The 144,179-nt window shown below is 42.5% G+C and overlaps 6 protein-coding genes, 2 long non-coding RNA genes and 4 other non-coding genes across 22 annotated transcripts; 8 read left to right on the top strand and 4 right to left on the bottom strand.

Annotated features, from left to right (window-relative positions):
• The first annotated feature begins 40,139 nt into the window (after positions 1–40,139).
• ntmt1 (N-terminal Xaa-Pro-Lys N-methyltransferase 1) lies at positions 40,140–44,947 on the top strand. Of its 7 annotated transcripts, none has more exons than XM_031802778.1 (5): positions 40,347–40,505; positions 42,355–42,495; positions 43,023–43,186; positions 43,436–43,685; positions 43,925–44,947. In XM_031802778.1, exons 1-5 carry the CDS (start codon positions 40,472–40,474, stop codon positions 44,179–44,181), a joined length of 846 nt encoding a protein of 281 aa, XP_031658638.1. In that variant the 5' UTR covers positions 40,347–40,471; the 3' UTR covers positions 44,182–44,947. The 7 variants fall into 7 exon arrangements, with proteins under 7 accessions (XP_020313042.1, XP_031658638.1, XP_020313039.1 ...); XM_020457450.2 differs by having other exon boundaries at positions 40,355–40,505; positions 43,433–43,685; XM_031802779.1 differs by having other exon boundaries at positions 40,364–40,515.
• A 300-nt stretch (positions 44,948–45,247) lies between these two features.
• On the bottom strand, positions 45,248–63,396 carry ndor1 (NADPH dependent diflavin oxidoreductase 1). Its single transcript, XM_020457449.2, has 15 exons — positions 63,236–63,396; positions 61,799–61,938; positions 59,302–59,379; positions 59,034–59,131; positions 58,612–58,710; positions 58,311–58,412; positions 57,994–58,197; positions 55,528–55,655; positions 55,198–55,415; positions 54,887–54,994; positions 54,546–54,660; positions 54,168–54,314; positions 45,991–46,109; positions 45,818–45,912; positions 45,248–45,603 (listed from the first exon to the last, which is right to left on the bottom strand). Exons 2-15 carry the CDS (start codon positions 61,931–61,933, stop codon positions 45,459–45,461), a joined length of 1,791 nt encoding a protein of 596 aa, XP_020313038.1. The 5' UTR covers positions 61,934–61,938; positions 63,236–63,396; the 3' UTR covers positions 45,248–45,458.
• Positions 63,397–63,441: 45 nt separating this feature from the next.
• Positions 63,442–83,040, top strand: fkbp15a (FKBP prolyl isomerase family member 15a). 2 transcript variants are annotated; one of them, XM_020457457.2, is made up of 26 exons: positions 63,442–63,619; positions 67,707–67,813; positions 68,115–68,184; positions 68,378–68,447; positions 69,085–69,159; positions 70,116–70,214; positions 70,834–70,983; positions 74,367–74,435; positions 74,718–74,861; positions 75,010–75,149; positions 75,250–75,298; positions 75,473–75,592; positions 75,813–75,894; positions 75,988–76,088; positions 76,184–76,262; positions 76,372–76,481; positions 76,650–76,751; positions 77,359–77,453; positions 79,828–79,930; positions 80,054–80,222; positions 80,420–80,556; positions 80,903–81,040; positions 81,140–81,262; positions 81,353–81,466; positions 81,848–81,955; positions 82,177–83,040. In XM_020457457.2, the coding sequence occupies exons 1-26, from the start codon at positions 63,450–63,452 to the stop codon at positions 82,261–82,263; spliced, it is 2,811 nt and encodes a 936-aa protein (XP_020313046.2). In that variant the 5' UTR covers positions 63,442–63,449; the 3' UTR covers positions 82,264–83,040. The 2 variants fall into 2 exon arrangements, with proteins under 2 accessions (XP_020313046.2, XP_020313044.2); XM_020457455.2 differs by having other exon boundaries at positions 79,828–80,222.
• A 97-nt stretch (positions 83,041–83,137) lies between these two features.
• lrsam1 (leucine rich repeat and sterile alpha motif containing 1) lies at positions 83,138–102,662 on the bottom strand. 2 transcript variants are annotated; one of them, XM_031802776.1, is made up of 24 exons: positions 102,523–102,662; positions 99,875–100,138; positions 99,098–99,154; positions 98,747–98,791; positions 98,476–98,553; positions 97,873–97,941; positions 97,307–97,391; positions 97,009–97,130; positions 94,683–94,773; positions 94,325–94,434; positions 94,024–94,053; positions 93,778–93,900; positions 91,327–91,466; positions 90,751–90,795; positions 90,396–90,466; positions 90,114–90,213; positions 89,654–89,741; positions 89,153–89,227; positions 88,529–88,609; positions 87,787–87,981; positions 87,364–87,495; positions 85,880–85,955; positions 85,588–85,763; positions 83,138–85,513 (listed from the first exon to the last, which is right to left on the bottom strand). In XM_031802776.1, exons 2-24 carry the CDS (start codon positions 99,944–99,946, stop codon positions 85,391–85,393), a joined length of 2,184 nt encoding a protein of 727 aa, XP_031658636.1. In that variant the 5' UTR covers positions 99,947–100,138; positions 102,523–102,662; the 3' UTR covers positions 83,138–85,390. The 2 variants fall into 2 exon arrangements, with proteins under 2 accessions (XP_031658636.1, XP_020313047.1); XM_020457458.2 differs by lacking the exon at positions 102,523–102,662 and adding an exon at positions 100,565–100,828.
• Positions 102,663–107,642: 4,980 nt separating this feature from the next.
• rpl12 (ribosomal protein L12) lies at positions 107,643–110,480 on the top strand. Of its 2 annotated transcripts, none has more exons than XM_020457996.2 (6): positions 107,643–107,851; positions 109,024–109,097; positions 109,394–109,492; positions 109,580–109,661; positions 109,987–110,073; positions 110,317–110,480. In XM_020457996.2, the coding sequence occupies exons 1-6, from the start codon at positions 107,815–107,817 to the stop codon at positions 110,433–110,435; spliced, it is 498 nt and encodes a 165-aa protein (XP_020313585.1). In that variant the 5' UTR covers positions 107,643–107,814; the 3' UTR covers positions 110,436–110,480. The 2 variants fall into 2 exon arrangements, with proteins under 2 accessions (XP_020313585.1, XP_020313586.1); XM_020457997.2 differs by having other exon boundaries at positions 107,684–107,965.
• On the top strand, positions 108,757–108,879 carry LOC116356677 (small nucleolar RNA SNORA65). The gene has a single exon (XR_004205104.1). It is a non-coding gene; the product is annotated as a small nucleolar RNA SNORA65 (small nucleolar RNA).
• LOC116356675 (small nucleolar RNA SNORA65) lies at positions 109,167–109,290 on the top strand. Its single transcript, XR_004205102.1, has one exon. It is a non-coding gene; the product is annotated as a small nucleolar RNA SNORA65 (small nucleolar RNA).
• LOC116356674 (small nucleolar RNA SNORA65) lies at positions 109,751–109,876 on the top strand. The gene has a single exon (XR_004205101.1). It is a non-coding gene; the product is annotated as a small nucleolar RNA SNORA65 (small nucleolar RNA).
• LOC116356676 (small nucleolar RNA SNORA65) lies at positions 110,127–110,252 on the top strand. The gene has a single exon (XR_004205103.1). It is a non-coding gene; the product is annotated as a small nucleolar RNA SNORA65 (small nucleolar RNA).
• Positions 110,481–112,871: 2,391 nt separating the features above from the next.
• pole3 (polymerase (DNA directed), epsilon 3 (p17 subunit)) lies at positions 112,872–117,515 on the bottom strand. Its single transcript, XM_020457999.2, has 4 exons — positions 116,685–117,515; positions 114,937–115,022; positions 114,635–114,753; positions 112,872–113,994 (listed from the first exon to the last, which is right to left on the bottom strand). Exons 1-4 carry the CDS (start codon positions 116,748–116,750, stop codon positions 113,810–113,812), a joined length of 456 nt encoding a protein of 151 aa, XP_020313588.1. The 5' UTR covers positions 116,751–117,515; the 3' UTR covers positions 112,872–113,809.
• On the top strand, positions 117,427–124,631 carry LOC109868849 (uncharacterized). Of its 2 annotated transcripts, XR_004204985.1 has the most exons (5): positions 117,427–117,973; positions 121,618–121,670; positions 121,804–121,891; positions 124,129–124,176; positions 124,322–124,631. It is a non-coding gene; the product is annotated as an uncharacterized LOC109868849 (long non-coding RNA). The 2 variants fall into 2 exon arrangements; XR_002251951.2 differs by lacking the exon at positions 121,618–121,670 and having other exon boundaries at positions 124,322–124,629.
• Positions 124,632–124,743: 112 nt separating this feature from the next.
• On the bottom strand, positions 124,744–127,234 carry LOC109868122 (uncharacterized). Its single transcript, XR_002251882.2, has 3 exons — positions 126,967–127,234; positions 126,533–126,806; positions 124,744–126,347 (listed from the first exon to the last, which is right to left on the bottom strand). It is a non-coding gene; the product is annotated as an uncharacterized LOC109868122 (long non-coding RNA).
• Positions 127,235–144,179: the final 16,945 nt, after the last annotated feature.

Here is a 144,179-nt window from a genome sequence, read left to right as displayed (position 1 = left end):
TAACCAGAGAGGAAAGAGGGCTAATCCTAACCCTAACCAGAGAGGGAACAGGGCTAACCCTAACCCTAACCAGAGAGGAAAGAGGGCTAACCCTAACCCTAACCAGAGAGGAAAGAGGGCTAACCCTAACCAGAGAGGAAAGAGGGCTAACCCTAACCCTAACCAGAGAGGAAAGAGGGCTAACCCTAACCAGAGAGGAAAGAGGGCTAACCCTAACCCTAACCAGAGAGGAAAGAGGGCTAACCCTAACCAGAGAGGAAAGAGGGCTAACCCTAACCCTAACCAGAGAGGAAAGAGGGCTAACCCTAACCCTAATCAGAGAGGAAAGAGGGCTAACCCTAACCCTAACCAGAGAGGAAAGAGGGCTAACCCTAACCCTAACCAGAGAGGAAAGAGGGCTAACCCTAACCCTAACCAGAGAGGAAAGAGGGCTAATCCTAACCAGAGAGGAAAGAGGGCTAATCCTAACCCTAACCAGAGAGGAAAGAGGGCTAATCCTAACCAGAGAGGGAACAGGGCTAACCCTAACCAGAGAGGAAAGAGGGCTAACCCTAACCCTAACCAGAGAGGAAAGAGGGCTAATCCTAACCCTAACCAGAGAGGAAAGAGGGCTGATCCTAACCAGAGAGGAAAGAGGGCTAACCCTAACCCTAACCAGAGAGGAAAGAGGGCTAACCCTAACCAGAGAGGAAAGAGGGCTAATCCTAACCAGAGAGGGAACAGGGCTAACCCTAACCAGAGAGGAAAGAGGGCTAATCCTAACCAGAGAGGGAACAGGGCTAACCCTAACCAGAGAGGAAAGAGGGCTAATCCTAACCAGAGAGGGAACAGGGCTAACCCTAACCAGAGAGGAAAGAGGGCTAATCCTAACCAGAGAGGAAAGAGGGCTAATCCTAACCAGAGAGGAAAGAGGGCTAATCCTAACCAGAGAGGGAACAGGGCTAACCCTAACCAGAGAGGAAAGAGGGCTAACCCTAACCAGAGAGGAAAGAGGGCTAACCCTAACCCTAACCAGAGAGGAAAGAGGGCTAACCCTAACCCTAACCAGAGAGGAAAGAGGGCTAACCCTAACCCTAACCAGAGAGGAAAGAGGGCTAACCCTAACCCTAACCAGAGAGGAAAGAGGGCTAACCCTAACCAGAGAGGAAAGAGGGCTAATCCTAATCCTAACCAGAGAGGAAAGAGGGCTAACCCTAACCAGAGAGGAAAGAGGGCTAACCCTAACCAGAGAGGAAAGAGGGCTAACCCTAATCCTAACCAGAGAGGAAAGAGGGCTAACCCTAATCCTAACCAGAGAGGAAAGAGGGCTAACCCTAATCCTAACCAGAGAGGAAAGAGGGCTAACCCTAACCCTAACCAGAGAGGAAAGAGGGCTAACCCTAACCAGAGAGGAAAGAGGGCTAACCCTAACCCTAACCAGAGAGGATTGTTATTGTATAAAAATAAGGTATTCTCCTTTTTCCTTCTGTTTTTCTTTAAGCAAAGGTTTTTTCCCCCTCTAGAGTTGCGGTACGGCCCATCGGCTAGCTTTCTCTTTGCCTGCAGTCCTATAGTACAGATTCTAGCGTGGGGGCTGCTAAGAGGGAGTTTGCCTCTGCAATATTAATGAGAAAATGGGCCATGCATTTTTAACAATGCACCAGCCACCACTGGAGCCCCAGCCTTCTCTCTCTCTCTCTCTCTCTCTCTCTCTCTCTCTCTCTCTCTTTCTCACTTGTTCTTTCGTTTACTCTCTTTCCCTTATTCTTCTGTTTACTCTCTCTCTCTCTATTTCTTTACACTCTACCTTGGATAAGAGCATCTGCTAAATGACTCAAATGTAAATGTCTCACTTATTCTTTCCTTTACTCTCTCTTTTACTCCCTCTCTTTATTTTACTCTCTCTCTCTCTCTCTGCACCAAGGCCCTTACTCTGACTTTCTATTTCTGTGTGTCTCTCTACAGTCATGGCCAAAGGTTTTGAGAATGACACAAATATTAATTTTCACAAAGTCTGCTGCCTCAGTTTGTATGATGGCAATGTGCATATACTCCAGAATGTTATGAAGAGTGATCAGATGAATTGCAATTAATTGTAAAGTCCCTCTTTGCCATGCAAATGAACTGAATCCCAAAACACATTTCCACTGCATTTCAGCCCTGCCACAAAGGACCAGCTGACATCATGTCAGTGATTCTCTCGTTAACACAGGTGTGAGTGTTGACGAGGACAAGGCTGGAGATCACGCTGTCATGCTGATTGAGTTCGAATAACAGACTGGAAGCTTCAAAGGGAGGGTGGTGCTTGGAATCATTGTTCTTCCTCTGTCAAACATGGTTACCTGCTAGGAAACACCTGCCGTCATCATTGCTTTGCACAAAAAGGGCTTCACAGGCAAGGATAATGCTGACAGTAAGATTGCACCTAAATCAACCATTTGTCATATCATCAAGAATTTCAAGGACAGCGGTTATATTGTTGTGAAGAAGGCTTCAGGGCGTCCAAGAAAGTCCAGCAAGCGCCAGGACCGTCTCCTGAAGTTGATTCAGCTGTGGGATCGGGGCACCACCAGTACATAGCTTGCTCAGGAATGGCAGCAGGCAGGTGTGAGTGCATCTCCACACACAGTGAGGCGAAGATTTTTGGAGGATGACCTGGTGTCTAGAAGGGCAGCAAAGAAGCCACTTCTCTCCAGGAAAAACATCAGGGACAGACTCATATTCTGCAAAAGGTACAGGGATTGGACTGCTGAGGACTGGGGTAAAGCATTTTCTCTGATGAATCCCCTTTCCGATTGCTTGGGGCATCCAGAGAAGGCAAGGTGAGCGCTACCATCAGTCCTGTGTCATGCCAACAGTAAAACATTCTGAGCCATTCATGTGTGGGGTTGCTTCTCAGCCAAGGGAGTGAGCTCACTCACAATTTTGCCTAAGAACACAGCCATGAATAAAGAATGGTACCAACACATCCTCCGAGAGCAACTTCTCCATCCAGGAACCATCCAGGAACAGTTTGGTGACGAACAATGCCTTTTCCAGCATGATGGAGCACCTTGCCATAAGGCAAAAGTGATAAATAAGTGGCTCAGGGAACAAAACATCGATATTTTGGGTCCATGGCCAGGAAACTCCCCAGACCTTAATCCCATTGAGAACTTGTGGTCAATCCTCAAGAGGCGGGTGGACAAACAAAACCCCACAAATTCTGACAAACTCCAAGCATTGATTATGCAAGAATGGGCTGCCATCAGTCAGGATGTGGACCAGAAGTTAATTGACAGCATGCCAGGGCGGATTGCAGAGGTCTTGAAAAAGAAGGGTCAATACTGCTAATATTGACTCTTCAACATCAACTTCATGTAATTGTCAATAAAAGCCTTTGACACTTATGAAATGCTTGTAATTATACTTCAGTATTCCATAGTAACATCTGACAAAAATATCTAAAGACACTGAAGCAGCAAACTTTGTGGAAATTCATATTTGTGTCATTCTCAAAACCTTTGGCCACGACTGTACTTCTCTTTCTTTCTCTGCAGTACAGACTGGACATACTGTAAAATATCACTTTTAAATTCAGAAATCTCTCTCTGTCTCTCTCTGTCTCTGTCTCTCTCTGTCTCTCTGTCTCTGTCTCTCTCTCTGTCTCTCTGTCTCTCTCTCTCTCTGTCTCTCACTCTGTCTCTGTCTCTCTCTGTTTCTGTCTCTGTCTCTCTCTGTCTCTCTCTCTCTGTCTCTGTCTCTCTCTCTCTGTCTCTCTCTCTGTCTCTGTCTCTCTCTCTCTCTCTGTCTCTGTCTCTCTCTCTCTGTCTGTCTCTCTCTCTGTCTCTGTCTCTGTCTCTGTCTCTGTCTCTGTCTCTGTCTCTGTCTCTGTCTCTGTCTCTGTCTCTCTCTCTCTCTCTGTCTCTGTCTCTGTCTCTCTCTCTGTCTCTCTCTGTCTCTGTCTCTCTCTCTGTCTGTCTTTTACTCTTCTCTCGTTCATTGCTCTCCCTACCACTCCCTTAGTACTCTCTTTCCATTGACTATCTTCATTATTTATCTCTCACATTTTCTCCTCTTCTTCAACCATCTATCTCTCTATTTATCATTTTCCGATGGAGGTTCCCAGTTTTAGCTATTTCATTCCCAGGTTTAGCTCTTTCATTCCCAGGTTTAGCTCTTTCATCTTCTTCTTGTTTGCCTATCCATGTCCTTACTCCTTTCTCTCTCTCCCTTCATCCCTCCCTCTCTTTTTATGGCATGCACACAGTCAGCCATCTTCATGACTTTGAACAAGCCATTGACTTTAACCTTCCACTGACTATGGGAGGTTAACTAATGCGTAGCACCTTGCATTCGGATAACAAGCACACAATGGCTGGAAAGTAACAAGATTTGATGTAGTGATTTCACTACTTCCGGTTCCATGTGAATAACAGACAGCTTATGGTGTAGTTCTAATGGTTCTATGGGTTCCATGTGAATAACAGACAGCTTATGGTGTGGTTCTAATGGTTCTATGGGTTCCACATGGTTAACAGACAGCCTATGGTGTGTTTCTAACGGTTCTATGGGTTCCACATGGTTAACAGAGACAGCCTATGGCGTGGTTCTAACGGTTCTATAGGTTCCATGAATTGCACAAAAAAATATACTGAACAAAAATATAAACGCTACAGGCAACAATTTCAAAGATTTTACTGAGTTACATACAGTTCATATGAGGAAATCAGTCAATTGAAACAAATTCATTAGTCTCTAATCTATGGATTTCACGACTGGGAATACAGACATGCATCTGTTGGTCACAGATACATTTTAAAAAGGGTAGGGGCGTGGATAAGAAAACCAGTAAGCATCTGGTGTGACCACTATCATGCAGCGCAACACATCTCCTTCTCATAGAGTTGATCAGGCTGTTGATTGTGGCCTGTGGAATGTTGTCCCACTCGTCAATGGCTGTGCGAAGTTGCTGGATATTGGCGGGAATTGGAAATCTGTCGTCAGGGCCGTCACCAGAGTTTCATAACAATCGGGGCTCAGTCCTGAAGACCATGGGTTTGTGGTTCCGGAAAAAAATTGCCTTTTCTAAAACAATTTCCTGCTATTCCTGTCATTATAGAATTTGGCAAATGTATTTGAATTAATCTGCAGCACTTCCTGCAGCGCTATGTTTTCTTCCATGCGCTGTGCTCTCCCCATGGCCAAATTGATTCATTACTTTTTATTATTCATTCAATCGATTGTGGTCAATAACCCCATATGATATTATTGTGTAGGTAGGCCTACTGTTACAATCATATTTCAAACAATCTATCAGCTGGTAGCCTAGCCTACAATTACGAGAATACATTCAGTAAGTTAATGAAGCCAATGGTGACTTCAGATACAGTACCAGTCAAAAGTTTGGACACACCTACTTTTTCTTTATTTTTACTATTTTCTACATTGTAGGATAATAGTGAAGACATCAAAACTATGAAATAACACATATGGAATCATGTAGTAACCAAAACTGTATTAAACAAAACAAAATACATGTTATATTTGAGATTCTTCAAAGTAGCCACCCTTTGCCGTGATGACAGCTTCACCTGGAATGCTTTTCCAACAATCTAGAAGGAGTTCCCACATATGCTGAGAATTTGTTGGCTGATTTTCCTTCACTCTGCGGTCCAACTCATCCCAAACCATCTCAATTGGGTTGAGGTAGGGTGATTGTGGAGGCCAGGACATCTGATGCAACACTCTATCACTCTCCTTCTTTGTCAAATAGCCCTTACACAGCCTGTAGATCTGTTGGGTCATTTTCCTGTTGAAATACAAATGCTAGTCTTTTTATTTTGGTCTCCCCCACTCTCTCTGTCTTCACCTTCTCTTAACTTCTCTCCATTTTACTCTGTCTCCTCCTCTTGTCCCTCATTCTCACCCTAACTGTCCCTCTATCTGTCCCTCTTTCTCTCTCTCTCTCTATCTCCCTCTCCCCCTCTCCCTCTCCCTCTCCCTCTATCGTTGTTTGGGCTGTAATCAGAGTGTGCTGGGCAGATTAGAGCAGACAGGAGAGTGGAGCGAGTCCTCAGCCCGCCTCCGCCTGTGACCTAGAAAACATGAGCCTCCAGCCTGAGAGAGACAGAGGAAGAGAGAGAGAGAGAGAGAAGGAAGAGCAGGAGAGAGGGAGTGTGTGTGTGTTTGAGAGAGAAATGGGTTAGACATGCACGCTGGGTTGAGGGCGGGGTTGAAATATTGTGTAACACTCTGTCCTATTTAATCCTGTAAACACGAACATGCACACAAACTCATGCTACCTCCCATTCTCTGTATTGCTTTCACATAGACACACACAAAATGAACCAGACACCGGTCTTACACACAGCTAGGGCTGGGTCCAGCAGGTTGAAACAAAACATTGCAGATAGACTTCCTCACATAGAAAGAATGCATTTGCTCTAGACCGCGTATTCCAAATCTGGCCCCAGGGGTACGCGCATATTTTTTTAAAGATAATTTTTGTAACATTTATTTTTCTTCACATTTTTAAACAGTCCATTAATATTTTCCAACGGGGCTATACATATGGGTGAGGTTTTTTTCTCGCCTGAGTAGCCTCGTTTCACTGCCAAAAATGTAATTAAACCTTCTAGTGTTCAACGAATAACAACACAATGTCAAATACAGGTAGCCTAGGCAAATAATTAACATCCAATCACATTAACCGTTACTGTTTCGCGGGAATTCCACTAACGGTCCGTATGTAGCCAAACGTAGCTGCTGTTCATGTTGTTATCAGTACTGATGGCGCAAAAGCCATGACAGGGAGACAGTGGAGTGGTAACGCACGTGCAAGCAGTTGCTCTCTCGCCTTCTCCAAGAAGAAGACGACTCAATTACCACCCCATCGTCGGGGGGATTGTGCGATTGTAGACGCCGCACTTCCTAGGAGTCACATGTATCCCCTGTCACAGGCAGAGACAGCGGCTATGGAGACATACAGTGCCTTGCGAAAGTATTCGGCCCCCTTGAACTTTGCGACCTTTTGCCACATTTCAGGCTTCAAACATAAAGATATAAAACTGTATTTTTTTGTGAAGAATCAACAACAAGTGGGACACAATCATGAAGTGGAACGACATTTATTGGATATTACAAACTTTTTTAACAAATCAAAAACTGAAAAATTGGGCGTGCAAAATTATTCAGCCCCCTTAAGTTAATACTTTGTAGCGCCACCTTTTGCTGCGATTACAGCTGTAAGTCGCTTGGGGTATGTCTCTATCAGTTTTGCACATCGAGAGACTGAAATTTTTTCCCATTCCTCCTTGCAAAACAGCTCGAGCTCAGTGAGGTTGGATGGAGAGCATTTGTGAACAGCAGTTTTCAGTTCTTTCCACAGATTCTCGATTGGATTCAGGTCTGGACTTTGACTTGGCCATTCTAACACCTGGATATGTTTATTTTTGAACCATTCCATTGTAGATTTTGCTTTATGTTTTGGATCATTGTCTTGTTGGAAGACAAATCTCCGTCCCAGTCTCAGGTCTTTTGCAGACTCCATCAGGTTTTCTTCCAGAATGGTCCTGTATTTGGCTCCATCCATCTTCCCATCAATTTTAACTTCTTGGATATAGGGGGCGCTCTTTTAATTTATGGATAAAAAAACGTGCCCGTTTTAAGCGCAATATTTTGTCACGAAAAGATGCTCGACTATGCATATAATTGGCAGCTTTAGAAAGAAAACACTCTAAGGTTTCCAAAACTGCAAAGATATTATCTGTGAGGTCCACAGAACTCATGCTACAGGCGAAACCAAGATGAAACTTCAACCAGGAAATGGGCAGAATTTTTGAAACTCTGTTTTCCATTGTCTCCTTATATGGCTGTGAATGCGCCGGGAATGAGCCTGCCCTTTCTATCGTTTCTCCAAGGTGTCTGCAGCATTGTGACGTATTTGGAGGCATATCATTGGAAGATTGGCCATAAGAGACTACATTTACCAGGGGTCCGCCCGGTGTCCTTTGTCTAAATTGGTGCGTAATCTACAAGCTGCACGCAGTCATCCAGTGATTGAGAGGAGAGAGGAGGCTTTCAACGAACGATATATCATGAAGAGATATGTGAAAAACACCTTGAGGATTGATTCTAAACAACGTTTACCATGTTTCAGTCGATATTATGGAGTTAATTTGGAAAAAAGTTCGGCGTTTTGAAGACTGAATTTTCGTTTTTTTTTTTTGTAGCCAAACGTGATGCACCAAACGGAGCAATTTTTCCTAAACAAATAATCTTTCAGGAAAAACTGAGCATTTGCTATCTAACTGAGAGTCTCCTCATTGAAAACATCTGAAGTTCTTCAAAGGTAATGATTTTATTTGAATGATTTTCTGGTTTTTGTGAAAATGTTGCCTGCTGATGCTAACACTAAATGCTACGCTAGCTGCGCTAGCTGTTACACAAATGCTTGTTTTGCTATGGTTGAGAAGCATATTTTGAAAATCTAAGATGACAGTGTTGTTAACAAAAGGCTAAGCTTGAGAGCTAGCATGTTAATTTCATTTCAGTTGCAATTTTAATGAATAGTTAACGTTGTGTTATGCTAATGAGCTGGGGGGATAATTACACACCTGGATACAGGTTTTTTTCGTAGCTAAACGTGACGCACCAAACGGAGCGATTTCTCCTAAACAAATAATCTTTCAGGAAAAACGGAGCATTTGCTATCTAACTGAGAGTCTCCTCATTGAAAACATCTGAAGTTCTTCAAAGGTAATGATTTTATTTGAATGATTTTCTGGTTTTTGTGAAAATGTTGCCTGCTGATGCTAATGCTAAATGCTACGCTAGCTGCGCTAGCTGTTACACAAATGCTTGTTTTGCTATGGTTGAGAAGCATATTTTGAAAATCTGAGATGACAGTGTTGTTAACAAAAGGCTAAGCTTGAGAGCTAGCATATTCATTTCATTTCATTTGTGATTGTCATGAATAGTTAACGTTGCGTTATGGTAATGACATTGAGGCTGTATTCACGATCCCGGATCCGGGATGGCTCGATGCAAGAAGTTAACCATCTTCCCTGTCCCTGCTGAAGAAAAGCAGGCCCAAACCATGATGCTGCCACCACCATGTTTGACAGTGGGGATGGTGTGTTCAGGGTGATGAGCTGTGTTGCTTTTACGCCAAACATAACGTTTTGCATTGTTGCCAAAAAGTTCCATTTTGGTTTTATCTAACCAGAGCACCTTCTTCCACATGTTTGGTGTGTCTCCCAGGTGGCTTGTGGCAAACTTTAAACAACACTTTTTATGGATATCTTTAAGAAATGGCTTTCTTCTTGCCACTCTTCCATAAAGGCCAGATTTTTGCAATATACGACTGATTGTTGTCCTATGGACAGAGTCTCCCACCTCAGCTGTAGATCTCTGCAGTTCATCCAGAGTGATCATGGGCCTCTTGGCTGCATCTCTGATCAGTCTTCTCCTTGTATGAGCTGAAAGTTTAGAGGGACGGCCAGGTCTTGGTAGATTTGCAGTGGTCTGATACTCCTTCCATTTCAATATTATCGCTTGCACAGTGCTCCTTGGGATGTTTAAAGCTTGGGAAATCTTTTTGTATCCAAATCCGGCTTTAAACTTCTTCACAACAGTATCTCGGACCTGCCTGGTGTGTTCCTTGTTCTTCATGATGCTCTCTGCGCTTTTAACGGACCTCTGAGACTATCACAGTGCAGGTGCATTTATACGGAGACTTGATTACACACAGGTGGATTGTATTTATCATCATTAGTCATTTAGGTCAACATTGGATCATTCAGAGATCCTCACTGAACTTCTGGAGAGAGTTTGCTGCACTGAAAGTAAAGGGGCTGAATAATTTTGCACGCCCAATTTTTCAGTTTTTGATTTGTTAAAAAAGTTTGAAATATCCAATAAATGTCGTTCCACTTCATGATTGTGTCCCACTTGTTGTTGATTCTTCACATATATATACAGTTTTATATCTTTATGTTTGAAGCCTGAAATGTGGCAAAAGGTCGCAAAGTTCAAGGGGGCCGAATACTTTCGCAAGGCACTGTAGTATGTACATTCATGTATAGTTAAAGTTATGCATATATGATAAACAGAAAGTAGCAGCAGAGGAAAATAGGGTTGGAGGGGGCACACAATGCAAATAGTCCGGGTAGCTGTTTGATTACCTGTTCAGGAGTCCTATGACTTGGGGGAAAAAACTGTTGAGATGCCTTTTTGTCCTAGACTTGGAACTCCAGTACCGCTTGCCATGCGGTCGTAAAGAGAACAGTTTATGACTGGGGTGGCTGGAGTCTTTGACAATTTTTAGGGCATTCCTCTGACGCCGCCTGGTGTAGAGGTTCTGGATGGCAGGCAGCTTAGCCCCAGTGATGTACTGGGCCGTACGTACTACCCCCTGTAGTTTTTATTTTTTTATTTTTTAATTTCACCTTTATTTAACCAGGTAGGCTAGTTGAGAACAAGTTCTCATTTGCAACTGCGACCTGGCCAAGATAAAGCATAGCAGTGTGAGCATACAACAAAGAGTTACACATGGAGTAAACAATTAACAAGTCAATAACACAGTAGAAAACGAAGGGGGGGTCTATATACAATGTGTGCAAAAGGCATGAGGAGGTAGGCAAATAATTACAATTTTGCAGATTAACACTGGAGTGATAAAAGATCAGATGGTCATGTACAGGTAGAGATATTGGAGTGCAGAAGAGCAGAAAAGTAAATAAATAAAAACAGTACGGGGATGAGGTAGGTGAAAAGGGTGGGCTATTTACCAATAGACTATGTACAGCTGCAGCGATCGGTTAGCTGCTCAGATAGCTGATGTTTGAAGTTGGTGAGGGAGATAAAAGTCTCCAACTTCAGCGATTTTTGCAATTCGTTCCAGTCACAGGCAGCAGAGTACTGGAACGAAAGGCGGCCAAATGAGGTGTTGGCTTTAGGGATGATCAGTGAGATACACCTGCTGGAGCGCGTGCTACGGATGGGTGTTGCCATCGTGACCAGTGAGCTGAGATAAGGCGGAGCTTTACCTAGCATAGACTTGTAGATGACCTGGAGCCAGTGGGTCTGGCGACGAATATGTAGCGAGGGCCAGCCGACTAGAGCATACAAGTCGCAGTGGTGGGTAGTATAAGGTGCTTTAGTGACAAAACGGATGGCACTGTGATAGACTGCATCCAGTTTGCTGAGTAGAGTGTTGGAAGCCATTTTGTAGATGACATCGCCGAAGTCGAGGATCGGTAGGATAGTCAGTTTTACTAGGGTAAGCTTGGCGGCTTGAGTGAAGGAGGCTTTGTTGCGGAATAGAAAGCCGACTCTTGATTTGATTTTCGATTGGAGATGTTTGATATGAGTCTGGAAGGAGAGTTTGCAGTCTAGCCAGACACCTAGGTACTTATAGACGTCCACATATTCTAGGTCGGAACCATCCAGGGTGGTGATGCTAGTCGGGCATGCAGGTGCAGGCAGCGACCGGTTGAAAAGCATGCATTTGGTTTTACTAGCGTTTAAGAGCAGTTGGAGTGCCTTGTGGTCGGAGGCCGAGCAGTGATGCAACCAGTTTAGAGGGACCCATGCTCAGGACCCATGCCAAATCTTTTTAGTTTCCTGAGGGGGAATAGGCTTTGTTGTGCTCTCTTCACAACTGTCTTGGTGTGCTTGGACCATTCTAGTTTGTTGTGGCTGTGGACACCAAGGAACTTGAAGCTCTCAACCTGCTCACTACAGCCCTGTCGATGAGAATGGGGGTGTGATCGGTCCTCCTTTTCCTGTAGTCCACAATCATCTCCTTAGTCTTGGTTACGTTGAGGGATAGGTTGTTATTCTGGCCTCACCTGGCCAGCTCTCTGACCTCCTCCGTATAGGCTGTCTCGTCGTTGTCGGTGATCAGGCCTACCACTGTTGTGTCGTCTGAAAACTTAATGATGGTGTTTGAGTCGTGCCTGGCCATTCAGTCGTGGGTGAACAGAGAGTACAGGAGGGGACTGAGCACGCACCCCTGGCGAGATCCAGTGTTGAGGATCAGCATGGCAGATGTGTTTCTGGCTACCCTCACCACCTGGCCCGTCAGGAAGTCCAGGATCAAGTTGCAGAGGGAGGTGTTTTGTCCCAGGATCCTTAGCTTAGTGATGAGCTTTGAGGGTACTATGGTGTTGAACGCTGAGCTGCAGTCAATGAATAGCATTCTCACATAAGTGTTCCTTTTGTCCAGGTGAGAAAGGGCAGTGTGGAGTGCAATAGAGATGGCATCATCTGTGGATCTGTTTGGGCGGTATGCAAATTGGAGTGGGTCTAGGGTTTCTGGGATAATGGTGTTGATGTGAGCTATTACCAGCCTTTCAAAGCACTTCATGGCTACAGACGTGAGTACTACGGGTCTGTAGTCATTTAGGCAGGTTGCCTTTGTGTTCTTGGGCACAGGGACTATGGTGGTCTGCTTGAAACATGTTGGTATTACAGACTCAATCAGGGACATGTTGAAAATGTCAGTGAAGACATCTGCCAGTTGGTCAGCACATGCCCGGAGCACACGTCCTGGTAATCCGTCTGGCCCCTCAGCCTTGTGTATGTTGACCTGTTTAAAGGTCTTACTCATGTCGGCTATGGAGTGCATGATCACACAGTTGTCTAGAACAGCTGATGCTCTCATGCGGCAGGGTAGCCTAGTGGTTAGAGCCTAGTGGTTGGACTAGTAACCGGAAATCTGCCGTTCTGCCCCTGAACAGGCAGTTAACCCACTGTTCCTAGGCCGTCATTGAAAATAAGAATTTGTTCTTAACTGACTTGCCTAGTTAAATAAAGGTAAAATAAAATCAAAATGCATGCCTCGGTGTTGCTTGCCTCGAAGCAAGCATAGAAGTGATTTACCTCATCTGGTAGGCTTGTGTCACTGGGTAGCTCGCGGCTGTACTTCCCTTTGTAATCTGTAATAGTTTGCAAGCCCTGCCACATAAGACGAGTGTTGGAGCCGGTGTAGTATGATTCAATCTTAGCCCCGTATTGACGCTTTGCCTGTTTGATGGTTCATAGCAGGATTTCTTGTAAGCTTCCGGGTTAGAGTCCCGCACCTTGAAATTGGCAAGTCTACCCTTTAGCTCAGTGCAAATGTTGCCTGTAATCCATGGCTTCTGGTTGGGGTATGTACGTACAGTCACTGTGGGGACGACGTCCTCGATGCACTTATTGATAGAGCCAGTGATTGATGTGGTGTACTCCGCAGTGGAGGACCATCTTCCTAAGTGAAAATATGAAATTCACTTAGGAAGATGGTCCTCCACTTCCTCCTCTGAGGAGCCTCCACTGACACATGGCTTTACACACACACACACACACACACACACACACACACACACACACACACACACACACACACACACACACACACACACACACACACACACACACACAACCCCACTCATTCATATATAATTTCTCTCCGCCAAGCGAATACCCTTTGAATCCCTCTCCCCCTCTTTGGTACCACATTCCTTTTCTGTTATTCCTCCCCATTCCACAGCACCAAGGCCAGGTGCCCCCTCCACTCAGCCATGATGTAATGTCACGGTAATGCTGCACATCAAACGAGCTCAAGGCGCCGCAAACCTGCCCAGACACTGTGCGTGGGGGGATCTGAGACTGACACACACACAGGCAGGCAGGCAAAGTGCACGCACGCATGTTTTCGCAGGCACACACACTCAGTCCTCTACTCTGAAGAATGGAGTTGGGTTACTATGTTTGTTTAAATAAGCTGGTAAGGCTGTGGAGTAGTGGGTAGGCCTACAGCCATTGCTTTTTGGACCATTAACATGAAAAGCAACACTTCTATTGAGCTTTCGATCATTAAAGGGAAAGTAGCATGATGTTTTACTCACCAAAGTAACAACACAGTGTGGTCAAAGACTTAATAACTTAGTTGTAGTCACCATCTGGTTGGCTATAAGTAGAAACATAGTTATGTTTTTGGGGTTATTGCAAATGTATGAACTTATTTCTGGATATCTTCTAAACTACCCACAATGCACTAACATCATATGGAGGACCTGTGCTACCGAGTTTGTATGCTAGTTAGCTAGCTCAAGCTGGCTAATGTTAGCCACTAACCATGCTAGCATGTAATTAAGATACAAATCAAATTAAGATTAAGATAACTTTATTGGTCAATTGCACACAAGTTCCAAGGACTTACGCTTTTAACCTAACCCTTCCGAAAGACACACATGCATGTTTTGGAGAGGTGTGGGGGCTGCTACACTGAACGCCCGGGGAGCTGTTGTTGTGGGGGTTTAAGTGCCTTTGTCAAGGGCACAACAGAGGCAATGGCATCTAGGATTTTCTACCAGCAACCATCTGGTTGCCAGCTCACTTCCCAACAGATTTTTCCGATCGGACCCGGGATTTGAACTGGCAACCCTCCGGTTACTGGCTCGCCTCTCTAATTTATACCTAACGTTAGCTGGCTGGCTAACTTGCTGGCTAAGATAACTGCATATACAGTGTCTTCAGAAAGTACTCATACCCCTTGACTTATTCCACATTAGTTGTGTTATAGCTTGATAGATTTTTCTCTCTCACCCATCTCCACGCAAAACCCCATAATGAACTAAGTGAAAACATGTTTTTAGAATTGTTTTGCTAATTTATTGAAAAAGAAACGCAGAAAAATATAATTTACATAAGTATTCACAACCCTGAGTCAATACTTTGTAGAAGCACCTTTGGCAGTGATTTCAGCTGTGAGTCTTTCTGGGTAAGTCTCTAAGAGCTTTCCACACCTGGATTGTGCAACATTTTCCAATTATTATTTTCAAAGTTCTTCAAGCTGTGTCAAATTGGTTGTTGATCATTGCTAGACAACCATTTTCCGGTCTTGCCATAGATTTTCAAGCAGCTTTAAGTCAAAACTATAACTCGGACACTCACAAACATTCACTATCTTCTTGGCAAGCAACCCCAGTGTAGATTTGGCCTTGTGTTTTAGGTTACTGTCCTGCTGAAAGGTGAATTCATCTCCCGGTGTCTGGTGAAAAACAGACTGAACCAGGTTTTCTTCTAGGACTTTGAATGTGCTTAGCTCCCTTATGTTGATTTTTTATCCTGAAAACTCCCAGGTCCTTATTGATTACATGCATACCCATAACATGATGCAGCCACCACTCTGCTTGAAAATATGGAGAGTGGTACTCAGTAATGTGTTGTATTGCATTTGCCCCAAACATAACACTTTGAATTCAGGACAAAAAGCTGATTGCTTTGCCACATTTTTTGCACTACTACTTTAGTGCCTTGTTGCAAACAGGATGCATGTTTTGGAATATTTGTATTCTGTACAGCAGAGGTGGGACCAAGTCATTGTTTTACAAGTCACAAGTAAGTCTCAAGTCTTAGCACTCAAGTCCCAAGTCAAGTCCCATGTCAAGACACGCAAGTCCGAGTCAAGTCTTAGGTCAAGATCATCAAGTAACAAGTCAAGTCTCAAGTCCTAAACTTTGAGTTTCGAGTCCTAAACAAGTCAATATGTGCTCTTCACCAAATGTAATACAATTTCATATTTTTAACAAGAGTAATAGTTAGTATATGACATTTACGCAAATAATGAATGCTTTTAAAAATATCTATGAATTTATTACTTTCCAAATAAATGTTATATTTCCATGGAAATACATGGGTAGCCATGAGAAATACATGGGTAGCCCCCCCCCCCCCCCCCAATAGTGATCGACTATCGAGGATCGCTATAGGGCGCAATCGAGCACTGTAGGCTTGTACACAATCGCCCAACCTTAACACACACACTCTCTCTCTCTCTCTCTCTCTCTCTCTCTCTCTCTCTCTCTCTCTCTCTCTCTCTCTCTCTCTCTGTGTGTGGTTACAGTAGGCTAAAGGAACAGCAGTAATATCAGGCAGGATTTAGGCTACCGACTGCCTAGCTAGTTGTAGCTAAATCTTGGGTGCAATGATCACGTTCCTGCACTGACTGACTGTGTGGAGGCTCATTGATTTAACGTTAGGTTAGCCTACATGATACACTAGTAATGTCACGCCCTGACCTTAGTTATCTTTGTTTTCTTTATTATTTGGTTAGGTCAGGGTGTGACAAGGGGTGGTTTGTTTAGTTTTGTATTGTCTAGGGTTTTTGTATGTTTATGGGGTGTTCTAGTCTAGGTGTTTATATGTCTATGGTTACCTAGATTCGTTCTCAATCAGAAGCAGCTGTTTATCGTTGTCTCTGATTGGGGACCATATTTAGGTTGCCATATTCCTTGGATAGTTTGTGTGTTGTTATTCTATGTTTAGTTGCCTGTTCTGCACTAGCCATATTGCTTCACATTTTGTTTAGTTCTGTTCAGTGTTCTCTCTTTATTGAAGAGTTATGTTCACTTACCACGCTGCGCCTTGGTCTCCTCTTTATGACGACCATGACAAGTAAAGTAATAAAATATAAAGTTGTCGGCTATATTAGCCACGACTAACCATTCTTTGTGCAGCTTCAAATGTCAAACAAAGTTGGAAATTGTTGCGCCTCCAACTGTAATTTTCTTCCCGCATGTTTTGCAAGTTGCAATCCGTTTTTTGTTGATACAGCGTTGTCTTTATATCCGAAAATAATTATTTTGGGTATCATCTTTCCAAGGGCTCCATCTGAATTCACCCGACAATTTTTTATATTTGGGCTTGGGAAGGGTATCAAGTCAGATCGAGTCATAAGGCTCGAGTCCAAGTCATGTGACTCGAAAGTCACGATTCCACACCTCATGACCTGCTGTACAGGCTTCCTTGTTTTCACTCTTGTTTTCACAACTGTTTTAAAGTCACCATTGGCCTCATGATGAAATCCCTGAGCAGTTTCCTTCCTCTCCAGCAACTGAGTTGGGAAGGATGCCTGTATCTTTGTCTTGACTGGGTGTATTGATACACCATCCAAAGTGTAATTAATAACTTCACCATGCTCAAAGGGATATTCAATGTCTGCTTTTTTATTTTTACCCAACTACCAATGGGTGCCCTACTTTGTGAGGCATTGGAAAACCTCCCTGGTCTTTGTGGTCGAATCTGTGTTTGAAATTCACTGCTCAACTGAGGGACCTTACAGATAATTATATGTGTGGGGTACAGATATGAGGTAGTCATAAAAAAAATGTTGAACTCTATTATTGCTCACAGAGTGTGCAACTTATTGTGTGACTTGTTACATAAAAATCTAAAACATAATTCCACTTTGACATGATATTCAATGTAATTTTGTAATTTTTATTAGGATCCCCATTAGCTAACTCCGTAACACTAGCTAATCATCCTGGGGTCCAACACCAATTAACAAGACATTACAAACAACCACAAATCAAGACTTCACAAACATTCAACAAGTAGACAATACAGATAATTAAAATACCTGACAGGAAACACATTTAACATTCAGTTGATGCTTTCTATTTCCTGTCCAGTCATATGGTCTATAGCATTAGATGTTCTTTCTATTTCCTGTCCAGTCATATGGTCTATAGCATTAGATGTTCTTTCTATTTCCTGTCCAGTCATATGGTCTATAGCATTAGATGTTCTTTACTTTTTTTCTTGAAGGTGGATTTACTTTTTGCCTGAGAAATATGGATTGGTAAAGAGTTCCATTCAGCTATGGCTCTATATAAAATTGTAGATTTAAGGTGACTTTGTTCTTGGCTTGTCTTACTTGCCCTAAATTTGCCTGTCTGGTTTGGTGGTTATGCGTGTTGCTAGTATGTACTAATTGGCCTGAAAAATACTTTTAGTTTTTTGAAAAAATATAACATTCCTAAAGAAAATCAGAAGACTGGATAGTAATTTGTTTTCAATGTGAAGCCATGAGAGATTCTGATATGTTTGGATAACATTCATAAGGATAGAGCAATGACGAGCTAATCTGGCAGCCCTGTTTTGAGTGACATCTTTCTTTGCTGCAGATAACCATATAACTGGACAGTACTCTAAGTGTGATAGGACCAGGGATTGACCATATAACTGGACAGTACTCTAAGTGTGATAGGACCAGGGATTGACCATATAACTGGACAGTACTCTAAGCGTGATAGGACCAGGGATTGACCATATAACTGGACAGTACTCTAAGTGTGATAGGACCAGGGATTGACCATATAACTGGACAGTACTCTAAGTGTGATAGGACCAGGGATTGACCATATAACTGGACAGTACTCTAAGTGTGATAGGACCAGGGATTGACCATATAACTGGACAGTACTCTAAGTGTGATAGGACCAGGGATTGACCATATAACTGGACAGTACTCTAAGTGTTATAGGACCAGGGATTGACCATATAACTGGACAGTACTCTAAGTGTGATAGGACCAGGGATTGACCATATAACTGGACAGTACTCTAAGTGTGATAGGACCAGGGATTGACCATATAACTGGACAGTACTCTAAGTGTGATAGGACCAGGGATTGACCATATAACTGGACAGTACTCTAAGTGTGATAGGACCAGGGATTGACCATATAACTGGACAGTACTCTAAGTGTGATAGGACCAGGGATTTAATCACCTGATTCAGAGTGCTAGATGTTACATACTCTGAACATTTTCCTGTAACAGAAATTCCCTTACCCATCTTAACAACCATATTATTTATGTGTTCTGACCATGATAAAGCTGTGTCTAAAATGATGCCTAGTAGTTTCTATTTTTCACTTACTCTACATGCGTTATATTCATTGACACATCAGCAAGCATATATCTTGAACCAAATACAATACATTTCGTTTTAGAAATGTTCAAAACCAGTTTGTTCATATCAACCCACTCAGACACCATTCTTAGTTCACTGCTCATCTGTTAGCTCACTATATTCTGATGCTGTGCAATACATTGTAGAGTCATCAGCATACATGACCACCCTTGCTTTGTTCATTACTGAAGGTAAATCATTAGTAAAGTTAGAGTAGAGAAGTGGGCCTAGGCAGCTTCCTTGAGGAACACCACAGTGTATATCTTTACTGTTTTAAAAGCTACCATTAAATAACAATTTTGCTTTCTCCTGGATAGATAGTTTATCAATCCATGATAGAGCTGCAGAATTAAAACCATAACATTTGAGTTTACCTAGTAACAGTTCATGATCAATTACATCAAAAGCAGCACTGAAATCTAGCAACACTGCACCAACTAACTTCATGTCATCCATACTCTTTAACTCTTTATGTAGGATAGTGACAAAAAAATCTAAATTGAATCCATTTTAAATTCAGGCTGTAACACAACAAAATGCGGAAAAATACTTTCTGAAGGCACTGTTGCTAATATTCTTTGATAACTGGTTAGATGGGGTTACATATTTCTAAAGCTTTGGTTTACTTTAATGTAGCTGTAAGCTAGGTGTTGGCTGAATCATTCAGTGTTAATGTAACGTTAGCAGGCTGGTAGAGCTAATGATAGCAGACTAGTTGGTTAGCAACCTTACAAGTTGATTTATCACAATAAGTTCGTAAAATATTTGCTTGTAAATTGACTGAAAATTTACTTGAAACCAGTAGTGATCAGAGCAAACGATTTGGTTTCATTTCAAGGTATACATTTGATGTTATTTCTGTTGCAGTTTACATTATAGGGAATAGGCTGGCTTGCCAGGTCCTCTATATTACTTCACAACCCGGAAAATAATTTTCCAACATGACTTAGTTATTCTTCGGAATTCTGATGGGTTTTATGTAATAATAGAAATGTGAGGTGTAACTTTGTATTGGGACTTTTGATGTGTATACTAATGCAAATCCACATGTTACATGTGGTTACGTTTATGCTACTTACCCTATAAGTTGTTTTTACTGTGTCATAAGCATGGCATTACTGATATAATGCTATATACTGTATTAACACTTTACCCAACTTTCAAATGAGTCATAATGCTTTACAATGGAGCCATGAACTCCACATACTTTGCTGCAGTATATGACAACAGTCAATATCATACCACACTATGTCATAGTTCATTATACAACAGGTGGGTCTAATCCTGAATGCTGATTGGTTAAAACAGCATTCCAGTCAGTGTCTATTCTACAAGTTACCACCGGCTAAATCTATGCCATAATGCAACAAAACATATAGGTCATGACAGGCAATTATATAAGTCATATCTCAGATGACAATAATCATTTACAACATTTTTAGTCACATTTTGTCATGTGTTATGACACTTTATGATGCGGTTATGACATTGTTATGGATGCATCATGAACAACACTGAGTGTTACCGTCAGTTGTCAAAGCCTGATATCTGTTATGACTGCTTATGAAATGCTATGTCATGGTAATGACAGTGCATAGACAGATTCATGACAGGGAATCAATAAAAGTAACAGTTACTGAACAATGTACAAATAAATATGTCTGAACATGTCTCTACTCCCACTCCCTTTTTATACACTGATAATAAAACATCTTATGTGGATGATAAAATGGTGTCTATTTAAATCCTGCCATATAATGTCAGCTTGTAGCTGTATAGAGCCTACAGAGGCAAACTGGAACAGCTCTATATTGTGTGGGAAGAGAGAGAGAACATTCTAGACTCAAAATGCTATGTGCTGCAGACTTGATGTGTTTGTGCTCAGCTGTAAATTGATAGTGTGTGTGTGTGTGTGTGTGTGTGTGTGTGTGTGTGTGTGTGTGTGTGTGTGTGTGTGTGTGTGTGTGTGTGTGTGTGTGTGTGTGTGTGTGTGTGTGTGTGTGTTACATTGTTCATTCTATGCAGTTTGTGTGGGAGGGTAGCAGTGTGTCAGTGATTTGCCAGCTTTCTTGTGTGTGAGCAGTACTAAAACGTTTGATACTTTCATACTTCTCTCATGTATGTGGGTGTATTGTCTATACATGTAGTAAATAGACTGGCCAAGTAAATATGCAGCAATATATACATTTTTTATCATTTTGGAGAATTTTGAATTGTCTTGAAGAATTTTGAATTGTCTTGAAGCATTTTCAATTGACTTGAAGCATTTTGAATTGACTTGAAGCATGTTCAATTGTCTTGAAGCATTTGTTTCCTTGAAACCCCATAAGGAGGCCTACATACTGTAACCCTGTCATAGTGACATAACATAGGCCATCAACAGTCATTAGAAGTGTTATGCTTAGAAAAAGATCTGATGTGGAGAACAGTTTGATATAATGTTGAGTTCTTATTATCTTATAAACTCAATCAATCAAAATGAATATGTTGTTGTTATCCAAACAGACTAGGTGTATAGAGAGAGGATTTCTATTTTGGTTAATGTTTATTTTGTTCCTCTCCCATATCTCTTTATTTCTCTCTGTTTCTCTGTCACTCACTAACACACACACACACACACACACACACACACACACACACACACACACACACACACACACACACACACACACACACACACACACACACACACACACACACACACACACACACACACACACACACACACACACACACACACACACACACACACACATTAGTGGTGTGAGGGTTAGCTGTTTCTTCACCCGCACCCGTCCGCAATTGCTAATAACCCATCCGCAACCGCCCGACTTTGTGATAAAGTGGAAATCTGAGGCCCATACCCGACCTAAGCTGCAAATATAGAAAATGCGCTGTAGGCTATAGTCAGAAACAGTGGCCATTTTTTTGACAGTGGGTGCAGGATATTGTTTTGCCTAATGTTTCTGCTTATAGTTTCCAAGATTTTGGCAGGATATTTGTTAGTCAACATGTCTATAATTAGATACATGCAGCTTTCATTATATGTTGCCCTAGAAGACTAAATAAACCATTGTTCACCAGAATAATGTCATAAATGATAGAATGAATGCTTCAATTTCTCTGTCATCTCTGTTTCCTTCAGGCAGCAAAAACGTTTAGGGACCAGGGAGAAAATGCAAGCCTATTTGAAGATGCAGTCTTGTGACTGTCAAATTTGTATAGCGCCTGACAATCATCACACATAACAATCATCCTCTTTTACCACTTCATCAATACTTTTCAGGCCCTCCCTTCTCTTTATTTTAAACTCTTCATTACACAGCTCTTTTCAAATTAAATTCAGACATTGTCCTTTTTGCCTCAGTGGATCAACGTGAACTTTTTCTGCCTGTTTCCAAAAGCATTTGGTAGATTGGCGTGTAGGCTATTTGGAGTAGGTGAAGTTAGGCTCTAAAGACTCGTTCACATTACAGATAAGCCCTCCATTATATTGTGCCAGATGTCATGCATTTCAATGGGAACGTCCACAGCGGAGTGGAAACGCAACGCCCCCCCTTGCGGTTGAAGGCTCCGTTGTGAGACGGACGCAGCATACTTTCACATTTTTCAAACTTTGCGTCGTCTTCAGTCCAGCCAGAGTCGATCAAAGAACAGGAAGTTACCAAACCACAGAAGAAGATGAATGTGGTGGTTTTCAGTGATGGCTTTATGGGATAGCTAGCAACTTGTTAACAATGACCTATTCCTATAAGTTAGTACTATTTTAATAGTAATGTTAAATCATATACATTGGCTGTTATGCCAATTATATTATATGACTGTCACCTCCCGTTTAAGTTTATTGTGATGGAAATGACGTTTGTTTTTTAGTATAATTACTAGGCTAGCTAGCTGCTCTGCAATGCAAGCCAATTTGACTTGCTATAAAGTTATAGAAACAAGTTGTGGAAAACCAACATGTTTTATTATCATTATCATTATCCTGCCTTGAATGAAAAAGTCATTTTTTGAAATATCTCAAAACAAATGCAATCTCTGATGAGACATGTTCTCCTCCAAACACTACACTTCTCCATTCAATAGCTTCACAAGACTGTGAAGATGATGTATGACTTAATGAAATACTTCACAATGATAACAGGGCATAAAACTAAAGGCGTCAGCATGTGCCTAGCCGACCTGAACGAGTGTGCACGCATACTCCTTAAAAGCAGAAATAGTACTGTTTGTCCATTTTGAGACACCGTAACCAGTATGAACTTCCTCTAAATAGTCAGAATTAATATAAGATAACTCAAGAAATCTGTCATTTTTACACTTTTGACGAAGAGATCTTAGTCGCACAATTTTAGTCGCGCAACTTAGACGTTTGATGCAGTATTTTTCAATAAAAAAATGTGCATGAAAACGAGTCGTTTCTCGTTGAATGTCAACAAAGACGTTATTGAAGAATCCCTACTGTTGACCAATCACCGACGAAGGGGCGTAGACTTCGGCTCCGAACTTCGGCTTGCTTGCCTTGCCTCCATAAAAAAAATTGTGTGCCCGAACAGCCGAAATTAAAAACCTCACTGAAGTCCAAAACAAACAAAAACATCACAAAATGGTGGGATAATATATGTATGAACTCTTCCTGTTTGGGCTGGTAAGCATGCAGACGGCTTTAGGCTCATGCACTAATGCCAGATATCCTAAAAATAATTAATGAAAAACCTCAAATGTAGCCTATAGAGATCTGAATTGCACATGTATTGTTTTCTCTTTAATCAACCTGACCTCCACCCACCCGCCCTTCATCCACACAATGTATCATGACCCTACACCCGCCAAGCACGCTGATACAGCCGATGGGACTGCGGGTTATAAATCAACCCGCCCATCACTAACACGCACACACACACACACACACACACACACACACACACACACACACACACACACACACACACACACACACACACACACACACACACACACACAGACACCGTAACCTCTCCATTGCCTTCCCTTGCCAGCGGCTGGTTGAGCACACATGTCCTACTTTTGACACACATAAAAAGAAGAGCACACAAACCCACACACATAAATATACTCAGTTGGTAGAGCATGCAACGCCAGGATAGTGGGTTCAATTCCCGGGACCAGCCATACGTAAAATGTATACACGCATGACTGTAAGTTGCTTTGGATAAAAGCATCTGCTAAATTACTTATAATATATTCTATTCTATATTACTACACCTACTACGGAACCCACACACCTCCTCTCGCGTCATAAGAGGAACGCACACACTCCCCTTCTAGCGTCATATGATGAGCGAACACACTCCTCTCGCATCATAAGAGGAGTGAAAACACTCCCCCTCTCGCATCATAAGAGGAGTGAACACACTCCCCCTCTAGCATCATAAGAGGAGTGAACACACTCCCCCTCTAGCATCATAAGAGGAATGAACACACTCCCCCTCTAGCATCATAAGAGGAGTGAACACACTCCCCCTCTAGCATCATAAGAGGAGTGAACACACTACCCCTCTAGCATCATAAGAGGAGCGAAAACACTCCCCCTCTACGTCATAAAACAAGCACACACTCCCCCTCTACGTCATACAAGGAGCGAACACACTCCCCCTCTCTCATCATAAGAGGAGCACACACTCCCCCTCTCTCATCATAAGAGGAGCACACACTCCCCCCTCTCTCATCATAAGAGGAGCACACACTCCCCCCTCTCTCATCATAAGAGGAGCACACACTCCCCCTCTCTCATCATAAGAGGAGCACACACTCCCCCCTCTCTCATCATAAGAGGAGCACACACTCCCCCTCTCTCATCATAAGAGGAGCACACACTCCCCACTCTCTCATCATAAGAGGAGCACACACTCCCCCTCTCTCATCATAAGAGGAGCACACACTCCCCCCTCTCTCATCATAAGAGGAGCACACACTCCCCCCTCTCTCATCATAAGAGGAGCACACACTCCCCCTCTCTCATCATAAGAGGAGCACACACTCCCCCCTCTCTCATCATAAGAAGAGCACACACTCCCCCTCTCTCATCATAAGAGGAGCACACACTCCCCCCTCTCTCATCATAAGAGGAGCACACACTCCCCCTCTCTCATCATAAGAGGAGCACACACTCCCCCATCTCTCATCATAAGAGGAGCACACACTCCCCCCTCTCTCATCATAAGAGGAGCACACACTCCCCCTCTCTCATCATAAGAGGAGCACACACTCCCCCTCTCTCATCATAAGAGGAGCACACACTCCCCCTCTCTCATCATAAGAGGAGCACACACTCCCCCCTCTCTCATCATAAGAGGAGCACACACTCCCCCTCTCTCATCATAAGAGGAGCACACACTCCCCCCTCTCTCATCATAAGAGGAGCACACACTCCCCCCTCTCTCATCATAAGAGGAGCACACACTCCCCCTCTCTCATCATAAGAGGAGCACACACTCCCCCCTCTCTCATCATAAGAGGAGCACACACTCCCCCTCTCTCATCATAAGAGGAGCACACACTCCCCCCTCTCTCATCATAAGAGGAGCACACACTCCCCCTCTCTCATCATAAGAGGAGCACACACTCCCCCTCTCTCATCATAAGAGGAGCACACACTCCCCCCTCTCTCATCATAAGAGGAGCACACACTCCCCCTCTCTCATCATAAGAGGAGCACACACTCCCCCTCTCTCATCATAAGAGGAGCACACACTCCCCCTCTCTCATCATAAGAGGAGCACACACTCCCCCCTCTCTCATCATAAGAGGAGCACACACTCCCCCTCTCTCATCATAAGAGGAGCACACACTCCCCCCTCTCTCATCATAAGAGGAGCACACACTCCCCCCTCTCTCATCATAAGAGGAGCACACACTCCCCCCTCTCTCATCATAAGAGGAGCACACACTCCCCCCCTCTCATCATAAGAGGAGCACACACTCCCCCTCTCTCATCATAAGAGGAGCACACACTCCCCCTCTCTCATCATAAGAGGAGCACACACTCCCCCTCTCTCATCATAAGAGGAGCACACACTCCCCCTCTCTCATCATAAGAGGATCACACACTCCCCCTCTCTCATCATTATTATTGTTCTTTTTTTTATTTAACCAGGAAGGGCTCATTGAGATTTAAAATCTCTTTTTCAAGAGCGTCCTGGCCAAGATAGGCAGCACCAAGTCATTACAAACATTACAGACAAACAACATGAACAACTACAAGTAATCTAGTAAAAACCATAGAATTCACAAGAGTATAACAAAATCAAAACAGCTAATTAAAAACATTGACAGGTCAGGGAATCAGTCTCAAGATCATTCATCAGTGATTTAAAAATACCAATCGGGACAAGTTCTACCAGTTTATAAGTATTCTGTAAGGTGTTCCAAGACGATGGCGCAGAGAACATAAAATCCCTTTTACCAAATTCAGTTCGGACATTTGGAACAGTTAGCAGGATAAAGTCCAGCGAACGAAGAGAGTACCCACCACATTTCTGAACAATAAAAATGCCCAAATAAAAAGGTAGTAAACTCAAAATGGCTTTGTGAACCTACGAGGGACTAGAGAAGGCCAGCCAACCCTGGTATACAGTGGTGCGTAAGGGTTTTGCAGTTTAAAATAAATCTCAAAGTGCCATGGTAAAGGGTGTCAATTGATCTCAAACACTGAGTGGAAGCATCATATGTAAAATATCCCCACAGTCTAGTAAAGGCATAAATGTAGCTGATACTAGCCTCCTTCTGGCTTCAAAAGAAAAACAGGCCTTATTCCTAAAATAAAATCCCTTTTTGTAAGGTTTTGAATATGCAATTTAAAAGAGAGGCCGTCATCAATTAAAATTCCAAGATATTTATATGAGGTTACAACCTCAATCTCAATGCCCTGACAGGTAGTAATAGGTGAAAGGTTCAGAGGTCTATTTCTTGCTTTAGAAAACACCATTAGTTTAGTTTTGTCAGTATTGAGGACAAGCTTCAATTGACACAAGGTATGTTGAACATTATAAAAAGTTCTGGAAAGCTTTTGTAAGAGACGAGGCACAACAGTAAATAACAGTATCATCAGCATAAAAATTAAGTTGCGCATTTTGGACATTTTTGTCAAAATTATTTATATAAATAGTGAATAAGAGAGAACCAAGTACAGAGCCTTGGGGCACACCATTACAGACAGACAATTTAACAGACATGAGCCCATCAAATTGAGTGCACTGAATTCTATCAGACAGATAGTTAGCAAACCATGCTCCGAAAGACCTACACTCGACAATCTCTGCCTTCGTATAGCATGATCAACTGTATCAAAAGCCTTAGAGAGATCAATAAAAAGTGAGACACAGTGCTGTTTTTTCTCAAGGGCTTCAGTGATATCATTTAAAACCTTCATGGCTGCTGTAATTGTGCTATGCTTCTCCCTGAAGCCCGATTGGTACATTGATAAAATAGAGTTAGTAAATAAAAACTATTTTAGCTGTTCACTCACAAGGGTTTCAAGTATTTTCACCAGGGGTGACAGCTTTGAGATTGGCCTATAATTATTTAAAAGAGTTGGATCTCTCCCTTTTAAACGTAGTAGGACAAATGCTGATTTCCAGATCTTTGGAACATCATTACATTCCAAGGTTAAATTGAACAGAGATGTAAAGTGGTTCAGCTATGAAATCAGCTGCCAGATTTAAAAAGTAGGGATCCAAAAGATCAGGACCTGCAGGCTTTCTCTGATCTAAGGATTTCAGGGCTTTATGTACCACCTGCACTGAGAATGGCAAAAAGCTACAAGTTTGACCAGCTCTCACTGGTTCATCCACACAGGGTTGTACAGAGACAGAGGACAGCCTACCAGATGATACAAAGTGCTCATTGAAACAATTCAGCATTTCAGTTTTGTCATATACATTTATTCATTAACATTACTGTTACCAGACAAAGACTTAGTAGTCTTCCAAAACTTTCTATGGTCATTCAGGTTATCAGTGGTAAACAGACATAAAATATTCAGACTTGGCCTTCCTGAGAAGAAAAGAACACTTGTTTCGTAACTGCCTAAAAAATAAGCCAATCAGCATCAGAACATGACTTTCTTGCTTTTGCCCAGGCTAGATTACGGTCGTGAGTAATACAAGACAGCTCAGAGGAAAACCATAGATTATCTTGCCCTTTAACCCTGAACCTGTGGAATGGGGCATGTTTGTTAACTATTTGGAAAAAACCACCATGAAAGAATTTCCAGGCAGTTTCCACATCAGGGATAAGCTCAATCTGCTCCAGTCAAAATAAGACAAATCATGAAAGAAAGCCTGCTCATTAAAACACTTCAAATTTATCTTACGAATAAAACGTGGGTTTGTCTTAAGAACCTTAGTATTTCTAACAGCAACAACAGCACAATGGTCACTTAAATCATTACAAAAAACACCAACAGCAGAATATTTATGTGGAACATTTGTCAATATCGAATCAATCAGGGTAGATAAGAGGAGCGAACACACTCCCCCTCTAGCTTCATAAGAGGAACGAACACACTCCCCCTCTAGCTTCATAAGAGGAACGAACACACTCCCCCTCTAGCTTCATAAGAGGAGCACGCACTCCCCCTCTAGCTTCATAAGAGGAACGAACACACTCCCCCTCTAGCTTCATAAGAGGAGCGAACACACTCCCCCTCTAGCTTCATAAGAGGAACGAACACACTCCCCCTCTAGCTTCATAAGAGGAGCGCACACTCCCCCTCTACGTCATAAGAGGAGCACGCACTCCCCCTCTACGTCATAAGAGGAGCACACACTCCCCCTCTAGCTTCATAAGAGGGGCACACATTCCCCCTCTAGCTTCATAAGAGGAGCGCACACTCCCCCTCTACGTCATAAGAGGAGCACGCACTCCCCCTCTACGTCATAAGAGGAGCACACATTCCCCCTCTAGCTTCATAAGAGGAGCACACATTCCCCCTCTAGCTTCATAAGAGGAGCGAACACACTCCCCCTCTAGCTTCATAAGAGGAGCGAACACACTCACCCTACACACACATGCTTTTACTGTTGTACAGCACACGCACACAGTAGCATGTCTAATGACTGGGCAGGCATGGTACACATGTGAAAGCACAGACAAAGACACATACACACACGTAGGAGCACACACACGTAGGAGCACACACACACATAGGAGCACACACACGTAGGAGCACACACACATAGGAGCACACACACGTAGGAGCACACACACACGTAGGAGCACACACACGTAGGAGCACACACACACGTAGGAGCACACACACGTAGGAGCACACACACATAGGAGCACACACACGTAGGAGCACACACACACATAGGAGCACACACACGTAGGAGCACACACACACGTAGGAGCACACACACATAGGAGCACACACACACATAGGAGCACACACACGTAGGAGCACACACACGTAGGAGCACACACACGCGTAGGAGCACACACACATAGGAGCACACACACGTAGGAGCACACACACGTAGGAGCACACACACACGTAGGAGCACACACACGTAGGAGCACACACACGTAGGAGCACACACACGCGTAGGAGCACACACACATAGGAGCACACACACGTAGGAGCACACACACGTAGGAGCACACACACATAGGAACACACACACGTAGGAGCACACACACGTAGGAGCACACACACACATAGGAGCACACACACGTAGGAGCACACACACGTAGGAGCACACACACGTAGGAGCACACACACGTAGGAGCACACACACATAGGAACACACACACGTAGGAGCACACACACGTAGGAGCACACACACGTAGGAACACACACACGTAGGAGCACACACACATAGGAGCACACACACACATAGGAGCACACACACATAGGAGCACACACACGTAGGAGAACACACACATAGGAGCACACACACATAGGAGCACACACACGTAGGAGCACACACACGTAGGAGCACACGCACATAGGAACACACACACGTAGGAGCACACACACGTAGGAGCACACACACGTAGGAACACACACACGTAGGAGCACACACACATAGGAGCACACACACACGTCGGAACACACACACACACGTAGGAGCACACACACACATGTAGGAGCACACACACGTAGGAGCACAAATACGCACACACATAGGAGCACACACACACGTAGGAGCACGCACGTAGGAGCACACACACACATGTAGGAGCACACACACACGTAGGAGCACACACGTAGGAGCACACACACACGTAGGAGCACACATGTAAGAGTGCACACACACATGTAGGAGCACACACACACACAAACACACGTAGGAGCACACACACACACGTAGGAGCACACACACGTAGGAGCACACACAAACACACGTAGGAGCACACACACGTAGGAGCACACACACGTAGGAGCACACACAAACACACGTAGGAGCACACACAAACACACGTAGGAGCACACACAAACACACGTAGGAGCACACACACACACACGTAGGAGCACACACAAATACACGTAGGAGCACACACACGTAGGAGCACACACAAACACACGTAGGAGCACACACAAACACACGTAGGAGCACACACAAACACACGTAGGAACACACACAAACACACGTAGGAGCACACACACACACACGTAGGAGCACACACAAATACACGTAGGAGCACACACACACACACGTAGGAGCACACACAAACACACGTAGGAGCACACACAAACACACGTAGGAGCACACACAAACACACGTAGGAGCACACACACACACACACGTAGGAGCACACACAAATACACGTAGGAGCACACACACACACACACACGTAGGAGCACACACAAACACACGTAGGAGCACACACAAACACACGTAGGAGCACACACACACACACGTGGGAGCACACACACACACACGTAGGAGCACACACACGTAGGAGCACACACACACGTAGGAGCACACACACGTAGGAGCACACACACATAGGAGCACACACACGTAGGAGCACACACACACATAGGAGCACACACACGTAGGAGCACACACACACGTAGGAGCACACACACATAGGAGCACACACACACATAGGAGCACACACACGTAGGAGCACACACACGTAGGAGCACACACACGCGTAGGAGCACACACACATAGGAGCACACACACGTAGGAGCACACACACGTAGGAGCACACACACACGTAGGAGCACACACACGTAGGAGCACACACACGTAGGAGCACACACACGCGTAGGAGCACACACACATAGGAGCACACACACGTAGGAGCACACACACGTAGGAGCACACACACGTAGGAGCACACACACGTAGGAGCACACACACATAGGAACACACACACGTAGGAGCACACACACGTAGGAGCACACACACGTAGGAACACACACACGTAGGAGCACACACACATAGGAGCACACACACACATAGGAGCACACACACATAGGAGCACACACACGTAGGAGAACACACACATAGGAGCACACACACATAGGAGCACACACACGTAGGAGCACACACACGTAGGAGCACACGCACATAGGAACACACACACGTAGGAGCACACACACATAGGAACACACACACGTAGGAGCACACACACGTAGGAGCACACACACGTAGGAACACACACACGTAGGAGCACACACACATAGGAGCACACACACACGTCGGAACACACACACACACGTAGGAGCACACACACACACACGTAGGAGCACACACAAACACACGTAGGAGCACACACAAACACACGTAGGAGCACACACACACACACGTAGGAGCACACACACGTAGGAGCACACACACACACACGTAGGAGCACACACAAACACACGTAGGAGCACACACAAACACACGTAGGAGCACACACACACACACGTAGGAGCACACACACGTAGGAGCACACACAAACACACGTAGGAGCACACACACGTAGGAGCACACACACGTAGGAGCACACACAAACACACGTAGGAGCACACACAAACACACGTAGGAGCACACACAAACACACGTAGGAGCACACACACACACACGTAGGAGCACACACAAATACACGTAGGAGCACACACACGTAGGAGCACACACAAACACACGTAGGAGCACACACAAACACACGTAGGAACACACACAAACACACGTAGGAGCACACACACACACACGTAGGAGCACACACAAATACACGTAGGAGCACACACACACACACGTAGGAGCACACACAAACACACGTAGGAGCACACACAAACACACGTAGGAGCACACACACACACACGTGGGAGCACACACACACACACGTAGGAGCACACACAAACACACGTAGGAGCACACACAAACACACGTAGGAGCACACACACACACACGTAGGAGCACACACACACACACGTAGGAGCACACACACACACACGTAGGAGCACACACACACACACGTAGGAGCACACACAAACACACTTAGGAAGGGGACAGTTGGGTGATTGTGAACATGAGTTCCCCCATTGAACCAATCATTGATTTAACTAGAAATAGTTCAATAAAGGTTCAATAAAAAATACAATTACATTTTTATTTAACTAGGCAAGTTTCTTATTTACAATGACGGTCTCCCCCGGCCAAACCCTAACGGCTCTGGGCCAATTGTGCGCCACCCTATGGGACTCCCAATCATGGCCGGTTGTGATACAGCCTGGAATCGAACCAGGGTCTGTAGTGACGCCTGAGACCGCTGCACCACTCGGGAGCCCATGTTGCAGGTAACTGGCCTCCATATTACACTTATTACACTGTCTTCAGGGTAGGCCTTGTTCCACGGCAGCATTCTAATACGCCTTTCCAATGTAAAGCATGGCATTGTGAAGCTAGTCAAAAGTTGGAAAACTAGGTAATAAGCAATCATGGAATTGCTTATGACAGAGTGATATTTCCATCGTACATCAAAGATAAAGACGAAGTGTAGAGAAAAATGCAGGCACAACTCCCATTCACATCCCCAGCAGTAGCGTATTATCATTTATATGCTATGATATCAGAAAATGTATACATAGCCTATGACATACAGTCCCTTCAGAATGCATTCACACTGCTTGACTTATTCCACATTTTGTTGTGTTACAGCCTGAATTCAAAATGGATTAGATATATATTTTTCAACTATCTACATACAATACCCAATGATGACAAACTGAAAATAGTTTTTAGAAATTTCTGCAAATGTATTGAAAATTATATTCATAAATATCTAGTTTATGGAAGTATTCACAACCCCTGAGACAATACATGTTAGACTCACCATTGGCAGCAATAACAGCTGTGAGTCTTTCTGAGTAAGTCTCTGAGATCTTAGCACATTATAATGTAAAAAGTTCTTCAAACTCTGTCAAGTTGGTTGTTGATTATTGCTAGACAGCCATTTTCTAGTCTTGCCATAGATTTTCAAGCTGATCTAAGTCAGAACTGTAACTAGGTCACTCAGGAATATTTAATGTTGTCTTGGTCAGCAACTCCAGTGTATATTTGGCCTTGTGTTTTAGGTTATTGTCCTGCTGAAAAGTGAATGTGAATGAAAGTGAATGAAAGGTGAATTTGTCTCCCAGTGTCTGTTGGAAAGCAGACTGAACCACTGTGCTTAGCTCTATTCCATTTCTTTATATCCTACAAAAACTCCCCAGTCCTTGCAGATGACAAGCATACCTATAACATGATGCAGCCACCATCATGCTTGAAAATATGAAGAGTGGTACTCAGTGATGTGATGTGTTGGATTTGCCCCAAATATAACGCTTTTTATTCAGGACATAAAGTTAATTTCTTTCCCATATTTTGTGCAGTATTACTTTAGTGCCTTGTTGCAAACAGGATGCATGCTTTGGAATATTTTTATTCTGTACAGACTTCCGTCTTTTCACTCTGTCATTTAGGTTATTATTGTGGAGTAACTATAATGTTGTTGATCCATCCTCAGTTTTCTCTTGACATTGTTATTAATCTCTGTAACTGTTTTCAAATCACAATTTCGTTCCTCTCTGGCCACTGAGTTAGTAAGGATGCCTGTATCTTTGTAGTGACTGGGTGTTTTGATACAAGTGTAATTAATAACTTCACCGTGCTCAAAGGGATATTCAATGTCTGTTAAAACAAACAAAAAATCCACCAATAGGTGCCCTTCTTTGCGAGGCATTGGAAAACCTCCCTGGTCATTGTGGTTGAATCTGTGTTTGAAATTCACTGCTCGACTGCGGGACCTTACAGATAATTGTATGTATGGGGTACAGAGATGTGGTAGTCATTAAAAAAAATCCTGTTAAACACTATTATTGCACACAGAGCGAGTCCATGCAACTTATTATGTGACTTGTTAAGCACATTTTGACTCCTGAACTTATTTAGGCTTGTCATAACAAAGGGGTTGAATGGTTAGAGTCCATGCAACTTATTATGTGACTTGTTAAGCACATTTTGACTCCTGAACTTATTTAGGCTTGTCATAACAAAGGGGTTGAATGGTTAGAGTCCATGCAACTTATTATGTGACTTGTTAAGCACAGGGGTTGAATGGTTAGAGTCCATGCAACTTATTATGTGACTTGTTAAGCACAGGGGTTGAATGGTTAGAGTCCATGCAACTTATTATGTGACTTGTTAAGCACAGGGGTTGAATGGTTAGAGTCCATGCAACTTATTATGTGACTTGTTAAGCACAGGGGTTGAATGGTTAGAGTCCATGCAACTTATTATGTGACTTGTTAAGCACAGGGGTTGAATGGTTAGAGTCCATGCAACTTATTATGTGACTTGTTAAGCACAGGGGTTGAATGGTTAGAGTCCATGCAACTTATTATGTGACTTGTTAAGCACAGGGGTTGAATGGTTAGAGTCCATGCAACTTATTATGTGACTTGTTAAGCACAGGGGTTGAATGGTTTAAGACCTTTACGTTTTTTATGTTTTATTAATTTGTACAAATTCAACTTTGACATTATGGGGTATTGTGTGTAGACCAAAATATCAATTTAATCCATTTTAAATTCAGGCTGTAACACAATAAAATGTGGGAAAAGTCAAGGGGTGTGAATACTTTCTGAGGGCACTGTATGACAGATACACATTTGACTTGTTTTATGAGGAAGGTCATCCTCCTCTTCCTCCCTGGATGAGCCTCCTCTGTTGTGTGGTAGACTGTTAGCCTTTCTAGCCCCTTACACATCGTAGATAACTAAATGGTAAAAACGTCAACAGTGCATCCAAAGTGGTGCCTAAATTAGCATTTAAATTTGGTCCAAAAGGGATTTAGCCATGTCTAGCCAACATGGAAAATGTGTAATATCTCACAGTTATGGTGGTTATGACTAAAACTTCTGAAAGTTAGAAAATCACTTAGGAGGGCAGTGCTACGTTTCAGTGCCCTCACCTGGCCCATTTGCCAAAGTGCAATTCTCCTCACATTGATTTGATAAGCACTTGTTGTTCCCCCACCGGAGACTTGTTCACTACAATGGCCTTACAGCAATCTAGGGGTAGAACACAAGCACTTTCATTACCGAGAATAATAGATAGTACTAATATACACTCCTAAGTTTCAATGAACCACAGACAACTACTAATGATGTTGACCTTTGCCCTCTGATGGTTATTGTGGGTGGATTGAAAATCTTGTAAAAATGTGAAGGTTGAAAACTGAAAGTGATCGCCTCACAACTTCTTTTAATTGGGTGTTCGTAGACTTTTTCATTCTTCAGTGGGACAAGAGGGGAATGTTTAATGTAGCCTACCAAAAGCATGCAAATCGATACATTTAGGAAATAGGTTTTGGAGTCTTAAAACCTATTTGACACATGTAAGCATAGGTCTATATTCAATAGGCTACAGACACTAAAGTGACTTTTAGATGTACACAATAAATGGTTCAGTTCTTCTTTTTCAATGGGAGAAGACAGTATTACCAGTTTACAATCAGTGGAGGCTGGTGGAAGGAGGAAGGGCTAATCGTACTGGTTGGAATGGAATAGTGGAACGGAGTCAAACATGTGGTTTCCATATGTTTGATGTGGTTGATACCGTTCCATTAACTCCATTCCAACCAGTACAATGAGCCCGTCCTCCTATAGCCCCTCCCACAAGCCTCCAATGTTTGAAATGTCCCCAATTCAACATTCAGTGCACTAACTCTAGATTAAGCTCTAGTAGACACCAGGGATGCATGAACCGAGAATACCAACTGCATGAAGCACAACATTGCCATCTAGCGGTAGCCTGGAAGAAAGCAGATAGGTTGTTATTATCTGTTAAAGATATAAGCCTGTAGTGTTCTCTGATCTACTTTATGTCATTTTCTGCTCTCAAAAGTTCCATCCATATCCCTCTTTTTGTTGTTGTTGTTTACAATTCATCCTCTTCCTTGTCACAGAGTCAAATGTGTCACAATCACATAGACTCTTTCAAGCTAACTCCAGCCTGGACAGTTCTGTTTTTTTTAAAGAGCTATGGTAGAATCTCAATGAGGTCTTCACTGCGGCATCAGCTAGTGAATTGTTGCAGATTCCTATACATTTCATTTCATTGATATTATCTCTTCACATAGAACATACAGGTATCCTTGTGTGATAATACTGAACTAAGAATTCTGATACTGAATGGAATTGTGTTTGGTTTTATTATTTCGAAATGCCACAAAATTAAGAAAAGATATTCCACATCAAGCTCTCAATTCAAAGAGGTGCAGCAACATTTCTGTGTAGCTCACTTCAGTTCATGTGTGTCAGGTGTTGCTAGAAGCAGTCCCCTCCACAGTAACAGTGACACAGCACAACCCTTCAGAGGGACCAATCAGATTTAGGGCTGGTCGGTGGTTGGGACATCCTCGTCTGATAGACCTAGGCCTGTATTCATAAAGCTTCTCACAATAGGAGTGGTGACCTAGGATAAGGTCCCTCCTGTCCATATAATCTTATTAATTATAATCTAAAATGCTAAACTGATCCTAGACCAGCACTCCTACTCCAAGGCACTTCATGAAAACAGTCCCAGGTAATGCAGACCACTTGGAGTAGCAGCTAGGGTGTTGGACTTTGACTGACAGACATCAGTAAGATTTATGAATTTAGCCCAGCTACAAGACATAGACAATGGACTAGAACAGACTTAGATACTGGATTATGTTAGGATAATACAGTCATACGAAACTCTAAGGCATTCATTCATAAGTTATATTCTTCAAGAATCAAATTACCGTTGAACAGCAGAAAATCTTGTAGATTTTGGATTTAACCAGTTTAGATCGTCTTCTTGGAGTTACCGAAATGCCTTCAGAGAACATTTAGATGACAGTCCCACAATATTGTACAATAAATGACACCTAGGAAGACCACAGTTATGTCCTGCAACCACAATGTTGGCAAAACATTTCTAAAATATTCATATCTCAGAATTAGGTCATGTCCTTATTACAACATTAAGAGAACGTTATTGTTGGGTTGCCATACTAACCTGGGCTGTATTCAGAGTTGAAATATTGAGAATCTTGCAGAAAGAACGGTAATAGATATGACACAATGTCAGTCAATCCTATCTGTTCATATGCATTTCTTTCTGAACGTTCTGTAACGTTTCACCCTCCCGAACAGGCCCTTTATTGGCAGACAGACTTCTTTGCCATTAAGTTTGATTGGCTCCGAGTTTTCCTGCTTCCCTCTAATTGAACGTCTTCCAGATCTCAAGCAACGAGACTGTAGATCTATCAAAGCTCAGTGTAATGAGATTTTTATATGGAGGAGACACAAATAAGTGTCACCTATATTGATGAGGCCTCTGCATTTCACACGTATTTCACACTGCATTGATAGTCACGTAAACCATAAGGCAGCACTTCGGTTTATATTTCAGATATATTTCTCGTGTAATATATGGGAGTCTAGTATTTTTCTCATGTAAATTTGGCTCCGTGATATTGGTAATACCCTTGGGTTGGAATTTATTATTTATTTTGCCTGTTGTAATATTTAAATACAGTCTGAGCCCAAAATGTGTCTAACTACGGAGTATACTACAGACAAAGAATGGATTTGAAATGAGTGTGCAACTAGAAATACTGTGATTTATACCTAATTATTGTTGATTTATTTATCAACAAAAACAAAATACTTACATTTTGGATTCCAATCCTCAAATCGAGGGTTGAGTGAGTCACAATGGGGCATATGACACCTGGGGAAAAATGTGTATTCTGTAGTAATAGAAAGCTCTTGATGAGATCTACCCAATGGCAAAAAATCTACCTTAACATCAATCACATGAACTCAGCAAGGTGTGGGACAGGGGCTTAGCAGTCTTGGCATGTTGGTATGCATCTGCCCTGTGAAGTGGCGGCTTCGTATGGAAGTGTTTCCTTTGTAAACGAGTGTGCGTTTGTAAACATGTACGGTATGTAGATGATGGCCCGGCAAGGCGGTGACCTTGTGCTTATGTGGATGGTGGGGGGATGAGGCGAAGGTCCGGATGTGATTAGGATGATGAGTGTTGCCGACTGACCTCAACCCCTAGTGAGCACCAGCTTACCCATTAGCTACCCCCTACCCAACCCCCTTCTCTCCATCTGTCAAATCCCAATCCCACTACTAGCATTCTAAAGATGGTGACCTTGGAGAAGTTCCTTGTTAAAGTACACCTTCTCAATTCATCTTTCCTCGATTCCTTGCATCATCTCTCTTCACCTCCTTTTCAAAATGCATAGAAAGAGAGGTGGGACCTTGGACCTTCTCTTCCAGTACTGTTGAGGAGGCAAGGACAGGAAGTGATTTGTTAGCATGTTGATCTGCCCGGACCTAAATCTTTGTCACACAACTTCAATAAGTCACATAATTTCAATTTAATTCAGGACGTACAGTACAGAAATATACTAGCATCCACCTATAAAATGACGTGGAAGATGCAAACAATCAAGTCGAAGACAGACACCGCGAGACAACAGGAGACACAGAAGGACACAAGAAAGGACAATTATTTGAAGAGGAAGTCTGTCGAGAGAGCAGACGGAGAGATGGTGGAGGTAGAGAAAAGCGTGGAGAGATGAAGGTAGGGAAGGGATTCTCAGGCTGGCGTTGCTGACTAAGGACTATCTGATAAAAGTGTTGATTTCCTCTCCATTTCCCTGCTGCTGCTTTGTAATTCTAATGAGCAGGGAGAGTGTCAGGCAGAGACAGAGAGAGCAGATCAGATTAGATATCGACTGACTTGGGGCTGTCCAACTTCCTGACAGGCAAGCATTGCACTGAGTCATCAGTGAGCACCGCCAACAGCTGGTGAGGAGGACAGAGAGAGAGAGAGAGGCAGAAACAGAGAGAAGCAGAAAGAGAGATAGATGGATAGATGAATAGATGTACGACAGACCATGTATACACCCTGCACACCCATTGACAAACAAACAAAACAAAAGCAAAGTCTTCTTCTCATGCTTTGTTGATTTCAAAAACGTTTTGACTCAATTTGGCATGACAGTCTGCTATAGAAATTTATGGAAAGCGTGTTGGGGGGGAAAACATATGACATTACAAAATCAATGTTCACAAACAACAAGTGTGCAGTTAAAATTGGCAATAAACACAGATTTCATGCCAATAAAGCCCCCTTGAATTGAAATTCAATTGAGAGAGGCAGGGGGAGTGACGGAGAGAGTGAGGACCAAGACAGAGGAAATTCAGAGAGAGAAAGGGATAGAAAGAGAAAGAAAGCAAATTGTTTATTTCACTTGCTTGAGCAATGTAAACATTTCCCATGCCAATAAAGCCCTTTGAATTGAATTGAGAGGCAGAAAAAGAAAGAAAGCAAGCGAGAGAGAGAGAGAAACCAAGAGAGAGAGAGAGAAACCAAGAGAGAGAAAGAGAAACCAAGAGAGAGAGAGAGAAACCAAGAGAGAGAGAGAGAAACCAAGAGAGAGAGAGAGAAACCAAGAGAGAGAGAGAGAGAAACCAAGAGAGAGAAAGAGAAACCAAGAGAGAGAGAGAGAAACCAAGAGAGAGAGAGAGAGAAACCAAGAGAGAGAAAGAGAAACCAAGAGAGAGAAAGAGAAACCAAGAGAGAGAAAGAGAAACCAAGAGAGAGAGAAACCAAGAGAGAGAGAGAGAAACCAAGAGAGAGAAAGAGAAACCAAGCGAGAGAAAGAGAAACCAAGAGAGAGAGAGAGAAACCAAGAGAGAGAGAGAGAGAAACCAAGAGAGAGAAAGAGAGGGGGCGGCTGATATAAAGTGGAGAGGGGTGGTGGAGAGCATAGGCAACAGCGAAATGGACCAGAGGGAATGGGTGGAGAAAAGGGTGAGAATAGCGGGAGACAGAAAGAGAAAGAGGGAGGTGGAATAGAAGCAGAAGAGAAGTAAACAGTTATAGTAGAAAGAAGATATGGAGGCAATGACTGATAGAGGGAGAGATGACCATATGAGAGGGTAATGGGGGGACTAGGGAGAGAAGGGTAAGGCAAGACAGGCCAGACAAACCCCGACAAACCCTACTTCTTCACGACACAACCAAATTCTCATGAATTATGATCTCTGCTGATGCACACACATACTGTAGCCCAACACATAGCCTATCTGTAATTCCGCGATAAACCACTGAGTGGAGACAGTGAACTATCTCATGCCACAAGCGCAAACCAAATAAGGAAATTGCGTGGACTGCAAGGCGTTTGGCAGTGTGGTGTACAGGGATGCTTTCCGCAAGCAGAAAAAGCACGTTGGCAATTGATTTGTGACATGATCGAGGTGTTTGGTGATTTAGGACTAAGACGTACGTGAAGGTAAATTGCCGTATCCCAGTTTGTAAAGATTAGTTTTGATTGGGGTCAGATGTTGGGCGCATTCAACTTTACAGCCTTGTCAACGCACTGATTCAACATGCTACCTACCGGTAGCTAGCTAAAGCTACTACGTGCTAGCTACTTTTCATCATTGATGGCTAAGTCAGTGGTTATCAGTCCTTGACAACTGTCTGCTTCCAAAAATAGATCCTTAAAGTAAAGTGCCTTGCTGTCATAACCACTTTGCTTGCTAACCTCCCAGATAGCCAAACTAGAAAACCATTGGCATTGCACTTCAACAAACAAGCTAGCTACCAACTAGCTAACATGGCAGTTTCTGGCTACCTGACCCCCATGTTCATTGTCAACGTGCACATTGGTTACTAGTTAGATTTGTTTTCAACCAGTAAGCTTTCTTCAATATTGGTGCATGTCACTAGTCGTGTCTGCCTTGTACATTTTGTTACGGTTGGTTTGATCATAGACCCTGGCCTGATCTGCGGAGGGTCGCCCTCCCAGTTAGACCAGCGAGCTACACTACTTGGCAAAAAGTATGTGGACACCCCTTCAAATGAGTGGATATATCAGACACACCCGTTGCTAAAGTGTGTATAAAATCGAGCGGCAGTAGAATTGCCCGACTTTCAACATGGCACCGTCCATAGGATGCCACCTTTCCAACAAGTCAGTCAGTTCGTCAAATTCCTGCCCTGCTAGAGCTGCCTGGTGAACTGCAAGTGGACAGGGCTGCCCAACCCTCTTCCTGGCGATCTACGGTCCTGTGGGATTTCAGTCCAACCGTAATTTAACACACCTGATTCTACTAATTAGTTGCTCAACAAGACCTTAACTAACTGAATCAAATATGCTAAATTAGGGTTGGATTGAAAACAACAGGACAGTAGATCTCCAGGAAGAGGGTTGGGCAGTCATGGTCTAGGAGCACAATAACTGTTTGTCAGAATCTGGGTTTCCATGGCCGTGCAGCCTCACACAAGCCTAAGATCACTATGCACAATGTCAAGCATTTGCTGGAGGGGTGTAAAGCTCGCTGCCATTGGACTCTGAAGCAGTGGAAACGTGTTCTCTGGAGTGATGGATCACGCTTCACCATCTGGCAGTCTGACGGATGAATCTGTGTTTGGCCAATGCCAGGAGAACGCTACCTGCCATAATGCATAGTGCCAACTGTAAAGCTTGGTGGAGAAGGAATATTGGTCTGGGGATGTTTTTCATGGTTCGGGCTAGGCCCCTTTGTTCCAGTGAAGGGAATTCTTAACGCTACAGCATACTATGACATTCTAGACTATTCTGTGCTTCCATCTTTGTGGTAACAGTTTGGGGAAGGTCCTTTCCAGTTTCAGCACGACGATGATTTGTGCACAAAGAACTGACCTCAACCCCATCGAACACCTTTGGGATGAATTGGAATGCTGACTGCAAGCCAGACCTAATTGCCCAACATCAGTGCCCGACCGCACTAATGCTGTTGTGCCTGAATGGAAGTCCCTGCAGCAATGTTCCAACATCTAGTGGAAAGCCTTCCCAGAAGAGTGGAGGCTGTTATAGCAGCAAAGGGGGGACCAACACCATATTAATGCCCATGATTTTGTAATGAGATGTTTGATGAGCAGGTGTCCACATACTTTTGGCCATGTAGTGTACTTGGTTAATTCTCTGCCATGCCCCACAATAACCCTGGTCACAAGATGAGTGCTGAACTGGGGCCAAGTTGGGCCACATTTGGCTACTCTCTGTGTGTGTGTGACAGGTGAGGATAAATGCAGACCTCTCACGTCATCACTAGGACTTGGGAGTAAGGTTAAACGTGTCTCCTAGGGTTTCCCGGGGACACATGCTGGAGAGAATACAAGACGTCAGCTAATCATACCATCATGAATAACATCAAGTCGGCGTCTCGGAGAGGAGTGAAGAAGCCTGGGAGGGGAGTAGGCACTGCTACAACCAACGTAACACAAGGTGCAGGCCCTACTAAGGCAAAACATCTGATGGTCAGGTAGCCAGAGACTAACTAGAAGTCAACCTAGATGTGGCATGTTCCCTGCATTGCTCGCAATAAGGAGAAATAACTAAATAACCTTCTCCAAAGTCATGGGTCAGACCTACTAGTTGCTTTGTTATTCTTTCACTCTGTGTGAATTTAGCTTTAGTCATAATAATCAACTTTATAATGAACCAATAAGGCCCGAGGGGGTGTGGTATATGGCCTATATACCTCTACTAAGTGTTGTTCTTATGCACGACACAACATGGGGAGTGCCTGGATACAGTCCTTAGCTGTGGTATATTGGCAATATACCAGAAACACCAGAGGTGCCTGCCTTATTGATATTATAAACTGGTTACCAATGTAAAAAATATTTTTTCATACCCGTGGTATACGGTCTGATATACCACGGCCTTCAGCATTCAGGGCTCGAACCACGCAGTTTATAATGATGCATATGTGGGCAGTCCTACTTACCTCAGCCCCTTGGGTTCTTCAGATAGGATGGGTGACGGTGTGCAGAATGAGACCGTTTTCTACTCCAAGGCTGAAAACTACTGGAGAGAAGTGGCGCCCACCGTGGATGGCATGCTAGGAGGCTACGGCAAGATCTCTAACATTGACATTGACGGCTCCAAGAAGTTCCTGCAGAAATTCCTTGGCGTAAGAAACAGTTTCCAAACTTCTCTGTAGAAACACTTAAAGCGCATCATGTTAGGCTATTTATTTGCATGCATACTTTGTTTGCACACATAATGAAACCTAAGGGGGGGGGGGGGGGGGGCATGGCTTAAAACGTTTCAGAAAAATGATGGGCCAAGTATAGAGCATTGGTGTACTTCTTATGCAGTTATCTGGTGCTGACATGTCAAGAAACCCACTCTAACCTCTCCCTCCTGGCACTAAAAGCAGGGTGAAGGGAAGACCGGCAATGGCTGCGCCCTGGACTGTGGCGCCGGAATAGGACGCATCACCAAGCGACTGCTACTGCCCCTCTTCAACACTGTGGACTTGGTGGACGTGACTCAGGAGTTCCTGGACCAGGCTAAGGTCTACCTGGGCGACGACAGCAAACGGGTGGAGAACTACTTCTGCCTCGGCCTGCAGGACTTTATCCCACAGGACAGACGCTACGACGTCATCTGGATCCAGTGGGTCATTGGTGAGTCCTCTCAACTCACAATTAAAATGTAAAAAATGGGGGTTAACAGACATACTGTATGTAAGACAGCTCTGTCTAACTCGCTTCATTCTCAGACTTAATCATTTTTTATTTTGGTTAGCTTTGTACTGTATTTATTTTACTCAGGCAATTCAGCTGCAAATGTGTACAACATTATGCAATAAAACCAGACTGTTAAGCTAGAGCTAGCCGCCCTTCCCTCCTTCCCCTCACCTCAGGCCACCTGACTGACGACCACCTGGTGGAGTTCCTGCACCGTTGCCGCGGCGGCCTCCGCCCTGAGGGACTAATTGTCATCAAGGACAACGTGGCCTATGAGGGCGTGATCCCAGACGACGTCGACAGCAGCGTGTGCCGGGAACTGGCTCTGGTGAAGAGCCTGGTGACCCGGGCAGGCCTCACTATCGTCTGTGAAGAGCAACAGATGAACTTTCCTGACGAGATCTACCAGGTCCACCAGCTGGCCCTCCGATAGGGACAGAGATGGACGGGTGTGGAGGATGGGTGCCAATGCCAAAATGCTGCTGCCCATGCTCAAGCCATGGGACCTTCATGACAAGCCTCCTGTCCACTGAAAGTTGGACAGTCCAGCTTAGTGTGTAGGCGTGTCTGTCTAATGGCGTATATATGACCCACTCTGTGTGAATACATCAGGTAGAGGTTTTATGAATCGTCAGTGTAATTTACTAAAGGATAATTGTGACTGATTCTGGGATCACCCTTAGGAATTATGGATGTACTGTATGGGGGCAGATCATGTAAGGCTCAGAAATGCAAATGCCACTGAGTCAATTCTTTACTGGAGGACATGAGTTACAGCACTTGAGTTCACATAGGACAGGGATGAGCAATTCTTTTCAGGGCCATGTTCCATAGGGCACACAGTTTTGCAATGGAAACTACACAAAAACGTATTTGGTCAAGTTCACGTACCTTATTGTAAATGACCCAGGTTCTCACTTTTGCCTAACGCACAATTCATTCATGTCACTGAATGCTCAGAGTATCTGGTCACATCTGTTTTCCCAAGTCGGAATTAGATCGAGCATCAAATCAGGAACAGAGTTTCCCATCACTGGCATATATCCCTCCACATTACCCGTTTATGTCATTTATTCACAGTACCAAGAATACATAGATTGGCTGTTTGTAAGATGTGGCAAATACTGATGAAATTTAAGTACTGTATGTTTCCCATGAGTGTTTGAATGTCAAATTAAACAACTTTTCAGGAAATCTCATTGTTTTGTGGTTTAGGTTACTGGTTGTGGGGGTGTGATGAATCTTTGATCTAGTAGTTTCTACAACATATGTTTTGATAGATAATGGTCAGATCAATGTATATATTCTATCTCAATTGGTCCACTAAAGGGACCCTATATTTGGGACAATTCAAATGTTAGGACCTTCAGTGTCTCAACTTAAAAACATTTTCTTTTGCATCTTTTTATTAGCTGCAATTTTACAGATAGTATGTCATGTCATTGTTTTTCATTAAGTGCATGGCAGTCAAAGTAATGAATGTCAGACTTAGTCAAATACACTTTGGAAACATTTAATAGCGCTATGCAGTGTTGCAGTAGTATAATATCTAGTAATATTTGACACCTAAACCATGGTACAGAAGTGGTATGGTGTTGATTTTGAATTCCTCTGCAGTGAAGTCACCACTGATTGTCAAATGAAAGCACTTGGAGCAGTATACTGATAAAGCTTGCTGCGTTTGAATAGCACCACTCTGTAGCCATGTGATCAGGACCAGGTCTCGCTCTGGAATCGGCCTGCCCTCTCCATGGCGACCAGCATCTCGTCCGCCTCGGCAGAGGACACGCCCCCTTGGCTCTGAAAGCCCTCCTTCAGGGCGTCACACACTGCCGTCGGCATCTGTTTGGCGTTGCTGGATATGAATGATAGAAGATATGCATCAGTAAAGACCTAATCTGGGGCTGTGCTCATTGGGGCACACCATGCACATTCTGATTGGGAAAACAGACTCTGTATTTCATTCCATTTTGTGTCTACTGAACACGACCAGGGTAAGATGCCCACACATTTACCAAGCACCATTTTATCAATGTAGCACACATTTCAGCACGTTAAAGTACACTCACCCTGCGATGTAAAAGTAGCCGTTCTTATTGGCGATCAGGTCCCATAGCAGCTCAGCTTGCTCCTGCACACGCTGTTGCACATAAATCTTGTCTTCCTGCAAAAATCACGCAGAAACATACCCATCCATTAGAGTGAAGTGTGTGTGTGTGTGTGTGTAGCCTGGTATACCTACCTGATCCCTGGAGAAAGCTGTGAAGAGTGTCAGCTGCCCTGCTTTCTCCATCTCCTCCCATTCTGAGCTGCAGTAGAAATCCTTAGACTGGGACCGGCAGCCAAAATACAGCACATTGGCTGATATACAAGAGGAGAAACAGGATTCAATTTACTAAGCGGTATACAAACAGAAGGGAAGAAGTATAGCAAAAAAGGTACAAATGTCTGTTACTAGGTAGAACACACATTGACTGACTCATACAGGAAATTATTGACCAGAGTGGGGAGAAAGCTATGACTATAAATCATTGACAAGGCCATCGATGACATGACACCATTCACTCCTATGTGAAGAGTCAACAGCACATTTGAAGCCCAGGAAGTCGGTTTTTAGCTTGCCAAGACTGCATCTCATGGAGACAACATGCGTAGTTTGAGCTACTCCAGGAAGTGACATTGCAGGCTCAAGGTGCTGCCCCCTCGCATTGAGGATAAAAAATAAACTGAATGGAGCTAACCACAGACAAAATCCTAGAGGAAAACCTTGTTCAGTCTGCTTTCCACCAGACACTGGGAGATTAATCCACATTTCAGCGGGACAATAACCTATAACACAAGGGCAAATCTACACGAGTTGCTTACAAAGAAGACCGTGAATGTTCCTGAGTTACCGTTTTGACTTAAATCTATGGCAAGACCTGAAAATGGTTGTCAAGCAATGATCAACAACCAATTTGGCAGAGCTTGAAGAAATTTGAAAATAATAAATGGGTAAATGTTACACAATCCAGGTGTGGAAAGATCTTAGAGACTTTCCCAGAAACACTCACAGATGTAATTGCTGCCAAAGGTGCTTCGACAAAGTATTGACTCTGGTGTGAATACTTATGCAAATGAGATATTTCTGTATTTCATTTAATATATTTGCAAAGAATCATAATATATATATTTTTACTTTGCCATTATGGAGTGTATTGTGTGTAGATGGGTAAGGAAAAAATATATTTGGAATACATTTTGAATTCAGGCTGTAACAACAAAATGTGGAATATGTCAAGGTGTATGAATACTTTCTTAAGGCACTGTAAATTATCCTTAACTTCTCTGTGCGATTTTTAAATAATAAAAAATAGGTTGAAGGACATACACTACCGTTTCAAAGTTGTTTTTTCTTTTCAAAATGTCCTTGTTTTTGAAAGAAAAGCTCATTTTTGTTCCATTAAAATAACATAAAATTGATCAGAAATACAGTGTAGACATTGTTAATGTTGTAAATGACTATTGTAGCTGGAAACGGCCGATTTTCTATGGAATATCTACATAGGCGTTAAGAGGCCCATTATCAGCAACCATCACTCCTGTGTTCCAATGGCACGTTGTGTTAGCTCATCCAAGTTTATCATTTAAAAAAAAGCTAATTGATCATTAGAAAACCCTTTTGAAAGTATTTTAGCACAGCTGAAATTAGCCTTTTAAAATGATAAACTTGGATGAACTAACACAACGTGCCATTGGAACACAGGAGTGATAGTTGCTGATAATGGGCCTCTGTACGCCCATGTAGATTCCTTTTTTTATCAGCCGTTTCCAGCTACAATAGTCATTTACAACATGAACAATGTCTACACTGTATTTCTAATCAATTTGATGCTATTTTAATGGACCAAAAACAAGGACATTTTTAAGTGACCCCAAACTTTTGAACGGTAGTGTACATCTAGTGTATTAGAAGTAACTATTGATACCATGATCGTCTGCGAAACATTTATTTTTTAAATCTATACGAAGATTGGAAAAATGGCAATATTATGGGCGATTCACTATAATGGGGGATCCTGTTTTCTGCTACCAATGCCTGCAGTACCGCGGTCTGCCTTGAACTACCGTGGATTCAAATGTGTATTTTATTTTTATTTAACTATTCATGTCAATTAATAATAAATTCTTATTTACAATGACGGCCTACAAAAGGCAAAATGCATCCTGCGGGGACGGGGGCTGGGATTAAACATTTTAATATAGGACAAAACATCACAAGAGACACCACAACACTACAGAAAGAGAAACCTAAGACAACAACACAACATGGCGACAGCAGCACAAAACATCACAAGAGACACCACAACACTACAGAAAGAGAAACCTAAGACAACAACACAACATGGCGACAGCAGCACAAAACATCACAAGAGACACCACAACACTACAGAAAGAGAAACCTAAGACAACAACACAACATGGCGACAGCAGCACAAAACATCACAAGAGACACCACAACACTACAGAAAGAGAAACCTAAGACAACAACACAACATGGCGACAGCAGCACAAAACATCACAAGAGACACCACAACACTACAGAAAGAGAAACCTAAGACAACAACACAACATGGCGACAGCAGCACAAAACATCACAAGAGACACCACAACACTACAGAAAGAGAAACCTAAGACAACAACACAACATGGCGACAGCAGCACAAAACATCACAAGAGACACCACAACACTACAGAAAGAGAAACCTAAGACAACAACACAACATGGCGACAGCAGCACAAAACATCACAAGAGACACCACAACACTACAGAAAGAGAAACCTAAGACAACAACACAACATGGCGACAGCAGCACAAAACATCACAAGAGACACCACAACACTACAGAAAGAGAAACCTAAGACAACAACACAACATGGCGACAGCAGCACAAAACATCACAAGAGACACCACAACACTACAGAAAGAGAAACCTAAGACAACAACACAACATGGCGACAGCAGCACAAAACATCACAAGAGACACCACAACACTACAGAAAGAGAAACCTAAGACAACAACACAACATGGTGACAGCAGCACAAAACATCACAAGAGACACCACAACACTACAGAAAGAGAAACCTAAGACAACAACACAACATGGCGACAGCAGCACAAAACATCACAAGAGACACCACAACACTACAGAAAGAGAAACCTAAGACAACAACACAACATGGCGACAGCAGCACAAAACATCACAAGAGACACCACAACACTACAGAAAGAGAAACCTAAGACAACAACACAACATGGCGACAGCAGCACAAAACATCACAAGAGACACCACAACACTACAGAAAGAGAAACCTAAGACAACACAACATGGCGACAGCAGCACAAAACATCACAAGAGACACCACAACACTACAGAAAGAGAAACCTAAGACAACAACACAACATGGTATCAACACAACATGGCGACAGCAGCACAAAACATCACAAGAGACACCACAACACTACATAAAGAGAAACCTAAGACAACAACACAACATGGTAGCAACACAACATGGCGGCAGCAGCACAAAACATGGTACAAACATTATCAAAGGCAAAAAGGTTGAGACAACAATACATCATACGAAGCAGCCACAACTGTCAGTAAGACTGTCCATGATTGAATGAAGAGATAAACTGTCCAGTTTGAGTATTTTTTATGCAGCTCGTTCCAGTCGCTGAGAGAGGGGGCAGTTTTTCTCCCCTACTAGAAAGGATTGGTTCAGAATTGAGGCCATATTTAATTCAGTAAATGTACAGTGTTGTGATAGAGGAGTAATGTTAATTTCATTAACAAAAAAACATTTCGCCAAACCACCTATTTTTCCTGACAAACTAATGAACATATCGAGATGCCTTGAAAAAAACGATAACCATTAAATAACTTAATTTAAATCGACAAACAAATGTAACGAGACGAGAATTCCACGAGACTAATGGACAGTTAATGTGACGTGAACTTTTTCATCGATGTTGTCCAATCAACATGGATGAAAAGGTATACCGGTATAATGCAATCCTCCCAGTAACCATGTTTTTATGGGATTAAAGTCCTACCGTATTAAAACAACTAATCACGAAAGCTGTGCTGGAAGTTTCCGTACAATTTTATAAATGCCGACAGATCATTTGTTCATTAACAAGGTGGGATTTTTTTTGTGTTGGTAAAATGTATTATGCAAGAAATGGCGGTGGAAATGCCTTTAAGCAAAAATATTGAAATAATAACCATCATATCGAAGTAAACTTGGACTCAGGAAATGTTGTGTGGTCCTCTCACTACGACTCATCTGGAAAACATGCATGTTATTAGGCTACACATTCAATAAATTAGCTTTACAGGTTGATCAAATTATACAGTGATCTTGATGCTCCTTTCAAATAAATATATATGTTTGACATTTTAGTAATTTAGCAGACGTTCTTATCCAGAGCAATTTACAGGGGCAATTAGGGTTAAGTGCCTTGCTCAAGGGCAAGGACACATTTTTACACCTAGTCAGTGCAGAGATTTAATCCAGTTTCCTTCCAGTTAGTGGCCCCAAACGCTCTTAACCGCTAGGTTATCTTCCGCCCTATATATCGAGGGTCTTATTCTGGTGACAAGATGATCGATGGTTGACTGCCGTTTAACAAATAAACATATTCTCGCTATATCTATAATTATCTCATCATGTTGATTAGCCAACCCGAACTGTATCTGCAAGCTGTTGGCTAGCCTCTAGTAACTACCCATCCCGCATGAGGGAGCGTAATCATCTACTGACACTAATCAGCATAACGCAACGGACATAAATATTCCTAGAAAATATTCCTATTCATGAAAATCACAAGTGAAATATATTGAGACACAGCTTAGCCTTTTGTTAATCACCCTGTCATCTCAGATTTTCAAAATATGCTTTACAGCCAAAGCTAGACAAGCATTTGTGTAAGTTTATCGATAGCCTAGCATAGCATTTTGTCCAGCTAGCAGCAGGTAACTTGGTCACGGAAATCAGAAAAGCAATCAAATTAAATCGTTTACCTTTGATGACCTTCGGGTGTTTACACTCACGAGACTCCCAGTTAGATAGCCAATGTTACTTTTTTCCAAAAATATTATTTTTGTAGGCGAAATAGCTCCGGTTGTTCTTCACGTTTGGCTGAGAAATCGCCCGGAAATTGCAGTCACGAAAACGCAGAAAAATATTCCAAATTAGCTCCATAATATCGACAGAAACATGGCAAACGTTGTTTATAATCAATCCTCAAGGTGTTTTTCAAATATCTATTCGATAATATATCCACCGGGACAATTGGTTTTTCAGTAGGGCGGATTGGAGTAATGGCTACCTCTGTATTTTACACGAGAATCACTCTGGGAGCCATCAGGTGACCAGTTGCGCAATGTAGCCGCTTACGGGAATTCTTCAACATAAATGCGTAAAACTACGTCACAATGCTGTAGACACCTTGGGGAATACGGAGAAAAAGTAATCTGGTTGATAGCCCATTCACTACTCAATAGGGACGCATTGGAACGCAGCGCTTTCAAAATGAGGCACTTCCGGATTGGATTTTTCTCAGGCTTTCGCCTGCAACATCAGTTCTGTTATACTCACAGACAATATTTTTACAGTTTTGGAAACTTTAGAGTGTTTTCTATCCTAAGCTGTCAATTATATGCATATTCTAGCATCTGGTCCTGACAAAATATCCCGTTTACTACGGGAAAGTTATTTTTCCAAAAAATGAAAATACTGCCCCCTAGTCACAAAAGGCTAGAGCGCAGATGCCAAAACCAGAGTAGACACATTTGCTATTTAACTCAACAGTTATTTTTTGTGACAAAACTATCGGTAGAGTTGAAAATGCGATGCAAATACATTGAACTTTAGATTTTTATTCGTTATATGAAAAAGTACATTTTGTGTGCACCACGTATGTTTGGTGGAAACACCACTGGTGGGAAAATATGCATATTTTCGTTATGCAGATTTCTCAATATTCACATGAAACCTAGCTATTGGCTTATTGAGCTGATATGCCCGATCTCCCACACAACTCCCATGAGGTCACTTCAGTCACTCATCAATCTTTTGACCTGATGCGCAGGCAGCCAGGACACTCCATTGTAACAAACCTCAACTAGAAAAAATCCTTACTCTCTCTTACTTTCATGTAGCCTATTACCATGTGCACTTCATCAGTATTTCCGTTCTTGCGGTCCACTACTGTGAGTGCAGTTGCTTTTTTCCGATTGGAAATACTCATGCTATTTGCTGAATATTTGACATACAGTAATACTTCTGGCATTGTTAAAAAGCTCAGATTCTCCCCCTTTGTCACTTATGTTCCCCATCACAAGGCTAGGATGGGGAGCAAATCAGAGCTGTAGGCCTAAGTTGTTTAACCTGTAGCCAAGGCTTTGTAACCTATATGGTAAATCATGGCTTGCATTGGTTACAATCTGCCACAATAGCTACAGTGGGGCAAAAAAGTATTTAGTCAGCCACCAATTGTGCAAGTTCTCCCACTTAAAAAGATGAGAGGCCTGTAATTTTCATCATAGGTACACTTCAACTATGACAGACAAAATGAGGAAAAAAATCCAGAAAATCACATTGTAGGATTTTTAATGAATTTATTTGCAAATTATGGTGGAAAATAAGTATTTGGTCACCTACAAACAAGCAAGATTTCTGGCTCTCACAGACCTGTACCTTCTTCTTTAAGAGGCTCCTCTGTCCTCCACTCGTTAACTGTATTAATGGCACCTGTTTGAACTTGTTATCAGTATAAAAGACACCTGTCCACAACCTCAAACAGTCACACTCCAAACTCCACTATGGCCAAGACCAAAGAGCTGTCAAAGGACACCAGAAACAAAATTGTAGACCTGCACCAGGCTGGGAAGACTGAATCTGCAATAGGTAAGCAGCTAGGTTTGAATAAATCAACTGTGGGAGCAATTATTAGGAAATGGAAGACATACAAGACCACTGATAATCTCCCTCGATCTGGGGCTCCACGCAAGATCTCACCCCGTGGGGTCAAAATGATCACAAGAACGGTGAGCAAAAATCCCAGAACCACACGGGGGACCTAGTGAATGACCTGCAGAGAGCTGGGACCAAAGTAACAAAGCCTACCATCAGTAACACACTACGCCGCCAGGGACTCAAATCCTGCAGTGCCAGACATGTCCCCCTGCTTAAGCCAGTACATGTCCAGGCCCGTCTGAAGTTTGCTAGAGAGCATTTGGATGATCCAGAAGAAGATTGGGAGAATGTCATATGGTCAGATGAAACCAAAATATAACTTTTTGGTAAAAACTTGTCGTGTTTGGAGAACAAAGAATGCTGAGTTGCATCCAAAGAACACCATACCTACTGTGAAGCATGGGGGTGGAAACATCATGCTTTGGGGCTGTTTTTCTGCAAAGGGACCAGGACGACTGATCCGTGTAAAGGAAAGAATGAATGGGGCCATGTATTGTGAGATTTTGAGTGAAAACCTCCTTCCATCAGCAAGGGCATTGAAGATGAAACGTGGCTGGGTCTTTCAGCATGACAATGATCCCAAACACACCGCGCGGGCAACGAAGGAGTGGCTTCGTAAGAAGCATTTCAAGGTCCTGGAGTGGCCTAGCCAGTCTCCAGATCTCAACCCCATAGAAAATCTTTGGAGGGAGTTGAAAGTCTGTGTTGCCCAGCAACAGCCCCAAAACATCACTGCTCTAGAAGAGATCTGCATGGAGGAACGGGCCAAAATACCAGCAACAGTGTGTGAAAACCTTGTGAAGACTTACAGAAAACGTTTGACCTCTGTCATTGCCAACAAAGGGTATATAACAAAGTATTGAGATAAACTTTTGTAGGTGACCAAATACTTATTTTCCACCATAATTTGCAAATAAATTCATTAAAAATCCTACAAAGTGATTTTCTGGATTTTTTTTCTTATTTTGTCTGTCATAGTTGAAATGTACCTATGAGAAAAATTACAGGCCTCTCATCTTTTTAAGTGGGAGAACTTGCACAATTGGTGACTGACTAAATACTTTTTTGCCCCACTGTGTATGTGCCAGCTATATGAAGGAAACTAGGCCTAGTTGGACAAGGCTATCTTAATGTGCACATCATGGAAGTTACCAGTAAAAATGTGACTAAAAGTAGACTGAAATCTTCCAGAGTTTTAGTCGACTGATAATAACTAAAACTAAGGATGAAATGACTAAGACTAAATCTAAAATAACACGGTACAGTAGTGGTGAGTGGAGGGTAAAGCCAATCCAAGGGTAACTCACCAGTCTTGCCCTGGGCTATCCTCTCCTGCAGAGCAGACCTGAAAGGAGTGGTGAGTGGAGGGTAAAGCCAATCCGAGGGTAACTCACCAGTCTTGCCCTGGGCTATCCTCTCCTGCAGAGCAGACCTGAAAGGAGCCACTCCCGTTCCAGGCCCAACCATGATCACAGGGGAGTAGGGGTCCTTAGGGAACTTCATACTCCCCTTCTTCACCCACAAAGGCACATAAACGTCCTCTGCAAATTGGAAGAGTCAACAAATTGACTGATATGACAGCTGATATAGCTACTGTGTTAATACTATTTCTTCTAATTGAATTTGATATTAATTCTAATTCAATTTACAAGACTTTCTTTACCCAAAATGTGCTTGGCAAAACACTGAACGTTCAGTAGCTACTAGCTACCTGCATACTGCATTAGAGTGCCACCATTGCTAAAACCATGTAGTAGACAGTGCTAACAGACCTTGTGTGGGGTCCAGTGAGGCTAGCCAGGAGGAACACAGGCCCTTGCGTGGCAGGTGCATCTTGGTTTTGTAGTGCACCACAGCTAGCAGTATCTGGATCCTGTTGGGATGTGCCTGTGTGGAGAGAAAACGGAATGGTCCAAGGGCCAGTGTAGGTGCAGGTTTTTGCTCCAGCCAAACCAATAAAAGTTCATTCAACTAACAAAGTCTTGGTTGAAGACAATTAGTTGAATCCGGTGCATAAGTGCTTTGGCTGGAATAAAATCCTGCACCCACAGCAGCCCTTGGGGAACATCATTGCCCAACCCTGACATGGGGCCTTTCAGTGCTGTAACCTCACCAGCAGGGAGGAGGCAATGGAGAAGGAGCGAGGCTGAATCTCAGGGAACAGGTCCAGTAGGTAGTCTACACTCAGCTCTGCTGTCGTGTGGGGGAAGTCGGTCAACACCTGAGGACCATGCACGCACACACACACGACCCCACAAACACACACTGGGAGTGGGAATCTGGACGCAGCCCTGTCGTATTGACCTTTCTCACCAAATCTATTGAACATAATATTGATTATTGTTGTAAGAAGTGGGATCAACTGAACTTCCATCCTGTGCCCCCAAGTGGCAGCATAATCACATCATTACAGGTCCCTCTAACCTCCAAGGCGGTGCGTCGCGGCCTGTTGCAGTAGGCATGCAGCTCATCCTGGCCCTGGGCAGAGTTAAACTCAGACAGCTTCTCCCGCTCCAGCTCATTGGTGGCAAAGGTGGCGAGGAGCTCGAAGAAGGAGCGACGAGGCACTGCCGCTATGTCCAGGAAGCTCTCCACCAGATGCCGAACCGTGCAAGGTTGGGCCAGGCGGGCTGGGACCGAACCTGGGGAGACAGGGGAGAGGGTGAGGGGGTAAAAGAGGGACATTATGTGGTTGTGGATGTGACCGTCTCTCACGTACACCGATACAGGCAGTCAAATGTGACAAGCACAAACCTGTGTCGCAGTTTGTGGGGCTGAGGGTGAACTGGCGATCAGGGTCCAGTCTCAGGAGCTGACAGAACTGCTCCACGTCCTCAGGGGTGTTACAAGGTCTCATCATCACCACATCCCCAGCAGTGAACCTGCCAATGACACACACACACAGTCAACCAGTTAAACATTATCATCTAAAGTCAAATCCTTTTTAAGCACCATTTAACAACCTCAGAGCAAGATGGTTCACCATCACAAAATACATTTTAGACAGTTACATTTCAACAAATCTGTCAATAAACATGGTAGCAATTTCTTAAGGCACAGTAAATCAAATCAAATCAAATTTATTTATATAGCCCTTCGTACATCAGCTGATATCTCAAAGTGCTGTACAGAAACCCAGCCTAAAACCCCAAACAGCAAGCAATGCAGGTGGAGAAGCACGGTGGCTAGGAAAAACTCCCTAGAAAGGCCAATACCTAGGAAGAAACCTAGAGAGGAACCAGGCTATGTGGGGTGGCCAGTCCTCTTCTGGCTGTGCCGGGTGGAGATTATAACAGAACATGGTCAAGATGTTCAATGTTCATAAATGACCAGCATGGTCGAATAATAATAAGGCAGAACAGTTGAAACTAGAGCAGCAGCACAGTCAGGTGGAAGTTGAAACTGGAGCAGCAGCATGGCCAGGTAGACTGGGGACAGCAAGGAGTCATCATGTCAGGTAGTCCTGGGGCATGGTCCTAGGGCTCAGGTCAGTTGAAACTGGAACAGCAGCATGGCCAGGTGGACTGGGGACAGCAAGGAGTCATCATGTCAGGTAGTCCTGGGGCATGGTCCTAGGGCTCAGGTCCTCCGAGAGAGAGAAAGAAAGAGAGAAGGAGAGAATTAGAGAACGCACACTTAGATTCACACAGGACACCGAATAGGACAGGAGAAGTACTCCAGATATAACAAACTGACCCCAGCCCCCCGACACATAAACTACTGCAGCATAAATACTGGAGGCTGAGACAGGAGGGGTCAGGAGACACTGTGGCCCCATCCGAGGACACCCCCGGACAGGGCCAAACAGGAAGGATATAACCCCACCCACTTTGCCAAAGCACAGCCCCCACACCACTAGAGGGATATCTTCAACCACCAACTTACCATCCTGAGACAAGGCTGAGTATAGCCCACAAAGATCTCCGCCACGGCACAACCCAAGGGGGGGGGGGGCGCCAACCCAGACAGGATGACCACAACAGTGAATCAACCCACTCAGGTGACGCACCCCCTCCAGGGACAGCATGAGAGAGCCCCAGCAAGCCAGTGACTCAGCCCCTGTAATAGGGTTAGAGGCAGAGAATCCCAGTGGAAAGAGGGGAACCGGCCAGGCAGAGACAGCAAGGGCGGTTCGTTGCTCCAGAGCCTTTCCGTTCACCTTCCCACTCCTGGGCCAGACTACACTCAATCATATGACCCACTGAAGAGATGAGTCTTCAGTAAAGACTTAAAGGTTGAGACCGAGTTTGCGTCTCTGACATGGGTAGGCAGACCGTTCCATAAAAATGGAGCTCTATAGGAGAAAGCCCTGCCTCCAGCTGTTTGCTTAGAAATTCTAGGGACAATTAGGAGGCCTGCGTCTTGTGACCGTAGCGTACGTATAGGTATGTACGGCAGGACCAAATCAGAGAGATAGGTAGGAGCAAGCCCATGTAATGCTTTGTAGGTTAGCAGTAAAACCTTGAAATCAGCCCTTGCTTTGACAGGAAGCCAGTGTAGAGAGGCTAGCACTGGAGTAATATGATCAAATTTTTTGGTTCTAGTCAGGATTCTAGCAGCCGTATTTAGCACTAACTGAAGTTTATTTAGTGCTTTATCCGGGTAGCCGGAAAATAGAGCATTGCAGTAGTCTAACCTAGAAGTGACAAAAGCATGGATTAATTTTTCTGCATCATTTTTGGACAGAAAGTTTCTGATTTTTGCAATGTTACGTAGATGGAAAAAAGCTGTCCTCGAAATGGTCTTGATATGTTCTTCAAAAGAGAGATCAGGGTCCAGAGTAACGCCGAGGTCCTTCACAGTTTTATTTGAGACGACTGTACAACCATTAAGATTAATTGTCAGATTCAACAGAAGATCTCTTTGTTTCTTGGGACCTAGAACAAGCATCTCTGTTTTGTCCGAGTTTAATAGTAGAAAGTTTGCAGCCATCCACTTCCTTATGTCTGAAACACATGCTTCTAGCGAGGGCAATTTTGGGGCTTCACCATGTTTCATTGAAATGTACAGCTGTGTGTCATCCGCATAGCAGTGAAAGTTTACATTATGTTTTCGAATAACATCCCCAAGAGGTAAAATATATAGTGAAAACAATAGTGGTCCTAAAACGGAACCTTGAGGAACACCGAAATTTACAGTTGATTTGTCAGAGGACAAACCATTCACAGAGACAAACTGATATCTTTCCGACAGATAAGTACAGTACATTAGAGCACTCACTCAATATCTGAGCCTGTGATGTCAAACTCAATGTGTCGAACATCCTGGAAGTGGGAGGCGTGCGTAACCCTTTTATTGGATACCACCCTGCCTGGAAAGGTGTGTGTCTGAGAGGGCGAGATCAGCGGCTCTGGCACTCTTCGCCTATCCGCCCTATTCTCAGTGACATCATCCAGAAATCTGAAAACGAACCTCGGAGGGAGTCTGTAAAACCAACAACGGTAAGGGTACAGTTACAGTACATCATGGGAGTTGGGCATATTCAGACGTAATATTAGACACATTGATTTGTCAACAGTCAAGTAAAGGAGACTTACGGTTCATCCACACTGATAAGACTCTGGCCTGCAGGTGTTGGATATAGAGCTTGCGCCCTCTCCCAGAATGACGTGAGCCAGGGGTCAATCACCCCATCTGCGCTGTTGAACACAATGGTTGAACAATCCAAACGGTCAACAAAAGTTACGAGAATTAAGTGATATAATGTACTGACTTTACAGGTTACAATATTGAGCCAACATTACATTATGAAGAATACAGAGTATATAAAACCAATACAGGAAAGACTTAACGGGCCAAAGACAGATCCCTGAGGAACCCCATGCAATGGTCTCTCACCCCAGGTCGTGCTGGTCATCTGCCAGTCCCACAGGCAGCAGCACACTGGCCCCCAGCTGCATAAGGCGCTTGTGAAGCTTCTTCGCCACAAAGTTGAACCTACAAGTGAAAATCTAACTGTATTATTCAAAGCTAGGGTATGTTATTTTCCAGATAGTGCCTCATACAGGGTAGTTTCCATTTAAATTGAGTCAATGCGGGAAGTGACTTCACGTAGAAGTCCACATAGAAAAACAATGGGGAAGTTTTGATTCATTAATCAAATTTCACTTAATCTCTCTTCCAGTCATTGACATGCGTGCCGTGATCCATGTTTGGGTTGGTAACTCACTACCATCGTAAATAGATTTCAATGGTGTGCATGTATAGACAAAGGGATTTCAAATTATTTATGTGGTTGCGTTTTTGACGAAAGCCCTCACTTGGGATAGGAGGAATCACCCAAGCCCAGCACGGCACAGTCTAGGCGACACAGAGATCCAGCGGGGAGAGACTTCCTAAACACGAACCGCCAGAAATTCTGCAAAGGAGGTGAAGAAAAAATTATACATAAAAACAGCCAAGTCACTTTGGATGAAAGTGTCTGCAAAATGCCATAAATTATTAAGTGCAAATTGAGAGAGAAGCATGCAGCAGCACACAGCAGCTTTTACCACAGACACACACAGTTTGGGCACTATTATCTGATACCTTCATGTTGTCTGGTGGATCTCCTTGGCCAGTGGTGGAACACACGAATACAACCAGTGACTCAGAGATGAGGTTAGCCTGTTGAAGAAACACAACCCTCAGATGCATGCCAAATACAACACCCTCTTTAATTGAGCTGAGCTCTAACCTTGTCAACTTAACAAATCCTATTTAAAGCACATAGCTCAGCCTCAGAAATATCATAGCTATATACTGAGTATACCAAACATTAGGAACACTTTCCTTATATTGAGTTGCCCCCCCCCCACTCCCCTCAGAACAGCCTAAATTTGTCGTTCAACAGGGACTCTCACCCATGTTGACTCCAATGTTTCCCACAGTTGTGTCACGTTGGCTGGATGTCCTTTGGGTAATAGACAATTCTTGATACACACGGGAAACTTTTGTCCATGGAAGACCCAGTAGATTTGCAGTTCTTGACACAAACCGGCACGCCTGGCACCTACTACCATACCCCGTTCAAAGGCACTTAAATTTTTTTTGTCTTGACCATTCACCCTCTGAATAGTACACATACACAATCCATGTCTCAATTGTCTCAAGGCTTAAAAATCCTTATTCAACCCATCTCCTCCCCTTCATCTACACTGATTGAAATTAATTTAACAAGTGCAAGTGACATCAATAAGGGATCATAGCTTTCACCTGGATTCACCTGGTCAGTCTGTCACGGAAAGAGCTTGCCTATCTAAGGTCTTCGAAAGCCAAGTCAACAAACAGGTCACTGACCATCTCGAATCCCACCGTACCTTCTCCGCTGTGCAATCTGGTTTCCGAGCCGGTCACGGGTGCACCTCAGCCACGCTCAAGGTACTAAACGATATCATAACCGCCATCGATAAAAGGCAGTATTGTGCAGCCGTCTTCATCGACCTTGCCCAGGCTTTCGACTCTGTCAATCACCATATTCTTATCGGCAGACTCAGTAGCCTCGGTTTTTCTAATGACTGCCTTGCCTGGTTCACCCACTACTTTGCAGACAGAGTTCAGTGTGTCAAATCAGAGGGCATGCTGTCCGGTCCTCTGGCAGTCTCTATGGGGGTGCCACAGGGTTCAATTCTCAGGCCGAATCTTTTCTCTGTATATATCAATGTTGCTCTTGCTGCGGGCGATTCCCTGATCCACCTCTACGCAGACAACACCATTCTGTATACTTCCGGCCCGTCCTTGGACACTGTGCTATCTAACCTCCAAACGAGCTTCAATGCCATACAACACTCCTTCCGTGGCCTCCAACTGCTCTTAAACGCTAGTAAAACCAAATGCATGCTTTTCAACCGTTCGCTGCCTGCACCCGCACGCCCGACTAGCATCACCACCCTGGATGGTTCCGACCTAGAATATGTGGACATCTATAAGTACCTAGGTGTCTGGCTAGACTGTAAACTCTCCTTCCAGACTCATATCAAACATCTCCAATCTAAAATCAAATCTAGAGTCGGCTTTCTATTCCGCAACAAAGTCTCCTTCACTCACGCCACCAAACTTACGCTAGTAAAACTGACTATCCTACCGATCCTCGACTTCGGCGATGTCATCTACAAAATAGCTTCCAATACTCTACTCAGCAAACTGGATGCAGTTTATCACAGTGCCATCCGTTTTGTTACTAAAGCACCTTATACCACCCACCACTGCGACCTGTATGCTCTAGTCGGCTGGCCCTCGCTACATATTCGTCGCCAGACCCACTGGCTCCAGGTCATCTACAAGTCCATGCTATGTAAAGCTCCGCCTTATCTCAGTTCCCTGGTCACGATGGCAACACCCACCCGTAGCACGCGCTCCAGCAGGTGTATCTCACTGATCATCCCTAAAGCCAACACCACATTTGGCCGCCTTTCGTTCTAGTTCTCTGCTGCCTGTGACTGGAACGAATTGCAAAAATCACTGACGTTGGAGACTTTTATCTCCCTCACCAACTTCAAACATCTGCTATCTGAGCAGCTAACCGATCGCTGCAGCTGTACATAGTCTATCAGTAAATAGCCCACCCAATTTTACCTCCCTCATCCCCATACTGTTTATATTTATTTACTTTTCTGCTCTTTTGCACACCAATATCTCTACCTGTACATGACCATCTGATCATTTATCACTCCAGTGTTAATCTGCAAAATTGTAATTATTCGCCTACCTCCTCATGCCTTTTGCACACAATGTATATAGACTCTCTTTTTTCTACTGTGTTATTGACTTGTTAATAGTTTACTCCATGTGTAACTCTGTGTTGTCTGTTCACACTGCTATGCTTTATCTTGGCCAGGTCGCAGTTGCAAATGAGAACTTGTTCTCAACTAGCCTACCTGGTTAAATAAAGGTGAAAAAAAAAAATGTTTTGTATATTCAGTGTATTCAGCTTTAACAAGGCAAGCAGATGGAGAATACTTATTTTTCATAGTAGTAGTGCTGTATGTTTGAATTATTTTAATTATTTAGGCACTGTGTGGCTCTCTTATCTCGCTTGCTAACTGACCACATTGTAACTGTCAAGAGCCTCCGCTTTGACTTGCATTCGCCTCCTTTGCGCCTGACGTCCAATCCGCTCGGCCGTGTCCTGGGCAGTGCCCGTCTGGCTCCCATATAGAATCAACAGCTTTGGGGCTGACATTCTCACTGTGGATAAAGATGGGCACTTAAATTATGATTCTTCCAATATAGCAGGCTGTACACACTAATCAGACATGTTGGACCTACTGTAACAGCAGTGTGTCAAGACACGCAGAATAGCTAACTTAAAGAAGCATCCCATTGATGGCCTACACAATGGACACTTGATATGATATTGACATCCTTGAAAATTAGCTAGCTGTCTTTAGTCTGTCTGGACTCTTTTGGCAATTTACTTAGGTATTGACAAATGCATATGTAAGTTGCACCCAAGGTTATCTGTTTACACAGCCTTAGTTACAATCAGACTCAGCGCATGGTTATCTGCAGAATTAGTTACTGTTACAAAACTCAGCTGGAGTTTATCAGGACCACCATGTGACTACATGTAAAGTTTACTACACTACCTCCAGTGCCGTAAAGGGTCTGGACCGAGACTGAGCTACTATAAAGCAAGTTTTTATTGTCATGAATCTTGCCCTGGAGGCAGAACTGGCGATTTTGGCTAGATGGGCCAGCTGCAAATTCATAGAAACAAAACAATGTTTTTGGTCTTAGGGCTAGGATTGTGGTTAAGGTTAGGTTTAAAATCAGATTTTATGACTAGCTAGTGACCACTCTGCAGAGGGTGGGTATAATTTGTGGAACGTTCCAAAAACTTCGTAAAAAAGGTTGACAACAAACAACGCATACAAAGTTGTATAGCGACAGAATAAGATACCGGGTATGGAGTGGACTACTTAATTTTTCACTCACCACGTTTATACAAAAAAAATGTCTGTCCTCACTCTGGTAGCCTATGGATAAACGTTAAGAATAGGCTACGTGTGAGTTGATGCCTATTCGGCAGCTAGTTAGCTAGGTGAATTGATCAGGCTACTTTGTATGCGTTGTTTGTTGACAACCTTGTTATTTACGAAGTTTTTGAAACAGATCCCTGTTGGAACGTTCCACAAATTATACCGACTCCCCTGCAGAGCTTCCTCCAGGTCCAGATTCATGACAATAAATGCCAACCTGCTACTGTAAACCCAATGCGAGCAGGGTCGTAGGTCCGACAAAGGGCTGAAAGAAATAGCAGAATTATCTGCCATCAATTTCACCTAACTGTTAGTTTAATTTAGTTAATTAGCTAACCTCTAGCTCTCGAGAATGGAGCCCAATATGGCTTACAGTCTATTTGAATGGGCTAGCTAGCCTCTCGAGCAGTACCAGTGGCTAGTTAACTAACTAGTGGATACGTGACAGATCCCTCGTTCACGAAATACATCCATAACAGCCCTGCTCAGTTCAAGATGCTCACCTACGGTAGCTATAACAGATTATCCTAAGGGTCTTTGACAATCTCGAAAGTGAATCTAATAATACTGAAAAACTCCTTTCTTCGACTAGGACTACATTTCCTCCAGCGTGTTGTTGTGTTTGCGCTTTACGACTGCAGAGCTTGAGTTTTGATTGGTTACTGGGCCGTTTTACGACAGTAAGTTGACTAGTTAGCTGAGGCAATTCTACATGAAATGAAGGATGGAGGCATATTTGAAGTGTATCACTTGAACGTGCTGTTTGTGTGTGATGTTTCGCTAGACATAAAATACCCCCTGTATTTTTCTATTCGAAGGGTACGACACAGACTTCTAGACATGTTTTGTGGTTATCAAGAAGGGGATTTTCTGTTGCCTAAAGGCGGGTGAGTTTACAGAGAAAAAGTAAACGCATGTGCAGTTGTTTTTTTATTTGCTTGCGAAGCGCATTGTCTTTTGATTGGATCGTTCTTCATACACTGAGAAGAGGGAAAGGTCATGTTTTTTCATTGTAAACGTTTCTTTTTTTAACAATGTGTTACAATGTAACTAACAGTATCAACGTTTATTAGGCTACAGACTATATTTAGGGATGCATGAAAATAATTCAAATAATTGAAAAGTAGTGCAGCAAGCCTAAAAATAATATAGAATTAAATAGTGATTTAGATATTTATCTCATCTTCCTCCCAAATTGTTTTGCAGTCCTTAACCACGTGCATTGGATAAATCTTAACTATAATTTGTGAGTCTGAAGTGGATATGTTGAAACAGGGGTGCCCTATGGACTTAGTCAAAGGTGGCATTATTGATTTTGGGGAAACTAATTTGGTGGAATGTGTGAGAGCCTCATAGCTTGGGTAGGCTAAACAAAAAATATTCAATTTAAACCAATGGATTGTGTAAGGGATAATCAACAAGGGACTCTGGAAAATAATTAACTCATAGCCCCTGGTTGATTATCGCTTACTTGGGATGTGACAGAGCTAGGCTGAGAAGCCTGTCCCACCTATGCAATGGTAGGGAAAACAATGAATGGTAATATACCAATTAGACCACCTATGCTTTCTCACGATGTTTTCTGGTATGGCAGCATGGACCGTACTGCTAAATGGTCCCTTGTCATAACTGTATGGAACCGAGAGGAGAGGATCAGAGAGAGATCTGGCAGGGCACACAATCTGTTTGCCAGCCAGCTCCTCTCCTACCTGCCCTCCCCTTCTCGGTGTCTTCTTCATCTGGCACAGGGCCTCTGTCAGAAGCTACAAACTGGCGACCATGTCTGTAGTGTGGCATACTGACTACCTTTGGTGGGAGTTCCATGGGTCAGTATGTTCTGTGTACATGTGTTCTTTGAGAGAGAACCTAACCTCATCCCTAGGCTATTGTGCACAGAGGTCTGGAGTGTGAGACTAGAGAGAACCTATCCTGTAAGTAAACATGGTGGGACTGGTTGCTTGTCTATTGGTTGAGTGTTGAGTTTATTTAACCAAAGGTTCACTGCTTTGAGTGCTGCTGTAGTTAAAAATATGTTTTAGCTTTCTTGAGGAAGAGGCCACCAAGGATGGGTTAAATAGATGTCATGGGATGCTGATCTCTATAGAGAGTGGATAGGCTTGCCTGGGGATGTCGTGTTTATGTCATGGGATGCTGATCTCTATAGAGAGTGGATAGGCTTGCCTGGGGATGTCGTGTTTATGTCATGGGATGCTGATCTCTATAGCGAGTGGATAGGCTTGCCTGGGGATGTCGTGTTTATGTCATGGGATGCTGATCTCTATAGAGAGTGGATAGGCTTGCCTGGGGATGTCGTGTTTATGTCATGGGATGCTGATCTCTATAGAGAGTGGATAGGCTTGCCTGGGGATGTCGTGTTTATGTCATGGGATGCTGATCTCTATAGCGAGTGGATAGGCTTGCCTGGGGATGTCGTGTTTATGTCATGGGATGCTGATCTCTATAGAGAGTGGATAGGCTTGCCTGGGGATGTCGTGTTTATGTCATGGGATGCTGATCTCTATAGAGAGTGGATAGGCTTGCCTGGGGATGTCGTGTTTATGCCATGTGGGTCTGATATTCCCTGCTAGTAATGCACTTTATATTGCATTTAGCACAGAGGGCGAGGAAGGGTTATATTTTGAAGAATGTAAGTAGCGTTTTTCTCTTTTCTAGTCTTTGGAATATGTGGGAAATGTTTTGCATTGTAGAGATCATGTTCATTTGTAGCCTATTGTCTGGTAGCACATCACATTATACCAGAAAATACTTGTTCAACTTAACTTTCATGCAAACATTCATACTGGGCACTGACTGTCTATTATATTTTATGTTGCTCTGGATAATATTGGCTTCTAATCGAAATGTAATGTGAGCGAATTGAATCAATCACCTAAGCAAACAACTAGAAAGCTATGCTGTCTCTTCTCTCTACCCCGGGAAGTAAGGTTTGGATGATAGGCAAGCTGTGATATAATTGTTTACATCCAAACAGATACTAAGTGACTGAATGGTGATGATACAAATCATGATACAAGTATTTAACCCTGTGTTGATGCCATCATTGTCTCTGCTACCTCTTCATTGGGCTGTGAGTGGATTGCATTGTTTCGACTAGATTGCATCATTCCAAGCAAAGCATTGTGATGAAGTGATCAAAACATACTCATGCTTGTGTAAGTTCCCATACATGCACACTAAAACGTGTATGTATTGTTGCCATACACATATGGTCATTTCCATGTAAATGAACCCATGAGCACCGACATGACTTAATGAACCCATGAGCACCAACATGACTTAATGAACCCATGAGCACCAACATGACTTAATGAACCCATGAGCACCAACATGACTTAATGAACCCATGAGCACCAGCATGACTTAATGGACCCATGAGCACCAGCATGTCTTAATGGACCCATGAGCACCAGCATGTCTTAATGAACCCATGAGCACCAGCATGTCTTAATGGACCCATGAGCACCAGCATGTCTTAATGGACCCATGAGCACCAGCATGTCTTAATGGACCCATGAGCACCAGCATGTCTTAATGAACCCATGAGCACCAGCATGTCTTAATGAACCCATGAGCACCAGCATGTCTTAATGGACCCATGAGCACCAGCATGTCTTAATGGACCCATGAGCACCAGCATGTCTTAATGGACCCATGAGCACCAGCATGTCTTAATGGACCCATGAGCACCAGCATGTCTTAATGGACCCATGAGCACCAGCATGTCTTAATGGACCCATGAGCACCAACATGTCTTAATGGACCCATGAGCACCAGCATGTCTTAATGAACTCATGAGCACCAGCATGTCTTAATGGACCCATGAGCACAAGCATGTCCATGATCACCAGCATGTCTTAATGGACCCATGAGCACCAGCATGTCCATGATCACCAGCATGTCTTAATGGACCCATGAGCACCAGCATGTCCATGAGCACCAGCATGTCTTAATGGACCTATGAGCATCAGCATGTCTTAATGGACCCATGAGCACCAGCATGTCTTAATGGACCCATGAGCACCAGCATGTCCATGAGCACCAGCATGTCTTAATGGACCCATGAGCACCAGCATGTCTTAATGGACCCATGAGCACCAGCATGTCCATGAGCACCAACATGTCTTAATGAACTCATGAGCACCAGCATGTCTTAATGGACCCATGAGCACCAGCATGTCCATGAGCACCAACATGTGAAGTTCATAGGAGAATGTCAAATGAAAGCTACGAGACTCATTTTGAGAAGTTTTAAGGCACAAACACATGAATCTTCCAACCATTATCCCAAAAAATTGAAGTAGGAAAGACTTTGATTTGTGGTCAAACAGATGGAAAAGGGGTCTCAGAAAACATCTACCAGGAAAAAGTCTGAAAAGGTGTTCGAAATGCATCAAAACACAATTTTGAAGTGAAGACCCCTGCCAACTAATATCAACACTTCTATTTAGTTTTGGTGAAATTATTCTGCCTTCTGTAAGTTTAACAAACATTGCCTTGTGCCTTGAAATTCTGTTACTGAAAATACACATACAGACATCCTGAGTGGCGCAGTGGTCTAAGGCAGTGCTTGAGGCATAACTACTGGCCGTGACCGGGAGTCCCATAGGGTTGCGCACAATTGGCCCAGCGTCCGGGTTTGGCCGGGGGGGCTTTACTTGACTCATCTCGCAGGCACTGTACATGAAGACACTGTACGTGAAGACACTGTACGTGAAGACACTGTACATGAAGGCACTGTACATGAAGACACTGTACATGAAGACACTGTACATGAAGACTCTGTACATGAATTTAACCTGGACGCATAAAAAAACAAACTGTTACCAAACTTTGCATCTGCCTAGTTCTTCCAGTAAATGTGTTTCTGTAAAATGTTCTGTGTAAATTGTTAAAAGTATTCCTTATATTTTGGAATTACCCATATACAGTATCGTTGTGTTTGTGTGTTGACAGAGCAAAGCTAGCCTCTCTCTTTGAACTGGATCAGGCTGCCAGTCAGGGCAACGAGTCCTTCCAGTTCAGAGCCCCCAAACAGCCGAAGAAAACCCCCACCGCTCTGAGTAAGATACGTCTGAGGTCCTGTTTAAACACTGGTGAAATCCATTCTGTCCTTCCTCCCTTTGACGTAAACACTGATCCGACATGATTGGATAGAGGGAGGTTATGACTCCTCTAGACAGCAGGAAGGATGCATTTCTTCAGTATTGTGGCTTGTACAGTTTAAACAGACTTCAGACCACGTGTAAACGTTAATGCAATTCTTCCAATACATCATTAATGGATTGGTGCAAAAGTTCACGTTATGGAAGTGTTTGAATATGGTCTGCGTGGTTTTTGTTAACTCTGTGTGCATTTTCAAAGGCCCATCTCCTCAAAAGCCTGCACCAACTCCTTCTGTCCTTTTGGCTACTGCTGTTCATGCATTCCGTTTGTGAGTATGTCCACCAACAAGCACCTGAAATCCATATCACTAGATAGTTGATATGTCTCAGAGTTGAATGTGTATGTGAGTCTGTCCATTATTAGTGTGCTTGAGGTGGTGCGTGCGTGAGAGAATATGCGTGTGTTTGTTGTTGTGTTCACAGGTCCTGTTTGATCTTGTCGTCATGGTTTTGTGTTTGCAGTGTGAATGGCCAGTACACAAAACAGGGGAAGGTGGGAGCTGCTATCCTGGGAAATCATCCAACCAGAGAGGTACTTGAGCTGTGAATGATATGTAAAACTGGTTTCCATTAAGAATAAACAAACTCCAGGTGATGTGAAGAGGAAGTCTCCATCTCTTTACATTCAGTGCTTGGACTGAAATGGGTGCTGGTTCTCATTTTGAGTGCTGTTTTTATTTAGGTGCTGGAGCTCTGCAATGTTTTTAAAGTGAATATTCTGTAAGAGGTGCCGGAACTCAAGCAGTAGAACATTTGAGGTGCTTGTGAGCTCCGCCCCAAGTCATGCACTGTTTATATTTAATCATATGCTTTTCCAACTCAATTAATGAAGGGTCTTGTATTCTGCTCTAACCACTTCATAAGAAATATGTGACTCAGTTAATTGTATGATCTTGAGATACTCTAGACTGTTTTAGTGTAGAGTGAAAAAGGCTCATGATAAATTGTTTTAATTTGACTTGATACAGTAATAAATCTATGGCAGTGATATAAACGTTTGTATAAAAAGGTTGTGTAAAACATAATGTAAACCTGCCTTTGTAACTACCACATAAATAAATGTTATTGTAAAGTGGGACCCAAGTTTATTCTGTTCATGCACACGTCACGTTTGTGTTTGCCAAGTCATGTGTCTGTCTGCTTCATCTCATCTTGATTGTTTTCTTCAGTACATGATCCTGCTTTATGGCAGCGAACAGAAACCAATCACAACTGCCAAGATCCATCTAGGATTCATCTTCACAGTGAGTAGTACATCTTCCCATGATGTGTACATACTTGTGTAGTTTTAACTGTGTGGTGTGTTTAACTAGACTATATCAGTTTTAACTGTGTGGTGTGTTTAACTAGACTATATCAGTTTTAACTGTGTGGTGTGTTTAACTAGACTATATCAGTTTTAACTGTGTGGTGTGTTTAACTAGACTATATCAGTTTTAACTGTGTGGTGTGTTTAACTAGACTATATCAGTTTTAACTGTGTGGTGTGTTTAACTAGACTATATCAGTTTTAACTAGACTATATCAGTTTTAACTGTGTGGTGTGTTTTAACTAGACTATATCAGTTTTAACTAGACTATATCAGTTTTAACTAGACTATATCAGTTTTAACTAGACTATATCAGTTTTAACTGTGTGGTGTGTTTAACTAGACTATATCAGTTTTAACTAGACTATATCAGTTTTAACTAGACTATATCAGTTTTAACTGTGTGGTGTGTTTAACTAGACTATATCAGTTTTAACTGTGTGGTGTGTTTAACTAGACTATATCAGTTTTAACTGTGTGGTGTGTTTAACTAGACTATATCAGTTTTAACTAGACTATATCAGTTTTAACTAGACTATATCAGTTTTAACTGTGTGGTGTGTTTAACTAGACTATATCAGTTTTAACTAGACTATATCAGTTTTAACTAGACTATATCAGTTTTAACTAGACTATATCAGTTTTAACTAGACTATATCAGTTTTAACTAGACTATATCAGTTTTAACTGTGTGGTGTGTTTAACTAGACTATATCAGTTTTAACTAGACTATATCAGGTTTAACTAGACTATATCAGTTTTAACTAGACTATATCAGTTTTAACTAGACTATATCAGTTTTAACTAGACTATATCAGTTTTAACTAGACTATATCAGTTTTAACTGTGTGGTGTGTTTTAACTAGACTATGTCTGATTTGACTTCTCAGGTTCAGCCAGGTAACTATGGAACATTCTACGATGACCTGAGGCACAACTGGTCCCTGATGTTTGAGTCTGAGAAAGCTGGAGTGGACTTTTGCAAAGAGGTGAACGACAGAAGTATTTTTTTTCTTTGCTCATACTGGACAGATATACACGGAGTGTACAAAACATTAAGAACGCTTTCCTAATATTGAGTTGCACCCCACCCCCTTTGACCCTCAAAACAGCGTCAATTCGTCAGTGCATGAACTCTACAAGGTGTCAAAAGCGTTCCACATGGATGCTGGCCCATGTTAACTACAATGCTTCCCACAGTTGTGTCAAGTTGGCTGGATGTCCTTTGAGTGGTGGACCATTCACAGGAAACTGTTGAGCATGAAAAAGCATTGCAATTGTTGACACAAATCGGTGCGTCTGGCACCTACAACCATACCCCGTTCAAAGGCACTTGTCTCAAGGCTTAAAAATCCTTCTTTAACATGTCTCCTCCCCTTCATCTACACTGACTTGAAGAGGATTTAACAAGTGACCTCAATAAGGGATCTTAGCTGTCACCTAGATTCATGTGTGCATAATGATTTGTACACTGTGTATATAGATCTCTATATATGGCTCTGGAGAAACAGATGGGTAGACGCATGGATAGTTGTTTTATTGAGTTATTTGCACACAGTAAAAATCCATAGACTTTTTTAATGTTTAAATCTTTACCCACCATTACAGCTGTGTGTGGCCAGATGGAACAGTGAGACCACTGTAGATACACTACTGACCCAGGACCTGCTGTTAGGAGAGGGACCAGCAGTGGACTATGGTGACACGGTAGAGGTGGCCTTCACAGGCTGGCTTCTACAGAACCACAACATCGGACAGGTGACAAATAACTCAGAATACAGCCAAAATAATTGTGCTGTATTTGGAGAAAATCAACTGGTTCTGACAAAATGAATAAAGGCTCAGAAAAGCTCAGAGCATTGGGCAATTTGATTTGTGGCTTTATCAATTTATTTATTTTTTAAATACAAAAGATCAGAATATATTCAAACATTGACAATATACTGAAATTTTAGATGCTTTTGATTTGATTTATTATGATCTCTTTTAGTCCCCATTTGGACTAATCTTCCAAGAGTCCTTAACATTAAAATACAATTTATAATACGAACACATTTCTACATATAACACACTATTACAAACATACATAATATACTAACATAATGACCCAATAAATACTCAATCTAAAAAAATATTCATTCTTCATCTACTATAGTCTCACAACATTTATTTGTATTATATTTAAATCATTTTAAAATCATGTTTACATTTATATATTGAAAGGTTTCTGGTTTGCTCAGTTAATTTATTCAATTTCTTTATGGCTCTAAATTAAAATGTTCTTTTGCCTATTTCTCTTTTCTGTCTGGGCAATGCATAGATGGTGGACAATCTATTCCTAGTATTTACAGAATGTCTGTATCTTAACCAACTGAATACCGTTGTGAATAGAACTTGGCCGTATTAAATGATGTATATTCTTAAATAAAATAAGCATGTTCCTTTCAATTATCTTAATGATTGATGACCAACCAAGAACATTGTGCATGACTGCAACAGAAGAACCATATCTTAAAACAATCCTTGCTGGATCCTATATTTGCACAATGCACCCTTCCTCACACGGTGCTCATTAGTTTACCTAATGAGCATCGTGCTGGCAGAATTTATGACTCAAACATTCTGACCAGTAGCTTAGCCTAGTATGGTCCTATACTCGTCATGTCAAACAGACTGACAAATGCTGATAATAATGAGAATAACCACTCCATTGTACAATTTGGGAATTTAAGAGTCTGTGACTTTGAATGTAGAGATGATGAGAAGGAAGATTTCACCATTAGGATTTGGGCCACGGTATGGATTTGCAGTCAGTGAAAGAGTAGATATAAGACCAGGCCCCCACATCATAAAAGGAGACCTGACCCTCCTCACAATCCATATACACCCCTGCCTTCTGTGGTGTGTCTCTCAGAAAGATGGGGACAGGGTAGGTGTCACTGGCTTTGTACTCACACCCATACCTCTGCATAGTCCAGTATCCATTCTGAGGCCTTAATGTTATATCCCTCTTCCTGATGACAGACTCACTGGCTACTCCTAAATCCTACTCAGTATTGCCTGTAACCATAACATTCATAGTAAAATCTCCCTGAAGAGAAGCCCTCATTTCCAAGGACATTGACAAAATAATCAAACCTCTCTGGGTGGTTTGGGAGTTCATGTAAGGGGGTGCTGTATCAGGGTCCAGGGTCACATCTACTGCTGAATCCCCTCCAGCTCAACATCACCAAACCTCTTCACTTCACTCATAAGTGTCTCCTCCAGCTGAGACACAGCTCCCCAGACAGAGATCACTGTGAACACTGATCTCAGACCAGTCCTTGGTGGGTGGAGGGCTGCACAGGAATGGGAAGCTCTGGAGGAGTTGAAGGTGGCCCTCAGTGTGTGACAGCTGCTCCAGCTCATTGCTTCTCCTCTGTAGCTCAGCGATTTCCTGCTCCAGCTCCTTAATCAATGATTTCTACCTGGCTTCTATCAATGGAGCGAACCAGAGCAGTGAAGACCTGCACAGTGTCTCTCTTTCCATTTCTCTTGCTGAGATCTGAGTTTGATCTCCTCAACCTTACTATATCTTGATAGCATCTTCTGGTCTACCTCTGCCATAACCTTTCCTAGTTTAGCCATTTTCTCTCTATACTCTTCTCTAGAGGGACAGTGTCATGTGGTCTGTTTTCAAGCAAAACACATGCAGACATGTCTGGTCACTTCAACAGAACAGATCCAGGAGTCTCTCGTGCTACTTACGCATCCTGTCTTCCAGGTTCTCCACAGGGTCGATCAGCTTGTCTCTTTAAACCGGTGACTCTCTGGGGCTCCAAGTGAGTCTCACGGAAAGATGTCAGACACCAGGCAGGACTTCAGGGCCTTGAGCGTTGTCCCAGTACAGATGTCACAGGAAACTTCTAGGGGTTGAGCAGAGTTTTGGGCTGGGCCTTGGGTGAGGTCCTTGGTCTAAGCTGGTGGCTTTCCCTTGAACTGACTTCCTGAACTGAGTAGCCATCTCAGAAATGAGAGTATTGATGCAATGCTCCGGTTTCCTGTCAAATTTCTCCAAACACATGGGACGCCGGCAAGGGTCACTAGTATCCCAGTACTCTTTGATACAGGCCATGCAGAAGTTGTCCACATGGAATGGCTACTGGCTCAGTGAACACATCCAGACACGTAGAGCACAGGAAGTGCTCCTCAGACAGCAGACTGTCGGAGGCGGCCATATCTAAACCGAGACCAAAGGTGAAACCATTATCAGTCAGTTCGAGATCATTTCAGTTTGAGTCAACATGGTACGATATTGCGATCCCTATGTGATCGTAACAAATCGTGACACATGGATCCTAACCAATTGTAAAGCATGGTTTTACCTTTACAGGGCAACATTGTGCACATCCTTAGATATTCATATGATGGGTCTTCATTGACAAAACCACAAAATGCTATAGAACAGAGGGATGGGGCTGGATAAATTTAACCACCAAATTATATCTACTATATGGAAAAAAAACTAAAGGACGAGGTCAACATGATAGTATCTAGACAATTTGAAGCTGTACATTAATGTATGTTTATGACATAGCTTACAAACAATGGAGTAAAGCAACCTTATATTTTGGGTTATGATCGAGTTATCATGAATCAGCGGCCATAATGTATATAATTCATAATTTAAAAAATAGCTGTGAATATCACAGGACCTTAAACATATGAGACAAGCAATAGAGTTTGCCGACCTCTGTCGGGAATGTCTCTGTGCTTTCAAGAGGCCCAGATAAGGCTGACCCTAGTAAATGTTTTATCAGAGAGGAATAGACGAGGCCTAGTTAAATCTTTAGATTTTCTTCTTTGCAGGGAAGTTTAATAGAACATTGTTGTTCCCACCCACTTTTCTCTTCCTTGAGCACTTCACCCTTTACATGGCTGAACTCCCTCCCACCTTGTTTACTATTGTCTGGAGAGAGTCTAAATGGCATGGATTTTAAAACAAGAATTTTAGTTGTTGTTTTTTTCCAGTGAATGTGTTTTGTGTGACTGTCCTATTTCTCTCTTTCTCTCACTCACTCACTTATCCTCTTCACAGTGCATGTCAATGCCAATTTGATCACCATTCAGCTGAATGTATTATTTTGTTTTCTGTGTGTCAGATGTTTGACTCCAACGTGGGCAAAGACAAGCTGCTGAGAGTGAAACTTGGCACTGGCAAAGCCATTAAGGTAGGTTGTAGAGCAGGCTGGTGGGAGGAGCTATAGGAAGACTGGCTCAATGTAATGGCTGGAATGGAATATATGGAACGTAGTGGAAACCACCTGTTTGACTCCGTTCCAATTATTCCATTACAGCCATTAAAATGAGCCCATCCTCCTATACCTCTTTCCACCAGCCTCCACTGGTGTAGTGGTCAACTCAGCAATATGACATCACCACACATAGTGAGGCAACTTCATGCTTACAGAAAAAAATGAATGTTTCTCTCTCTCTCCTATCTCTCTCTTTAGGGATTGGAGGACGGGATGTTAGGGATGCAGAAAACTGGGCGTCGCCTCCATATTGTGCCCCCCACCCTAGGCTATGGGTCAAAGGGCATCCCCAACCACGTCCCCTCCTCCAGCACACTGGTCTACAATGTGGAGATTCGCCGGGTGGGCGCACACACATTCACACATTCAGTTTCAAACAGCAAACAGTATCTCACTGTAGCCATGTGGAACTGTTTGTGTACCGAAGCTAGAGGGCGTAATTGGCTAAAGATGGCTGTCTAGATGTTCTAACTCTGTGGGATGTATTTAGGTGAAGTTTGCTAAGGACAGTGGGTCGGAGCGACAGAGTGGGCGATTAACCACCAACTCTCCCTCCCCAAGTGTGGACAGTCTGGGCTTTGGGATGTCCCCTCAGTCTCAGCCCCCCAGCTCTATCCCAGCAGAGCCCAGGTATGTACCACTACCTTCACTGTTCCTCAGTGGGGGAGTTAGGAGGCTTTTTATTTGGGGGTCAGATGTCAGGTTAACTATTTGACTTTTCTGCCAACAGGGGAAAGCCTCTGAATGTGAAATCCAATTCAATAAATGAGCAACTGATGGTGAGTGTTATTTTCATTTAGTTTAACTTCTTTGCATGCTTTCACACACACATTTTCACTCACAATTGCGCACACATGCTCGCTCGCTCACTCACTCACTCACTCACTCACTCACTCACTCACTCACAGTCAATCAGATACAATCTCTCTCAAACCGTATTATCTTACACACAGCTGTCGGATACAGCCAAAGCCAAGTTGATCTCTCATATGGCCAAGATGGGTCAGCCCATGCTGCCCTTCCCAACAGGAGCCATCTCCGCCCAGCCAGACCACAGTGACTCCAAGACAGAGGTGGGCTCCATAGTGTGTGTGTGCACCTTCTGTTCGGTATAGAATTGTGCATTCCCACAATTCCAGTTTTTGACCAAGTCAATACTTTTACTTTGGAACCTGTTTGCCAGGTATGCTGGAAAAGGAGTACAACCTACAAACCGTTGTCATGTTTGACACCCATGACAGTGCCACTGACCTGTTAATATTCTTCTGTGTCTGTATCTGTGTCACCCTGCAGGACCCAAGTGAATCTCACCCTTCACATCACTGTCTGTTCCCCCAGCCCGTCCAGATGTCAGCTGCACCCCCTGTCCATGCAGGTAAGACCTCTAGTTCAGTGTCCATTTACGTCCATATGTTTGGTAGATCCACCAGTCATTTGCTTATATTCAGGGTTATATTTTCTGTTTCAGTGCCTGAGGTCGTTGTGCCAACTGCTGCCCAGCAACCAGTGTTTATGGAGACAGTGGTCCCACAGGCTGTGGACTGTGGTGGGAGCAGTCATGCCTTCCAGGTATTGCATTTGAATTGAATAACCAATATTGATCTCCAAAGGGGAAATTTGAAATGATACAATATGCTTACCCCCCCCCCCCCCCTCCCTCACAGCCATACCCATCCTTTCAGTCTGCCTTTGGTCCGTCCTACCTTGGTCAGTTCCACCCTCATCATGCAGTTTCATACCAGGGTAATGAAAATACAATTTTCACTGTCACCTTGTCTAAGTGCAGTATAGCAGACATACTATTGTAATATGTTTTCAAGCTTTTATCTAAAACAACATTTGACCCATCTAGCACCTAGTGATGTCCCTTCCTTGTTGATGACAGAGGTGCGACAGCACAACACTGAGATCGGACAGGCTGTGGGGAAAATGGCAGATAAAATCAATCTGTTGGTCTCCAAGGTCAGCAGTGGACTTGTTTGTAGTTCTGGTAACACTTTCTTGTATTGCATTGTTTTGCGTATGACCTCATTTCTTTTAATCTCATAATGATCCTGTCAAACGGAGACATTATAACAAGTAACAAAGCATTGTAACAGTTTTAAGTCATGTTAACATATTTTATACCAGGTGGATGAGCTCCAGAAGCATGGTGGCGGCAACTCTCTGGGTCTGTCCTCGGTGTCCATGGAAACAGCCATGATCCTGCACAACATCCAGAGAATCACCCAGGTCAGTCATCTGTCCCACTAATCTACAGTGTCCTCCTCCTTTTCTGCTCTCCCTCATTCTGCACTGGTCTGAAAAAAGGATTATTGTCCTGGTCTACTGTCCTTCAACTGCGCTGGTGTGGGGAAAAGGATTCTTGTCCTGGTCTACTGTCCTTCAACTGCACTGGTGTGGGGAAAAGGATTCTTGTCCTGGTCTACTGTCCTTCAACTGCACTGGTGTGGGGAAAAGGATTCTTGTCCTGGTCTACTGTTCTTCAACTGCACTGGTGTGGGGAAAATGATTCTTGTCCTGGTCTACTGTTCTTCAACTGCACTGGTGTGGGGAAAAGGATTCTTGTCCTGGTCTACTGTCCTTCAACTGCACTGGTGTGGGGAAAAGGATTCTTGTCCTGGTCTACTGTCCTTCAACTGCACTGGTGTGGGGAAAAGGATTCTTGTCCTGGTCTACTGTCATTCAACTGCACTGGTGTGGGGAAAAGGATTCTTGTCCTGGTCTACTGTCATTCAACTGCACTGGTGTGGGGAAAAGTAGGACGGGTGAAAGCAATTACCTGATAGGTATTGACCATTGCATGGAACGGCATAACTTCTCCATCTGGGTTCCACAGGAGAACTTGTTTCTAAAGAAGGAGGTTCTGGAGAAGAGCACCCGAGTGGAGGAGCAGAACTGGAAGATCAGAGAACTCCTCGAGCAGAACCAGAGGTTTGAGTGTACAGTACTGTGTGTGTGCTTGTTCAATGAGTTCTGTAGATTTCAAATAAATACTGTATATATATATATATATATATATATATATATATATATATATATATATATATATATATATATATATATATATATATATATATATATATATATATATATATATATATATACAGTACCAGTCAAAAGTTTACACCTACTCATTCAAGGGTTTTTCTTTTATTGTTACTATTTTCTACATTGTAGAATAATAGTGAAGACATCAAAACAATGAAATAACAAATATGGAATCATGTAGTAAGCAAAAGAGTGTTAAACAAATCAAAATATATTTTTATATTTGAGGTTCTTCAAAGTAGCTACCCTTTGCCTTGATGACAAAGTAGCTACCCTTTGCATTCTTTCAACCAGCTTCATGAGGAATGCTTTTTCAACAGTCTTGAAGCAGTTCCCACATTCTGAGCACTTGTTGGCTGCTTTTCCTTCACTCTGCAGTCCTACTCATCCCAAACCATCTCAATTGGGTTGAGGTCGGTTGATTGTGGAGGCCAGGTCATCTGATGCAGCACTTATCACTCTCCTTATTGGTCAAATGGCCCTTACACAGCCTGGAGGTGTGTTGGGTCATTGTCCCGTTGAAAAACAAATGATAGATCTATTAAGCGCAAACCGGATGCGTATCACTGCAGAATGTTGTGGTAGCCATGCTGGTTACGTTTGCCTTGAATTCTAAATAAATCACAGACAGTGTCACCAGCAAAGCACCATCACACCTCCTCCTCCATGCTTCACAGTGGGAACCACACATGTGGAAATCATCCGTTCACCTACTCTGTGTCTCAGAAAGACACGGCGGTTGGATCCAAAAATCTCATATTTGGACTCATCAGACCAAAGGACAGATTTCCACCCGTCTAATGTCCATTGCTCGTGTTTTTTGGCCCAAGCAAGTCTCTTCTTCTTATTGGGGTCCTTTAGTAGTGGTTTCTTTGCAGCAATTTGACCATGAAGGCCTGATTCATGCAGTCTCCTCTGAACAATTGATGTTGAGATGTCTGTTACTTGAACTCTGTGAAGCATTTATTTGGGCTGCAATTTCTGAGGCAGTTAACTCTAATGAAGTTATCCTTTGCAGCTGAGGTAACTCTGGGTCTTCTTTTCCTGTGGCGGTTCTCATGAGAGCCAGTTTCATCATAGCGCTTGATGGTTTTTGTGACTGCACTTGAAGAAATTTGCAAAGTTCTTGACATTTTACGGATTGATTGACTGACCTTCATGTCCTGAAGTAATGATGGACTGTAGTTCCTCTTCGCTTATTTGAGCTGTTCCATAATATGGACTTGGTCTTTTACCAAATAGGGCTATTTTCTGTATACCACCCCTACCTTGTCACAACACAACTAATTGGCTGAAACACATTAAGAAGGAAATAAATTCCACAAATTTTACTTTTAACAAAGCACACCTATTAATTGCAATGCATTACAGGTGACTACGTCATGAAGCTGGTTGAGAGAAGGCCAAGTGTGTGCAAAGCTGTCACAAAGGGTGGCTACTTTGAAAAATCTAAAATATATTTATAACACTTTTTTTGGTTAGTACATTATTCCATATGTGTTATTATTCTAGAATGTAGAATATATATATATTTTTAAATCCTGGGTAGGTGTGTACAAACTTTTGACTGGTACTGTATAAAAATATTTTATTTTAACAGGAAATATATTACAATTCATACATATCACAGTCAATTTATTTATAATTTGCCAAGGAAAAGGTTTGGAAACCAAAGTTGAAAAAAATAAACATACTCATAGTTTACATGTACACACATCAACACCTCCGCCTCCATATGATTCATCTCATGAGGATAATGTAGAACTCTCATTACTTACACCAATAGAGGTTTGTCTCTAGTGGTCCACCGCCCTGCAGCACCCCAAACCTAACACACCCATACTTCAGGATCTTAGTGAAACATGTGTACTAGGCCAGAGCCAGAGTGACAATCCACAGGACGGTAGACCCCCGAGGCCAGGACAAAGCGGCCTAAAGAGGTATCCACCCTGACATGGGTATGTTTTTAATACCGACTCCTTTTGTCTTACGGTATTCAATACAAGGCCTCCACACCTTATGAAAGTCACCTGGTATATTCTTAATCTGGTAATAAATCAAATGTAGTGGGTCATGGCATTTCTACCTTCCCATTGTGGGAGGATAACCAGCCTTCCCATTAATGTCAATGCATTTCTTAGCCGCTGTGAATGCTAGGGTAAGGTTACACAGTATTTCCAAGCAAATAAAACAACGGGAAGATAGAATGTGAATCTGTAGACATCCTGAGCTATAAACAAGATGGTGTGTGTGACAGGTGTATGGAGCAGAGTAGTTTACTGTTGGAACAGAGGAAAGATGTGCTGAAGACCAGCAACCAACAGGACCAGACCAGCCTGCTGGAGGCAGAGCAGGACAAGGTAGGAAAGAGCAGAGGAAACTTACTACACTCACACAGCGCAGGAGAGGGAGAGAGAGTCTCATATGCACACACACTTAAGTCCCTCCCCCCACCTCTCTCTCTGTGTCTCTCTCCATCTCAGCCGCACCTGACAGAGTACCTAGCCGCCTCCACCCTGGTCTCCAAGCTTCAGCTGGAGTCGTCCTCTCTGCAGCGCTCTGTCTCTGACCTGCAGACCCAGCTCAGCCAAGTCCTGCAAGACAGGGACAGCCACTGTACTCAGTTCAGCTCATTAGAGAGACTAGTAGAAGGTACAGGACTGGCAGAACCACTGCACTTGGATCTGTTTATTTGAGAGACTACACAATTTTGAATATCTTTTGAGTTGTGTCCAGCGTGCTGGGTGGGCAGGGTTTAAACTTTTGGGAATGTTCTATTGGGTCATTACACCATGCTAACTAAAGAGGTGTGTGTGTGTGTGTGTGTGTGTGTGTGTGTGTCCGTACAGGGCTAAGGAAGGGGGAGGGGAGGGTGCAGGCCCAGTGGCATACAGAGAAACTGAAACATAAAGAGATTCAGCTGACAATCACCAACACGGAGGAGGAGCTACAGGACCTGAGGGCTGGGAAAGGCAACCTGGACAAGGTGTGTGTCTGTGGAGACGAGCAGGCGGGACCAATGGGTATTATCAGGCTGCAATACCACTGTCCCACATGGTGCCAGTATTCTTCTAATAACTGTTTGGTATAAAAAAGAATCCCCTGACATTTCTTCTATAGAATATAGTACACTTACCCAATTCTGAATATACCCCTTGTTCCCAAAGTGTGCTCCCTTTCACTCACTCCTCCTCATTCATACTAATCCAATGTTTTTAATTCATTTGAGTGGGAAGAGGTATAACCTCTGTCGGAGTCCCCATCACACTTCACGGAAGAGAATGGGAATTAGACTTTGGTCTTGATCTTGTAACACTGTCGGTCTCTGTCAGATGCTGTCGGAGAGGAAGAGGACGTGGCAGTGTGAGCATCAGCGTCTGTCTGAGGAGTTGGAGGAGGCGAGGAGAAGCAGCCAGAAGGAAACTGACCACCTGAGGGCCAGGAGAGGAGAAGTAGATCAGGGGGAACAGGTATATACACACACACATTAATAATTATTTGCATATAATAATGCTTAACAGTATGTAAAGCATTAAACCTGCAGGCTTTAAACATGTGTTTATCTAAAGGTGGTTCTGGATATGGACTGGCAGCATGGTGGGTATGAGAAGGAACTACATAGCCATGAGCTAGCAGAAATCACACAGCAGAGAGACATTCTGGCCAGGACACTGTCAGAACTACAGGAACAGGTGAAGGACATACTGAGTGTACACACTCCCTAAACATTAGGAAATGTAAACGATTCAAACAGTTGAATTCCAATGCTCTCTCGCTCTCAGTATATGGCAGCACAGAGCAGGGCAGAGACCACCAGGAAGCAGCTAGAAATGCTATTGGTTGAGCAGGAGAAGAGGCATGCCCAGCAGCCCAATCAGGATGCAATGGCAGAACAGGTGAGTGTTCCAACATTCACCTCAGACTAGTCTGTACATGATTGGAGTAGTGTTTCTTAATCCTGGTCCTGCGGACCCACCATTTTAGTTTGTCCCTAGCACTATACACCTGATTCCACTAATCACCTCATCAAACCATTAATTAGTGGAATCAGGTGTTTAGTGCTTGGGCAAAAACTAAAATGTCTCCAGAAATACAGGAGTAGAGAAAGCAGACTTTGGGTGGGTGGGTGTTTAAATTTGTTTAAATCTACCTTTGCTCTAACAAACTACTCCAATGAGCAACACCAAGAGAAATTGACTTCCAGCTTCTATATTGCTCTCATTCCTACCTCTCTCTGATCAGTGATTGTTTCAATGGTTTCCGTGTGTTCCCTCCAGGTGAAGAGAGTGATGAACGGAGTGTTCCATTCTCTGAGAGGGGAGTTCGGCCTGCACCAGTCATACCAAGGAAGCGATGTCCTAGGAGTCATGCTTAGCACCATCAAGGTACAGTGCAACCAATACCTGGTGTTTCCATTTCACATTGCCCTGCAGATAGGGAGGCTGCACCAACAGTTGATAATCGCTGCTTATGGGTGGTGCCCATGTTAATCCTTTTAACACCATGGGTTGTCCTGCACCAGTCATTTGAATCCAGAGTATGACATTGAGCATGTTGTTAATGTAAACAAGGAAAATATGTTGTGTTAACGCTCCCCATCCTATAGAGTGTCACCCTGGATCTGCTAACAGCCCACAATCCAGAGGAAGAAGAAAAGGTGGAAGAGGAGAAATGGACAAAAGCTGTAGAGTAAAATAGGAGGGATGATGATGATACAGAGATGAATCGATCCAATGGATCAATACAAGAAAAAGAGGACAGTGGAGTTACTCAGACAGCCTGGACCTCTATTGTTAGGTCCTTGTGGTCTGAGGCTCAAGTGGAGGAAGAGTCCATCAATTCGGAAGGCCTAGAAAACAAGGCTGAAGACACACCAAGTACATCCAGAGAAGAAACACCTTCTAAGGCTTGAACTGGCTCAGAGAATGGCCCAATGCAATCATCTCTCATGGTTCTTATTGAGGAAATGTCTTGTCAAGTACAGCCTCTCGCAGTCCAAATTGACCAATCAAAGTAGATGGAAGCTGTACCTCCCCCACCATTGTTTAATGGAAGCTATACAAATGCATTTATTAATGTCCACATTTGTTTTATACCATGTTTATTCATTAAAAAAAACATTTTTATTTAAACTGCCTACCCTGGCTAAACCCTATAACGACGCTGGGCCAATAGGGACTCTCAATCACGGCCAGTTGTGATACAGCCTGGAATTGAACCAGGGTCTGTAATGACGCCTCTAACACTAAGATGCAGTGCCTTAGACTGCTGCGCCACTCGGGAGCCCCTATTAAACACCTTATTTTGAAAGTGAGATTTTCTTGGACAGTATAACACAGTATGTTCTGGGAAGCTACAAAATATGTTTTACAAGCCTCATCCCTACAACTTCATAAAATATTTGTTTTTTGTCTTGTAGTTCAGGACTTCATGTCTGAATTAAATGATCACTTTCGCATTTTTGATTTGCGACCAGAGTACTATCAAAATGTAATTAACATTTTATTCAATAAATGTCAGTGCATTAAACGACTAAGATAATGCCCTGTCAAATCACAAACCAAGAAAATGGTAGAGCAGATTTTATTTGCATAGGGTTTTTCCATCAAACTACCAGTGAAGAGAAGTGGCGGTAACCGTTACTCCACGTATCCTGCAATAACATTGTCATAAAGTGACAACATGCATGGCATGAAATAATTCAATATAAGCAAGGCTACGTGAACATGCCTTCTTTTAATGCATGAATTCCTATGGTCATTATAGCAGGATACGGAGTGTTACCTAAGTGATGACAACCCATACTTACCAACACTGGAATGAAAGAAGTATACATTAAATAGACTGAAGTGGTTTAACATCTAGAAAGTTCAGCATTTAATGCATAGAAGACCGAGAGCGATGCAGGCATAAATCTGAGGCTGGAGGCCTGACCATGTGATACTCTTAAATTAGCAATATGGTTTCCATCGAGGCTAGGTCCCAGGCTATGCCCACTGCATCAAATGACACCCACATCTGATATTTTATCTGCCCATTTCGTTTGTTCAGTTTCCTTCCAATAGTGTATATCAATCTAAGCAATAAGTAAATATTAAACAGGTGTGTGTATAACATGCTATTGTATGCAGTGTAACTATTATATTTGACTGCATACAAATTAAAGGATATATTCTATACATTTTTCTGTATATATTTACATTCTAGAGCAGCTTTAAGTGATCATGTACCTGACACTGATACTCTTTTCACACAAGTTTGCCAAACCTAACCAGAGATTTTCTTATGACATGGTAGACGCCTAACCAGACCAGGCCCCGGGTTTTCCCGATAGCGATGCAATTTAAACTTACGAATGTTTTTAACGATGGATCGTTCCTATAACGACCGAAGAAATCTCATGTTTCCCAAAGCACTACATTGGGAACATTCACTAAGTGCGTCGTTGTAGCATTTTCTTTTTATACTGGTGGTGTCGAAACAAAGGCAGTGCCGCCCTTGGATCAGCTTTCTCCATTCAAATTGTTCCACAATACGACGACGGATCAGCTCCGAGATATCACCATATGGCTGCAAATATTGAGACGGCTTATTCCAATGTTGAGGCTATCCTATAATAATGCACAGTCGTAGCTTTGGAACATCAGTGCGCACGTTGTACATTCAATAGAGGAAAATTAGACAGCACTAAAATGAGCAAAATATAACTCGATGGAATTAACATGAAATTGATTTACATATTGGCCTATGTAGCCAACACATCTCGGTTTTAATTTGTATCATTCGCTTGTATGTAACAATTGCAAAGACATTGGAAACTTTGTATTTGTAGTTATCGGCGGTCACAGGTAAACATCCGTAGATCGTGTATAAACTGAAAGGGCAAAAAAATTTAACGACGCACTTAGCTGTTCTACAAGTGGTCTGAGGCTACCGTTAAATAACAAGCGTTAAGTGCATCTTTAGTAACGATGGTTTTGGGAAACAACGCTCCTACGAAGGTTCTTACGATTCACTTTGCCACAAGATGATTTTGGGAAACCGGGCCCAGCCCAGTTCAGCTCGGCTCGGCTCAGTGCGTGAAAAGCCATTGACAGTACATATAGGTGATCTACTGTGGCAAATGCTAGGAGAGAGTATGATAGCGTCTATTGAACCAACCAAGAGAACACATTCAGAAGCTGAATACACACACAAGTTGAAAGAGATCACATAACCAGTTAAGGAACATAACACTTACATCACCACCACATTACAATTTCAATTGAATATCATTAAATGTCTTCATATTCAGCATATTTTTAACACTCAGATTGTTTGATGGTATCATTCCGTACAATATAAGTTTCCTATAACCTGTAGCATGCTATGTTTACAAATGACTATAAGAGCACTTGAATGGAGAAAGAGAGAGAGATCAGAAAAGTGTCATTGGTTACCATTGGATGGATGCGCATAGATATGTATGATGATGCATTTTAAAGGGTGGCCAACCACTATTTCAACTATGAAGAGAGGAGTGAGCAAAGGTACAGTCCCTCAGACAGTTATTTCACTAAGGCAAGACATCTATCCCCCACCACACCTAACAGTCATTGATTGACCTTGTACCTTTTGGGTCACAAAATGTGAATAAAAAAAGTGACTTGGTTGACAGTTAAAGATGAGAAAACAGGCTATTTCCTAGACTTGTATGATAAGAGTTGCAGATATTGCCAGGCATAAGATGAAGTGAGTGCTGGAACAAAAGCCTGCAGGTAGAGTGCTTGTGGCTCTCCAAGGCCACATTGAGGCCTCAGAGGGTTGGAAAGAAGGTCCCTTTAGCCGTGGTAGAGGCGTAGGTGCTGGGCGATGTTGCTGCGACACAAGGGGCAGGTCTGGAGGGCATCGCTGCACATCTGGCAACAGCACACGTGGCCACAGGGCAGGAAGATTACCTGAGACTGAGAGAGAGAGACACACAATGAGAGTGAGACAGAATACAATAACTGGAGTGTCTGAATGTCTGCCTGCTTACCCCCGTCTCCATGCACACCACACACTCTGAGCTACCCGGGCCGTCTATGAGGCTGGGGGCTGAGGGGTTGATGGGGGTCAGTGGAGGGGTGGAGGTTGGTGTCTCGCCAGGGGCGCTGGGCAGAGAAGATGGTGACGGGACAGCTTCCGCTTCCTGAGGATCGGCCTTCCAGGCCCCTGGGGGAGAGGGAGAGAATTAGGTGACACAGTAATGGATAAAAGAATGTGCTACAAATGCATTTATCACCCTATAGTGCAGTAGGTGACTTGTTTAATGCAGAGTGTGTGCGTACCTTCAGAAGGCGTGGTGGGCTGCTCCCTGGCCCAGTTGAGAAGAGCCTTCTGGATACCCATCTCATTGATTCCCAGCTGGGAGAAAAGCAGAGGGGAGGACACAAATCATATGAACACACTGACATTAAAAAGGTGCGACATTCTTTTTTTCTCTAGAAAATGTTTCAATTCTACACTGTTGACTCAACTTTAGTTGAGAGAACAAGCACTGAAGTGTACGATCTAAATCGCTGTGTAATATCTTTTAAATAACAAAAAAAGTGTTTTTTTCAGCTCTTTGAAGCTGATGAACCAAAACCAAAAAGTTGCTTCCAGTTTTAGTCCACCAGCTTTAAACAGCTGTAAAAACACATTTTTTGTTTTTAAAATATGTTTCACAGCGATTTAGATGGTACAATGACTCCCTACACTATTCTGTGATCATTTTCTCACAAACTGAAAGAAGTATAGAATTTTAGCAACCAGGAAATGACCAATTCCACTAGATAACACAGCCTCAAAGTCAAAACATTTTTCCCAGTTTGACAACAGATGCCACTCCGGCAGGAGAAATCAATAGGCAAATATCACAGCCAATCACAACACTGGCAGGTAAGGAATACTGTGAAACACTACCATTCCACTATAACTACAAATATATTATGGACATTTTCTGAAATTACAATGCAGAAATATCCTGTGTGTAGCACCTTTAAAACCTGTTGTTACGGATACAGTTATCCTGTGTGTGTGTGTTTCTTTTCTCTCCTTCTCCCCTCACAGGTGAAAATCATCACTCCCCAATCAGTCAACAATCAATCATCAATCAGAAGACACACCTCCACCTATTTCCTACCCTATCACAGTTCCTTCCCCATGGTTTAAAAACCCCATCATTTGTTTGCTCTGGAGCTAGCTCAATCTCTCTGTAAATGCCATGTCTGTAGGTCTCTGTGTTTCACTCTCTCTTTGTCTTAAACCTCTCTTTTGTTTGAGCACCTCCATAGCACTTTGTCATCACCTGTGAGTATTGTTTTGGTTATGGTGTTTGCTTGTTGCTGGTGGGAAAAGGGGGAAACCAAGACAAGTCGCCCATGGGCATACACTACCCGTAGGTGAACTTTTAAATACACTAGTTAGAACTGGGCGGACCACCCACTGTATTTTTGGTTAGTTAGTTAGCTGTTGTTAAAGTAGGCTAGTCTAGCTTAGGGGTGTTTTTGTATATTTATTGTTTCTTTCCTTGGGTCCAGCTCAGCCCCTTTTCCTGCTCCCCCCATTACCGTGTGTTTATAAATAAACTTTGAGTTTGACGGTAGATTTCAGTTGTCCTGGTTATTTCGTTAACACTTTTACTTTGTCACAATTATAATTTGCATGAGTTATGTTACGGGTCTCATTACCATCCCCCCCTAGACTGTCGGGCCAAAAGGGATTCGTAACACCTGTTATGGAATTGCCATGTCTGTGTTGATTCCATGACACAAACTTCATTTTTACACACCTTACGGAGGTCTTTGGTGGTCATGTGGCGCAGGGCCTCGGAAGTGACTCTGTGGTGGGCCATGATGGGGAGATAGTGCTGGGCTGACAGCTTACACAGCAGACTGACAAGATCACTTTCCACACCAACCTCCTGACACAGAGAGAGAAGAGTTTAGGTCAATTCAATATCTTTGAGGAGGGGGACAACATTCAAAAAATTATCCAGGGACATTATCCTTCATTAAAAAACTAAATGCTTTGGAATTTATTCAGTGTATAATTTTTGGTAATATAAAAATAACATACACCATTTAGCAGATGCTACACGACTTTATTGAATGAGCTGCGGGAATCAAACCCACAATCCTGGTGCTGCAAGTGCATGCTCTACCAAACAGCCACACAGGTGGTGTATTATGGTGGTATAAGGTAGTGTACCTACCTGCATGCGTAGCAACAGAGGCTTGGCGTCTAGCAGCCTCTGGTACTGGATCAGCCAGTAGTTCTGCTGGTTGGAGTCACTCTTCAGCTCCATCTCCTGGAGGACCTGTCTCAGCTCCACCTCTCTCTGGTCCTTCTCCTTCAGCAGCTGCTGCAGCAGGTCACTGAGAGCCGATCGCTGCTCCCACAGCACCTCCTGCGCGCACACACACACACACACACACGTCAGAGGACACTGGCAGTTCCTCATGCAAGTTTGTCTAAACCTCACTAACCTGCCTAATAGAGTTCACCAGAGAAAATAAAGAGAATATTTGTATAATAATCCCAATCTATACGAATAATTAGTCACATACCGTCATGCATAATGCTGTGTAATATCATGCCCACACCCTGTCCTCTTCAAATAAGAGGCATGAAATGTACTCATGGCAGAATGACATGGAGGGGCTAAACCAAGGTAGAATATTCAAGAAAAGAAGCCGGGGTAGGGACAGGATAGAAGCGAGGGGGATCTAGTTTTGTAGTGTATGTAAAATAGTCATGACATAATCTCGTAATTTAGCAGACATTCTTTATCTAGAGCGACTTACAGAAGCAATTTGGGTTAAGTGCTTTACTTAAGGGCATCGACAGATTTTCACGTAGTCGGCTCAGGGATTCGAACCAGCAACCAGCAACGCTCTTAACCGCTAGGCTACATGTCAGTGATGTCAAACTATTTGCTTATATCTATGACGTACCTGCAGGTTCTCAGTGTCCAGATTGTGTCTCTTAACCTCCAGTTTAGTCAGCTGCATTAACTCTCCTTCTATTAGCCTGATCTAGAAACATATGAACATAACAGGGAGGTGAGCTGGAGGCTCCGGCAGCAAACTCGGTAGGGGGATGATGGCATGTAATGCAAAAAGCACTGGGATTAATGGAAACCGCATGATTCTACCTTCAGACAAGCAGTCTTCCCCAAACATAAAAACAACAGAAAAGGCTGGGAGGGATCAGCTGTTAGTTAGTGATGGGCTAGAACAAAAGCCTGCACTCCCAATTGGTTTCTACAGCCTAAAGTTTGTCTAAACCTTGATATTCAACGTGTGTGATTGAATGATACAGACGTCATAGTGGAGATGTCCAAAAATGATTACAAATAAATAATGTCGTCCAGGGTCTATAGATCTAACATAGGACTAATACACCTCTGTATTGCCAGATTTGTTGAATAGTGTGTAGTATTCCTGTTAATGATATACATTGAATGTGTGTAATATTGAAAGATAATGAATGTTATATAAAATGACACTTAATGTGTGTATATCGAATGACAGTGAATTCATACTGAATGCATGTTGACGGTGTGTTACCACAGGTACCTGTTGTTGGATGTAGCTGTGCACACTGTCCTTCTGCAGCTGCAGTGCCTGAAAGGCTGCCTTCTGCATCTCCTCCTGTAGAGGGCCACAGAGAGTAACTAATGTCAGCTATTTCAACTGGGCTGGGTTTCCTTGTTTTCCACGATTTACAATGGAGTTGAGTGGCGACTTGTTTGGGCAAACTAGAGATCTAGCATCACATAGTATTATGTTGTTTTATCAAAAACTTTCAGCACCCAAAGAATAGCCTGCATTTACACAGGACAATGTCCAGCCTGACCACCACCAGTCACCGCTCAACTCTAAATCGTGGAGTTGAGTTTAGTCGGCTACCTGTTTCTATACTCTTTCCAACCTATGATCCAACCTTACCAAAGTGCGATGTCAGTACTAAGTGTTTCATGTAACACTAGACATTCTCACTAGCTTGTGAAAACATTGTAAATCTTTGTTTACTATCTATCTGTTTGTGATGCACATGGCAGTAAATATATATTTTACCTCCTGTAGGATACAAGCGATGGCTTTGGATTTGTCTAGCTGCTGGAGCGAAAGCACCTGATCGAACTTCCTGTCCTGACTCTCCAGACTACGACGAGAGGAGAGAGGAAGCAAGGTGGAAATGCGTTTCTAATCAGGAACCTCCTACAAAAATAAAGTGCTCAAAGAGAACTACACCAAACAATATCTCATTGATAAAGCATGTGGTGTGTGTGTGCGTGCGTGCTTTAGTTTTACTATCCTTATGGGGACCAGAAGTCCTCAAGGACAGTAAAACAAGAAAAATTCTGACTAGAATTTCACTAGTCCCCACAAGGAAAAAAAGCTATTTTAGACTGGGGTTGTTTAGGGTTAGGATTAGAATTAAGAGTTAGGAAAATAGATTTTTGAAAATGAATCAATTGTTTGGTCCCCACAAGGATAGTAAAACAAACATGTGTGTCTGTCTGTGTGTACTGACCTCCTGCAGGCCTCAGAGACCAGACTCTGTCTGCGTGAGTCACTGGCTTCCTGCATCAGACGCATAGAGCAGCTCTCTGACAACATCTTCTGCATGGCCACTGGAGAAAGAAAGAGAGACAAGAGAGAGAGGAGACAAAGGAAAAACTAAGATAAGACTTTGAGAGACCCCATTTCCTTATGCTAACTGCAATCCGTTCAGAGGTTATAGCTTCAATCCACATTGCCCTCCTTCCAAACTTGCTCTGGACTTTTTCTTGGAGACTACATTTCCCATGCTCACCTGCTACCTCTCTCTTCCTGAGTGAGTTGGTCTCTTCTTGTGTGATGGCCGTCAGATGCTCCATCCGTATCCTGCACAGAATAATGGAAAGAAAGACATCTCACACTGCAACAATTCTTTTTCAGCAGTATTCCGTTTCAATTTTTTTATTTATTTTTAATACGTATTCTAGAAGGAAATTCTGGCCTGCAGCTTCCATTTGGCACTGTTCGTAAATAGTCATTCTATTTGGAATATGAGTCAGATCGTTGAGTACCTCAGTTAGCGAAAGAGCTGTAATCTTTTTAGCTTCTAGGATCATAGATGGATTGCTCCAGTAAGGGTGGATCGATAAGAAAGGCTCTCTCCCACTTACCGGTCCTGCTCCAACTGTTGGAGAAACTCTGAACTCTTTCTTTGTCTGAAAAGACACACACAAACACACAGTCAATCAGAGATGGGAGTTAAACCTAGAGCGCTTGAGACCCACGCCCAGCCTCAAGACCCATGTTGCAGTCCAAATGGCACCCTATATAGTGCACTTCTCTTGGTCAAAAGTAGTACACTACATAGGGAATAGGGTGCCATTTGGATGCAGAGCCTAGTGCCCAGCTGCCACATTAGTGAACCAAGGTACCCTGGCAATTGTGTGCTATGTCACCCCTATTTAGCCACAGAACAGTGACAAAAATATGTATTGGGTAAAGTTTAGTATCAACAACTTGATCTTGTTTGAGACCATTAACTGAGACGGAGACCCAGACTGCATTTATGTGGTCTCAAGACCAAGACCACAAGATCAATGATACATGTCAACAAATGTCATCATCCATTATTTTTAGAATCTTGAACATGTCTCCTTTTTCTGCATCTCATTGTCCACTTTTATTACGAGTAAACCTGGCAAACGTGCGCACCCCCCTCCCCCTCACTCTCTCTCGCTAGTCCTCACCGTTTGTTGTCCAGTAGCAGGTTGTTGATGCGGTTAGCGATGCCCGTCTCGGCCTGGCGGACCTTACCCAGAATCCTCTGCCTCTCAACCTCCTGGAACCTCTGCTGCACTGACACGCCTAGCTCCAGACGCTCCTGTTCCTGGAGAGGGGGAGAAGACATGACTACCTACCGCCGTTGTGCCCTTGAGCAAGGCACTTTACCCCGAAGTGCTACAGAGGCGCTGCTGTGTACTGTGACAGCAAAAATAAATTATATCTGGGGAAATGCACCAATAAATCAATTATTGTATGCCAACTTTTAATAGGACAATGGAAGCCTGCTTTGAAAAAAAAAAAATCATTATTAAACCCAACACGTTTCAGCAAATGCCTTCATCAAGGTATGACCTGTAGAGGGGAAGAGAAGTGAAAAGGAAGGGAGTAAAGGATTGGCCAGCTCAACTCAACATTCTCTGACATATAGTAATAGGGCAGTGATATTGAAACTTCTTCAGCAGGGAACCCATTTCTTCTGCTAGAGTTCTGGGGACCCATTTTTTCCCCCAAGAATTTCTTGCGACTTCACCCCAAATCTAATGACACAATCTTAAAAATCGGTACAATTCAATTTTACATCAACAAATAACATCTCTTATCAAAATGTAAAGAAACCAATAAATACATTTACTCAATAAACAGTGCCTTCGGAAAGTATTCAGACCCCTTAACTTTTTCCACATTTTGTCGGGTTACAGCCTTATCATAAAATGTATTTGTTTTTTTCCCCCCTCATCAATCTACACACAATACCCTATAATGTCAAAGCAAAAACTGGTTTATAGACATTTTTGCTCATTTATGAACTGAAATATCAAACTTACATAAGTATTCAGACACAACAGTACTTTGTTGAAGCACCTTTGGTAGCGATTACAGTCTTGAGTCTTCTTGGGTATGACGCTACAAGCTTGGCACACCTGTATTTGGGGAGTTTCTTCCATTTTTCTCTGCAGATCTTCTCAAGCTGTCAGGTTGGATGGAGAGCATTGCTGCACAGCTATGTTCAGGTCTCTCCAGAGATGTTCGATCGCGTTCAAGTCCGGGCTCTGGCTGGGCCACTCAAGGACATTCAGAGATTTGTCCTGAAGACACTCCTGCATTGTCTTGGCTGTGTGCTTAAGGTCATTGTCCTGTTGGAAGTTAAACCTTCGCAACCAGTCCGAGGTCCTGAGTGCTCTGGAGTAGGTTTTCATCAAGGATCTCCCTGTAATTTGCTCCGTTCATCTTTGCCTCGATCCTGACTAGTCTCCAGTCCTTGCCGCTGAAAAACATCCCCACAACATGATGCTGCCACCACCATGCTTCACCATAGGGATGGTACCAGGTTTCCTCCAGACGTGATGCTTGGCATTCAGGCCAAAGAGTTCATTGTTGGTTTCATCAGACCAGAGAATCTTGTTTCTCATGGTCTGAGAGTCTTTAGGTTCCTTTTGGCAAACTCCAAGAAGGCTGTCATGTGCCTTTTACTGAGGAGTGGCTTCTGTCTGGCCACTCTACCATAAAGGCCTGATTGATGGAGTGCTGCAGAGATGGTTGTCCTTCTGGAGGATTCTCTCATTTCCACAGATTAACTCTGGAGCTCTGTCAGAGATTGCTCAGTTTGGCCGGGCTGCCAGCTCTAGGAAGTCTTGGTGGTTCCAAGCATGTTCCATTTAAGAATGATGGGGGCCAATGTGCTCTTGGGAACCTTCAATGCTGCAGAATTTTTTTTGCTACCCTTCCCCAGATCTGTGTCTGGACACAATCCTGTCTCGGAGCTCTACGGACAATTCCTTTGACCTCATGGCTTGGTTTTTGCTCTGACATGCACTGTCAACTGTGGGACCTTATATAGACAGGTGTGTGCCTTTCCAAATCATTTCCAATCAACTGAATTTACCACAAGTGGATTCCAATCAAGTCGTAGAAACATCTCAAGGAGGATAAATGGAAACAGGATGCACCTGAGCTCAATTTTGAGTCTCATAGCAAAGGGTCTGAATACTTATTAAAAATAAAAAACAGAAATACCTTATTTACATATATTTGCAAACCCTTCTAAAAACCTGTTTTCGCTTTGTCTTTATGGGGTATTGTGTGTAGATGGATTAAATAAAACTTTCTTCATCAATTTCAGAATAAGGTTATAACGAAACAAAATGTGGGAAAAGTCAAGGGGTCCGAATACTTTCCGAAGGCACTGTATATCTATATATTGTTGTGCCACACCATTAGGGGTCAAGACCCCGGCTCTGAATAACACTGTAGTAAGGCATATGTAGTCTTATACTAAATGAAATTCTAATGAAGGTTGCCACTAAACGCTAAAGACTATTATGGGCTTTCCAAGGGTCTTTACAATGACTGTGATGGTTGCTATATTAGAGATTGTGTGTCAGTGTGGTGCGTGTGTGTGTGAGCCCAGCAGTCACCTGTCTGACAGACAGCAGGATGTTCTCCTTGTGGGAGTTGTTCATAAGAATGAGCTGGTGATGCTCCTTCTGCTTCTGTTCCAGCTGACGCTCAAATGCCAGTTTCTCCTGGTGCTTCTGCTCCTGTGTGTGTGCGTGTGGGTGTGTGTGAGAGACAAAGAAAGAAAGTGATAGAGACTGTCATTAACTCTGAGTCACCAACCATTGAGTGACGATAAAATGTGATTAAAAAGTCTCCTACAGTACCTTTCTCTTCTCAAAGTCATTGAACTTACTCTGCAAATGGAGACAGGGAAACAAGCAGTGTAATCAGTCAGACAGTTATGACAATAATCTAAATAAATCATTACATTGAGATTGTTATGGTGTGTGGGTCCATCTCATGGTGTGTGTGCGTGCTTTCATATGTGCGTGTTTGTAAAAGAATGAAAGAGAGAGCTCCTTCATTGCTCTGTGAAAGGTTGGTGTATGTTCCTCTCTAAAAATGGCCCTTTCTGCTCCACAGAAGTAAGATGGTTGCAAGGTGACAGCCCAGGCCAGCACTCACCTGCCAGGCCCCCTCCAGGCTGTCCACATCGTCCGGGCTCTGCTTCCCTGAGTCACTCTCCAGCACGGGCAGCAGGAACTGAGACGAGGGGCAGTACTCCTCCCCCAGCTCTGTCAACACACACACACACACACACACACACACACACACACACACAGTGTAAATGAGTGGGTAGAAGTGAGAGTATTGACTGAATTTCCTCTTGCCTGACTAGGGACTTCCTTATACTTATGTCATGTTCTGTTGCCATTTTCTTGGAAACTGAGCAAGTTTGTTTGGGGTGTCTGAATCAGAAGTCCTGAAATTATGGAATAACTGCGCTGAGTAACACTATACTAATAGTACTTTTCTAACTCACCAGTGCAGAGGAACCGTTGGATGTCCTCAGTCCCTGTGGTGCACACCGAGGCAGGGGGGTAGGACATGAGAGCAGCGTCCAGGGTCAGGCTCTGGTGTGAGAAAACACAGACCGGTTGTTAACAGCATACAGAATGTAAATGAGTGTTATTACAAATAGAGGTTGACCGATTAATCGGAATGGCCGATTAATTAGGGCCGATTTCAAGTTTTCAAAACAATCGGAAATCTGTATTTTTGGACACCGATTTGGTCAGAATTTTTTTTTTGTATTTTTTTTTACACCTTTATTTAACTAGGCAAGTCAGTTAAATAACACATTCTTATTTTCAATGACAGCCTAGGAGCGGTGGGTTAACTGCCTTGTTCAGGGGCAGAACGACAGATTTTTACCTTGTCAGCTCGGGGATTCAATCTTGCAACCTTACAGTTAACTAGTTAAACGCTATAACCACCTGCCTCTCATTGCACTCCACGAGGAGCCTGCCTGTTACACGAATGCAGTAAGAAGCTAAAGTAAGTTGCTAGCTAGCATTAAACTTATCTTGTAAAAATCAAACATAATCACTAGTTAACTACACATGGTTGATGATATTACTAGTTTATCTAGCGTGTCCTGCGTTGCATATAAACGATGCAACGGACTGTCGTTGCTCCAACGTGTACCTAACCATAAACATCAATGCCTTTCTTAAAATCAATACACAAATATATATTTTTAAACCTGCATATTAAGTTAATATTGCCTGCTAACATGAATTTCTTTTAACTAGGTCAATTGTGTCACTTCTCCTGCAATAGAGTCAGGGTATATTCAGCAGTTTGGGCTGCCTGGCCCGTTGCGAACTGTGTGAAGACTATTTCTTCCTAACAAAGACAGCCAACTTCGCCAAACGGGGGATGATTTAACAAAAGCGCATTTGCGAAAAAAAGCACAATCGTTGCACGACTGTACCTAACCATAAACACCAATGCCTTTCTTAAAATCAATACATAGAAGTATATATTTTTAAACCTGTATATTTGGCTAGAAGAAATCCAGGTTAGCAGGCAATATTAACCAGGTGAAATTGTGTCACTTCTCTTGCGTTCATTGCACGCAGAGTCAGGTTATATGCAACAGTTTGGGCCGCCTGGCTCGTTGCAAACTAATTTGCCAGAATTTTACGTAATTATGACATAATATTGAAGGTTGTACAATGTAACAGCAATATTTAGACTTAGAATGCCACCCGTTAGATAAAATACGGAACGGTTCCGTATTTCACTGAAATAATAAACGTTTTGTTTTCGAAATGATAGTTTCCGGATTCGACCATATTAATGACCAAAGGCTCGTATTTCTGTGTGTTATTATTAAGTCTATGATTTGATATTTGATAGAGCAGTCCGATTGAGCGGTGGTAGGCAGCAGCAGGCTCGTAAGCATTCATTCAAACAGCACTTTCGTGCGTTATGCCAGCAGCTCTTCGCTGTGCTTCAAGCATTGCGCTGTTTATGACTTCAAGCCTATCAACTCCCGAGATTAGGCTGGTGTAACCGATGTGAAATGGCTAGCTAGTTAGCGGGGTGCGCACTAATAGCGTTTCAAATGTCACTCGCTCTGAGACTTGGGAGTAGTTGTTCCCCTTGCTCTGCAAGGGCCGCGGATTTTGTGGAGCGATGGGTAACGATGCTTCGAGGGTGGCTGTTGTCAATGTGTTCCTGGTTCGAACCCAGGTAGGGGCGAGGAGAGGGACGGAAGCTATACTGTTACACTGGCAATACTAAAGTGCCTATAAGAACATCCAATAGTCAAAGGTATATCAAATACAAATGGTAGAGAGAAATAGTCCTATAAATACTTTATTAACTACAACCTAAAACCTCTTACCTTGGAATATTGAAGTCTCATGTTAAAAGGAACCACCAGCTTTCATATGTTCTCATGTTCTGAACAAGGAACTTAAACGCTAGCTTTTTTACATGGCACATATTGCACTTTTACTTTTTCTCCAACACTTTGTTTTTGCATTATTTAAACAAAATTGAACATATTTTATTATTTATTTGTGGCTAAATTGATTTTTATTGATGTATTATATTAAGTTAAAATAAGTGTTCATTCAGTATTGTTGTAATTGTCATTATTACAACAAACAATATATATATATATAAAAACATCGCAAAACATTATTTTGTTTTTTATTATTTTAATTTTATTTTAAAATCGGCCAATTAATCGGCATCGGCTTTTTTTGGTCCTCCAATAATCGGTGTTGAAAAAAAAAAACTATAATTACAATAAACAACATTCCTTCTGGCAATGTACGAGTACACACACACACCTCTAGAGTGCGTGCCAGAGCCAGGTCCCGGGGTAACTCCCTCACACTGTTCTCACTCAGGTCAAGTGTGCGCAGGCTGCTCATACGGCCCACAGAGGTAGGCAGCTGACTTAGACAATTACCTATGGAGAAAGATAAAGTACTTTACAGACACACACACACACAATGCCATACCGACAGACACATACACCAACAAATCCCTATCCTATTCAAACTAAGTCAAAATCCATGCATCCTTTTCCTGAATAAAATATACTTCCTAAGTTGGCTTCCCCATTCAGACCAAAGGTAAACAAACCTTTCACATTGAGGGTCTGCAGAAGTCTGAGATTCCCAATGGAGTCCGGCAGGGCCTTGATCTGGTTATTTTCTATATTCAGCACCTAAGTGGAGGATTCAAAATGGCAGCGGGTGAGCATCCATTTAGGTACAGTATGTTTCCATTGATATCCTTCTGTTATTATAGCTTGAATCCTTAATGGCTACATCCATTTTTGGACTTAAATATTAATGATATATACTCATTGATTCTTAAAGAATAACTTCTAAATGCCTCATTAGTTTAGTTCAACTGTCGTACCCTATCGGAACACAAAATATACGCTTGTTTAACTCCAATGTTTGTAAGCAACGTAAATGTAAACAAACACTGAATAGCCTCAAACTATGGTTAAAACTATACATTTGATAGTCATGGATGGTCATTCCTTTCATCCATAGCTCTGTCTATGACTGTGAGAGTGGTTACATTTCTCCAGCACCATCACTCAGCTTTTTAGCGAAACAGGGGATGGGAGCACAATTTCTTAATGTTTCATTTAAGGATTCTAGCTTGAAAGGCTATTATATGTATAATGATCTGACCTGCAGGGATGCCAGTTGCCCTACATCGTCAGGGAGGGCGGTCAGCATGTTCTCGTGCAAATCCAACACCTATGAGAAATGGACAGGGAGAGCGGGAAGGGTAAGGATGTACCTCGTTGGAAGGAGTCATCCGATTGAATGTTTGCTGAATCATGCAGGTAATTATGGTTAAGTCATTGACTAACTAACTCCTTATGCTTATTAGGTTAAACACAACTCATCAAATGTAAATCGAGTCAACAAAAACATACTAGTGCCTTCAACTCGTAATATCACTAAATGTACATAGTGATAACAGGTATTCATTTTGAAAAAGACAATGGAATTTCTAATGTTTTTTTTTTTTTTCCAATGTAATGACTGTATAGTCATGTGTTTGATTTGTCCTTTGTGCTCATCCAGTACAGTACATGTCTTGCCCTATCTAATACTACCAGTGTCTAATGTAATGCTCCCATTGTCCATACCTCGCTTCTTTAGTGATGTTTTGTGGTGTTTTTGTCCTGTGCAATGTGCAGTGTCCTATGCAATGCTTAGGCCTAATGTGTCCTACACAGGCTAGGTAATGCCTACTTTGTCCAATGCAATGTTTTGTCTTCAAACCTTTAGTGTGACCAGAAAGTTGATGCAACAGCCTTTGGGCACCATGGACTTCAGCTGGTTTCCATGGAGAATGAAGACCTTGGTAGATCAAAGAGACACACAGGGATGTTATTGGCTTACCAGTGTTCTAAAGAGCAACACTTCCGCACTTTGTAACCTACAAGCTTGAGATTAGGTCAATTCCATTCAGTAAATTCAGAAAGTGATATTAAATTAAATTCATCAAGTTCCTTTATCGACCCAGACTTCCACATATAATTGGTAGTCTTACCTTCTTCTGTAGCACCTTGCATATGGAGAACGCACTGGTTGGAACCTGAGCAGAGGGGACACCAGACATATATTTTCCTCTTCATGTCAACAAGACGATCAATGTTTTTTAATAGCTACATGATACTGATAGTACTGCTGTCATTTCAGAGATTAGATTTTACTTTGAAGAACTTGGTATACTTAAAGGCACACATGGAAGTTTTAGTGTTGACTAGACTACAAGATAGCCCACAAAAAGATTCTTACATTCTCCTGTCCTCCATTTACAACATGAATTGAGCGTTAATTTATCATTAATACCTGCTATACTACACATCTATGCAAATTTGTAGACCTACATCACACTTACCTCTGTGAGCTCACAAGCGGATATGTCCAGAATGTCACCAGCCCCTACTTCTTTAGACTGCCAAAACAAAGAAGATGTCAATGCAAGATGTCAGTATGGATCAAGGAGGGTATTCTGATCTGGTGCATAGAAGAGGGCATGTCCACTCATTGTTTTGCCTCCCCAAAGGTGACTGTTCAATCAATTTTAAGGTGATAAAATATATTTTTTTTACCCACATCGTCTTCGGCAGTTTGGACATTCCCTTTTTTGTATGTATTCCTTTTGTCAAGCTACTGTTATTATGTTTGATGTGCATTCAAAACCCTATTTTTGTGATATTTGGATCTAGGCCTCAAGGAATGCAGTACTGCTAGTTCTTTTCTCCCTCCAAGTTAGAGTCCACTTACCAGGGCCTATATTCACAATGTATGAGTACTGACCTTGGATCAGTTTTATTTTATCTATTTGCACACAAGAGAAAACATAACAATATGATGAGAATTTTAAAGAAAAATTAACAGAGCATGTGCAGGAGAGGTAGAAAACCCAGAGAGGCTTGTAAAGGCACCTCCCCCTTTCAAGTTTTTATAAAACAAGTTGAAACAGTTCAGGTTTTTAGATCATAATGAACAAGACATCATAGATCAGCACTCCTACTGTGAGACACTGTAAATTCAGGCCCTGGTGACCCAGGTCAGAATCAGACCCTGTCAAGAGGGGGAGCATGAAAACCAAAAGTGCTGCTGACTTCAATACCCGGATTACTCACATACACAGAGAGATAAAGCTCCTTACCAGGCACAGTTGATACTCCAGACGCTTCTTGGAGTCCTCACTGGGCTTCCTCTTTCTGAAGAACAGAGGCATCCTGATGCCTGTCTGTCCTTCTGCCAGTCTGTCTGTCTATATATATATATATATATATTAATATGTCTGTCTGTCCCTCTGTCTGTATGAGGCTGAATTTGTGCCCCCTCCTCTCGGGTATTGAACTCCGAGCAGAGGGCAGATGGCTTGAGGTTTGAAATTACCAGTGTGGAGAAATCAGTCTCACCAATACTGTAGAACAGAAAAATACATTGTTAAAGTTCACATAACCCGTTTTCAGCTTACTCTCGTTTAGGAGTTATTGTCAATACATAAATTAGGCCTAAGAACAATATAAAGACACAGAAACCAACAAAATCACAAAAAATGTGATGTTGCCAAAATACGCTCCTGTATCAACAAAACATTACAGTTGTCGTATCTAAAGGTTATAAGGACTTCTACCTAGCTAGTTTAACCAGCTGAATGCCTCTATATGGTATAACTAGCTAATTTAGCTAGCAACAATCCGGTTGACAGAGCAAATTCTTCCAATGATGTGTGCTAGCTACTTAAAGTAAGCTAGCCTTAGCTAGCTAACAAGTTACCACAGTTCTCTAATGTATGATTTAACTGGCTAACTAACGTTAGCTTTCGGTTTAGTCATTTTGGACAAACCTTTAACTAGAAACGACTAGTTTTGGGATAAATCCGAGTTGGAGTCTGAATATAACGTTGAGTACGCAGGTCAATATTCCGATAGAGACATAGTTTGCTGTTTTTATTTGATGGTTCTTCTGTTTTTGTTTAGTGTTCCCGTTGTCAAAATGAGTCCTGCCCAATGGGCCGATTCGATTCTGCTGAACCGCTGGGCACCGGGCAGAGGCTGGTCACGTTACCGGGCCAAAACGGGGAGAGGCGCGCCCCTCTCAAATCGAACAGTAATATGCATCGCTCCGTCATTTTGGCAATATGGTGCATCGTCCAGAAACATAAATCTCTTTTACATTAAATACATTTTTGAATTGTCTAACTATTTTTCATTGGGAAGGCATATAAGCGTTTTGGGAAAACACAGAATAATAGTACTTAAGTCATTTTTGTTTTGAGCAGACTTCGCAGTGGTTTTGAACGGGGATTTAGAAACCCTGACAAGCGCCTCCCTATGAAACTCCCAATCACGGCCGGTCGTGATACAGCCTGGATGCGAACCAGGGTGTCTGTAGTGATGCCTCTAGCACTGAGACGCAGTGCCTTAGACCGCTCAGCACTGCTCGCGCAGCGGTCTAAGAGCCCACACAGAAGCCAGACCAATGCGTCATTGGTCCAGGGTCCGTGCTATCCGGAATCCTTCAGACGTCCCTATGCCACTGAAGTTGACATTTTAAATGGTAAGGGTTACAAATCGGATTAATTATGATAAGGGCAAAGATTTGTATAACTAAACCAAGATAGACCACAAATATTGAGCAAAACAAGCAAGGAGGTGGGCAGAGCCTAGCGACAGCCTATTGGCATGTTCTAGTAAACATATTTCTATGTGCATATTTCCGTTAGGGAACGTATACTCTGTGAAGTGCGCGTGCGCAATAACACAATTCGACTTGTCACTCCTAAATAACACCATTTTGTAAAACTTTGGCAAAGGGTAAATTCAACAAAACATAGTCCACTCTGTGGATAACATATTTTAGTTTTGGGAACAGAAAATTGTATTGAGATCAAATGTTTCGTCGATGAGAAAATGTGCATAATGTCGTCCAAAATTCATCTCGTTCCATCTCCTCCCACTGCCGACCACTAGGCTTTCTTGGTAGTGAGTGGAAACACCTTCTTCTTCTATGAGGTTTAACGGCGGTTGGCACCAAATTTCTTGCATTACCGCCACCTACTAGACTGGAGCAGTGTTGCCAATTTAGAGGCAGGTTGATTTGTTGCTAAAAGTTGCTAACTGACATTGTGATGTCATTGCGTGATAACGTAAAACTGCGTCATTACGTAGAATACACAATAACGTTACTCAAATTGACTGGCCAATACAGCGAAAAATATGATTTGACATTTGTTCAGGTACAGGCTCCCACTATTTTCCGTTCTTCTGGGTGTACAATTTTGATTGAGACGTGTTGATTGATGTAAATTCTGTTCAAGATCAAACATACGTGACCAACTATATTCATTGGCTTAGGCTCGTCGAACCTGTTCCACCAGGTGGCCTGCTGCCGCCGCCTGCTGCTCACAATGCACGTTTGCAGCCAGGCACGTGTGTTGTGACTGAGTGTGTGACAGAGAAAATCGTTTTTGTGTAATTTAGAGGGAAAATGCGTGCATTTTAGCATTTGAGTCACTTTTCAAACGTTGCTAAAAGTTCAAAATAAAAAAATGTATGTAGCTAAATCTGTTGCTAGGTACTGTTTGAAAAAAAAAGTTGCCAGGTAGTCTGAAAAGTGGCTAAATCTAGCAACAAAATTGCTAAATTGACATCACTGGACTGGAGTACAACTCCCTTATACTTTGCTTGAAAAAAACATGTACTAAATTAATACCTTTCCATCTAACACTACACTCATTTCTAAATGATATAAATTAAAATTAACACCACCCTACTCCACTAATTACATGTATTTATTCCCCACCTCATGCCATCATCCTGAAAGGATGGGACATCATCACCCCGTAACTCTTCTGACGTCAAGTCTCGCACACCCAAATCTCTCTGCAGCTGCCGCCACAACCTCCATTTTCTGCGACTTCAGTTCCATCCCTACGGTACAGTTGAGTGGAAACGCCAAGCGGATGCTTCACATTTATACATCCGGTGAAATATCTGGCTCATTATTCAGTCTGTGGTATGGGTAAGAGTATTTTATTTTTATTTTTATTAACAATAAATCAATACAGAGAGTACATGAGGGAACACAAGTATATATAGATTATATACAATGGACAATTGAGCTAGGGGGTACAATATCACATTACACAAGGACCTTAAGGGGACATACATACACTTATAATTCTAACAGCTTTTTTGTTAAGAGTATTTAATTGTCTTAAAATACAGTTCAAATTATTTTTGTAGGGTAAGAAAATGTGTTTTTTTTGTTTGTAAATTTACATTTGTCAATATGAAATTTGCCCAAAATAATTAATTACATAAAAATGTTTCCGCTTATTCCTATCGTAGGTAAAGAATCCAAGCAGTACATCTCTCCACAATAGTGTTAAATAAACCTTCATAAAATTGTTCAATTATATTGTTCAGTTTTATTACATGAATACAATGCAACACTGTTTCTGGGTGGTCATTACAAAAGGAGCAATTTGAGTTGATGTTTTCCTTAAACTTCTTCATATAGTGGTTGGCAGGATAATATTTATGAATCATTTTAAAGGAAACTTCCTTAATTTTGTTAAGTAGGTATGTGTTTGGCAACATCCAAACTTTAACCGATTTTATCAATAAATCATTCCAATAAGGCATGACATAAGGTATAGATACAACATCCCGCTGAAACAAGGTTTGTATTGCTCTGTTGTTGAATGGAACTAAAGAGAAACAAACCCTTCCTACTGATGAGTCAACAGGGTCAATAGAAGGTAGGCTCTGAGGGTCTTGACACGTTCCTGAACAGTAGAGCAACACCTGAGGGAACGGCATCTAAAACAATTGCTAAAATCTTTAGGTGTTACAGGGACCTTGTAAAGTGATAAGAATTCCTTATAACTGAGTAAAATACACTGCATTTACCAGTTGGCTCACCAATAGGATATTATTTCGGAACCAATATTCTAAAAACAAAGTATTTTTATACAATATTCCCGGATTATTCCATATATAATATCTGTGTGGGGAAAATTGTGTTTATAAATGTTAGGGGTGCGTAACTGGTGGCAGGAACGTCAGATGCAGGAGAGCAGAACTAGGTAATAGCCGGAGCAGTTTAATTCCAAAACCAACGGCATCAAGAAAATAACAACTTGGGTACAAAAAAAGCTGCGCACCAGTCAACATGTGCACAAGCACTTACAAACAAACAATACCACACAAAGACATGGGGGGAACAGAGGATTAAATACACAACACGTAATGAGGGAATGAAAACCAAGACAAAACAAATGAAAAATGGATCGGCGATGGCTAGAAGACCGGTGACGTCGACCGCCGAACACCGCCCGAACAAGGAGAGGAATCGACTTCGGTAGAAGTTGTGACAATAAATTAAGGACCATGACAAGAAAACCTGCCGATGAAAAGCAGAAAGTTTCACAGGAACTTTGTCAATATTATAATTGCAAAACAACATGAAGTTAAGGCCACCAAAAGTAGAGAAGACATGATGAGGAATAAAATTCCAGATAGAAGTGGGTATTCTTAGGAATTGTTTTATCCAATTGATCTTAAAAGTATTATTTAAAGTAGTAAAGTCCAGAAAATTCTGCCCACCATTCTCATAAGTATTCATTGCAACAGTTTTCCTAATGTAATGGGTATGTTTTCTCCACAGAAAGTTGAAAAGCATCTGGTCTATCTCCTTGTTTATTTTACTGTCAAGATATAAAGATAGAGCACCATATGTTAGTCTAGAGATACCTTCAGCCTGGGTTATTACCTTTTAAAGATAAGTCCCTCTGTAGCCATTGATTTAGCTTCTTCTGGGTTTTTTTAATAAGAGGGTTAAAATTTAGTAAGCCTCTAGACTTCTGATCCTTTGTAATGGTTATGCCTAAATATGTAAGTTCTTATTTGACTGGTATACCATAATATGTACATTTCAATGAAACATGGTGAAGCCCCAAAATTGCCCTCGCTAGAAGCATGTGTTTCAGACATAAGGAAGTGGATGGCTGCAAACTTTCTACTATTAAACTCGGACAAAACAGAGATGCTTGTTCTAGGTCCCAAGAAACAAAGAGATCTTCTGTTGAATCTGACAATTAATCTTAATGGTTGTACAGTCGTCTCAAATAAAACTGTGACGGACCTCGGCGTTACTCTGGACCCTGATCTCTCTTTTGAAGAACATATCAAGACCATTTCGAGGACAGCTTTTTTCCATCTACGTAACATTGCAAAAATCAGAAACTTTCTGTCCAAAAATGATGCAGAAAAATTAATCCATGCTTTTGTCACTTCTAGGTTAGACTACTGCAATGCTCTATTTTCCGGCTACCCGGATAAAGCACTAAATAAACTTCAGTTAGTGCTAAATACGGCTGCTAGAATCCTGACTAGAACCAAAAAATTTGATCATATTACTCCAGTGCTAGCCTCTCTACACTGGCTTCCTGTCAAAGCAAGGGCTGATTTCAAGGTTTTACTGCTAACCTACAAAGCATTACATGGGCTTGCTCCTACCTATCTCTCTGATTTGGTCCTGCCGTACATACCTACACGTACGCTACGGTCACAAGACGCAGGCCTCCTAATTGTCCTTAGAATTTCTAAGCAAACAGCTGGAGGCAGGGCTTTCTCCTATAGAGCTCAATTTTTATGGAACGGTCTGCCTACCCATGTCAGAGACGCAAACTCGGTCTCAACCTTTAAGTCTTTACTGAAGACTCATCTCTTCAGTGGGTCATATGATTGAGTGTAGTCTGGCCCAGGAGTGGGAAGGTAAACGGAAAGGCTCTGGAGCAACGAAGCGCCCTTGCTGTCTCTGCCTGGCCGGTTCCCCTCTTTCCACTGGGATTCTCTGCCTAACCCTATTACAGGGGCTGAGTCACTGGCTTGCTGGGGCTCTCTCATGCCGTCCCTGGAGGGGGTGAGTCACCTGAGTGGGTTGATTCACTGTTGTGGTCATCCTGTCTGGGTTGGCGCCCCCCCCCCCCCCTTGGGTTGTGCCGTGGCGGAGATCTTTGTGGGCTATACTCAGCCTTGTCTCAGGATGGTAGGTTGGTGGTTGAAGATATCCCTCTAGTGGTGTGGGGGCTGTGCTTTGGCAAAGTGGGTGGGGTTATATCCTTCCTGTTTGGCCCTGTCCGGGGGTGTCCTCGGATGGGGCCACAGTGTCTCCTGACCCCTCCTGTCTCAGCCTCCAGTACTTATGCTGCAGTAGTTTATGTGTCGGGGGGCTGGGGTCAGTTTGTTATATCTGGAGTACTTCTCCTGTCCTATTCGGTGTCCTGTGTGAATCTAAGTGTGCGTTCTCTTAAATTCTCTCCTTCTCTCTTTCTTTCTCTCTCTCGGAGGACCTGAGCCCTAGGACCATGCCCCAGGACTACCTGACATGATGACTCCTTGCTGTCCCCAGTCCACCTGGCCATGCTGCTGCTCCAGTTTCAACTTCCACCTGACTGTGCTGCTGCTCCAGTTTCAACTGTTCTGCCTTATTATTATTCGACCATGCTGGTCATTTATGAACATTTGAACATCTTGGCCATGTTCTGTTATAATCTCCACCCGGCACAGCCAGAAGAGGACTGGCCACCCCACATAGCCTGGTTCCTCTCTAGGTTTCTTCCTAGGTTTTGGCCTTTCAAGGGAGTTTTTCCTAGCCACCGTGCTTCTACACCTGCATTGCTTGCTGTTTGGGGTTTTAGGCTGGGTTTCTGTACAGCACTTTGAGATATCAGCTGATGTACGAAGGGCTATATAAATACATTTGATTTGATTTGATTTGATGAAGGTGTCACGCAATCTTTGACAGCCATGAGTTCACATTTATTAATGTTAAGATATAGACCAGACGCTTTGGAAAAGGATTGTATCACATTGATTGATATGGGAATTTGGTTAGCATCTTTCAGAAAAAATGGAGTATCGTCAGCCAGCTGGTTTACAATAATTTCTAAACCAGCTATGGAAATATCTTGTACAGGACTATTATTTAAAGAATTTGCAAGAAGTTGGGTGATTAATTAAAACAGGTACAGAGAGATAGGGCAACCTTGCCTAATTCCTCTCTTTAACTCAAATCTAGGCGAGGTGCCATATTTCAATTTGATAGAGCTGTTACCATTTGCATAGAGAGTCTTAATAGCCTTACAGAAAAAAATCCCCAAAGCCAAGTCTCTCAAGGGAGTGGAAGAGGAACTGATGCTCTACTGTGTCAAATGCTTTATAAAAATCTTTAAAAAATAATAGGAAGCTATCCTCAGTTATTAGGTCTGAGTAGCCAAGTATGTCTAATACTAGTCTGGCATTGTTAGAAATATGTCTGTTCCTCATAAATCCAGACTGTGTTTCATCAATGATTGCATCCAGGACTTCTTTCATTCTTTTTGCAAGTAGTAAGGCTAATATCTCAGCCAGCAGTAAGAGTAAACGCATGGTTTAGGTTAGAGGTCCCAAGGATTCCGGATAGTACTGAACAATGGGTGATTGTTGTCTAAACGGGTGCTTTCTTTATTTGTATTTAATTTGTATTTTTTATTCATATCAAATCAACACATAAAGCACATGAGGGAACACAAGCATACATAGATTACAAACAATAGACAATCGAGCTAGGGGGTACAATATCACATATCACAAGGACCTTAAGGGACATGCATATACTTACAATTCTAACAGCTTTTTTGTTAGTAGAGCATTTAACCGTCTTAAAATACAGTTCAATTTATTTTTGTAGGGTACGAAAATGTGGTTTTCTGTTTGTAAATTTACATTTGTGTATATGAAATTTGGCCAAAAGAATAATGAAATGAATTACACAAAAATGATTCCGCTTATTTCTATTGTATGTAAATTGTCTAAACGGGTGCCTCAGCTCATCAACTGTGTGAATGACGTACAGACATGACAGCGCGTCATTTCGGCCAAGTCTCGCGTTATTCTCGGTCTATAAAATATCACGCACCCTATTTTCGTTCTTTCCTTTATCACTTTAGCGGTGAAGGTGCAACAGTAATCGGTCGTCCCGAATCCGGGTTCATCCGACACCCTCACCAACTCAAGCTGAACTGAGCTCAACTTCTACTGCAGCACCATGCCTCCTAAATTCGACCCCAATGAGACTAAAGTTGGTATGTGTGGCATCTACTGTAAAATTGTTGTTTCAGATGAGATCCAAAATGGCAAAATGGAGTCGACTTCTGTCTGGCGCGTCCATGCAGGGGCAGCAATGAGCTGATGAAATGGTAACGTTAGTTAGGATGAACAGCTAATATCTCTTGAATGTAAATGCGAAATGACATATGTTCGTGATGCGTTCTATCGAACATATTCTGTTGATTAACTTTTTGTGTTAGCGCTATGTAACCACCGATAGCACATTTCATATCCATGATGCTGGCCTAGCCAAGTAGCTGCCACGTGGTTGCAAGTAACACTTTCTGACGCGTCTAAATTGTAAAGTGAAGGATATTGAATTTCAATATTTTAGTTTGGCTACCAAAATCATCAAATTCCATTTAATTTGAAAGACGTGTGACATGGGCTGAATAGACTACAGGCTCGCATGTAACATTTTAAAGCGACTACAATCAAACTACAAATCTTAAATTTGGTATGCAAATCAAATGTAGCAACCTAGCAGGTGATGCATTTTGACTGAGGGATTTAAAAGTCTTTTGTAAATTTCTGCCTGGGTGGCTTAGTTATGTGAAAGTTTGCACGGACCTACAAGGGTACTTGTTGTTCATAGGCATTTGGCGTTGACAGCAGACTTTCAATAGGTAACGTTTATTGTAATTGGATGCATTGACCTTATTCTGATTGTGGTTCACAAATGTGTCCTGTCATATTTGCCACTTACACAGTAATGCATTAGATGGTTGAAATTTGTCACAGAAATCCAGTATACACCGTAGTGGAATACGTGTGATGGGGTATTTTTTTTGTTCACTGGCACCCCAGAGGCAAATTCTATAATATACTTTAATTAAGCATTGGGACAATCAATGAATTGCCCGCTATTAGGATTCAGCCTCCCGCCACTTTGCCAGTCTTGAGTGACTGAGTATAGTCCAGTGGAGGCTAAGATGGACCCAGTTCTAGGAAACAGGGCTGCCCTGGCGGTGGGCAACTTTGTGCCGAAAGTCCTGGAACAATGGTGCCCTCATACTAACGGAGGTGTCTGTCATTTGTGAATTTTTTAACTATTGTCTGGTGAACCAGCATGGAGCTATAACTCATACTGCAAGGATGTTTCTTCCCCCTCAAAAATAACCCGTTTGTCCTGTTTTATCCCTTGCAGTGTACATGCGATGCACAGGAGGAGAAGTTGGTGCCACCTCAGCGCTGGCCCCAAAGATTGGACCCCTGGGTCTGGTAAGTGTTACATTCCTCCCAATTTAATGATTGGTGTGGTTTGATTACCCATTTTCTACAGATCAGCCTCCCGCCACTTTGCCAGTCTTTGAGTGACTGAGTGTAGTCCAGTGGAGGCTAAGATGGACCCAGCTCTAGGAAACAGGGCTGCCCAGACAGTGGGTAACTCTGTGCCGAAAGGCCTGGAACAATTGCCAATATTGTCATTTGCCTCTGAATTGTCACTATTGAGCAGTTTGATGCTAGATGGCTTTTCTGTTATTTTAAATCTGTACATTCCTTGTTTCGGCATTTAGTCTCCTAAGAAGGTTGGTGACGATATCGCCAAGGCCACCGGAGATTGGAAGGGCCTGAGGATCACTGTCAAGCTGACGATTGTGAACAGGCAGGCAGCGGTACGTACCAAGTCTATACCCAAATGGTTTGGCCACTGAATGTTTATCAATCAGCTGTTATTAGCATGGTTTCTTGCTCTATTGTAGATCGAGGTGGTGCCCTCTGCTTCAGCGTTGATCATCAAGGCCCTGAAGGAGCCCCCTCGTGACCGGAAGAAGGTCAAGAACAGTAAGTTGCCCTGTGCTTTTTCCTGTGTCTAATGCCACTTTAAACATGTGGCTTTCAATTTAACCTGTAGTGGGGGTACATTCCAGCCTCCCGCCACTTTGCCAGTCTTTCTGAGTGACTGAGTATAGTCCAGTGGAGGCTAAGATGGACCCAGCTCTAGGAAACAGGGCTGCCCAGACAGTGGGTAACTCTGTGCCGAAAGGCCTGGAACAACTGTGCCAAAAGGACCACTTATCTAGTAACATAGCTGTCCCATCTGTTTTTACAACTAACAATGATTCATAGATCCAGTGTACGCATCTAAGCATGCTGTCTTTGTTTCCAGTCAAGCACAGCGGTAGCGTGACCTTCGATGAGATTGTGACAGTTGCCCGCACGATGAGGCCCAGGTCCATTGCCAGGGAGCTTTCTGGTAAGAGCCCCTATCCTCTCGGGGTCACTGAATCACCTATTATGATTCTGCCTCCCGCCACTTTGCCAGTCTTTCTGTGTGACTGAGTATAGTCCAGTGGAGGCAAAGATGGACCCAGCTCTAGGAAACAGGGCTGCCCAGACAGTGGGAAGCTCTGTGCCGAAAGGCCTGGAACAAATTTGCCCCTATCCATACAATATAAACTATTGTCCCCTGCTGGTCCTAATGTCTTTATTTTCTCAGGCACTATCAAGGAGATTCTGGGAACTGCCCAGTCTGTGGGTTGCACCATCGATGGCCGCCCTCCCCATGATGTCATTGATGACATCAACAGTGGCAAGGTGGAGTGCCCATCTGAGTAAAGCATCAAATGGAGAAATAAATAAACATGAATATTCATTGTCTTATTTTATGGTTACCAGTTATTTACCTTTGTCAGCCTACTATTTACACTTTGTATGTGTTTTGTGAACTCCGGTGTTGGGCAGTGTTTCTATTTGCTGGTTAACAGCTGTTAATGCTTGACCTTGAATTATACATAAGAGTTCACCCAAAGAACAAAAGGACAGATTGGCTTCCGAGGGCACAGGTGCAATGTGTTCCACAGTGGGTTGAGTGCCTGCAGGTTTTCATTTCCTCCCTTGTTCTTGATGAATTGAGGTAACTTAAGACACTCTCCACCTGGTTGTCTAGGGCTGTAATTGTATGCAATTGAATCCAAAATGGGTACCCTGCGTGATTGGTGTAGAGCTGAAGTTTGCCAGTTACCTTCCAGCAGCATGTCCCTTGAACAGTAGAGGTAGGTGATAGGGCAACGGATTAAAATAATTTTATGGTGTTAAACAGCGACAGTAATGTAACAGATGGTGTTTAAAATCTAGCCAAGTACAATAGTATCAACTAGTACAGTAATATTATTACACATTCCTCAAGTTATAACTTGTTGCCAGGGTCCAGTAAGCAATTTGAAATGTGAACTACCTATCTAAATGGGTGTATTTGGTTAATTTTCCTAATTGGGCATTGCTGGTTAAACAAGTGGAGCTGGGCCTTTATCTTTAACCTGCATTTCACCCTATTGATATTTTATGTATTTGCTGCACACAAAGTGCCCTCACCACTTTGCATCCATGTCTGCCAGGTCAGTGTAGTGGTCTACCTGGTGAAATAACAATCTCTGTCATACCCTAGGGGTTTTAAGCAGTGGTGGCAAGGGTACTAACAGTGGCAAAATGGCATGCTAGCTCTTCCTGTAATCATTGCCTCAAAGTATTTAAAAGCCTGTCTCAACAGATGCATATTTTAAACCCTTAAATTGTTTGTGGTGTATTGGCAATGTAGCAGTGGTGGGCCACTTCTAAATATAGGGGAATATGGTTTCTGGCCCTGTGAGCAGTCTGCTTTAAAAACCTGGCACTATAAGCAAATGCTCAAATTCTAGTCTGTGGCACAAATTCAATGGAAGTTAGTGGTACATGTCCCTTCTGTGCTTGTCCACATCTTAAGGTAACCTGCGCTACACATTTAAGATACGTAAGGGTTTGGGTGGTTTATGGAATTCCTGGCGTCTGCATTAACCAGACAGTATTTACTGCACTGTGGCCTCTGCAGGAATCAGGTGTTCACACTACTTGCCCCCCACCTACCATCAATGTGGAGCTATTCGCGGGCCCCTCTGTATTTGGGAGGTGTACAGCATTTGATTTGACCACAAGCCTCTGGAGGCTTCCAAATTGCTTCACACCCTCTGTACTGAGCCTCTGGACCACATTGTCAGGTCGAGCATAAATCTGCTTTAAGGAAAGTAATTTGGGAGAGTTGTCCCTTTTAAGAATTTAATCTGTGTTTACCACAATGATTGGCACTGTGGGACATTTAATTATAAGTGGAGTGCACTGAAGTGTAGAAAATTGGGCACCAATATTTCTAAAATTGTCCACTTAGTGTCCCAAGTCCCCTGTGTTTGAGTTGAGTCTGAGTCAGTCACCAATGATTTAGTTGAGTCCAATTTATAACAAGTAATTAGGCATTTGTTTCTAGTTGCTGTCCCTAATGAAAACAAATGTTATTCATCACTACCTCTTCAAGATCTACTCTATTTTACTACTTATTTACTACATAAATGAATGGCGAAGTCAGGTGCGCAGCTACTTTTTTGTTGTAATTTCCTATTTGTGTAGGTTTATTGCAAAGTGAAAACTAAAGGGACCTGTCAGAACTTTGCTATGGGATGCAGGGGAAAAGTGGGAGTGTAGAGGAAGATGACATTCAAACAGGCTACTTTTCTATTCTCAAGGGGAGAGAAAGAAAAATAGCGAGACTTAATATTAAACTGGTATCTTAAATTTCGTATAGAAGTTTGTTTCTTATCCAGGCAAAGCTAAATAGTAAACTGGTGGTTACGGGGAAGCAAGGGTCGCTTGAGCGAGCGGAGCCTGCCTGCCCAATGTGGGCTGTGTGTGCCTGGTGCGGCACGTCTTTCCCACTGATAGAAAACATCTTTCAGTGCTGCTAATATTCTTCTTGTCATAGTAGCCTATCCAGTGCAAGTCACCATTGGTCTAACCCAAACTGAGTCACAAAAATCTGGATTAGAGTACACTTGTCAGCATCTGTAGAAGGTCATGGAAATAATACCCAAGAATGGTAGCCTTTTTCAGTGAGTCAACTTGCAAAATGTGCAGACACTAGGCCTTCCATGGAGTAGGTTTGACACTCCCGCCCCAGTTTTTCAGCAGCGGTGGCAAGGGTAGTGGACACTGGGAAGTGTTTTTTGCAGTTAATGGAAAAGCATTCAGTGGTTTATACAAAAATCTTTATTGAAAAAACAGTGTATCCAACACTACAAAAGTACACAGTTAATCCCCTGAAAACAGTCTTCACTAGAGGCCTTCTGTTCAAAAGAAAAGTTATTCACCTACAACATATAATAGCTCACTTTTGGTAATCTGTAGCCTGACAAGGACATGATAGTTACTTGCATGGCTGATTTTGAAAGCCTTAATCCTAGTTTGTCATCTTCCAAGATTCCAGACAGACCAAATCATTAATTTCAAAGCCAGAGTTTGAGTCATGACCAACAACCACACATCCTATGAACATTTTTTACATTCTCTGCATCATTCTTTTAAGGTCAAGCATGGCTGATCTCATTTGTGCCAAATACTAATATTTGGATGTCAGGTACACAAATCTATGAGTTCAGTGAGGACGGAGAGAGTCAAGTCGACACCAAGTCTACCAAACACGAGTAACTTCGTTGCTATCAAATCTACATTGGGATAATTAGTACATCTGAGAACATCAACAAATGATATCAATAATGGTCTTAAAACTGTGGTATAAGGCCTTTCTGATCAGAATACAGCAAGTTTGCATTGTGCTTTATTCCAGCAAATAACTGATGGAGATGGTTGTTGGTCTAAATACTACTCCCTTTATTCAGAGTGAGCCAGTGGCTGGAAGACAACAGAATATAACTATTACATTAATGCCACGGCACTATTTGTTTACCTTGAAAAAACACCCTTCATCAAAATAAAATCACTGATCTGACAACTGAATCTGTGAATGCTGTTGCTGGATGGAACATGTTCATGCGTTTTAAAAATGCTCAAACCAAGAGACTATTATATTTACATATTAGTGTGCCTTTTCCAAGTACCCAAACAGGGCCCCTGCCTTCACATCTGTGTTCTGATCAGTGCTCTACTACATGAAGAATAACAGTCAGTTATCAATTCTCAACTTCTTCCTCTTCAACCTCATTCTCTGCTTCCTGGTCTTCATCCATGCGCTCTTCCTCCTCCTCTTCTTCCTCCCTGCTCTTGTCGTTCTCTTCCACATCGTTCTTTTTCTCCTTTGCATCTTTGCGTTTTTGTTCCGATGCCTCTTTCTTCCCCTTCTGGCCCTTCTTGTAAGCTGTATTGGAACAACATTGTTATAAAAACAGCATTCACTTAATAAGTCAGTGGTTAGCAAGGTGGACAATTGTAGTAGACACTGGCCACAATTTTCCATAGCTTTATAGAGTGCTATAAATATCCACCCAATAGGGAAAAAAGTGCATTGTTCCAATGAAGGGGAAATGAGATAAATGAGGTTTAAATGGGACAACTGGGCCTACACCCAGCAACCTCTGCTACTTATAATCCTCTGTGGTGGCAGTCACAATTAAAATGGGAAAATGTGTCAGGTTCTCTAATCAAAACAAAATGTAATACAACAAGAAGTGTCCCCATTAATTCAGAACATTGTTCCAATAGGCTAAAATGCATCAAGCAGTCTGCAAGAACTGACCACAATGCATTGCTGGGCCATTTTCAGGCCAAGCCAGCCAATGGCCATGTTTGAGAGTGTCAATACTGATCAGTTGCTGTTGAGCAGACAGACCAATCCACAAATCATAATAAGTTGTTATTTAGTGTAGATCTGTCCGTCTGCTCAGTCCATGATTAGCGACCGATTATAATTGATGCGCTCAAACACAGCCAATGTCTCCAAAACACACAGGCTGTTAAGAAATTCAATGTTGATCGGTGATGATCATTTGAATATTTACCCTCCAAAGATTCACGTAGAGGCTGCAAGAAGCGTTCAAACTCCATCTCCTCCATCGCAGACATCACATCTGTTGCATTTAGAGTTTTCCGTTTGGCTTTCATGGCAAAGTTGTTTGCACTGTTGGCAAAGGGGGGGGGGGTTCAATTAATATTATTTGTTGCACTCAGAAAGATACCTTTATATGTATATATTCCAGGTGCTGAAAGCACTAGACTGTATGGAGGTATGTATTATAAAATGGCCAATTAATAAGTGTTTATTGCATAAACCTGTTGCACCGGCACGTGTAGTTTCTCTTACCAAGATGTTGCATAGAGGACGAATACACTGGCAGCTTGAGATATGGCTCGCCTGGCTTCTTTTGACACGTTCACCCCATCTGGGAGCTATTTACAATAAAATAGTGAGAGTAGTGTTACTAGATTAGCTGGCAGTGTTGTCATTTGCAAGCACGTGTTGTCACTATACACACGAGCCGAAAGTGGACTAAAAGGAGCCTTACGTTGCTCCTTATAGTCCAACGACCTTAAAAATGTTGTTTAATAAGGATTGAATTGGCTCTGAAAACCTCACAAATACACCAGCTAAAGGTGAATTGATTTAATTGCAGTACGGTTCGAAAAGCATATATCCCTCTACTTTCATATCACATCAAAATTATTTACAAAAAAACAAAACACATTGTGTACCGTTTTAACACAGTTGCAGCTGAGAGTATTTTTCAGTGATTAAACAGAAGACTGACACCACAAACGTGTTCACACAGATAGTCAACTGTCTTCCGTCTGTTTTCCGTAAACAAACACTAACATGGAGATATGGCCGTGTGGGAACACAGACCCTATAAATAGGTGTATTCATTTAACCTTTTGTTTTTTATTATTATTTCTTGCTGATATGAAAGATACGGTCCTTATGCGTGTTAATGTTCAGAGCGTCGGGGCTCTTAACAAAACTCCCCCGTACAGAAGACGCCTTGGTCCAATGACTTGTGTAATATGGAACTGAGTCATGATCAAGGGCTATAAACACACAAGACTGAGATTTGGGTATAGGCTAGGTTCAGAATGAATCTATAATAACATTGTAGGTACCCACAAAAACACTAGCTACTCCATCCATGGTTGTTTTATGATACAGAATTTATTTACACACACCAGTTTATTAGGTACACCACCCATTCACAAAAATGGTTCATCCTACACAGTGAGTCACGTGGCTGTGGCTTGCTATATAAAAGCAGGCAGATAGGCATCCAGTTACTGTTCGCTTTAACTGAGCGTGGAATGATCGGTGCCAGGCCCGCTGGTTCCAGTATCTCAGAAACGGCTGGGCTTTTACTGAGAATGGTGCAACAAACAAAAAGCATCCAGTCAGCAGCAGTCGTGGGAGAAAACAGCTTGTTTATGAGAGGTCAAAGGAGAATGGCAAGAATCGTGCACGCTAACAGTTGGGCCAAAAACAGTAAAAATTAAAATGCAATACAACAGTGGTGTGCAGAATGGCATCTCGGATCGCACAATTCGTTGGTCCTTGTCACGGATGGGCTATTGCAGCAGATGACCAGATCGGGTTCCACTCCTATCAACTAAAAACAAGAAGCAGTGGGCACACAATCACCAACACTGAACAATTGATGCGTGGAAAACATAAAAAGCTCCCACGAATCCCGGTTCCTGTTGTGTCATGCTGATGGCAGAGTCAGGATTTCGCGTAAGCATGTCCCATGGCCACATCCTGCTTGGTGTCAACGGTGGTGTAATGGTGTGGGGAATGTTTTCCTGGCACACGTTAGGTCCCGCGATACCAATTGAGCAACGTTTGAACACCACAGCGCATCTAAACATGGTTGCTGACCAGGTGCATCCCTTCATGACTACAGAGAGGTCCGACCCGGTACTAGATGGGTGTATCTAATAAACTGGCCATTGAGTGTATATGCCATTTAGCTTCGTAAAGGTCATGGGAATGGCAGGCATTTGTCCCATTGTTGATTTACCAGTATGCTCCTATTGAAACAAAAATCTGTAGAAAATGTTCGCACTCACCGCCTCCTTGATGATGCGCGTGATAACAGCATTGGGCAGATTGAGGTCCTCGGGTCTTTCTGCCATTACTAGTTAGCTAGCTAGTTTACGCGTATTTTAACAAAACGAAATAAATACAATTGTTGCAATTGAGGCAGCCTTCGCTCTTTCTCCCCTAAATATGAGAAAAGTCGTCTTGAACTGTAAAATAGCTAGCACGTTACAATGGAATTAACGTTAGCAAAATAATCTAGCCAGCTAGCTATCATGTCCCGGCAAAAAAAAAAGACAACTGCAACAAATAAGGTATTCGTGTAACATAAGCTTGTTCACTCTGTCCAGAACTGAATAGCCTAGCAATTTTACTTTAATAACACGCGAACATGTTATTGACTTTAACTTCAAAGCTAGCAAGCTCAGAACTCTGTCACATTTGTTTTTGAGATTACTCTTTCGCGCGTATCTTCCAACCACGTGGTTCTCCTATCAACTTTCAACTTTGACCTTTATAAAAAATATATATATTTATATTTAACTTGACTTTGCGCATACCGCCTCTGTGCAAATGAACACACACACACATATATATATATATATATATATATATATATATATATATATATATATATATATATATTTTTTTTTTTAAGAAGAAGTATTTAGCTGTTGGTGGGAAGAAATGGCTAGATGCGTTTGTCAAATTGACGTCTATAAAGTTTTATCAAATGTATTTTTTGCTAACCTTAACCAAATGTTCCTAACCTGCTACGTTAATTATCCCAACCTGCCGCGTAAATTCCAACCTGCTACGAAAAGTCAATTCTGGTCAGTTTTGACTGTATCTACATTGTCAAAACCAGGAAACAGTGACACCCTGCTCATGCGCTGTAGACCTTTTAAAATTTTCACCCGATTAGACGACAATCACCACATTAAAAGGTGTGATTGGTAAAATGATTTCCTTTTAATGGGGTGATTGTCTAATCGGGTGGAATCTTGGACCCTTGACCTTTACCAGACCGTTGTGTGGCGGCCCAGGCATATTTTTGTTATTTTGGTTGTAGTGAGCACAGTCAAACAGTTGTAGAGAACGCCAGCTACCTTGGTAAAATGAATTCAACTTTGAATATCAAGATGATGTCCTCGAAAGGGTCGTGTTGCTGTGTTTACGGGTGTTCGTTGAGACCTGCAACAAACTATAAACAATTCAAGTTTTTAGATTCCCGAAAGAAAGTGGACCACTGCTATGAATAAAGATGTTTGGCTACCAACAGTAAATTCGAAGAATTTCCGTGCACGCTTAATTGCAGGTAACGTGAATGTGTTTTGTCTTATCTGCTTTCCTCTTAGTGTTTGCGAGCCTGTTAAAAAAAGCTGTCAATGTCTTTATTTACACGGTAAATTGACTGAACATGTTGGGTGCGTTTTTGACTAGATCAATTTTGTCTAGGCCAGGGGTGTCACTCATTCCTTGGAGGGCCGAGTGTATGCAAGTTTTTTTTTTCTTCCTTTCAATTAAGACCTTGACAACCAGATAAGGAGTTCCTTTCTAATTAGTGACCTTAATTCATCAGTCAAGTATAACGGTGGAGCGAAATCCCTCACACTGCCCTCCGTAGAATGAGTTTGACACGTGCATTATGGGGATAAAAAATTATCACAGGTCAAGCGGTTTCTGATGAAGTCGCCTTCAAGTTGCTTCTCACCAACTGCACCATGCAGCCATCGCCTACCTGGTAGAAGGCACTATTTGTCAACCAATTATTAGGATGTTTTTAGATGACTCACGTGAAACTGACCAAAGACATGACTAAAAAGGGACGCAACGTTACCATGATTCTAAAGCTATACAGGGGATGCAAATGAATAATTGAGACCAACCAATTAATTGTACACATTTAATAATTTTTCATTTGGAAGTGTGTCATATGGAAACCTTTATTTTGAAAATAAAAATACAGTAGCAGCTACAATTGAAGTAGGAAGTTTACATACACATTTGCCAAATACATTTTAAACTCAGTCACAATTCCTCACATAATCCTAGTAAAAATTCCCTGTCTTAGGTCAGTTAAGATCACTTTATTTTAAGAATGTGAAATATCAGAATAGTGATTTTATTTAAGCTTTTATTCCTTCATCACATTCCCAGTGGGTCAGAAGTTTACGTACACTCAATTAGTATTTGGTAGAATTTCCTTTTAAATTGTTTAACTTGGGTCAATCTTTTCGGGTAGCCTTCCACAAGCTTACCACAATAAGTTGGGTGAATTTTGACCCATTCCTCCTGAGAGAGCTGGTGTAACGGAGTCAGGTTTGTAGGCCTCCTTGCTCACACATGCTTTTTCAGTTCTCCCCACAAATGTTCTATAGGATTGAGGTCAGGGCTTTGTGATGGCCACTCCAATAGCTTGACTTTGTTGACCTTAAGCCATTTTGCCACAACTTTGGAAGTATGCTTGGGGTCATTGTCCATTTGGAAGACCCATTTGCGACCAAGCTTTAACTTACTGACCGTCTTGATGTTGCTTCAATATATCCACATAATTGTCCATCCTCTTCATCCTTTGTGAAGTGCACCAGTCCCTCCTGCAGCAAACCACCCCCACAACATGATGCTGCCACCCTTGTGCTTCACGGTTGGGATGGTGTTCCTCGGCTTGCAAGCCTCCCCCTTTTCCCTCCAGTTATATTTTTGTTTCATCAGACATTTCTCCAAAAAGTACCATCTTTGTCCCCATGTGTACTTGCAAACCGTAGTCTGGTATTTTTATGGCGGGTTTGGAGCAGTGGCTTCTTCCTTGCTGAGCGGCCTTTCAGGTTATGTCGATATAGGACTCGTTTTACTGTGGATATAGATACTTTTGTAACTGTTTCCTCCAGCATCTTCACAAGGTCCTTTGCTGTTCTGGGATTGATTCGCACTTTTCGCACCAAAATACGTTCATCTCTAGGAGACAGAACGCGTTTCCTTCCTGAGTGGTATGACGGCTGCGTGGTCCCATGGTGTTTCTACTCGCATACTATTGTTTGTACAGATGAATGTGGTACCTTCAGGCATTTGGAAATTGCTCCCAAGGATGAACCAGACTTGGCTGATTTCTTTTGATTTTCCCATGATGTCAAGCAAAGAGGCATTTAGTTTGAAGGTAGGCCTTGATATACATCCACAGGTACACATCAATTGACTCAAATGATGTCAATTAGCCTATCAGAAGCTTCTAAAGCCATGACATAATTTTCTGGAAATTTCCAAGCTGTTTAATGTGACTAGGGGGCAGTATTTTCATTTTTGGAAAAATAACATTCCCGTAGTAAATGGGATATTTTGTCAGGACACGATGCTAGAATATGCATATAATTGACAGTTTAGGATTGAAAACACTCTAAAGTTTCCAAAACTGTGTATAATAGAACTGATATTGCAGGCGAAAGCCTGAGAAATTCAATCCGGAAGTGCCTCATGTTTTGAAAGCGCTGCGTTCCAATGCGTCCCTATTGAGCAGTGAATGGGCTATCAACCAGATTACTTTTTCTCCGTATTCCCCAAGGTGTCTACAGCATTGTAACATAGGTTTACGCATTTATGTTGAAGAATACCCGTAAGCGGCTACATTGCGCAACTGGTCACCTGATGGCTCCCAGAGTGATTCTTGTGTAAAATACAGAGGTAGCCATTATTCCAATTGGTCCTACTGAAAAACCAATTGTCCCGATGGATATATTATCGAATAGACATTTGAAAAACACCTTGAGGATCGATTATAAACAAGGTTTGCCATGTTTCGGTCGATATTATGGAGCTAATTTGGAATATTTTTCGGTGTTTTCGTGACTGCAATTTCCGGGCGATTTCTCAGCCAAACGTGAAGAACAAACAGCTATTTCGCCTACAAAAATAATGTTTTTGGAAAAAAGGAACATTGGCTATCTAACTGGGAGTCTCGTGAGTGAAAACATCCGAAGCTCATCAAAGGGTAAACGATTTAATTTGATTGCTTTTCTGATTTTCATGACCAAGTTACCTGCTGCTAGCTGGACAAAATGCTATGCTAGGCTATCGATAAACTTACACATGCTTGTCTAGCTTTGGCTGTAAAGCATATTTTGAAAATCTGAGATGACAGGGTGATTAACAAAAGGCTAAGCTGTGTCTCAATATATTTCACTTTTGATTTTCATGAATAGGAATATTTTCTAGGAATATTTATGTCCGTTGCGTTATGCTAATTAGTGTCAGTCGATGATTACGCTCCCTCATGCGGGATGGGGAGTCACTAGAGGTTTAAAGGCACAGTCAACTTAGTGCATGTAAACTTCTGACCCACTGGAATTGTGATACAGTGAAATAATCTGTCTGTAACCAATTGTTGGGAATAAATACTTGTCAAGGACAATGTAGACATCCTAACCGACTTGCCAAAACTATAGTTTAACGATTCATTTGTGGAGTGGTTGAAAAACAAGTTTTAATGACTCCAACCTAAGTGTATGTTAACCTCTGACTTCAACTGTATGTTGGCTGTCAGATGCATCTCCCTTGACTTCACTCACCAACTTTCATCTACATTCAGCTTCGTTAGATGTATTCTCGAACACACCATTCTCTTTTACAGCAATGACTTGGGGAAGAGTTACAGGTGGAACTTGAGATGATTGAAAGCTAGGGATGAATAGGTCTATTGAAAAAATGTATATAATAATAATCCCCATTTAACAACCCTTAAATATATTCTCAGATTGTGGGTTGCTAGATCAGGCCTTGCAACCCAATTATGCACCCTTTACCCTGAAGTATGCACTTGTCCACTACCCCCACATGGAACTCACCTGTAAGCACAAGCCTATGCTTACACCAATCCTATGCTTTTAATTCCACGTTTGGGAGTGAACAAGTGTGCACTTCACGGAAAGCCTTGTTGTTTGCCTACATCCATCCTCTGATTTATAATAGATTGGGAGATGTTAAGGGACAAAGACAAACATCTATTGTAATAAATGGACAAAGTAAGTATTTTCATATTAAGTCAAATGTCATTACCAAATTAGTATTACATACTTTTATCTAATTACATTGCCATCCAATGCTTCTGAGCTCCTGTCTTTTGGAGAGATATAAACCACTACTTTCTATTTTCAGGTAAACCATCCAAGGATGCCGTGCACCGACATTTTGTTCCTTAACTCCCTGACAGAGATGGGGACCACGGTATGGAGAGGTACACCAGGTAATTGAATAGAGCGGCTCAGAAAGACAGCCTGCTGATGGAGGAGATTAGAGTGGCAGTGCAGCAAATGGAGGAAGCGCCTCAGTTTACCAATGTTGACATGCAACTACATTAGCATTTTGAAACTGTATATATTTGCAATCACTTCAGTCTGACACAGAGGCATAAACTTCCCAGAACACATTGTCTCATGATCTCTGCAGGTCAGAATGTTGAATATAATCACATTTGAACATACTCTACTAGTTGTATGTGTAACAGTATAACTTTAGACCGTCCCCTCGCCCACACCCGGGCGCGAACCAGGGCCCCTCTGCACGCATCAACAACAGTCACCCACGAAGCATCGTTACCCATCGTTCCACAAAAGCTGCGGCCCTTGCAGAGCAAGGGGAACTACTACTTCAAGGTCTCAGAGCAATTGACGTCACCGATTGAAACGCTATTTAGCGCGCACCACCGCTAACTAAGCTAGCCGTTTCACATCCGTTACATACGCTTGGTTCGTCCTTATGCAGTCGGAAATTTAAGACAAAAATATCCACAGGAAAACATTATTAAACCAACTTTTAAAAACGCTGGTACTGATGTGAGGCATGCACACGCAATGTAAACAGGTGCACAAGCTCTGCTATTGTTAACCACATCTTGTGCATGTATTTACAACGCAATCCTCCAATGATGGAGACAAAACCATCATTATCAGCATTTTGAAAAGTTGGTTTAATAATACTTTCCTGGGGATATTTTGTCTCAAATTTCCGACAGTGTATATACTGGGCTTGTGGCAGACAGAGGGGGTAAAGCTTTGGTTCAGCAGGGAAGCCAGAATGTTATTTTGGGAACAAAATGAGGTGTTTGCCCACAATAAGAATTACTTATGGGTGTTCCATTTTCATTTAATTGCTATAAAACTGGTCTGCTAACTGTGTGGACCAAAATATATCAAGCTGCTGTTTGAGCATGTGAATCAAGTAATTCTGAGAAGGTTGTAAAAAGAGACTAGGGGAAAGTTCCAACAGAAAATTCCCCAGTAATTCTTACCATTCTATATCTCCCCTCAACCATTGTGTTTATTTTCATGCTGGCAAGCCTCAGCAGTGTTAGTGTGTACACTTACCAAGATTATTATCTGGGAGTCCAACTGTGGCAATATTTAGATTAACACACTTTTCTCTCCAGCTGTGTCTAATGATAAGCATCAATCAATGGCATCTTAATTTAGTGGGACAGACTGCCAACTGCATTAGTGTCAATAATGAGGGTATGTCTTTGATCCTTCTTGGGAAATGTCTGAACTGTACTTGCCTGTGTGGGAATTCATTTCAAGAATGGAGTTAAATGTTAAACGTCTTGTACTGACACATTGTACTGAAATAACTTTGTGAAAAGGGCAAGGAAAATGAACTCAAGAATGTATATATTTATTTTGTGAGAAAGCAGCACAGGGAAAGGGCTGTGTTGGTTATAATATCATTACATTGTAGACTCCATGCTTTAACACATGCGCACCTGAATGTTAGATCATTTAAAGATGGGAGACTTTATTATCAGAATATAGTCCTTTTAGCAGTCTTTCATTTTTATTCCTTACACCCGGACCACACACACACACACACACACACACACACGAGGCTGGAAGCAGCACAGAGGCAGTTGCAGAGCAGGTTTGGGGTTAAGTGCCTTGCTTAAAGGGCACAATGACAGTCAGTGGCACCTGAGGTTCTGATGCCAGCAACCCTCCCATTGCCAGCTTACTCTCCCAGGTTCTTCATCATGAGCCCTGGGATTCAAACCGGCAACTATTCCTCTATTCCCAAAACAAACTGCTCTTCCATATATGGTTCTAGAGTTACCTCATTTACTAGTACAGGCTTCGAACTCTGATCTCAAGTTGTGTGTGGCCTTACCCCAAGTTTAAGAGTTCATAACAATTTGCATGTGGAATTTTCACAAGAAATCTAATCTACACATTGCAATAAAACCAGCAACAAAGGGCCGTTGTGTCATTTGCGCTCAAGCAACACACTTTACTATTTACATGACCTCAAACACTTACTTGTGGTAAGTATCATGAATTTCCATGACCTTTTTATTTTTAATAGTTTTTCAAAGTTTCCCTTTATCCAAAAGCCCTGAGGTTAATGTGATATATTTACTTAGAATGCAATGATCATTTTTAACCCTATGTTTTATTGAGCTGATGATGTCATTTTTTTCCACTCTGTCAATGGCAGGGAAGTGATGTCATGGTGAAGTGCAAAGCAGCCTTGCTTGGTTGTACAGTAAGTGTGGCTGAGAACAATAAGACTGCACTGTTAATCACCTCTCTCTTTAATTCTGCTTTGCTGTCAAAATGGTTTAGCACATCATGGCCATTCAGCTTGTGAAAACATATTGTTTAATTTTTGCATCTGTCATCTGTTGCAGGTGGCAATGTTATGGTGTTGGAGACCCCTTAAATCTAAAACGTTGTTTTAGAGAATTTTGCAGTATGTCCAACCGGCCTCACAACCTCGTCGTGTGGGCGAGCAGTTTGCTGATGTCAATGTTGTGAACAGTGTCTTATGGTGTCGGTGGGGTTATGATATTGGCATGCTACGGATAATGAACACAATTGCATTTTATCGATGGCAATTTCAATGCACAAAAATACAGTGACGAGTTCCATTGTGAGGCCCATTTTTTTTTAAATTTTTTAAATTTATTTTTATAAATGTATCTGTTACCAACCGATGCATATCTGTATTCCCAGTCATGTGAAATCCATAGATTAGGGCCTAATGCATTTATTTAAATTGACTGTTTTCCTCATATGAACTGTAACTCAAAACTTAAAATTGTTGCGTTTGATATTTTTCAGTATAATTCTAGATGATATGTAAGGAAGGATGCATATACATCATTATAAGGGTTTAATATGTGCAAGAGTATCTCTTTAAAGGTTCATGTTCTAAGGAAAACGCATAATAATAGCTTAAACACAATTCCTGGAACTACTCACCATTTTCTCAAATCTTCACACACAATTTTAAAAACTCACCCAACGGTACAACCATCTAACTTCTGGGTCCCAATTCAAACTTTGCCCTCAGACAACACACACAAGCTGTCAAATGCAGACTACATGACTGTTACACACTGGAGGGATTAATTCAAAACACTGCTACCAAAATGTTTAGAATAGCTTTTCAGATAAAATCACAGCACTGCCTATCCAGATAACCCTTTCAGGAACACCCTGGAGAGAACTTAAACAGTACTGTAATAAATACCTCTTACATTAGTGGATAAGGGAATACTACTGGATATGCTGTTTTGGTCAAAAACCTGACCTTTGAAATGTTACACTGACGAAACATGTAAGGAAGAGTCCATGCACAGTAAAATACCCCATTTCCAAAAGCTTTATTTCCAAATGTACAGGTTACTCAGCGTCTCAGGTCTGGGTCTGGCCATAATATCTCATCAATGTCACACATTGTTTTCTCTTGCCAGGCAGTGTGGGAAAAATGCCCTTGTGTGCCTTAGAAAACCCTGGATAGACTCCACAGACACATCACCACAGGTGTCCACCATTACGTCCAGGATGTTTTGCTGTGCGTAGGGTTTACAGTCAAACACTCTCCACCGCCATGCTGAGAGAAATTCCTCAATCGGATTCAGAAATGGGGAATATGCTGGCAAAATAAGAACTGTGAACCTGGGGTGGTCATTGAACAAGGCGCCAACCAGAGCAGACCAATGGAAACTCCCTTAATCCCAAATGACAACATATTTGGCTTGCTCTGGTTGCCCTGCTCCCCTTCCTGTTGTGGAATGTTAATATGCAGCTGATCTAGAAATTGAAGGAGTTGTGCCGTGTTGTATGGACCCACTTTGACATGGCGGTGGAGGACGCCAGGACTGCTGATGGCTGCACATAGGGTGACGTTGCCCCCTCTGGCCAGGAACTTGTATGATAGCACGGTGACCAATGATGTTGCCCCCTCTGGCCAGGAACTTGTATGATGGCATGGTGACCAATGATGTTGCCCCCTCTGGCCAGGAACTTGTATGATAGCACGGTGACCAATGATGTTGCCCCCTCTGGCCAGGAACTTGTATGATAGCACGGTGACCAATGATGTTGCCCCCTCTGGCCAGGAACTTGTATGATAGCACGGTGACCAATGATGTTGCCCCCTCTGGCCAGGAACTTGTATGATAGCACGGTGACCAATGATGTTGCCCCCTCTGGCCAGGAACTTGTATGATAGCACGGTGACCAATGATGTTGCCCCCTCTGGCCAGGAACTTGTATGATAGCACGGTGACCAATGATGTTGCCCCCTCTGGCCAGGAACTTGTATGATAGCACGGTGACCAATGCACCGCCTTTTGTTAGGTTGAACCCTACCTCGTCGATAAAGGTGTACTCCTGTGGGTCTGCCATGGCATCCAGCTCAAAGATTCTCTACAGAAGTAAAACATTTGTTTTTACTCTACTACAAATACAGTACTGTAGTGTACAACTGTACTGGAATGAAAGATTGTGTACTGCAGTTACAGTATCACATTACTATACAGTTCTGTATTTGATTTGCTGGATAGATGAGCCATACTCTACATACTGTAAAAAGTCTACAATATAGCAATTACCTGCACATATTGGAATCGTTGCTCCTTAACTATTTGAATTCCTTTCAAAAGGCACACGGTTGTCCTTATGTGGTTCTTCTGAACGATCCGGTCAATGGTGGAAATGCTGATGCTGTCAATTCCTTGGAACACTACCTGGTCTTCAACTATTTGGGTTTGAATTTACCTCTAACAGATGACATTATTACCAATAATCATCATATTCACCAGGGCAGTCTCCTGCTCAGCTGTGAGAAATCTCCGCCTACCTCCAATAGATGGCCACCTCTCAGTTCTGCAAAAAATTAAAATGGACCATTACTGACCTATGGTCATCCAGTACTGACCTATGTTCATCCATTACTGTGGTAAAAACTACACTGAGAACAAAGTGGAGATTCAGTCTATATGCACTACAACATTACATGTATCACAGTAACAACAAGGCAAATGACCTGTTTTCCCTTCTGAAAGTACGGACAATGGATGCAACTATGTAACGGCTTAGGTTGGGTTCCACTAGCTGTCCAGTTTCTGTCGTAGTCCTCACATGTATGAGCACATGATGAACTAGGGTGGCATGGATTTCATCTGAGATGACTTGTTGTTGTCTTCCTCTGTTGTCTTTCAACTTCGGCATTGTTAGGATCCATTGTTCCAAAGCACATGGACATGCCTCTAGGCCCTGTGTTAATCATTTTGAGGATTAGTGTTTGCACCTGGAGGAAGGTGTGCTCTTTGAGTTTAGGTTGTGATGACTTGAGTAAATTATATTGAGAGCACGTGTTTGCTGAATATAGTACAATTAATGATTTATTTGGCCACCTTGTGTGTAAGGTTTTGCAGAAAGCGTTTTGAATATTGAACCGTGTGGAAACGGGTGAATAGTGTTTACGGTTATGGGAAATGTGTGTGCGTTTTTGGTAATGACGTAAGGGTATGTGTTTTTGTGCTAATGGAACCAGTTTTTGTGTTTTAAGTAATCGATAAAAACTGTAATAGATACACAATGAGTAACTTGGCTAAATACAAGGGGTAATGAGTCGATGTGCTGGGGTACGAGGTAATTGAGGTAGATACAGTTGAAGTCGGAAGTTTACATACACCTTAGCCAAATACATTTAAACTCAGTTTTTCACAATTCCTGACATTTAATTCTAGTAAAAATTCCCTGTCTTAGGTCAGTTAGGATCACCACTTTTTATTTTAAGAATGTGAAATGTCAGAATAATAGTAGAGAGAATAATTTATTTCAGCTTTTATTTCTTTCATCACATTCCCAGTGGGTCAGAAGTTTACATACACTCAATTAGTATTTGGTAGCATTGCCTTAAACAATTTCAACCTCGGTCAAACGTTTTGGGTAACCTTCCACAAGCTTCCCACAATAAGTTGGGTGAATTTTGTCCAATTCCTCCTGACAGAGCTGGTGTAACTGAGTCAGGTTTGTAGGCCTCCTTGCTCACACACGTTCTGCCCAAAAATGTTCTATAGGATTGAGGTCAGGGCTTTGTGATGGCCACTCCCATACCTTGACTTTGTTGTCCTTTAAGCCATTTTGCCACAACTTTGGATGTATGCTTGGGGGTCATTATCCATTTGGAAAACCCATTAGCAACCAAGCTTTAACTTCCTGATTGATGTCTTGAGATGTTGCTTCAATATATCCTCAGAATTGTCCTTCCTCTTGATGCCATGTATTTTGTGAAGTGCACCAGTCCCTCCTGCAGCAAAGCACCTCCACAACATGATGCTGCCACCCCCGTGCTTCACGGTTGGGATGTTGTTCTTCGGCTTGCAAGCCTCCCCCTTTTTCCTCCAAACATAATGATGGTCATTATGGCCAAACAGTTCTATTTTTGTTTCATCAGGCCAGAGGACATTTCTCCAAAAGTACGATCTTTGTCCCCATGTGTACTTGCAAACCGTAGTCTGGCATTTTTATGGCGGTTTTGGAGCTTCCCTGCTGAGCAGCCTTTCAGGTTATGTCAATATAGGACACGTTTTACTGTGGATATAGATACTTTTGTACATGTTTCCTCCAGTATCATCACAAGGTATTTTGCTGCTGTTCTGGGATTGATTTTCACTTTTCACACCAAAGTACTTTTTATCTCTAGGAGACAGAACGCGTCTCCTTCCTGAGCGGTATGACGGCTGCGTGGTCCCATGGTGTTTACACTTGCGTACTATTGTTTGTACAGATGAACGTGGTACCTTCAGGCGTTTGGAAATGGCTCCCAAGGATGATCCAGACCTGTGAAGTCTACAATTTATTTGGCTGATTTCTTTTGATTTTCCCATGATGTCAAGCAAAGAGGCACTGAGTTTGAACGTAGGAATTTAAATGCATCCTCAGGTACACCTCCAATTGACGTCAATTAGCCTATCAGAAGCTTCTAAAGCCACAACATAATTTTCTGGAATTTTTCAAGCTGTTTAAAGGCACAGTCAACTTAGTGTAGGTAAACTTCTGACCCACTAGAATTGTGATACAGTGAATTATAAGTGAAATAATCTCTGTAAACAATTGATGGAAAAATTACTTGTGTTATGCACAAAGAAGATGTCCTAACCGACTTGCCAAAACTATAGTTTGTTAACAAGCAATTTGTGGAGTGGTTGAAAAACGAGTTTTAATGACTCCAACCTAAGTGTTTGTAAACTTCCGACTTCAACTGTATGTACATATAGCTAGGAATAAAATGACAGATTGCAAGCAGTAGCAGCGGTGTATGTGATGAGTTAGTGCAAAAAAGCGATACAGATTGTAAGTGTAGCTATTTGGTTAACTAACTATTTTGAGGTCTAATGGCTTGGGGGTAGAAGCTGTTCATGGTCTTGTTACTTCCAGACTTGGTGCGTTGGTACCGATTTGCTGTGTGGTGGCAGAGAGAACAGTCTATGACTTGGGTGGCTGGAGTCTTTGAGAATTCCTCTAACACGTTTGGTATAGAGGTCCTGGATGGCAGGGAGCTCGGCCCCAGTGATGTAATGGGCCATCCGCACTAACCTCTGTAGCCTTTGCGGTCAGATGCTAAGCAGTTGCCATACCAGGCGGTGATGCAGCCAGTCAAGATGCTCTCAATGGTGTAGCTGTAGAACCTTTTGAGGATTGGAGGGCCCTCTTCATGATTTGAGGTGTTGTCGTGCCTTCTTCACAACTGTGTTGGTGTGTTTGGTCCTGATGGATCCTTTGTGATGTGTTGTCCTGGCACCACACTACCAGGTCTGAACTCACCGTAGGCTGTCTCGTTGTCAGTGATGTGCATGGCCACGCAGTCATGGGTGAACGGGGAGTACAGGAGAGTACTAAGCACACACCCCTGATGGGCCCCTGTGTTGATGGTCAGCGTGGCAGATGTGTTGTTGCCTACCTTCACCACCTGGGGGTGGCCGTCAGGGGACTAAGCACACTCCCCTGAAAACCTCTGTAAATGTATTCCGTTTTCTTCTGTTTTCCTTTATATGATCTCTTTATGTTGATTTTATTGTACTCACAATCAAAAATCCAGTGAAAAACAAATGTGCTATAACTTCAATAAAGGATCAACGGTTCAAACATGATTAGTCAGTAATCCAATGAAGCTGATAAAACATGACATTTTGCCTGTAAAGATGAATAGGGCTGATACTTCCTTACTACTCTGAGGTAATTTCAGACAAATATCTATGATAAACAGGAACTTGGACTGTAAAAGCTGAGGCACAGCAACAGCGAAGAAAACACAGATAGCGGAATGGCAGTCTTGGTGTGCAGGTTAGCATTTTTTCGTTATGAAACTTGTTCTGGCGGCAGCGCTGCAGAGTGGTCACTAGCTGGCACAACCACAAAGTTGTATAGTTCGATTTTAAACGTACACTCTTAGAAAAAAGGTTCTATCTACAACCTAAAATGTTCTTTGGCTATCCCCATAGGAGAACCCTTTTTGGTTCCAGGTAGAACCCTTTTGGGTTCAATGAAGAGAGTTCTACCAAGAACCAAAAAGGGTTCGCCTATGGGGATAGCCGAAGAACCGTTTTTCCTAAGAGTGTAACCTTACATTTAATTAATTTTTACAATATAGCCAATTTTGACTTTGCAGCTGACCTATCAAAGTGGAAATCACTCAGTTCTTCCTCCAGGACAGACTCCTGACAATAAACATCAACCTTCTCTTGGTAGTTGTGTGACTGGGCTCTCTTGTCTGAGTCATTGGGCCCAATGTTGTGCAGGCATAGGACAACAATGGAAATTAAATCCTTAGTGATTCCCTAGACAACATGGGTGTCCTGATCGATCCCTTGACGAACCGAGCAGAAAAAACAATCTCCCTGGAAGACATCATCGCGATGCAGATTAAGATTGCAGACATGGAAGCCACCGAGGACACAAAGCATGAAGAATAACATCTAAAGAATGACAATGCAGGTAATGTAAAATTGAATATCAGGTACCAATTTGGCTATGACTTCAAAGGGATGAATTGTTGTTATCAATGGGGATTGGTCTTAGAATAGATGTCACGGCTGTCGAATGAACTAGACAATCCCCCAAAAAACAACCGTGAAGCTAAAGGCTATAGTGCCAACAAACAAAGACAGGTGGGAAAAAGGGCTGCCTAAGTATGGTTCCCAACGATAGACAACGATAGACAGCTGTCCCTGATTGAGAACCATACCCAGCCAAAACAAAGAAATACAAAACATAGAATGCCCACCCAAATCACACCCTGACCAAACCAAAATAGAGACATAAAAAGCTCTCTACGGTCAGGGCATGACAATAGATTGATGTACCTTATATTTTTGTAGTTCTGGAATTGAAGCTGAAGCTGTTGGATTCCAAGTTGGTATCCCTGCAGAGAGAGACTGAGGGTAGGATAATGTAGTCATTTTGGTTTTTTTGAGAAGTAGTCAGAATAAGTTTGAATAGTTCTCAACCATTGGTGTTCATTTCATTACAGTTCAAGTGAACGAGATGGACCAGCTGAAGAAAAATAATCAATGTGAGTGTATTGTATGTATCCCAGTTACATATGCATATAAAAGCATACTACCACTAAAGGAACAAGGAATCATCAGTAGTATTTATATAATTCATACAAAAATCTATTTAGAGTCAAACCCTATTGATTGTCTCACACATTTTATATAAGGGCTCAATGCAGTCTGTATCACTGACATGTTAGCTTGCGTGATAGAAATGTCAGTTCATTTCAGATTAAGCTGACATTTTATTTAACTTTTATTTAACCAGGTAGGCCAGTTGAGAACAAGTTCTCATTTACAACTGCGACCTGGCCAAGATAAAGCAAAGTAGTGCGACACAAACAACACAGAGTTACACATGGAATAAACAAATGTACAGTCAATAACACTATAGAAAAGTCTATATACAGTGTGTGCAAATGAAGTAAGATTAGGGAGGTAAGGCATTACATAGGCCATAGTGGTGAAGTAATAACAATTTGGCAATTAAACACTAGAGTGATAGATGAGCAGAAGATGAATGTGCAAGTAGAGATACTGGGGTGCAAATGAGCAACAAAAAAATGGGGATGAGGTAGTTGGGTGGGCTATTTACAGATGGCAGCGTGAGTGAAGGATGCTTTGTTGCGAAATGGGAAGCCGATTCTAGATTTAATTTTGGATTGGAGATGCTTTGATGTGAATCTGGAAGGAGAGTTTACAGTCTAACCAGACACCTATAATATGTGGACAACTACAAATACCTACATCAGAACCGTCCAGAGTACTGATGCTAGACGGGCGGGCAGGTGCGGGCAGCGATCGGTTGAAGAGCATACATTTAGTTTTACTTGCAATTAAGAGCAGTTGGAGGCCACAGAAGGAGAGTTGTATGGCATTGAAGCTTGTCTCATTGCAGCGTTTACCATAAATGCAGTCTCCGCTAACCTTTGTGTATGTTTGTGAGTGTGTGGACACGTATGCATGACAATCCTAATCTCTCAATTCTTCCCACTGAGATAGGTAACTTCTGAGCACCAGTGAGAGGAATCTATTGCTTTACCTTAAGCTGCTTCAAACACAATGACTACATAATGAATGTGCACTTGATGAAGGACTGAGTTGCTGGTGTTTATGATCACAGTGCTCCTGGCGGGGGAGATGGGTGACCAACGGAGTTACCGTGTTGTTGTGTTTGGGGAACAGATCTATGCTTTCTTAATTAGCAGGACACATGTCATTGGTTATGACCTACAAACCACCTTCAATGGTTTTCTTCTGTACCCCATGTGAGGAAAAAGCTGGTAGAGGCAAAGAGCCATCCCAAATAAATTTGATTCACAGAAAGTTACCACAATGTTTTCTTTCTGTTCTGTGTAAGTTTGTTTTTGAACATTTTGTTCTAGCTGGGATATACAGTAACTCTGTACAATTAATATCACATGCCATAATTGAAGTCCTTTGGTAATTATGTCTGTCTGTGTGGTACCGTGTAGCTCAGTTGGTAGAGCATAGCGCTCGCAATGCCAGGATTGTGGGTTCGATTCCCAAGGGGGATCAGAATGGGGGAAAGTATAAAAATGGATGCACTCACTACTGTAAATTGCTCTGGATTAGAGCGTCTGCTAAATTACTAATATGTACATGGTACAGGTGGGAGACCTGTACCATTATTCTATTGTATGTTCATACATTTTTGTTGCAAATGCATTTTGTGAATGATGAAATGCAGTGAGGCCTATGTCTGTTACAGATTTAGTTGTGTTTGGGTACATCTTGTTACTGAGTGACATCATTCCAGATGACAACACCAGGTGTCACTAATGACTGGAAGCAAAGGGGATCTGAGAATTACGGGACCATGGTAACTGCCAGTCCCAAATCCACCCTACTGCAGGCTATAATGTTGTAAACTATAGCTGCGAAATGCAGAAAACAGACACATTTATAAACAACAGGTGTACTCGTAAATGTATAGACTAATGTTCTTCTTTTACCCACAGTCATCTTTTTACATATATATTTTTTGACAATCTACCAATACCCAAGAATAAGTAGCAATGAGTAGGTAGTATGTGTGTTACACCCTACTGGAAATGAAATGTGCATGACGTGAAGCATAGATCTGTGTTGGTTTACATAGCACATTTGAGGAGAAACATCTGTGCTAATGTCTTCTGTCATTTTATGAAAAAAATTATGTTCTCTACTCCTCTTGGGGAATTCAAGCAAAGTGCCAGTGGCATCACCATAGCAACTGTCCTAATGACCGCAGAGTGAGTCTGTAAACAAACCAACAACACACATTTTCGTTAAGTGATTAGTCTAACTCAAGTCCACTCCTTATTATGTCACTTAGATACAGTGGGCTCGGTGACGTTTTGAGTGTTGTGACATGTTATGGTACTTTATCATAGACTCAAAGCTGTTTAGAAGGGATGGACTGGTTTTCTAGACAAAATGTATTCAGGATTCAATGACGAGCACTCTGCGAACAGCATTCATAAGTACTGTACATTGCACATTTTGCAAGTGGCACTATATTTCTCCCATAACTTTATTTTTTTTAGATTTGATCTTATTCCACCCAGCTCCTATAGTGATAAGAATATGAAACCCTAACAATATAGGTTATCTTTGCTATGGAAAATAAGGAAGAAACCCTTGCAGGAACAAGATGTTTGAGGGGGGAATTGCCATCCTCGTCTGGTTCAACAAAAGTTGAGCACTCACAATGCCTTGCCCTGTGGAATTGTCCAGCAGGACAAAGAGGACCTCGGATCATTGCTCCACACGTTCTTTCCATGCCCTGGATGCTGCTGGGAACCATTTAGTAAACCACAGCCCTTAACAGGTTTTCCATCAAACAGTATCAAGAGGTCCTCCCTCCTGCTGTTTTTTTCCTCTCTCTCACAGACCCATCCTAACTGCAGTAACGTCTCAAGCAGGATGATGTAAACTTTTCCCTCCTTTTTCACCACAATGCTACCTTTTCCCCTGCACCCTCAGTACCCACAATGCACCATTGAGTGAGGATAGGCCTTTCAGAACAAACCCCCCTAAGTATGCTTTAATTTTCTTTCTCTCTCTCATACACAGACACACACACACACACTAATGATCGTTCCTTGAGCTTATGTTGAGTCTTTGAACCAGAGCTTTGAACTAAGGGAGGGGTATGTCAACCAAGTGACAACATGGAGAACATTTTTATGAAGCCTCTGCCACCAGTTTAATGCCTCCACCATGCCTCCTTTATTTATTTCATAATTAGAAAACAATGGTAATTACGCCTCGTAAATTGTTATGAGATTCCACAATAAAAGCCCAATGCTGGTCACTTAAGTCTTCCTTTGATGATTATATTCAATATGGAACAATGGAAAAATTGGGGAGCGCCCTACCAGTGTTTAAATTGTCATTCCAAAACCGCCTGATGATTTTAGAATGGCCTCTTTAAAACCAAAAAGCTTTATACGATCCTTGTAGTTATTCTCATTAAGTCCAATGATTTATGCTAGTGTAGTTTGAGGGTTTTGTGTCATTCTGGCTGAATGATTCAGTGTGACTGGATCAGCAATACATGAATTAGTTGAGTTATAGTAGATGACATCAGTAGAGTTACCCGGTAGGCACTCCACTATCCAATCAGAATAGCCTACAGGGAAGCTGATTTTAAATAACAACTCATTAAATAATCTTACAGTATACTAAGTTAGATGTATAGGCCCATTTGATCGATTACGTGCATGGAGAGGGAATTGTATTATATTACTGATATTACTGTGATATTACTCACTATTAATGTTGATTTGAGGAAGATAAAAGAAGCCCAACCTAGAAATAACATCTTTGTATCATCTTAACTTCGCACGCCTGCTTATTTGACGTTCTCTCCCGTCTAGCCGTTCCTCAGGAGAGAAAGGAAGTCTGAAATCACTTCCTCCCCCACCTTCTGCAGAGACTAGGTTGAATAGAAACAGGAAGATCTGTTCATCAACCAACTTCAATACATATACTCAGGACGCGGGCTGACTGAACAAAAATCCTAAATAAGCTCGTTACTGTCTGTACATTTGTCTGGCGTAAAATATCTGCTGCGGAAATCCCAGAGGGGTCAAATAAAGGATTTTCAAGGCCCACCCTGACAACGAAGACAAAATGGCCACCAAAAGATACTTTGTTCATCAGGGAGAAATATTATGCATTTCAGCTGATTTAAGAGAAACAGTCAGGGTCTGTGACCGTGAGACCTTTCAAGCCACCTCAGACCAGCAGGTTGTGGTTGGAAATACTATCTGTAGACAACATGTACTGTTGATGTGTATGACTTGAATATTTAAATGGCTGTCTGGTGGGAGCATTTTCAAATCTCTAAGTGAACTGAAAAAGTGTTAAAAAATAATAATAATTGTGCTGAAACTACACATCACTAGAGTAGATCTTGTATGACACTGATCTAGGCTGAACTGGGCCAAACATCAAGGCTGAACTAGGCCAAACTTCAAGGCTGATCTGGGGCCAAACATCTGTCCTAAAGATGGAGGAGAAGTATTTTATTTTGGTTACCACAATTTGAAACCCATAAAATCGCAGCCAAACTTGCCTGTGCATTAAATTCTCCCCTATAGCGGCAGCTGTCTTGAGAAAGTGGAGCATGAGATTACACTGTAGGCTGTTGTTCACCAATCTGAGTGAACAGCAAAGACGCTAGCCAAAATCGATCTCTTCAAAATTAATTTATGTCCGAGCTGGCTTGGCAGTCTAATAAAGAAAACATTTCCATTTAAACAACTATTGTTTCTAATGGGAAAACAAGGTTGCCCTCTTTTAACTGTATGTTGTTACACAGAGCTACACCAGAGTGTTATTTTTCCTGTTGAAAGGTAAAGGCCTCTCGCTGCGTGTTTCCTCGCGGAATGCTCTGGACGTCCTGTGGTCAACCTAGCCTTGTACCTTTACCGTGTCTTGGCGTGTATCGCAGCGCCACACCAACATTTAGCTTTCCTCAGGATGGGATGGTTGACGTGGGTGTCAGCGGGCAAACAGAGAGGGCACCACACAGCTTGGCACTGCGAGGACCCAGTCCAACTGGTATTGGAGCATGTCCATTTTGGAACAGGCTTCATCACAGGCTTAGGCAGCCAAGCATTAAAGAGCAAATGTGAAATGAATATTCCATGTAAACATGACCACTTGGCCAGTCCAGTTGCACTGGTGCAGGTAAGCTGTTACCCCCTGGGCCACATTGTGAGGCTTTTGTGTGTAGAAGATGTGAAACTTACCGGTAGCATGTTGGTTGGAGTACATCGGTGACATCAATCCGCCTACCCATCCATCTAGTCGTTCATTGATTTTGGCGTATTAAATGTGATGGCTGAGAAGACAAGTTCATGTGAAACATACATCAAAGTCCATATCTGCCTCGTCCTGAGGCCTCCCCAGGTGGCATATTGAACTATGGCAACAGCGTTTACAAGGCAGTTAGCAGGGGAACTACAGCAGGAGAGATGCCATCAGCACAGTCGCCTCTTACAATCCTCCCACCACACACATTCTCCTCAGGACCCTCGACCTAGAAACCCCACCAGAGCCTGGGAACGAGTGGGGGGTCGTGTGTATGTGTATGAGTGTCTCTGAGACACATTCCAATGTTTTGATCCAAGGAAGTCGTCTGTAGCCCCAGTCAAAGGTGCTTGCTTTCCTCCCCTAATGAGAAGTCCCAAGGCCATACAGAGAGACATTGAGCTTAGCAATGCCCTCAAAGAAAAGCGAGTGCTTGGTGTTAACAAACTCTCCGCTTTTGAATCCCCCGGCGAGTGAATGGGACATCTGTGTTCCATACTGGACTGTAGGTGGGGCGCTGGCCCTCTCTCTGAAATACTAAACAAACAAACCAACTGACGGTGGGAGGACGATGCCCACCGATGCCTGGCTGCCCCTGCTGATGCTACAACAGCTTCACCCCTGCTACAACAGCTACACGTTTGCCCTCTCCCTCGGTGCCAAGTTGGGCTGCGAGGTAGTGAAGGACTTCAACATGCTGGACAGGAATACATGTTTCTGTGTTTAATATATCAGTGTATATGCTTACTGTTTTCATGTCATCCTTGATATTGTTTGAATTACTCCATCCAAAACATTATATATTTTTAAGGTGAACATACTAAGTATGTTTTTATAAATTTTATTTAACCTTTATTTAACTAGGCAAGTCAGTTAAGTACAAATTCTTATTTACAATGACGGCCTACCCCTGCCAAACCCGGACGACGCTGGGCCAATTGTGTGCCCCCCTATGGGACACCCAATCATGGCCGGTTGTGATACAGCCTGGAATGGAATCAGGGTCTGTAGTGACACCTCCAGCACTGAGATGCAGTGCCTTAGACCGCTGTGATACAGCCTGCAATCAAACCAGGGTCTGTAGTGACACCTCTAGCACTGAGATGCAGTGCCTTAGACCACTGTGATACAGTCTGGAATCAAACCAGGGTCTGTAGTGACACCTCTAGCACTGAGATGCAGTGCCTTAGACCACTGCTTCGATCGGGAGCCCATTATACGTTACATCATATGCAGTTGGTAACTGAGGTTTTGGAAGGTTTATATTATGTGCTGGTATGTTTCTTGATCAGTAGTAGAGGATAGCTCTATGTTCCCCTGTGTAGGTGCTTTCTCTCTCTATCTGCATCCCTCTCTCAATCTCTCTCTCTCATGCTAATGGATGCTTCAGAGCTCCATGTCGCCCTCTCAGCCAAACCCACAGAGGCCGACTCCGTTAAGTAGATACTCCTCTTTCATCTCTCCCTCCCTCTAACATAACGTCCTCTGTTGACCTCAACCTCACCATCAGCTCCAACCCTTTAAGTCCTTTAACCTTTTGGTGTGTCTGTTTGTTTGTGTTTTGTGTGTATTTAGTCCAGTAAGAGTGAATGGGGAGCAGTATACAGTATAAAGTCGAAAGTTTACATACACCTTAGCCAAATACATTTTCACAATTCCTGACATTTAACCCTAGTAAATATTCCCTGTCTTAGGTCAGTTAAGATCACCACTTTATTTTAAGAATATGAAATGTCAGAATAATAGTAGAGAGAATTATTTATGATTTCTTTCTTTCATTACATTCCCAGTGGAATGGAAAAGGTCAGAAGTTTGCATACACTCAATTAGTATTTGGTAGCATTGCCTTTAAATTGTTTAACTTGGGTCAAATGTTTTGGATAGCCTTCCACAAACTTCCCACAATAAATTGGGTGAATTTTGGCCCATTCCTCCTGACAGCTGGTGTAACTGAGTCAGGCTTGCTCACACACACTTTTTCAATTCTGCCCACAAATGTTCTATAGGATTGACGTCAGGGCTTTGTGATGGCCACCCCAATACCTTGACTTTGTTGTCCTTAAGCCATTTTGCCACAACTTTGGAAGTATGCTTTGGGTCATTGTCCATTTGGAAGACCCATTTGCGACCAAGCTTTAACTTGAGATGTTGCTTCAATATATCCACATTATTGTCCATCCTCATGATGCCATCTATTTTGTGAAGTGCATCAGTCCCTCCTGCAGCAAAGCACCCCCACAACATGATGCTGTCACCCCCGTGCTTCACGGTTGGGATGGTGTTTTTTGGCTTCCAAGCCTCCCCCTTTTCCCTCCAAACATAACGATGGTCATTCTAACCAAACAGTTCAATTTTTGTTTCATCAGACCAGAGGACATTTCTCTAAAAAGTACGATCTTTGTCCCCATGTGCAGTTGCAAACCGTAGTCTGGCTTTTTTGGGCGGTTTTGGAGCAGTGGCTTCTTCCTTGCTGAACAGCCTTTCAGGTTATGTCAATATAGGACTCGTTTTACTGTGGATATAGTTACTTTTGTATCTGTTTCCTCCAGCATCTTCACAGGGTCCTTTGCTGCTGTTCTGGAATTGATTTGCACTTTTCGCACCAAAATATGTTCATCTCTAGGAGACAGAACGCGTCTCCTACCTGAGCGGTATGATGGCTGTGTGGTCCCATGGTGTTTATACTAGCGTACTATTGTTTGTACAGATGAACGTAGTACCTTCAGGCGTTTGGAAATTGCGCCCAAGGATGAACCAGACTTGTGGATGTCTACCATTTTTTTCTGAGGTCTTGGCTGATTTCTTTTGATTTTCCCATGATGTCAAGCAAAGAGGCACTGAGTTTGAACGTGGGCCTTGAAATACATCCACAGGTACACCTCCAAGTAAACAAGGTACACCTGAGAAAATAATATGGCCACAATGCAGGTTATACATCTGGGTCCTTGAGCTTGACCATTGCAGAGTTAACCCTTTACAGGATACTGGCATCCATGGGTAGCCCACTTGACAATCCTTTCCATTACCTTGTCACTGTTCTGTCCTCCTCCATCTTCGTTCATCTTGTACCATGCCACTTAAACGCTTGATGGAATGTCCATTTAACTAATGAACCAGCTACAGGAGCACACCTGGGCACGTTCACCCCACAATAGGGAGTCTATGGCCATGCAAGGGGTGGGAAAGTTGGGGACTTAAGGAAGCTTTTTCACCACCCCTCAGCTTTCATCGCTTACATTAAGATGGGTGAAGGTATGTATAGCCTACAGTTTAACTTGCAGTGTCATATCACTTTTTTTTTTTTTACTCTCATTGGGAAAGGATTGGAGGACAGAGGCTAAATGAAGGCTTCCATTGTACCCTCAGGTGCTTGTGTCCTAGTCCCACCTGGAAGGCTATGAGGAGGAGGACCTCTAGGTGAGGTTGGACAAGGCAGGTGTCATCAGCTGGAGAAGGTGATTCACCACTGCCATGGCGAACATGAGATTTGAACCAGCGTTCTCAAAAACACAATGAACTCCACAAAGCTATGGACATTACTGAAGAATAATTCTTCACTGCTAGCGTCCCATCAGAACCATGGTAGTATTTCAGGTTTCAGGAAGGTGACATCACTGCATGATGTGAATTTAGCCTTATCGATATAAATACTAATGTGCTTGGATTGGACATTGTTGCCCTTATTGCTGCCATCTGCGGATCTTCAAGTTAACCTGGTGAAATGGTACAGCAGCTATCCTATTGGCTGCAAGCGATTTGAGCTTTGAATTCATCTGATATAAACTTGAGTAAATTCCCATTTGTACAGTAATTGTGTTTTAAAACCTGCAACCTGTGGTTGCTTCGTCTGCTGCTGCTACAGATTTCCAGTCAAGTCACGTTCTGAGGCGCTGTGAATCCAGACATTTCCCTAGTTACTGTGGAAGAGCTTTGATGCATTAGCCTCTCATGGTAGAGATTTTTGTGAATACAGAAAGCCTTGTGTGTGCCAGACAGCACCTGTGTTCCCCAACTATGCTGTTACACAGAGACACAGACTCAACCATTTACATGCTGACTCATGTATTCTGAACAAAAATATAAACGCAATATGCAACAATTTCAAAGATTTTACTGAGTTACACTTCATATAAGGACATCTGTCAATTGAAATAAATTCATTAGGCCTTAATCTATGGATTTCACATGACTGGGAATACAGATATGCATCTGTTGGTCACAAGTACCTTAAAAAATTTTTTGGGGTGCTGATCAGAAAACCAGTCAGTATCTGGTGTGACCACCATTTGCCTCATGCTGCGCGACACATCTCCTTCCCATATAGTTATCAGGCTGTTGATTGTGGCCAGTGGAAGGTTGTCCCACTCCTCTTCAATGACTGTTTGAGGTTGCTGGATATTGACGGGAACTGGAATAAGCTGTCGTACACATCAATCCAGAGCATCCCAAACATGCTCAATGGGTGACATGTCTGGTGAGTATGCAGGCCATGGAAGAGCTGGGACATATTCAGCTTCCAGAAATTGTGTACAGATCCTTGCCACAATGGGCCGTGCATTATCATGCTGAAACATGAGGTGATAGTGGCAGATGGATGGCACAACAATGGTCCTCAGGATCTCGTCACGGTATCACTGTGCATTCAAATTGCCATCGATAAATGCAATTATCCGTAGCTTATGCCTGCCCATAACCCCACAGCCACCATGTTCACAACATTGACATCAGCAAACCGCTTGCCCACACAACACCATACACTTGGTCTGCGGTTGTAAGGCCAGTTGGAAGTACCGCCAAAATCTCTAATGACATTTGGTAGAGAAATTCACATTCAATTATCTGGCAACATCTCTGGTGGACATTCCTGTAGTCACCATGGCAATTGCACACTCCCTCAACTTGAGACATCTGTGTTGTGTGACAAAACTGTGCATAGTTTTAGAGTGGCCTTTTATTGTCCCCAGACCCTTTACCATGAGATTCAAAATTCTGCTCAGGTGCTTCCTGTTTCCGTTGATCATCCTTGAGATGTTTCTACAACTTGATTGGAGACCACCTGTGGTAAATTCAATTTATTGAACATGATTTGGAAAGGCGCACGCCTGTCTATATAAGGTCACACAGTTGACAGTGCATGTCAGAGCAAAAACCAAGCTATGAGGTCGAAGGAATTTTCCATAAAGCTCTGAGACAGGATTGTGTCGGCACAGATCTGGGGTAGCGTACCAAAAAATGTATGCAACATTGAAGGTCCCCAACAACACAATGGCCTCAATCATTCTTAAATGGAAGATGTTTGGAACTACCAAGACTTTTCCTAGAGCTGGCCGCCTGGTCTAACTGAGCTATCGGGGGAGAAGGATCTTGGTCAGGGAGGTGACAGTGTTCCTCTGTGGAGATGGAAGAACCTTCCAGAAGAACAAACGTCTGCAGCCCTCCACCAATCAGGCCTTTATGGTAGAGTGGCCAAACGGAAGCCACTCCTCAGTAAAAGGCACATGACAGTCCGCTTGGAGTTTGCCAAAAGGCACCTAAAGGACTCAGACCATGAGTAACAAGATTCCCTGGTCTGGTGAAAGCAAGATTGGCATGAACTCTTTGGCCTGAATGCCAAGTATCACGTCTGGAGGAAACCTTTGACCATCCCTACTGTGAAGCATGGTGGTGGCAGCATCATGCTGTGGGGATGTTTTTCAGAGGCAGGGTCTGGGAGACTAGTCAGGATCGAGGGAAAGATGAACAGAGCAAACTACAGAGAGATCCTTCATGAAAACCTGCTCCAGAGCGTTCAGGACCTTCCAATGACCCTAAGCACACAGCCAAGACAAAGCAGGAGTGGATTCGGGACAAGTCTCTGAATGTCCTTGAGTGGCCCAGCCAGAGCCCGGACTTGAACCCGATCAAACATCTCTGGCGAGACCTGAAAATAGCTGTGCAGCGACGCTCCCCATTCAACCTGACTAAGGTTGAGAGGATTTGCAGAGAAGAATGGGAGAAACTCCCCAAATATAGGTATGCCATGCTTGTAGGGTAATAACCAATAAGACGTGAGGCTATAATTGCTGGCGAAGGTTCTTCAACAAAGTACTTAGTAAAGGTGATAGTAAATGTGATATTTCAGGTTTTTATTTTTAGTACATTTGCAAAAATGTATAAAACCTGTTTTTGCGTCATTGTGTGTAGATTAATGAGGGAAAAATACAATTTAATACATTTTAGAATAAGGCTGTAATGAAACAAAATATGGAAAAATTCAAGGGGCCTGAAGACTTTCTGAATGCACATCTTCATAATTGTTTGTACTCGTCCCCCATGGGAATCGAACCCACAACCCCTGGCATTGCAAGAGCTATGCCAGGGAGAGAATATGCATATCCTTGCTTCAGGGCCTAGGCTACAGGCAGTTTGATTTGGGTATGTCATTTTAGGTGAAAATGGAAAAAAAGGGGCCAATCCCCTATTGTAGCTGGAAACGGCAGATTTATATGTTATTTTTATGGAATATCTACATAGGCGTGCAGAGGCCCATTATCAGCAACCATCACTCCTGTGTTCCAAAGGCACGTTGTGTTAGCTAATCCAAGTTCATAATTTTAAAGGCTAATTGATCATTAGAAAACCCTTTTGTAAATATGTTAGGACAGCTGTAAACTGTTGTTCTGATTAAAGAAGCAATAATACTGGCCTTCTTTAGACTAGTTGAGTATCTGGAGCATCAGCATTTCTGGGTTTGATTACAGGCTCTAAATGACCAGAAACAAAGTACTTTCTTCTGAAACTTGTCAGTCTATTCTTGTTATGAGAAATGAAGGCTATTCCACGCAACAACAAAAAAATCCAAGAAACTGAAGATCTCGTACAACGCTGTGTACTACTCCCTTCACAGAACAGCACAAACTGGCCCTAACCAGAATAGAAAGAGGAGTGGGAGGCCCCAGTACACAACTGAGCAAGAGGCCAAGTACATTAGAGTGTCTAGTTTGAGAAACAGACGCCTCACAAGTCCTCAACTGGCAGCTTCATTAAATAGACCTGAAAAACAACAGTCTCAACGTCAACAGTGAAGAGGCGACTCCGGGATGCTGGCCTTCTAGGCAGAGTTCCTCTGTCCAGTGTCTGTGTTCTTTTGCCCATCTTAATAATCCCGGAGTCGCCTCTTCACTGTTGACGTTGAGACTGGTGATTGACTTCATCACTACTTGTTTTTGTAAGAAGTGTTGACAAGCTGAATGCAAGGGTACGCATGGACACCCATGTATACCCCACAAGACATGCCACCAGAGGTCTCTTCACAATCCCCAAGTCCAGAACAGACATGGGGAGCGCACAGTACTACATGGAGCCATGACTACATGGATCTCCATTCCACATC

This window comes from Oncorhynchus kisutch, linkage group LG23 (genome assembly GCF_002021735.2).
Source record: "Oncorhynchus kisutch isolate 150728-3 linkage group LG23, Okis_V2, whole genome shotgun sequence".
NCBI lineage: Eukaryota > Metazoa > Chordata > Actinopteri > Salmoniformes > Salmonidae > Oncorhynchus > Oncorhynchus kisutch.
The sequence above is the reverse complement of the archived record's forward strand: the minus strand, read 5'-3'. Positions and strand labels throughout refer to the sequence as shown.

Bases quoted from the DNA above. Each gene is read 5' to 3' on its own strand.
- fkbp15a (XM_020457455.2), top strand. From the start codon at position 63,450: ATGAAGGATGGAGGCATATTTGAAGTGTATCACTTGAACGTGCTGTTT. The intron at 74,862-75,009 runs GTGGGCGCACAC...GGATGTATTTAG, and splicing joins ACAATGTGGAGATTCGCCGG to GTGAAGTTTGCTAAGGACAG. The intron at 81,263-81,352 runs GTGAAGGACATA...TCTCGCTCTCAG, and splicing joins TGTCAGAACTACAGGAACAG to TATATGGCAGCACAGAGCAG.
- pole3 (XM_020457999.2), bottom strand. From the start codon at position 116,750: ATGGCAGAAAGACCCGAGGACCTCAATCTGCCCAATGCTGTTATCACG. The intron at 115,023-116,684 runs GTGAGTGCGAAC...TATTGTAAATAG, and splicing joins CGCGCATCATCAAGGAGGCG to CTCCCAGATGGGGTGAACGT. The intron at 114,754-114,936 runs GTAAGAGAAACT...CTTTGCCAACAG, and splicing joins GTCCTCTATGCAACATCTTG to TGCAAACAACTTTGCCATGA.
- ntmt1 (XM_020457450.2), top strand. From the start codon at position 40,472: ATGATCGAGGTGTTTGGTGATTTAGGACTAAGAC. The intron at 42,496-43,022 runs GTGCAGGCCCTA...TGGGTTCTTCAG, and splicing joins TACAACCAACGTAACACAAG to ATAGGATGGGTGACGGTGTG. The intron at 43,187-43,432 runs GTAAGAAACAGT...TGGCACTAAAAG, and splicing joins TCCTGCAGAAATTCCTTGGC to CAGGGTGAAGGGAAGACCGG.
- rpl12 (XM_020457996.2), top strand. From the start codon at position 107,815: ATGCCTCCTAAATTCGACCCCAATGAGACTAAAGTTG. The intron at 107,852-109,023 runs GTATGTGTGGCA...TATCCCTTGCAG, and splicing joins CCCCAATGAGACTAAAGTTG to TGTACATGCGATGCACAGGA. The intron at 110,074-110,316 runs GTAAGAGCCCCT...TTATTTTCTCAG, and splicing joins CATTGCCAGGGAGCTTTCTG to GCACTATCAAGGAGATTCTG.
- lrsam1 (XM_031802776.1), bottom strand. From the start codon at position 99,946: ATGCCTCTGTTCTTCAGAAAGAGGAAGCCCAGTGAGGACTCCAAGAAG. The intron at 94,774-97,008 runs GTGTGTGTGTGT...TTCTCACACCAG, and splicing joins CTCTGGCACGCACTCTAGAG to AGCCTGACCCTGGACGCTGC. The intron at 87,496-87,786 runs GTAGGTACACTA...TCTCTGTGTCAG, and splicing joins CTCTGTTGCTACGCATGCAG to GAGGTTGGTGTGGAAAGTGA.
- ndor1 (XM_020457449.2), bottom strand. From the start codon at position 61,933: ATGTCAGCCCCAAAGCTGTTGATTCTATATGGGAGCCAGACGGGCACT. The intron at 54,995-55,197 runs GTTAGAGGGACC...CATGGTCCTCAG, and splicing joins CGCGACGCACCGCCTTGGAG to GTGTTGACCGACTTCCCCCA. The intron at 45,604-45,817 runs GTGAGTGTACTT...ATTCATATCCAG, and splicing joins GGCTACTTTTACATCGCAGG to CAACGCCAAACAGATGCCGA.